This window comes from Chiloscyllium punctatum, chromosome 12 (genome assembly GCF_047496795.1).
Source record: "Chiloscyllium punctatum isolate Juve2018m chromosome 12, sChiPun1.3, whole genome shotgun sequence".
NCBI lineage: Eukaryota > Metazoa > Chordata > Chondrichthyes > Orectolobiformes > Hemiscylliidae > Chiloscyllium > Chiloscyllium punctatum.
In genome coordinates, this window is record NC_092750.1 from 58,096,682 (window position 1) to 58,240,860 (window position 144,179).

The 144,179-nt window shown below is 40.5% G+C and overlaps 1 protein-coding gene across 1 annotated transcript; it reads right to left on the reverse strand.

Annotated features, from left to right (window-relative positions):
• Positions 1–47,379: 47,379 nt before the first annotated feature.
• On the reverse strand, positions 47,380–110,548 carry LOC140483484 (protein NEDD1-like). The gene is made up of 12 exons (XM_072581676.1): positions 110,508–110,548; positions 100,733–100,849; positions 93,874–94,014; positions 89,471–89,700; positions 86,575–86,776; positions 67,608–67,710; positions 66,119–66,229; positions 65,075–65,211; positions 61,614–61,698; positions 55,970–56,117; positions 50,243–50,309; positions 47,380–48,778 (listed from the first exon to the last, which is right to left on the reverse strand). The coding sequence occupies exons 3-12, from the start codon at positions 93,919–93,921 to the stop codon at positions 48,671–48,673; spliced, it is 1,239 nt and encodes a 412-aa protein (XP_072437777.1). The 5' UTR covers positions 93,922–94,014; positions 100,733–100,849; positions 110,508–110,548; the 3' UTR covers positions 47,380–48,670.
• Positions 110,549–144,179: the final 33,631 nt, after the last annotated feature.

Genomic DNA, 144,179 nt, shown 5'->3' on the forward strand with positions numbered 1-144,179 from the left:
CCTTTTCAGAGATTCCAGATTGTGAGTCATAGCGTCTTTTACAATCCTGAAATTGCTTTGTCCCTTATTCCATTGGCCTCCCCAATCAATGAAAACCCTTCATACTTTTGAATATTTCTATTAAATCTCCTCTTAATCTCCTCTAGTCAAATACAAATAACGAAAGTTGCTCAATCCCCTGTTAACATTCAAGCAAACCAGAACAAAGATGTGATGTAAAGAGATTACAGTGTTAATACAAATGTGTAATGTGTACCCACCACCCCACAAGCTCGTGGTCTGCCACTCACATTACTGCCTGCATCATCTTCCCTCACTCACAGTCACACCCTCACTTTCTAAGGAAACCTTCCCACCACACCTACAGTAATAGCTGTGCCAACCACTTTCACCTTCCATTTTACCCGCCTCTTATTCCAAGAGGAAAACATGCCACAGTAGAGCAGAATGAATCAAGACAAGTTGTGTGCTGCTTGACATTCAGTTCCTAAACTCTACGTAGAAAGCCACCTGACTCTGACCGCCCTGAATGGCTGACTGGCCATGTTCTAGCCCCTGGCTGACTCTATCATGACTTCCTGAGCAAAGACCACCTCTCTTCATTGAACTGAGGACTGCTGACAACCAGGCTGAGCTTCTCGGATTTGATTTGATTTGATTTTGATTTATTGTTGTCACATGTACTGAGAGATATTGAAAAATGTGTTGTTTTGCATACTTTACAGGCAGATAGTACCGTAAAAAGTGCATTGGTGTTGCAATGGCAGAGAAGGTGCAGGGAGAGAGATCAACATTAACATTTGAGAAGTCCATTCAAATGTCAGGGAAGAAGCTGTATTTGAATCTATTCATACAAATATTCAAACTTATTTATCTTCTGCCCAATGGAAGAGGGTGTAAGAGGGCATAACCTAGTGGGAGGAGTCTTTGATGATGTTGGTTGTTTTCCCAAGGCAGCAGGATGTGTAGATGGAGTCAATAGATGGCAGGCTGGTTTGTGTGATGGACTGAGCTGTGTTCCCAACTCTCTGTAGTTTTTGCAGTTTTGGGAACAAAAGCCGCCATGGCACCCTGCACTAAATGGCAAGGTAAGATAGAAGTAATGTGACCCTAATAACTTTGCTGAGGGTCACAGCACAAACATGCAAGACAAGGCAAGGCACAAGTGCTATGAACATGGTTAGAACCCTTGCTGATTTTCTCATTACGTTTATTATATTATTTTATCAATTTTGGCTTGGAGCTGCGGACTAAGAACTAAAGATGACTTTTGGACTATGGGTAACTGTTTGTGATAAAAGGAAAACAGACAAAACAAGCTTTTGTTTATTCATGAGGCTAGGTCTAGATGTTCATTGTAGGTTGGCTCCTGATCAAGGTTCTGCAGATGCTTCAATACTGGGGAAGAGCACTCTGTTTAAACAGAGCGGAAGTTGGCTATTAACAAGGTCAATACCTGAGAGTTGGTTCTAGCAAGTCTAGAAAAGATCCTAGGCTCAAGCAGATGTTTAACAGTAACTGGGATCTTGTGGAGAAGACTGTCAGGGTGTGGTCAGAGATTAAATTGCATTTTGGACTGTGTTCTCTGTGGAAAAGGAATCTGACTATTGGGGCTACAGCATGAGATGTGAAAGCTCCCTGCCTAATCTCCCTTTAGCAGCTCATGGAGCTCAGAGAATAGAAAACGAATATATAGTTATTACTGTCTTTGTCTGAGTGAACTATAAAGAAAACCAGGGTTGACATCGTCAGAAAATCAACTAAGAAACCACATCTATGCCTGTGGAAACACACATTGTGAAAACCGCTTAAGTAATCTGGCCAGTTTTCTTGTATTCCTTCATTTATCCCTTGACTGTGTTTGTTTGTCTGTCTCCTCTGTGAATGGGGCTGAAACAAAGTTTTGGGGTTTAGAGCATAGACCATTTAGATTCGTTTGTTGTTTAATTTTACTCTGCAAAATGTATGATATTGTTAAACTAAGGAAGAAGAAACAAACTAAGGGGTGCGGGGGTGTGGTGAAGCAACCATGGCTGACAAGGCAAATCAGGGACATCATAAAAGCAAAAGAAAAAGCATGCAATGTGGTGAAGATAATTGGGAAGCCAGAGGATTTGCAAGCCTTTGCAAAGAATAACTACAGAAGCAATAAGTGGGTATAATATGAAATATGAGGCTAAGCTAGCCAGTAACATAAAAAGAAGATTGCAAGAGCTTTTGCTTTTAGACATGATAGGCAGGAGAGGGGCAAGAGTTGACTTTAAACCACTGAGGTGGGAGAAGTAGTAATGGGGAACAAAGAAATGGCAGAAGAATAGGATTGGTACTTTGCATCAGTGGAAGACACCAGCAGCATAGCAGAACCTCAAGAGAGTCAGGGAACAGTGCTGGGTGTTACGGCCATCACTAAGGAGAAGGTGCTGGGGAAGACGAAGTATCTGAAGATAAATAAATCACCCAGACTAGATGGACTACGCCTCAGATTTCTAAAGGAGATAGCTGAGGAGACTGTAGAGGCATCTTTCAGGGATAACTGGAGTCACGGAGGGACCCAGAGTTCTGGAAAATGACAAATGTTTTCGAAAGGAGGGAGGCAGAAGACGGGATACTAAAGGCTAGTTACTTGACCTCAGTTGTTGGTAAGATTTTAGAGTCCATTATTTAGGATAAGATTGTGGAGCACTTGGAAGTATAAGGTAAAATAAGGTTGAGTCAGTATGGCTTTGTCAAGGGGCGATCACATCTAACAAATCCATTAGAAACCTTTGAGGAAGTAACAAGCAAGTTAGACAAAGGAGAGCCAGTTTGGATTTATTTGGATCTATTTGGATTCCCAGAAGGCCTTTGACAAGGTGCCACACAGGAGACTGCTAAACAAGATAAGAATCCATGGTGTTCGGGGAAAAAGTATTGGTATAAATAAAAGATTAGCTGACTGGCAGAAGGCAGTGAGTGGTCTTTTTCAGGATGATGGCTGGTATCTAGTGGAGTTTTGAAGGGATTGTGTTCATACCACAACCATTTACATTAATAATCTGAATGAAGGAACTGAGGGCATTGTTGCTAAGTTAGTAGATACACAAATAGATGGAGCGACAGGTAGTGTTGAGAAAGCAGGGAGGCTGCAGAGGAATTTGGACTGGCTAGGAGAGTGGACAAAGAAGTTGCAGATGGAATTCAATGTGGGGAAATGTGAGGTTGTGCACTTTGATCGGGAAAATAAAGATGGGGAAAGGCTTTAGAAATCCAAAACACAAAGGGACTTGGGAGTCCTCATTCTGGCTTTTCTTAAGGTTAACATGCAGGTTCAGTTGACAGTTAGGAAGGCAAATGCAATGTTAGCATTCACTTCAAGAGGGCTAAAATACAAGAACAGAGATGTATTGCTGAAGCTGTAAAAGCCTCTGCAATTAGACTATTATGAGCAGTTTTGGGCCCTATATCTAAGAAAGGATGTGCTGGCATTGGAGCGAATCCAGAGGATATTACAAGAGTGATCCTGGGGGTGAAGGACTTGTCATGAGAAGTGATTGAGAACTCTGGGTCTGTACTCAACGGAGTTTAAAGAATTAATGGGGATCTGATTAAAATTTACAGAACACTAAGCAACATGGATAGAGTGGACATGGAGAAAGCATTTCCACTAGTAAGCAAAACTAGAAGCTGAGAGCACAGCCTCAGAGTGAAAGGGTGACCCTTTATAACTGAGATGAGAAGTAATTTCTTCAGCCAGAGGGTGGTTAATCTGTGGAATTTATTGCCACAGAGGGCTGTGAAGGCCAAGTCATTGAGTGTATTTAAGACAGAGATAGATTCTTGATGAGTAAGGGGATAAAGGGACATAGGGAAAAGGCAGGAGAATGGCATTGATAAACATATCAGCCAGAATTGAATGACAGAATAATGGGCTGAATGGCCTAATTCTGCTCCTATATCTTAGGGTCTAAAAGACTCAGCAAGTTATTAGGATGCAAACTGGTGTCTGGAATTGTTTGCAATGTCTCAGATTGGTCACTCAAAAGTCTGGTTAGGAACCAAGAGGGTGAATTTTGAGGATCTTTGAATGTTTTAATTTTACTGCATTCGAATACAGATATAAATACAGATATATATGCTGGTTCAGCTGTCTGTCTCCATGTCGTAACAGCATCCAGCAAGCCTCAGAATGAGTGAATGAGTGAGCCACAGATACACGCTGGTCCGCTCTATGAGCTGGATGAGTGTCCGTGAGCAATCAGGGCCGTTTCATTAGCATTGACATGAGGTTGCCAGTGCAGCCCGAGATGCAGCATTTAAGTCCAGAAGCTTACTATACTTGGAGATGTGCTACAAGGGTTCGTAGCGGCTGGCACATGTCAGATTCCAATGTCAACTTGGATGGGTGAGTGACTCGTGTCCCTGGATCATGCCTTGAGATCGTGGTGTCCAGTGTCTAATGTCTAATGTGGAAGCCCTTTGGGGAAAACAACAAGTTTAAATTACTAGATGTCTACAAGCATTCCTTTTTATTTTCATTCCGGCCATATGTGCTCCGTGGTTTGTGCATGATAGCGATTTCTAGAACTGGAACATGCCAATCATTGTGCGATGAACCAAGGTTCTGTGTCTATATCTGTGTGTGCACAGCTTCATGGGAATGTCAGTGCCCTCTCTGATATCCAGGTCAAGAATTCTTAATATCTACCTTGCTCACCGTGTTTGGGAAGAGTGGAAGCCGAATATTAATGTACTGAGCCGTAATCCCCTCATAATTGGTGACTCAGCATTGCCCAGTTAGAAACTCACCACACCACCCAGCAAGTGCAGCATTTATAATATGAGTTGCTCCAACATTGAGATTTGTCTCGTCAAACTTCTCATGTAATTCTGTCACATTTCTCACCATAGCCCATACTATTCAGGCCTCTGATTCTGTTGTTATTGATTAAATTAGATTAGATTAGATTCCCTACAGTATTTAACCAGAATTGAGTCCAGACCAAGATGATACTAAGTTAATAATTATCCAAATCGTGGCTAGAAATGACAGGATTAGATTTCAGTAGTCACATCTAACCCCCCAAAAATTCAATAATCATTGCATATGATTGATTTCTTTTACATTACAGTGAACATAAGTGTTCAAATCTGTTGTGTCTATTGTTAAATGGGATGTTTAGAGCTATCGACACAACCATTTTCCAATTTTATTGCAACACTTGCAATAAAAGGTAAATATGTTACTCAATCAAATTGATGCATTGTCATGTGGGATAGTGGAATAAAAAGTCATAACTTCTTGCAAGGTCACTTTCCTATCTTAAATAAATACATGGCACTAAGCAATGATATACTTTGCTGGAATAAAGAGAAGGAAAGCAAGCCAATTTGTACCCACCAGACTGGCAATGAGACAGGGCTGACAGCTATTTGCTCATTCCAAGGGTCGATTTTTTAACATTGTGAAACCAACAAGAAAGCATGAGAACATTAGCAGACTATCACAGATGCAAAGCAAAAGTCGTACAACAGTTTCTCTTGGAACTGGACCCTCCAAATCCGATAATCTTCTGAGGAAGGCATGTGTACCTTTGTCTAGGGAGACACATGTAAAAGCACTGGTGGGTGAACTTTTGCTGATCTGTGGCCTGACCTGCATGGCATGGATTCATAAAACGTTCATAGTAATCTTCTGACCGAACTCATTAAGTCTATCCTGAAACTTGATTTTGCCTACCAAAACTAGTGACTCTCAACACTCAGGGATATAGAATCATACAATCTCCACGGAAAGTGCAGAATGAGGCCATTCAGCCCATTGAGATCTGCACAAATCCTCCAGAGACCCAGCTCCCCAACCTATTCCCCTAAAGCCAGCATTTCCCATGGTTAATCCACCTAACCTACAAATCCCTGGACACTACAGAGTTATTTAGCATGGTCAATCTACCTAACCTTCACATCTTTGGACTGTGGGAGGAAACCCACAGAGACAATGGGCAAACCCCAAACAGATAGTTACCCAAGGCTTGAATCCAGGTCCCTGGCAGTGTGAGGCAGCAGTGCTAATCACTGTGCCACAGTGCTGCCCCTAAATTCACATGAATTTAACATTCTATAGAAAGGAACATCTGAAAACCACATCCATTTCAAAACAATGCCACGAGGATTTAATTTCAGTAGAATAAATTAAATTTTTATTTATTTGAAGCAGTAGCATCCTGCAACTAGATACCTGAAAGTAAAAATACATGTGACGTGTCAACCACGGAGCAATTTAACAATTGAGAGCAAGCAGAGTTAGCATCTTTAAGTTCAGCGACCCTTCTTCAGAGTCACTGGTCTCGAAACGTTTATTCCACTTTCTTTCCACAGCTGTTGCTAAATCTGCTGAATTTCTTCAGCAATTTCTGCATTTGTTTCATATCTTCAGCATCTGCGGTATTTTGTCTTATTTTAGCAATTTAGCATGATGAATCAGTATCCCATGTCCCAATCAGTAACATTTGCTTTAAGCCCATATTGCTGAAGTAGAAATTGTCACCTCTCTGTAAGTAAGCGCAAGAAACATTCCCTATCCCTTCAGAAGAATCATCTTGAATTATTACCAAAGTAAGAGAAAGTAGACTTTCTGATTGACAATATCACAAGGCCCTGAAATTAATTTAAGGCCTGAACGTGCATTGCACAATGATTTTCTAATGCGATCTTAATTCTGCTAGCAAATTGCTGCGTGAAAACACGTGCTGGTTAAAGAGTTCAAAATACATAGGAATTTATGTAGAAACACAAACCTAGAAACTTCTAAAGGTGCAAAAGTGAAACCTAGAGAGATATTATCATTAACCTAGAGTAGTTTGGTAAACATAACGCTCCAATAGTTTAATGTTAATTCATTTGTTTCACACTGAAGTGAATCAATAATTCCAATTAGCTGCCAGAATTCTGCAGGTTATACACACATCAAATGGAAATATTCTATCATAGAAAATGTTTTTAAAATGCTTGGATTTTCTACTTTTATGAAAATCTTTGCAAGTATCGGTTATTCCATTAGTTTATCACACAGATATCCACTTAACATCACTGAATAAATGATAAAAATAAACCTTTTGGATATTAATGTAATAACATTTTGAATAAACAATCGATACTACATCTTCATTGTGTTATAAGATTCTGTATCAAACTAAAGGTCTTCATTACTTGTTTTAGCTCAAGTAAGTGTGTATGAAAGGACTATAGTAGAGAAAGACAATTACTAGGAAGTTAATAACAGCATTTTCATTCTACATGTGTGCAATAGCTATATTTCACAAACAAAATGAACAATTTTTCTGGGTTTGAATTCATACAAAAGAACATGTGCGATGGCTCTGATCTTGAAAAGGCTTTCATGATTTTCTTGTTAATCAGGGAGATGCAAACCTTGGTGAATGTACCAGATGTCTAAGGCATCAGTCTATGACAGCAAAGCCATTGTCTTCATTCACTGCCACAAATTCCACTCTCTAACAATGGACTTTATCCTTCTTCCTGGAAATTGTTCATGGTTGAACCAGCCAATTTGCAAAGTTCTTTTTGCAGCAGAGAGCGGCGGGAGCTGGGCAGAAGTGAAATTGAAGCGCAAAGCCGGTCGGGAAGGTAAGTAATTGTTATTTGAGTGGCTGCAAGGATGGTGTAGGAGGGAGGGCTTTAGGTATTTGGACAATTGGACTGCATTCTGGGGAAGGTGGGACCTGTACAAGCAGGACGGGTTGCACCTGAACCAGAAGGGCACCAATATCCTCGGAGGTAGGTTTGCTAGCACTCTTCGGGGGGGGGGTTTAAACTAATTTGGCAGGGGGATGGGATCCGGACTTGTAGTCCAGCAAGTAGGTTAGCTGTTTTTCAGGATGTCCAAGAATGTAGGGAGGCTGTGGAGAAGGTAGTACTGACAGGGAATACTTGCGGACACAGAGATGGGTTCAAGTGTGTATACTTCAACACAAGGAGTATCAGAAATAAGGTGGGTGAACTTAAGGCGTGGATTGGTACTCGGGACTACGATGTTGTGGCCATCACGGAAACGTGGATAGAAGAGGGACAGGAATGGTTGTTGGAGGTTCCTGGTTACAGATGTTTCAGTAAGGTTAGGGAGGGTGGTAAAAAAGGAGGGGGTGTGGCGCTGCTAATTAGAAATGGTATAATGGCTGCAGAAAGGCAGTTCGAGGGGGATCTGCCTTTGGAGGTAGTATGGCTGAAGTCAGAAATAGGAAAGGTGCAGTCACCTTGTTGGGTGTTTACTATAGGCCCCCCAATAGCAGCAGAGATGTGGAGAAACAGATTGGAAAACAGATTTTGGAAAGGTGCAGAAGCCACAGGGTAGTAGTCATGGGCGCTTTCAACTTCCCAAATATTGATTGGAAGCTCTTTAGATCAAGTAGATTGGATGGGGCGGTGTTTGTGTAGTGTGTCCAGGAAGCTTTTCTAACTCAGTATGTAGATTGTCCGACCAGAGGGGAGGCCATATTGGATTTGGTACTCGGTAACGAACCAGGACAAGTGATGGGCTTGTTAGTGGGTAAGCATTTCGGTCATGGTGACCAGAATTCTGTGACTTTCACCTTGGTTATGGAGAGAGATAGGTGCATGCAACAGGGTAGGTTTTACAACTGGGGGAAGGGTAAACACGATGCTGTAAGACAGGATCTGAGGAGCATAAATTGGGAGCATAGGATGTCAGGGAAGGATGTCGTTGAAGTGTGGAACTTTTTCAAGGAACAGATACAACATGTCCTTGATATGTATGTACCTGTCAGGCAGGAAAAAGATGGTCGTGTGAGGGAACCTTGGTTGACGAGGGAGGTTGAATGTCTAGTAAAGAGGAAGAAGGAGGCTTACATAAGGTTGAGGAAACAAGGTTTAGACAGAGCATTGGAGGGATACAAGATAGCCAGGAGGGAGCTGAATAAAGGGATTAGGAGAGCTAAGAGAGGGCATGAAAAATCTTTGGCAGGTAGGATCAAGGATAACCCCAAGGCCTTTTATGTGTATGTGAGAAACATGAGAATGATGAGAACAAGGGTAGGTCCGATCAAGGACAGTAGTGGGAGACTGTGTATTGAGTTGGAAGAGATAGGAGAGGTCTTGAATGAGTATTTTTCTTCAGTATTTACAAATGAGAGGGACCGTATTGTTGAAGAGGAGAGTATGAAACGGACTGGTAAGCTAGAGGAGATACTTGTTAGGAAGGAAGATGTGTTGGGCATTTTGAAAAACTTGAGGATAGACAAGTCCCCCGGGCCTGACGGGATATATCCTAGAATTATGTGTGAAGCAAGAGAGGAAATTGCAGAGCCGTTGGCAATGATCTTTTTGTCTTCACTGTCAACGGGGGTGGTACCAGGGGACTGGAGAGTGGCGAATGTTGTGCCCCTGTTCAAAAAAGGGAATAGGGATAACCCCAGGAATTACAGGCCAGTTAGTCTTACTTCGGTCGTCGGCAAAGTAATGGAAAGGGTACTGAGGGATAGGATTTATGAGTATCTGGAAAGACACTGCTTGATTAGGGACAGTCAGCACAGATTTGTGAGGGGTAGGTCTTGCCTTACAAATCTTATTGAATTCTTTGAGGAGGTGACCAAGCATGTGGATGAGGGTAGAGCAGTGGATGTAGTGTACATGGATTTTAGTAAGGCATTTGATAAGGTTCCCCATGGTAGGCTTATGCGGAAAGTCAGGAGGCATGGGATAGTGGGAAATTTGGCCAGTTGGATAGAGAACTGGCTAACCGGTCAAAGTCAGAGAGTGGTGGTAGATGGTAAATATTCAGCCTGGAGCCCAGTTACAAGTGGAGTTCTGCAGGGATCAGTTCTGGGTCCTCTGCTGTTTGTAATTTTTATTAATGACTTGGAAGAGGGAGTTGAAGGGTGGGTCAGTAAATTTGCAGACGATACGAAGATTGGTGGAGTTGTGGATAGTGAGGAGGGCTGTTGTCGGCTGCAAAGGGACTTAGATATGATGCAGAGCTAGGCTGAGGAGTGGCAGATGGAGTTCAACCCTGTCAAGTGTGAGGTTGTCCATTTTAGGACAAATAAGAATGCGGAATACAGGGTTAATGGTAGGGTTCTTAGTAAGGTGGAGGAGCAGAGGGATCTTGGGGTCTATGTTCATAGCTCTTTGAAAGTTGCCACTCAGGTGGATAGAATTTGTAAGAAGGCCTATGGTGTATTAGCGTTCATTAGCAGAGGGATTGAATTCAAGAGTTGTGAGGTGATGTTGCAGCTATACAGGACCTTGGTAAGGCCACATTTGGAGTACTGTGTGCAGTTCTGGCCGCCTCACTTTAGGAAAGATGTGGAAGCTTTGGAGAGGGTGCAGAGGAGATTTACCAGGATGTTACCTGGAATGGAGAATAGGTCGTACGAGGATAGGTTGAGAGTGCTAGGCCTTTTCTCATTGGAAAGGCGAAGGATGAGGGGTGACTTGATTGAGGTTTATAAGATGATCAGGGGAATAGATAGAGTAGACAGTCAGAGACTTTTTCCCCAGGTACAACAGAGTGTTACAAGGGGACATACATTTAAAGTGAAGGGTGGAAGGTATAGGGGGGATGTCAGGAGTAGGTTCTTTACCCAGAGAGTGGTGGGGGCATGGAATGCGCTGCCTGTGGGAGTGGCAGAGTCAGAATCATTGGTGAGCTTTAAGTGGCAATTGGATAGGTACATGGATAGGTGTTTAAGCTAGGACAAATGTTCGGAACAACCTCGTGGACCGAAGGGCCTGTTATGTGCTGTATTGTTCTATGTTCTATGTTCTATTAGTGTTGTGGTTAATCTAGATGAAATTTCGATCATATATCCAAGCAACCACTGAGGCACACAATGTGGGCTGGATTTTTCAGAGTGGCAATCACACATAAGAGATTTGAATGGCAGTAAGTAAGGTGACTGGTGGGTAGAATGCCAAGTGCATAGGGGAGAGGGTACCAAAGGATAGGGTATCAGTGGGTAGGGTGTCAGGTGGATAGACTGCCAGAGTAAGTATCAGAATGTTTAGGGTAGGCCAGCGTGGGTGGGAAATATTGCGTTTGGAGGAAAATTAGTGGTTGAGTCCAGACCAGGGATAAACAATCGATATTACATCTACATTGTGTTATAAGATTCTGTAACAAACTAAAGGTCTTCATTATTTGTTTTAGCTCAAGTAAGTGTGTGAGAAAGGACTATAGTTGAGAAAGACAATTACTAGGATGTCAGCAGCAAGGGAATGGAGTGTTGGATCCTCAGGGTGGGGAGAAGGTGTCAGGTCCTGGTGAATGGGCAACAGAGGTTGTTGAGTCCCAGGGATGGAGTAGGTTGGATTGCGTGGAGCTGGGTGGGTTGTTGGGTCCCAGAGTTCAATGAGGTGTCTGGTCAGGGTCTGGAGTTGTGACCTTGGGAGATGTAATTGGAGGTGAGTGAGGTAAAATGGGGAGCCAGTGAAATAGTTACTGAGGTGTTAAATTGGTTATTTCATATGATAACTATTTCCAAGTAACCATTTACTTAACTGCAATGGAACCCACTAACTTCTCCAATTTTAATAGATACTTTTGGAAAGTTCCAGTGCACAGCAATTACCCAGCGATTCTTTAATTTCCCAAGCAATGCATTCAGAATCTGCCACAATTAGGATTCCACAGGGTACCCATGCACAATGTTCACTGACACTTCAGAAATCAATATCTGGTCTTTGGAAAATCTGCATCTCTACTTTACCTGTGCATCATTGCTTGACTCACTCTTGCCTCCACTCATTTGCTGTTGGAATGCTGTTTCATGCTTGTGTTACTGGATTTGACTCTTTCACCCAGTTTGCCTCTCAAGTTCTACCTTACACAAACTTGAATTCACTCAAAACTCTGCTCCTTGTTCACTAAATCATTGATTTATATTGATTTACATTCCAGTTCAGCAATGCCTTGACTGTAATATTCGCAGTTTTGTATTCAAACCCATTCATGGACCATCTCTTCTCTGTTGTATTATGGCATAGATTCTAGACCAGCCAAACCTGCATCTTTATGACAGTTACATGGTATTGCAACATGTGATGTTCTTCTATAAAGGTACCTGCCTCACCTTCAGTCACTCTTCTGCATTATGGAGTTAGCACAGTGTCTTCAGTCAGTTATGTATATGAATATATAGTAGCATCAGTAAGCAAGGAACTTAGACAGTGAGTGCATGTCTGAGGTATTGTAACATTGTAAATAATTAGTGTTGTTAATAAACTTCAAGAGATATGACCCACCAAAACCCAGTCTTCAAGGTAGATATTACATCTGCTACTATATATAAAACCACAAAGCACTTCACTCCTTATCCCGGTTAGGTCTTCCAACCCTTTCAAGCCTTTCAAGATAACTGCACCCCTTTAAACCTTGACTATCCCAGATATCAATCATACTGACATTGGTAGTTTTGTCTCCAGTTTCCAAGACTGCAAGATCTTGCATTCCCTTCTTAAATCTTTGTCTCTTTTCCTCTCTTTAAGATACCTCTGGCTGAATATTTGGTCATCTTCCCTTATATCTCTTTATGCGACTTAGAGTCATGTGGATGTACAGCATGGTAACAGAACCTGCCACTCCACTTTCAAGGAGCTATGAATCTGCACTCTAAGGTCTCTTTGCTCACCAACGCTCCCTAGGACCTTACCATTAAGTGTATAAGTCCTGCGAAGATTTGCTTTCCCAAAATGTAGCACCTCGCATTTATCTAAACTCCATCTGCCACTTCTCAGCCCATTGGCCCATCTGATCAAGATCCTGTTGTAATCTGAGGTAACCTTCTTCGCTGTCCAGCACACCTCCAATTTTGGAGTCATCGCCATGGTGTTAAGTTTTGTTTGATAATGCTCGTAGGCCTTGTCAAAGTGAAAGTAGCACGGTTTTTCTATTATTGAGGGGCATTTTATTACAGAAAATAGCAGGAAACAGAAAAGATTGAAAAGAGAAATGAGCCTGTCTTTCAAGGTATACAAAGTAGCCTAGGGCAGAACTGGATCACGAATGTTGCCTCCACAGCTAAACAGTCCTCTGACCAGCAATTCCTACTGTGGCAAATGAAATCTTGTTCAATTTAAAGTGGAAGCAGGACCATTTGAAAGCAAATGTCATTTTCCAAGTACCAGGCAGTTCTTCCAGCAGAGGAGAAAATCTCAGGTAAGGGGAAAGGTGCAAGCAAGATTGCATCAGCATTGATTACTAGAAATGGGACTTCTAACCTCGATGCTTGGTATGTTTGCAAGGTTTTAGAAAATGGAGGAAAATGCAGATTGCTTCCAAAAAAAAGGGTTTCAATGCTATTTCTAACAGCTCAAACCTGAAGCACAAAGAAAACAACATTAGAAATTAATATTCTGAGAGCATACATGAGCAAACTTTGTGTATTCAATAGAAATCCATAGCCATGACAACAGCTATGCAATAAACTGTGAATTATTTAATTTTCACAGCCAGTACATGTTCCACACACTCACAAACGTATCTTTATACAGTTTTAAAATATGCAGTGACACTTTGCCAATTTGCTGATTTAGAGTTTGCTTTCCTTGGCAATGTCACTAGCTTGTGTGGTATGTATTAAAGGGCATCTCCACCCTAATTGTACATGGAGTTGTGCTAAAAGGCTACTTACTATAATTAGCTGCCACAAAGCAGCAATTTAAACATCTTTTGCAATTCCATTCCTCATACCAAAGGTATTTCAATTTTTAAAAATATTATATTGGCTGATCCTTTACAGCTTGTTTACTTGTGTCAAGTTTTAGTACACAAATCATAATGCATCCAATAGGAAGGAGGGAACTGAAAATATAATTTACCATCACAAAGCTAACTATTGCGTCGCTACCTAAGAAATGATCTGGAGATGCCGGTGTTGGACTGGGGTGTACAAAGTTAAAAATCACACAACACCAGGTTATAGTCCAACAGGTTTAACTGGAAGCACACTAGCTTTCGGAGTGACGCTCCTTCATCAGGTGGTAGTGGAACACACAGAATTTATAGCAAAAATTTACAGTGTAATGTAACTGAAATTATACATTGAAAAATTGATTGTCTTTTAAGCCTTTCATCTGTTAGAATACCGTGATAGTTTCACTTCTTTCATGTGTGAATCACAAAACCTTTTTTTAAAAAGTTGCATTTTCGGGTTAGCTGTTAACAATGGTGATAGCTAGACAATATGTTGAAGGTGTTGGCCCCCTGTGTTCTCTGTCTATGCCAGGATGTTTAGATTGATTCTAATCTAAAAAGTGAGATAACAGAGTTTTACATGAATTCATGCAGTTTTTGAGCTCAGAGTTCTACATGAATGCATGCAGTTTTTGAGCAAAGTACAATGTAATCCTGCAAGTACAAATTCACCCCACAAAATATATGTGTGCATGTGGGTCTTTGTCTGTCTGTGTGTGTCTGTCTGGGTTGGGGGTTGTGAGTGTGAGAAAGTGTATGTATGTGTGTGTAGTGAGTGCAGAGTGTCTTAAGTCTGTGAGGGGGTGCATGTGTGAGTGTGGATGTGTGTGTGTCTGTAAGGGTGTGTGTGGGTGTCTGTGTGCGTGTCTGTGTATATGTGTGTCCGTTTGTATGTATGTATAGGAGTGCCTGTGTGTGTGTGAGAGTGTGTTATAGGAATACCTGTGTGTGTATAGTGCAATGGTGATCACCCGTAATGTGACATGAACCCAAGGTCCCAGTTGAGGCCCTCCCTTATGGGTACTGAACTGAGCTATCAGCCTCTGATCGGTCACTTTTCTCTGCTGCCTGTCCTGAAGTCTACCTTGGAGGATGGTCACCCAAAGGTCCAAGGCTGAATGTCCTGGACCATTGAAGTGTTCCTCAACTGGGAGGGAACCCTCCTGTCTGTTGATTGTGTGCGGTGTCCATTCATCCGTTGTCGTAGCCTTTGCTCGGTTTCCCCAATGTACCGTGCCTCCGGGCATCCTTGCCTGCAACGTATAAGATAGACAACATTGCCTGAGTCACATGAGTGCCTACCATATACAAGGTGGGAGGTGTCTCCACATGTAATGGTGGTATCTATGTCCACATTCTGACACGTCTTGCAGCGCCTACCGTGACAGGGTTGTATGGAGTTGTCCTGAGAGCCGGGCAGATTGCTATGAACAATGATCTGTTTGAGGTTTGGAAGTTGTTTAAAGGCAAGTAGTGGAGGAATGGGGAAGGTCTTGGCGAGGTGCTCATCCTCATTGATAATGTGTTGCAGGTCACGAAGAACATGGCGTAAGTTTTCAGCTCCTGGGAAATACTGAACAATGAAGGGCACCCTGTCGGTTGCAGCACGTGTCTGTGTCCTGAGGAGGTCATTACGGTTCCTTGCTATGGCACGTTGGAACTGGCAGTCGATGAGCTGGGCATTGTACCCCGTTTTTGTGAGGGCATTCCTGAGTACTTCCAGATGCCCCTCATGTTCCTCCTTATCTGAGCAGATCCGGTGTATGCGTAGGGCTTATCCATAGGGGATGGCTGTTTTAATATGTTTTGGGTGGACGCTGGAGAAGTGTAGCATTGTGAGGTTGTCTGTGGGTTTGCAGTAGAGTGTGATGCTGAGGTGTCCATCCTTGATGGAGATGCATGTGTCCAAGAATGAGACAGATGGTCGAGAGTAGTCGATGGTGAGTTTGATGGTGGGATGAAACTTGTTGATGTCACTGTGTAGTTTTATCAGTGACCCCTCACCATGGGTCCAGAGGAAGAAAATGTCGTCAATGTACCTGGTGTACAATGTTGGTTGGAGATCCTGCATAGAGAAGAAGTCTTGTTTGAACCTGTGCATAAAAATGTTGGCATATTGGGGTGCAAATTTGGTTCCCATGGCTGTTCCGTTTGTCTGGATGAAGAACTGGTTGTCAAAGGTGAAGACGTTATTATTGAGGATAAAGCGGATGAGTTGTAGGATGGTGTTTGGAGATTGGCAGTTGTCGGTATGAGTACTGAGGCTGTTGCCGCGATGCCATCATTGTGGGGGATGCTGGTGTAGAGTGTGGAAACATCCATTGTGACGAGGAATGTTCCTGGTTCAACTGGTCCGTGGGTGCTGAGTTTGATGTTGTGACAGAAGCTGGAGATCCCCTGTACATAGGTTTCAAGATGCCTTCTACATAGCCGAAGGGATTCTCACATAGGGTCCCATTGTCCGACACGATGGGACGTCCTGGTGTGTTGGTTTTGTGTACCTTTGGAAGGCAGTAGAAGTCATCTACACGAGAGGTACGTGGGTTGAAAGCACGTAGGGAACTCTGAAGGACTGGATCCAAAGTTCTGATCGGTGTGTTTAATTCACCGGTGTGTTCTTTGGTCGGATCAGCTGGTAGTTGCCTGTGGTGTTCCTGGTTGTTCAGTTGTCGGTACACTTCCTTGCAGTAATCTGTTCTATTCTGAATGACAATGGCTCCTCCTACATTGGGGAAACCGAGCAAAGGCTACAACAATAGATGAATGGGCACCGCACAACAATCAACAGACAGGAATGTTCCCTCCCAGTTGGGGAACACTTCAGTGGTCCAGGACATTCAGCCTCGGACCTTCGGGTGACCATTCTCCAAGGAGGACTTCGGGACAGGCAGCAGAGAAAAGTGGCCGAGCAGAGGCTGATAGCTCAGTTCGGTACCAATAGGGAAGGCCTCAACTGGGACCTTGGGTTCATGTCACATTACAAGTAAACATATTAAGTTTGATGTACATTTTGCATCCAGTAAGGTATATTTAACTGATGGGCAATGTTATCTTGGAGAAAGTGAGGACTGCAGATGCTGGGGATCAGAGCTTAAAAATGTGTTGCTGGAAAAGCGCAGCAGGTCAGGCAGCATCAAAGGAGCAGGAGAATCGACGTTTCAGGCATAAGCCCTTCTTCAGGAATGAGGAGGGTGTGCCAAGCAGGCTAAGATACAAGGTAGGGAAGAGGGACTTGGGGGAGGGGCGTTGGGAATGCGATAGGTGGAAGGAGGTTAAGGTGAGGGTGATAGGCCAGAGAGGGGGTGGGGGCGGAGAGCTCGGGAAGAAGATTTCAGGTCAAGAAGGCGGTGCTGAGTCTGAGGGTTGGGACTGAGAAAAGGTGGGGGGAGGGGAAATGACGAAGCTGGAGAAATCTGCATTCATCCCTTGTGGTTGGAGGGTTCCTAGGTGAAAGATGAGTCGCTCTTCCTCCAGGTGTCGTGTTGCCATGGTCTGGCGATGGAGGAGGCCAAGGACCTGCATGTACTTGGCGGAGTGGGGGAGGGAGAATTAAAGTGTTCAGCCACAGGGCAGTTGGGTTAGTCGGTCTGGGTGTCCCAGAGGTGTTCTCTGAAACGTTCCGCAAGTAGGCGGCCTGTCTCCCCAATGTATAGGAGGCCACATCGGGTGCAGCAGATGCAGTAAATGATGTGTGCGGAGGTGCAGGTGAATTTCTGATGGATATTGAAGGATCCCTTGGGGCCTTGGAGGGAAGTGAGGGGGGACGTGTGGGCGCAAGTTTTGCATTTTTTGCAGTTGCAGGGGAAGGTGCCGGGAACGGAGGTTAACGTAACAACCCAGAATTTGGTATTGTATGATCCAACAGATATTTATTGGAGCATACTGATACATTCAAATATTGCACTCACAGGAGCTTCGGTCTGGGCTAATATTAAGCTATTGAGTTACAAAGATAGCATTGCTTCAGCATCAAGTGACTCAAGTTAACATAGAATCTGAGACCTTTATATCCTCAGGTTACACACTAGTGCAATGGTTATGATATCATGGACAAATCTCTTTAAGGTAGACTGACATATTAACTGGGAAACATAATACAAGTCCAATGATTTCAAACAAGAGCTATTCATACATGAGACTGCACTAGAATGAAACCAGGACTTTCTGGTGAAAAATGTCAACCATATGAACACATTACACTGCTATGTCCATCTTTCCTCATCTTGAATTCTCTGCCCAGAGATTGTTCCAAGCCACAACTCCATGATATCCACCATGGGTAGGACAAGGAAGTAAGTCCCAAATCCACCCAAACAGGAATAAAGACTGACTTCAATGAGTTGGCAACAATCTGATCTATACTTGCTGTACATCCAAAGAAGTCAACTGACACGCAAGGAGTCCAAGCTGCAGTAGCCTGGAGCTATAGCTGGGAGAGATTTCAATTTATTTCCATCACACGGATGACCAGGAATCTCTCCTTATCTTATTCGTTGACATTTGCATATATTGGAAGGATTCCAGTCTGATATTCAAACGTTTTGGCTGTGCTATTATTGTGCCTTCCTTAGCCATCAAGTCCAAAGCAGCTTTTGATCACTGAACTATTGTCTCAGAGGCCAGAATGCTACTATTGTGTCATAAAGAGTCCCTAAATTCATAAATATATTAATTTCAGGGTACCACAACATTTCATTGCTCTCATCATTCCTATAAATAAATCTAAACGATCTGTAAGGTTAAGTACACTGCCAAAACCAAACCATTATCAAAACATAATCCTGCCTGGATTTGGTACAGACCAGTTGTAGTTTCTTCCAAATGATGTGGGTAAACATTGCTACTATGCAAAACACTGCCTCAGTAACTCAGTGTTTCATGGGCTTGGATATTTGCAGCTTTGAAGTTGACTTTCATTAGCTTCAGGGTGACTTGAAGGAAATAAATTATGGTACATTACCATATTATGAATATACATAATGCATTTCTGAATTGTAATAAGACTAGTGCCTGCTTACCAGCCACAAAAAAAAGATGTACATTTGTATAATGTCTTTCATCAACTCAGGGTGTTCCAAAGTCTGCCATGGCAAATGGAGTATAATGTCCTGTTATAATGCTTTAAAACAGGCAGCCAATTTCTAAAACACAGTAAAATCTCACGGACAGCAATGTGATGCTAATAGGTAAGACGTTTGGTCATCTGGTTGTGGGGTTTATATCTGCCAGGCCAACGAGGAGTACTCACTTGCAAGTTGTCATACTAATGCGATTGGATCTTCTACATTCACTTTAGAGACGGACAGGGCTTCAGTTAAAAGTCTCCTTAAAAAGATGGAACCTCTGACTATGAAATGCTCCCTAAGTTTTGCACTGAAGTGTCAGGGTAGGTTTTCTGTTCAGAGAGGTGTTATTTAATATAGGGAGAAAGGGAGGAATGTAGATGCGAGAGATCAGAGTTGAAAAGTGTGGTGCTGGAATAGCACAGCTGGTCAGGCAGCATCTGAGGAGCAGGACAATTGACATTTTGGGCTTAAGCCCTTCATCAGAAATGAGGGGATGGCCCAAGGGGCTGAGAGATAAATGGAAGGAGGTGTGGCTGGGGGGAAGGTAGCTGTGAATGCAATAGGTAGATGAAGGTGGGAGTGAAAGTGATAAGTTGGACAGGAGGGTGGAGCAGGTAGGTGGGTAGGAAGATGGACAGGTAGGACAGTTCAAGAGGGCCATGCTAAGTTGGAAGTTTGGGTCTGGGATAAGGTGGAGGGAGGGTAAATGAGTAAGTAGACACAAAGAGGTACTTGTGAACAGAGCCATCTACTTACTGGAACATACATTGTGGAGATCATCTGCATTTTGACTGCATTTGTCCTAAGCCAGTAAGATCTCTTCTGAAGTGAACATCAGTCCACAGCATGACTATACAAAGAGGTCTATAGCTGTATGCGGGGGAGAGGAAGATTCACCACTCTTCTGAGTGGATGAGGAACAGTGAATGTAAAATTCATAATTTATAGATGGCTTAGCACAAGAAGAGGTTATTCAGCGGATCAAATCCACAGCAGTCAACAAAGCTTTGATCATGCTGATCCCATTTTCCAGCTTTTAGCCCAAAGCAGTCAAGGGTGTGGCAACATAAATGAATATCCAAATACAGAACAACCTCAGTTATCTGAACGAGAGGGGCGGTAAGTATTTTGCTCGGATAATTGAGAATCAGGATAATGGATTGTTCAGATAATGGATAGCATTTTTACGGAACCTTGAGATCTTGCTTGGATTATCTGAAATTCAGATAACTGATGTTCAGTTAATCAAGGTTGTTCTGGACTGCTTAAACATTCCAAGAATTTCTGACTGGACCACTCTTTAAGGCAGTGAGTTCCTAACTAGCAACTTCCTCCGAGTGAAAATAAATGTCCTCAACTCCTCTCTCAACCTTTTACTTTAAATCTATGCGCCTTGGTTATTGGCCGCTGTACTAATAAAAAACATTCCTTGCTATCGGATTCTTATACACCTCTATACATCTGCTCTCAAACTTTGCTGCTCCAAGGAAATCCAAGCCAGTCTATGCAATCCTTCCTCATAGCTCAGAGCCTCCAAAACAGGCAGCTTCCTGGTAAATCGCCTGTGCACCATCTCTCGTGCAATCACTTCCTTCCTATAAGATCACAACCAGAACCGTGCACAGTACTCCAGTTGTTTCCCAAGCAGAATTTAATAACATTGCAACATAATCTCCATACTGCTGTACTCTAGCCCATAAGCCTTTTAAGCACATCTTATCTACTTGTACTTCTACTTTCAGGGATCCAGGACACACTTATGGGTTTTCCTTCATTCTACTTGGGTTTGGTTTTTCACTTATTCTACTTGATTCCAACCGCCAATTCTTTCTTGTGCATTCAGGTGGCATGGTGGCTCAATAGTTAGCACTGTTGCCTTATGGTGCCAAAGACCCAAGTTTGATTCCAGCCTTGGGTGACTATCTGTGTGGAGTCTGCACATTCTCCCTGCGTCTGTGTGGGTTTCCTCTGGTTTTCTCCCACAATCCAAAGAATGCACAGGTTAGGTGAACTGGCCCTGCTAAATTACCCATAGTGTTCAGGGATATGTAGGTTAGGTACATTTGCCATGGGAAATTTGAATATTAGGGTAGGGGGAATGTGTCTGGCTGGGTTACTCTTCAGAGGGTAAATGTGGACTTGTTGGGCCTAACGGCCTTTCTCCAAACTGTAGAGCTTCAATGAATCACTGTCTTTGTTTTCCTAATTTCTTCTAAAGATCCCGTCCCTTCACACCCAGGATTCTCCAGCCTTGGTGACCACCCTCAGACTTTACGGGAACATATTTGCTCTGTACTGAGAAGGGTACTGAAGAGAAGCCTGGTGCCCAATCATTGGAGACCTCCATCATCATCCCAGGCCTCACAGCATTATGCTAGCCGGCATGGCCACATGAGCCATGACGATTTGTCAATGACTCTGCGACTCCCATTCTGAGCTTGATCCAAGAAGACATGCTTTGCAGACAGATGCACATCTGAATAACTGCCAACTCCTCTGTGTGGAATATAAGGTCTCTACTACCATGAGTGTTGCAGTTTTCAGACTAAACTTACAAAGGCCACTCTGAGCCTCCTCAGCAACCACTCCCCTTAGTCATTCTCTCAGTTCCCACCTCATTCCAAGCTCATAGAAGTCTGAATAATGAAAACATAAAAAGTAAACAGCTCAGTTGGCCTATCAACCATAGCTTGCCTGTGCTCAATGCTCACTCCTACGAGGTGCCCTGCCCCGTTGTGGTAAGGAAGAGATGGAGATATCCTGCTCCATCCTTCAGGATTCAGTGTGACCTCTATCCCTGTCTTGGATGTGCCTTCAATTCAACAGATACATCAGCACAACCAAATTGATAGATAAGAATGGTCACCAAGTTGCAATGCACATTGGACACACTCCGCTACATCCTTCACCCAAGGGTGTAGTCACCACATAACCGTGCTGTTCGCAACTCCTAGCCTCACCACATTCAATGCCCTGCCATGCTGACAGCCGAATGATGTTCAGCATATTCATGTGCAGTAGGTTCAGCCCACTGCCTCTGTCCACATCATCATTTAGGCATTGCAAACTGTCTATCCTACTGGAGGGAGGAAAAATGCAGAAAAAGACTGCCCTCCTGCAACTCTCTCAGAATGACACTGACATGAAAGCTGCTGTTCTCAATGATGCTTCTGCTTAATCTCACCACACATTTAAGGCTGGCTAACATCTCAGTGATGCATACAGGCTCTGGCTCTGACAATGTTAGAGAGTACTATGGACACGCATTTTGCAGACCTGCAGTGTACAGAGTTAGACATCTGTCAATGGCTGGCAATTGACACACCTTCCCAGATCTTATGAGACCATTGAAACGTTTGATGAAATGACCCACATTCACTCGATCTTGGCATGACTACTCCCTTCCTCTGCCTCCTCCTGCAATGTCTCCTGAGGGGGTGAAGTCTCCAGCCAGTAACTGGTAAGAAAATCTGGCCCCAGTCAACCACAGCCTCAGGGACGCAACTGAATATCTGAGGGTGCCCCTGATAGCATGGATCAAGTCCAATTCTTCTCTACAGCAAGAGCTATGTCTCCTGCTCACCTTTTCCAAGGGCCCTCTGTTGCTGTGTTCCACCTACAGGCCACTTTTAGTACTGACTGGCCTTGATCGCTCAAGAAATGAAAGAGGAATTGAACCTTTTACCTGCCACATTTGTAATAAATAATACAGCAGGGGCTCATTGGACACTTGCTGTGCTCCGGTTCCTCGTTCCAATACTCTTGCTAATGTATACTTTAAATACTCCAAGAGAGAAAGACCAGAGTTATAAAAGCTAGCTTAGTGAAAACAAAGTTAAACAGGTATTAACTTTAACTTCTGTAAATGTTTGAATATCTCCTAACCAAGCTAGCAGTGACAAAATAAGTCAAAATACAACTGGAATCTTTAGTAGGAGAATCAGGATAGTAGAAAGATGAGTTCCAATGATTTAATTCTTAATTTCCTTCTGTTTGTGCTGGCTATGAGCATTTAGTAGTAGCTATCAATATGACAACAACACATTGTGCATAATAATAGCTGAATAATGGATCCCAACATAGAGATTAAGAATGTTATATTTAAATTCATTTATAGCTCATCTGACTCAACTAAGGAACATTATTTTGACTAAACATATAAATATCAGTTCCGAACTTCGAATTCACTCATACTCTTGATTTACCCATTAATTTAAGTCCCTCAAGGTACTGTATATAACTTACATCAGCCCTCTTTGAATCTCTCTAAGCAGCATTGCACTTCAGAAACTAATTCCATTTCAGGTGTTCATTTATGTCCAATTGCTAATGCAATGCAATAATTTATCACTCGATAAGATTTCCAGACAATTGTAGAGAGAGTTACTGTGATTTTCATTGCTCAAGAGCTTTCAATGGATAATGATTTAATACATTTCCACAATGCATTCCAGCAAATGTTTAAAAAGTTGTGAAGAACACACACATAATACAAGGTTCTAAAATGCCTACACAGAGTGCAATATGGGAGCTATCATTGCTATGTACTCCCACTATAGAAGATTTCCCTCTCCATTGTCATCAATCAGCCCTCACAAATACTCTCAGTTAACCTGAATAATAGCACTGAAGAAGATCCATAAACAGCAGATGGCCAGTTCTTGCAAGGAGACTGCCTCTTTTTTTTAATTAGTCACATTAACATGGCTCATAAATAAATCATACATGTGGCATGATACATTCCTTTAATTATATTTATAGAATTTTAGCTTAACTGGTTTATGAATAACTTTTTTGTTGAGAGATAATGATTCCTAAAGTTAAGGCAATGCTGTTCAAGCTAGAGTGAATTCTTGTAAACATGCCTAGGACATAAATTAAAAATTGCAGCTTTAGAAACATTTAGGAGTCAACACTCCCACATCTAAGAGTTATGGACTACTTCCATAAGTCAATCATTCTCAGAATATCACAGTGGTGTGCAGCAATGTACTGCGTACATTAACATCAGGAATTATTTATGCGCATCTGTTCTGAAGAAGACTAGTACAGAGGAACCTCGATTATTCAAGGGACACGGGCAGGGAGTATTTCATTCAGTCAATCAAATTCTGGATAATCGAAACATAGTTTAGCCAAGCATCGGGACCTTGCGAGCTTGCCGGATAATCCGATATTCGGATAATCAAATGCTGGATAATTGAGGTTCCTCTGTATTTGACTCAAAACATTCCATCTGGGTGAAATTTAATGGCCTATCTCAAGGAATGGTTGGAGGAGGGGATGGCTCTTAATTAGGTGAGATGGGGCAGGGTTAAGGCCCACTACTTACCTGCCTCTGCCAGCATCAAGTTAAGGGCAGCAAGTGCCATGCTTGAACTTCTCAATCCACCATGAACTGAGGTCCTAAAGTTTCCAGTAAAGGATCACTCAAGGTCTCATCCAACTGCCACTCGCATTAACCGAGCTAATCAATATTAAGTGTGCATGAGAGATAAACCCACGGTGTTAGTTTGTAGTCTACAGAGTGGGTGAGGAGAGTGTACTGTCCCTCATTCAAAACACTCAGTGCCAAATTGAGGGAGCAAGCACTGGGAAGAGGGAGCCTGGTAACAGCTATTCCCTTTCCCTTGCTGGCAACTACCCTGCATTGTTCTTCCAATGACTCTCATAATGCAAAATCCTTCCCAGAGTGATTTGCTCCTGTATGAGTTACCCTTCACTTCTAGCGGATGTCTCATCATTGGTGTGGTCACTCAACAGAACTGCTGATCTTTGATTCCAACAGTTCTCGAAAAGCAGAACTTCTTCTGATTAGGGTTCTTAATCTTGGGAAAGGTCTGCTGGTGGCCTGTCAATTGTTTGGGAAGGCATTTAATGCCAGTGAACCTTCTCAAAGACAATGGCAATCTCTCACTGGCTCTCCAGTCAGCAGTTGACACTCCTGACCACCACTTCCATAAAATCCAATCCTCAGTTTCCTTCTCCACAGATGCTGCCAGACATGCTGAGGTTTCCCAGCACTTACTGTTTGTACTAAACCGTAGTATATTTCATGGTTAACCAGGCTGAATATCAAACTGCTCATGCTATGCATCTGGAAGGGCTCACATGAGGAACAGCAGTCAAAAGAAAAATAGATTGTTCGCATTTCTAATGTAGCAGGAACTCAGACAGACATTATTGCACTGGGATCTGCATGTCATTGATGGAAGAGAGCTGGAAGCCATGCTGCTGTAGACTAATAAATATTTATTGGCTGTTTACAAGATAGAATATTACAGAACTTCATCAAAACCATTCTCTCTCACCATCAAGCCACATGGAATCTGACATCATTGATGTACGCTTCTTGTACTACAGTTACATATCTAAAAATCTTGAAAGTGAAAGTTACCAGAGCCTATTATAAAGGGAACAGCAAATTTAGAGGCAAATACAGGCAATTTCCTACTCCAATCACAATTATAACATTAATCAAAACAAGTCAAAGTTAAAGTGGAACTTGTAAGAGGCAGCATCAGAGCTGAAATTCAATTAAATGAATATTTGCTGAGGGAATGGCCACTCATTTCAAAACTACATAAAATACCGAATAATTATTAATGAAAATAAATAAAATCAAAATGCTGTAGGCATTGCAAACCTGAAATAAGGAAAAACCCAGAAAATGCTGAAAATGTAATACTGACAAAAGACATCGAGCTAAAATGTTGTACTCTCTTTTGCTCACAACAGATCCTGACTGAGTAATATTTCATGAACCTCCATAGTTTTGAATTATTTCATGGGACTGTAGTCTCCTTGGCAAGGTCAATGTTTGTTGCTCATCTTAATTGTCCTTGCGAAAGTGGTGGTATATCGTCTTCTTGAACCATTGCAATCCATTTAGTGTAGGTTCACCCGCAGTGCCATTAGAGAGGGATTTCCAGGATTTTGACTCAGACAGTGAAGGAGCAGTGATATCGTCTCAAGTCAGGAAGGTGCACCATTTGCAGGCAAAAGTGCAGGTGGTGCAGTTCCCAGGCATTTGTTGTCCTTGTTTTTCTGGATGGCAGAAAGTGGAGCCTTGGTAGGTGCGTTGGAGAGAAGTTGCCTTGCGTCTTGATTATGGTACATACTGCTATCACTGCACTGGTGGTGGAGAGACTGAATGTTTGAGGTGATGGATTTAAAGTCAATCAAATAGGCTGTTTTATTTTGGATGGTGTCAAGCTGAAGTGTTGGAGTTGTATTCATCTAGGTAAATAAAGAGAATTCAATCAGACTCTGACTTGCACTTTGTTGATACAGGGCAGTCAGAAGGTAAGTTTCTCACTACAGAATTTCTAGCCTGTGACCTGTCCTGGTAAGGACTGTAAAGAAGTAGTTATTTCATTGAAGTTTCTGGTCCATGGTAACTCCCACAATGTTGACATGAGGGATTTGAATGATAATAATTCCATTAATTCTCAAGGGGGTTAGATTCTCTTGTGTTGGAGATACTTATTGCTTCGCACTTATGTGGCATGAATATTAATTGCCACTAATCAACCTAAGCCTAAATGTTGTCCAGGTCTTTCTGCAAATGAACACAGCCTGCTTCAGTATCAGTGGAATTGCAAATTGGGCATGTTGTGCAATTCCTAGATTTGACCTTATGATGGAGGGAAAGTAATTGATGAAACAGTCGAAGATATTTGTGTGTAAGGTATTACACTGAGGAACTCGTACAAAAATGTCCTCGAGCTAATGAGTGATCTCCAATAAACACAATCATTTTCCCACATGGTAGATTTGACTTCAGTCAGGGGACAGCTTTCTCTGATTCCCACGGACTTCAATTTTGCTGAGGTTCCAAACTGCCAAATGTTGCCCTGATGCCAACGGAAGCCATTCTTACCTCACCTGAATGACAGCTCACTTTTCCTGTTTGGACAAAGGCTGTAATTAAATCCAGACCCGAGTGACAATGGGAAAACCCAGTTTGAGCATCAGCGAACAGGGTTATTACTGTGTAAGTGATGCTTACATTGCAGCCAATGACATTTTCCATCACTTTGCTTACAATTGAGAATAGATTGATGAAGCAGTAATTAGCTGAAGCCTACATTTGTCAACAGGGTGTATTTTCTGTATTATCAGTTAGATGCTAACATTGCAGCTGTATTGGAAAATGCTTAAGGACACAGATAGTTCTGGAGCACAAGTCTTCAGTAATATTGCTGGAATGTTGTCAGGCTTTTAGCCTTTGCAAAACTCAGTGCCCTAGTGTGACAATATTATGGCCTAAGAGGTGTATTTTGTCCAGCTTTTTTTCATTTGAAGAGAGGTTTTAAGACAGAAGTGCAGAACTATCTATTTGAATCTAAACCAAAAAAAATGCTTGAGAGGTCTTGGATTTTTTTGTTCAAATTTGGAACAATAGAAGCAGTGTGAACGGGTGGGGTCATCCTCTTCCACAGCCAGGATTGTTAGTCTTAGTTTTTCAGTAGCAGTCACTAGAGTCCTGAAGTTGGGCTTGAAAGTGGCAGTACATTTCACCCTCCTATTCTTTCTCTCTCTCACGCACACACAGAATTTTCTCTTAATGTTTTCCCTACAGCACTGGAGAATTACACATAGGACAAACTATTTTATCAAACTTGCCTTTGCCAAGGGTGTGTTTATATGTTACTATATTGGAACAGTTATGGTTTAGTCACCAAATAATATATGATCCTGTTAAGTTTTCCAACAGAGTTAAGTTATTGCAATTTCTTCTTTCTTTTGTTGTATTTTAACTACCTGTATAGTGTAGGAATAAAATGTGGTTTACTTCAAGACTGATAGTTTGACCAATTGAGTTGCATGCAGAATGCAACACCTTGCAGTTACTTTCAAAATATGGAAAAAAAAAGAGTCTAAGCTATTTTCTGAGGGGCTTTGGTCTGGTCCAGTTCAAATTGAGGGCTCGTGTTGGGATCAAAATTTCTAATTCAATGTTGGTGTTACAATTGCTGATCTCAAAAAATGGTGAGTGTTCATGTTTAAATTTCCAGTGTTACGTTCGGTTGGTTTAAACAGAGTGTGCCTTGTGTAATAATGATTCAAGTTTCCTGCTGGTGAAAGTCAACACTTCAGGAGTTTTACAGGAAGTGAGCAAGGCAAAGCTTATGGAATTGACAAAAATAATCTCAAGTTGGGGCTGTCTGTGTCTGTGAGAAAAGTGGAGATAACTACTGCAATCACACAGCATTTACAATTGCCAGGAATGTCATTGGAATCTTTGGAAATGGCTAAAGTTCAATTGCAAATGAAGTAGTGTGAATTTGAGGCAATGGCAAGGGAAAAAGAAATAGCCCTAGCAGAACAGAAAGAAAGTGAAAAAGAAATGAAACAGCTTGAATTACGATTATGAGTAGAAGGGAAAAAAAGAGAGCTTTGAATCTCAGATGTTGGAAGTGAAAACTTAAAATGGCAGAAGTAGAGGTGAAAAAGTAGAAGGAATGATAAGGATAGTAATGGAGAGCAATCTCATCATAGCCAAAGGCCTGGTGACAATCTGTTTAATACATCCAAGTCTTTCCTAAGTTCAACAAGAAGGGTGTAGAAACCTTTTTCATTTCAGTTGAGAAACTGGTCAAACAAATTAAATGGCTAGTGACCATGTGGATATTGTCGATCCAAACAAAGTTGGTAGATAGAGTTAGTGAGGTATTTGCCTCACTATCACAGGAGGTATCTGGGGAGCATGATGCAGTGAATAAAGTAATCTCAAATGCATACGAGCTGGTACCAGACACCTACAGACAAAGCTTCAGGAGTCTAAGGTGGGAGCCTGGTCAAACATACAGTGAATTTGAAAGGATCAAACAAGTAACTTTGATAGGTGATAACGGCAATGAAAATAGATCAAACATAAGATGCGCTTAGAGAAGATTATTTTGGAGGAATTCAAAAGTCCACTTTGTGAAGTAATGAGAAATCATGTGGAAGAGCATAGAGTTAAAACAACAAGATTAGCAATGGAAATGGCCAATGATTATGAATTAGTCCAATAATCAAAGTTTGGCTTCCAACATCACTTTCAAATCGGTGTGAGGAGCAGAAATTGAGGAAAAGATAAATCCTCAGGTGGTCATGGAAAAGGAGATAATCTACCACAGGGTGAAAAGAAAACCATCAAGGGGAAGAGAGAGCTCACTGTAATGAATTAGGTCACATGAAGTCACAGTGTTGGTAGTTTAGAAAAAGTACTGGGAAGGTGAATGTGGGAAAACAACATAAGTCAGTGAGTTTTGTTGAAGTGGTAAAGGAAAGCACAATGGAATTAAAAAACTGCAAAAGAATGCACAACCTGGTCAGAGTTTAATTGAGGAAAAAGTGCCAGATCTTGGTAAAGAATGTACTTGAGAGGGTGAGATTTACTCATCTAGACCAGGAAGAGCAAGGAATTAAGATTTTAAGAGATACAGGAACAAGTCAATCTTTGATGGGAGAGATGATGAGATATGTAATTCAGAAGGAGTATTGTTGGAAGAGGGGGTAATAAGTGGAATTCATAGTGAGCAGTGCTCCATTATATAAAGTGAAGCTGGAGAGTCCAGTAAAAAGTAGTGAAGTTGTACGAGTAATAGAGAAACTTTCCAGAAATGCAATTTATCATTGGTAATGATATAGCTGGATGACCGGGGAGACTGTTGCCTACTCTGTTTGAAAAACCTGTAAAAAGTAAGGCAACTGAGGTGTTACAGGAAGTCATGTCCTGGGATTTCTCTGACTGTGTGGTACCAAGGTCTCAAGGCACAGGTGGAACCAGGAGCAGAAACCAAAGAATAAAGATAAGAAATTTGAAGTTCAATGTCTGATCAAATTGTTAAAAGAAACAAGAACAGGTGGAGGACAAAATGGATATCTTTTGTTGAGAGAAATTAGCTGAATTACAACAGAAAGGTGAAAAACTAAAGTGTACACAGAAGAAGAATCTTTATCTCAGAACATTACTATCTTAAAAATGATGACTTGAGGAGGAAATGGAGACCATCACATATCCAGGTGGATAATAAATGAGCAAAGGTTCTTTGCCTTATATAACTGATGAGTTATAGAAAGGAGATATTGTGGATAGCATATGAATTACCAGCAGGTCATCATTTGGGTGGAAGGAAAACTCAAGCCAAAATACAAAAAAACATTTTTATTGGCCTGGACTGCATAAGGATATCTTTAATTTTTCCAGACATGTCATGCGTATCAGGTAATTGGAAAACCCCAAGCAGTGATAAAACCAGCACATTTAATACCTATTTTTGCATGCGAGCAACTTTGTTTATATAACAGTCCTTAATTGATTGTGTAGGACTCCTGCCTAAAACAAAAAGTGAGAATTGATATTTATTGACCATAATGGATGTGTCCACTAAATTTCTTCAGGTCATTTCATTGTGCGGTATCACAGCTAAAAAGATTGTAAAAGAGTACTTTTTTTTACAAGATACAGACTACCCAAAGAGATACATTCAAATCTTGGGTCAAGTTTTATATCAAAATGGTTACAGTTTAGGAAGTTACAGTTTAGGAATAAAACAATTGAAATCCACTGCATGCCATCCAGAATCACAGGGAGCGATAGAACAGTGGCATCAAACCTTGAAGACCATGTTGAGTGCTTATACTTCAAGACTATACAGAGGTTTGGGATAAAAAAAGTCATAGAGTCATAGAGATGTACAGCAGGGAAACAGACCCTTCAGTCCAACCCATCCATGCCGACCAGATATCCCAACCCAAACTAGTCCCACCTACCAGCACCCGGCCCATATCCCTCCAAACCTTTCCGATTCATATACCCATCCAAATGCCTCTTAAATGTTGCAATTGTACCAGCCTCCACCACTTCCTCTGGCAGCTCATTCCATACATGTACCACCCTCTGTGTGAAAAAGTTGCCCCTTAGGTCTCTTTTATATCTTTCCCCTCTCACCCTAAACCTATGCCCTCTCGTTCTGGACTCCCACACCCCAGGGAAAAGAGCTTGCCTATTTACCCTATCCATGCCCCTCATAATTTTGTAAACATCAATAAGATCACCCCTCAGCCTTCAAAACTCCAGGGAAAACAGCCCCAGCCTGTTCAGCCTCTCCCTATAGCTCAAATCCTCCAACCCTGGCAACATCCTTGTAAATCTTTTCTGAACCCTTTCAAGTTTCACAACATCTTTCCGATAGGTAGGAGACCAGAATTGCACACAACAGTGACCTAACCAATGTCCTGTACAGCCGCAACATGACCTCCCAACTCCTGTACTCAATACTCTGATCAATAAAGGAAAGCATACCAAACACCTTCTTCCCTATCCTATCTACCTGCGACTCCACTTTCAAGGAGCTATGAACCTGCACTCCAAGGTCTCTTTGTTCAGCAACACTCCCTAGGACCTTACCATTAAGTGTATAAGTCCTGCTAAGATTTGCTTTCCCAAAATGCAGCACCTCGCATTTATCTGAATTAAACTCCATCTGCCACTTCTCAGCCCATTGGCCCATCTGGTCAAGATCCTGTTGTAATCTGAGGTAGCCCTCTTTGCTGTCCACTACACCTCCAATTTTGGTGTCATCTGCAAACTTACAAATTGTACCTCTTATGCTCACATCCAAATCATTTATGTAAATGACAAAAAGTAGAGGACCCAGCAGCGATCCTTCTGGCACTTCACTGGTCACAGGCCTACAGTTTGAAAAACAACCCTCCACCACCACTCTCTGTCTTCTACCTTTGAGCCAGTTCTGTATCCAAATGGCTAGTTCTCCCTGTATTCCAAGAGATCTAACCTTGCCAATTAATCAGTTTCCCATGGGGAACCTTGTCACACACCTTACTGAAGTCCATATGGATCACATCTAATGCTCTGCCCTCATCAATCCTCTTTGTTACTTCTTCAAAAAACTCAATCAAGTTTGTGAGACATGATTTCCCACGCACAAAACCATGTTGACTATCCCTAATCAGTCCTTGCCTTTCCAAATACTTCAGGATTCCCTCCAACAACTTGCCCACCACCAATATCAGGCCCTCTGGTCTATAGTTCCCTGGCTTGTCCTTACTGCCCTTCTTAAACAGTGGCACCAAGGTAGCCAACCTCCAGTCTTTCAGCACCTCACCTGTGACTATCGATGATACAAATATCTCAGCAAGAGGCCCAACAATCACTTCTCTAGCTTCCCACAGAGTTCTCGGGTACACCTGATCAGATCCTGGGGATTTATCCACCTTTACCGGTTTCAAGACATCCAGCACTTCCTCCTCTGTAATCTAGACATTTTGCAAGATGTCACCATCTATTTCTTTACAGTCTATATCTTCCATATCCTTTTCCACAGTTAATGCGGACGCAAAATATTCATTTAGTATCTCCCCCATTTTTTTGTCGCTCCACACAAAGGCCGCCTTGCTGATTTTTGAGGGGCCCTATTCTCTCCCTAGTTACCCTTTTGTCTTTAAATTATTTGTAAAAACCCTTTGGATTCTCCTTAATTATATTTGTTAACGCTATCTCATGTCCCCTTTTGCCCTACTGATTTCCCTCTTAAGAATACTCCTACCGCCTTTATACTCTTCTAAGGATTCACTCGATCTATCCTGTCTATACCTTATATATGCTTCCTTCATTTTCTTAACCAAAGCCTCAATTTCTTTAGTCATCCAGCATTCCCTATACCTACCAGCCTTTCCTTTCACCCTAACAGGAATATACTTTCTCTGGATTCTCGTTATCTCATTTCTGAATCATCTCGTTATCTCATTTCTGAATTATCTCATTTTCCAGCCGTCCCTTTACCTGGGAACATCAGCCTTTAATCAGCTTTTGAAAGTTTTTGCCTAATACCGTCAAAGTGTGCCTTTCTCCAATTTAGAACTTCAACTTTTAGATCTGGTCTATCTTTTTCCATCATTATTTTAAATCTAATAGAATTATGGTCGCTGGCCCCAAAGTACTCCCCCACTGACACCTGTCGCCTGCCCTGTCTTATTTCCCAAGAGTAGGTCAAGTTTTGCACCTTCTCTAGTAGGTACATCCACATACTGAATCAGAAAATTGTCTTGAATTCTAATTGTACTTTTTGCAATTGACCTATTGAATCAACTAAATTCATAACATTTGAATTAATTTTGGGGCAGATGGTGAGAGGACCACTGAAATTAATTAAGGAGAAATTTGAGAGTCAGAGTTCAGAGACCGCAGGTTTAGACTGTGTGTCACACTTTAGGGCAATATTAAATAGAGACAGTGAGTTGGCTGGATAGCATTTGAAAATAGCACAGCATGTGATGAAACAGGAAGCAGATAACGTCAAAAATTCACAATTTTGCTAGTAGAGATAAAGTATTAGTGTTACATCTAGTAACAGGTGAACTTTTTGATGGCAAGGTCTAGTGGGCCTTATCGAATCAGAATGTGGTGAGGTGAACGATTTAATAAGAACGCCAGATAGAAAGAAATCTTAGAGAGTGTCATGTGAATATGCTTAAAAGGTATTTTTTATAGGAATATTCAGTGGTAGGAAATAAAGAGGACTGAAATGGACTGAATGTTTACACACTAACAGTCAATGTAATGCATATGTATTATATTATGCTAAAAGCGTAAGATTGAAGATTTATAAAAATGAAGTCATCTTTGCATACTATTTTTGAAAGGGAGAGGTGTGATGATACTATGACTTTAAGGGGTGTATCTTGTCCCTTTCTTTTGAAGAGACATTTTAAGATAGAGGTGCTGAGCCGTCTATTTGATTGTATGTGATTTTTAACTTTATACTTGAATGCAATACAGTAAACAGCTTGAGGGGGCTTGGGTTTGAAAAAAAGTTGTAATAATAAAAACAGCCTGAATTGGTGGGGTCAAGCTCTCCAAAGTCAGGATGTTTAGTTTTAGTTTCCAGTAGCTGATGTCTTAAAGTTGGGTTTAGAAGCTGGACTATATCTCTCCCTGATTTTCTTTCTGTCTCTCACCCGCATGCGCACGCGTGCTCTCTTGATGTTGTTTCCTCCTGGATTGGAGAATTGCATATAGAATGATCTATTTTACTGAATTTGCCTTTGCCAAGGGTGTGTTTAGGGGATGTTACTACATTGGAAAAGCTACCATTCAATAGTTATTTATTATTCTGTTAAGTTTTCAAGTAGAGTTAAGCCACTCCAATTTATTCTTTTCTTTTGTCATATTTTAACTAGTGTATATGCATAAAGTGCATTATAATTTGACCAATAAAATTGCATCCAACACAACACCTGGCACTTGCCTTTAAAATAAACAAAAACGTTAAGGTCTAGGCTACCTGTTTAATGTATTTTGAGGGGTTTTTGTCTGGTCCATAACATCAGCCGTTCCTTGCAGTGAACATGGAGTGAACCAAATTGACTTTAGAATTACAGTTAGGATGCTTTAGTTCTTAGCAGGAGGCAGAGATTGATCATCCACTAATTAATTCTGGTTGAAGATGGTTGTAAATCCTTCAAAAATTTCCTACCTTCACACAAATGCTTGTGCTATTTCACATATATTTGCAGAGACCTGACCTCACCAGGTTTGGCTGCGTCTGCGTGTTTCAAAGATCCAATCTTCCCAAGCTCATAAACTGATTGTGCTAGTTTCTTCTGATAGACAAACACCCATTTCCATTTGCAGTGGTATCATAGCCATCCTCTTTTCTCTGGCCTCCTTCAATCAGCCATATATGCATTGTTGCTAAAATTGACCCATGATATTTTCAATGAACAATATAACTTCATGACAGAAAGCAGGTGCTGGACAGTTGCATCCTGCCCTGCTATTTAACTGGAAACAAACACAGGGAGACTTTGGCTTATTGAGACAGATCTGACTTCACTTTATTAACGCTTGATATTTTGGTGCTTTCAGCACAGATGATGTAAACATGTGGGGTTGACTTTCAGATACTCTATATAATGGCATGAATGAAAAATGCATGATGCTACTGGTGTAAATTAGCTCAAGAAGGAGTAAACAGTGTTGGCAAACAACACAAATAAAAATGAATAATAGGCTCCAATAGTTGGAGGGGGGAGCAATGCATCATGTTGTATTACATAACATAATGCGACAAAAAGGTCATCCAAATCTGAGAACTATGCAGAGCCAACCCTGAGAATTATCCCTTCCTAACAATAATCACATGATAATGTTCATCATTAACAGTGAGAGTAATGTCAGAAATGGTTTGAACAATGGTTTACGAGAAACTTAAGAGGATGAAAAACTGAAGCCTGTAACCATTTGTTTTACATAAATTGAGGCAACAGAACAAGAGGATACAAGTTTAGGGCTATAAAGAGCCATCTGAGGCTCAAAAGACTGCTTCATTCAAATCTCTAAGCAAGATTGGAGTGAAAACTCAAATGCTTGAAATGTAGTCAAGTCTGATAAAGGACTGCAAATGACACAATCTTGTCTAGTCAAATACCAAATAGTATTGCTTTACCATTCCCATTTGTAACTTGAGATTTGCAATTATTTCTCTGAAACTGCATTACAAAAAAATGAAGGAGCAATTTCACATTCAGCCATGGAGCAACAATACTAGCTACTGACCTCAGAAAAAGTTGCCCACAAAGATTGACAGTAGGTAACCATCATCTTGATGTTACTTTAATTCCAACTTCAACCAAATGAGATCTCTGGTAATACCATAATGCAATCTAAGCACACAATCACACATTGATTATTTTTTTACCTACTTGTGATTTTACAGAATGTAAGATGAAGATGGAACGTACACATAGGATCAAGGTATAACCTGAAACATCAAATTTTAAAATATTCTACAGAGTTAGAGTGAAAAAAATGACATTCCACAGATATTTAAAAAGGCTGTTATTTCAGGCAAGAGAGATTATTCAGCAATAATTATAGATATTTTGAATCAGACATGTCATGACACACCTTTGGAACAGGTGGGACCTGAACCAGGCGTTAGAGTCATGAGCACTGTGTCACAAGAGCCCTCAAAATAATCATAAACTTAGTATGGTGTTAAAAGACCAGTCAACCCTCTTTAGCAAGGCATAACTCTTGCAAGGTTTTATACCAAGGGTAACAGCAAACTTCACAGCAATTCTTGTAACTTCAAAAATCATTCATAGAACATAGAACAATATAGTGCAGAACAGGCCCTTCGGCCCTTGATGTTGCGCCGACCTGTGAACTATTCTCAGCTCGTCCCCCTACACTATCCCATCATTCATGTGGTTACCTAAGGATTGTTTAAATCTCCCTAATGTGGCTGAGTTGACAACATTAGCAGATAGGGCATTCCACACCCTTACCACTCTCTGCGTAAAGAACCTGCCTCTGATGTCTGTCTTAAATTTATCACCCCTCAACTTGTAGTTATGCCCCCTTGTACAAGCTGATGTCATCATCCTAGGAACAAGACTTTCACTGTCTACCCTATCTAATCCTCTGATCATCTTGTATGTCTCTTTCAAATTCTCACTTAGCCTTCTTCTTTCCAATGAGAACAGACCCAAGTCTCTCAGCCTTTCCTCATAAGACCTTCCCTCCAGACCAGGCAATATCCTGGTAAATCTCCTCTGTACCTTTTCCAATGCTTCCACATTCTTCCCGAAATATGGTGACCAGAACTGTACACAATATTGCAACTGTGGCTGCACTAGCGATTTGTACAGTTGCAGCATGATATTGCAGCTCCGGAACTCAATCCCTCTATGAAGGAAACCTAACACACCATATTCCTTCTTAACAGCACTATCAACCTGGATGGCAAGTTTCAGGGATCTATGTACATGGACTCCAAGATCCCTCTGCACATCCACACTACCAAGAATCTTCCTGTTGACCCAGTACTCTGCCTTCCTGTTATTCTTCCCAAAGTGCATCACCTCACATTTAGCTGCATTGAACTCCATTTGCCACCTCTCAGCTCAATTCTGCAGTCCACCCAGTCCCCCTGCAAACTGTAACATTCTTGCAAACTGTCCACTACTCCACCGACTTTAGTGTTGTTAGCAAATTTATTAATCCATCCACCTATGCCTGTGTCTAAGTCATTTATAAAAATGACAACAGCAGTGGTCCCAAACTAGTAACCAGACCCCAGGCTGAATATTTGCCATCAACCACCACTCGCTGCCTTCTTTCAGAAAGCCAGTTTCTAATTCAAACTACTAAATCACCCTCAATTCCATGCCTCTGCATTTTCTCCAACAGCCTATCATTTGGAACCTTATCAAAGGCTTTACTGAAGTCCATGTACCCTCGTCTACATGCTTGGTCACCTTCTCAAAAAACTCAATGAGGTTTGAGAGACACAACCTGCCTTTGACAAAACCATGTTGACTATCTGAAATCAAACTGTTGCTTGCTAAATGATTATAAATCTTATCTCTTATAATCCTTTCCTACAACAGAAGTAAGGCTCACTGGTCTATAATTACCTGGATCATCTCTACTGCCCTTCTTGAACAAGGGCACAACATTTGCAATCCTCATGTACCGTATTTAACAGCACACTCCTTGGAGGCATAATTAATTCGATTGTTGTTACATGTATCGAGTGAAAATTGTTGTTTTGGGTGCTATACAGGCAGATCATACCATACAAAGTGCATCAGGGTAGGAGAAGTGTGTTACAGCCACAGAGGAGGTGCAGAGAGAGAGATCACAATTAACATTTCAGAGGTCTATTCAAAAGTCTGATAACAGTAGGGAAGAAGCTGTTCTCGAACTTGTTCATATGTGTTCAAAATTTTATATTTTCTGCCTGACAGGATTGTCTTTGATCATGTTGTTTGCTTTCCCAAAGCAGTGGGAAGTATAGATGGAGTCAATGGATGGAAGGCTGGTTTGTGAGATTAATTGGGCTGTGTTATGACTGTAGTTTTTTGGGAACAGCAGTTGCCATATCATACTGTGATGCTTCCAGATAGGTGCACCATAGAATGTATCCTATCAAAATTGGTAAGAGTCCTTGTGGACATACCAAATTTTCTTAACCTCCTCAGGAAGTAGAGATGTTGTTGTGCATTCTTAACCATCACATCAACATGGATGGACCAGGGCAGGTAGTTGGTGATCATCATTCTCAGGAACTGGACGCTCTCAACTATCTCCACCTCAGCACCATTGTTGCAGGCAGGGTCATTCACCAGCTCCTTTGTTTTGTTGGCATTAATGGTTGGTCTCTGCATTTAACTATGAGCATGCAAATGGTAGAAAGGCCTGCTAGCTTTACACTTATAACAGTAGTAAATAATAATAATAGCTTCATTATAACTACAACTGGAAAATACAGGTTAATGTTTCATTGCGAAGAAAATTAGACAAGGTTTCTTCTACTCAAAAGGGCACAGTAATCCTTTATTTCACAGTGTAAGTCAGCTTAGTGCAAATGTTGACTGTATTTTAGATGTCAAATGCATGTTTACACCTATGCTTTACATGTCAGTTAGCCAGGTTTCGTCAGTTAATAAAAGCATGTTTAGCATTATACTCATTAAGAGTTGGTCTCAAGTTTAAGCTCAGAAATATATACTTATGGTAACATTTGCCTTAAAAGTCAATGCTCAGGATCAACCAAGCAACAAGGCCAGTGACAAAAACAAAACATGAAAAGACCAGATTCAGGATGATAATAGCCTGACTGAACAAAATTAATGTCGCTGGTCATTTTCCACAATAAAACTGTTCTGAAAATCATGCTGCCCACAAGTTTTTGTGCATGTCCATAATAGCTAGATTTTTGAGGACTGAAGGAAGTTGCAGATAAATAATTCATGCATTAAGTATTGAGGTGACCTATGCAAAGAATGCAGTGGATGGACTGTTGTAACACAGTGGTAGTGCTTCTACCTCGGGACCAGAAGGCTTCAGTGGTATTATCACATGTTTGAACAGGGTTATTAAAAACATCAAGGATGTAGCTTGTCAAAGTGGGACATGCTCTGACTACACATACTGGCTGAGATCAAGGGAAAACTGTTAAATTGTAACATCAAAAATGCACCAATGGTTCTATCGTTCATAGTTTAACATTTGGATGTGTATTCGACATGCCATTCAAGGTTCATGTTCACACTCACACTGAAATGAAATTGGTAACTAATTGATGGAGTCAAAAAAAAACTTCACAAAGAGTAAGCATAGGCATTCTGCCCTGAATGACTTATTTTCTTTTTGATACCAAATCATAGTGTGGTATTAATGCACAAACTGTGATCAGATCATTCAAAAATGTAGAATATCCAATTTAAAAGATGTTAATGAAGACAATGTGCCCTGGAAGGATGGTTATGAAACCAAAAACAATTTCTGATCCAGAGCTGAATCCTCACAATACGATAGTCAAAATAATCCAGGAATCGACTCAATGAACTCTTGTTGTTAAATGTCTAAGATAATAACTTGACAATTTTTTAATTATGTTATCATTGTGCTTCAAACTATTATCATGTAATTATTTCAATAATTGAAAAGTGACACGTTGATTTAATTTGAATATCTGGTGTTAATTTTTTATTTCACATTTCAAAATGGTGATCACCTACACTAACAATAATCGATCATCTTTTATTCCCAAAGCTTTAAGTCAGTCCCTCGACCATTGCTTTTGAAAGAAAATTTCAAAGATTGCCTTAGATTTGATGGATTTCCCTTGATTCTACAAACTGCACTGTTATCACTAATGACATAGTGAGACATTCAGAGGCAATTCATTGGAGTATTATTAATCAAAATTTGGTGAACCACACTGGATATTCAGGTGGCTATCCAAAAACAAAATTAATAAGGTAGGCTTTAACAAATATCTTAAAAGAAACTCTTGAAGATGGAGAGTTTTTGGGAGGGAATACCAAAACTTTAAGCATGGAAGGTCAAAGGAAAGACCATTAATACTGCAGCAATTGTAATCAGGGATGCATGGGAGGCAGACTAGGAGAATTGCAGAGATCTTGCAGCGTTGTAGGGTTTAAGGGCATGATAGGGGGATGGAAGAGAGAAGGAATTGGAAAACAAGGATGAGACTATTGTTAGACTCAATGCTCAACCTGGAGCTGATGTAAGTCAGCATTACAAGAATAATGATCAAACATTAGCTAAAGTTAAGATACAAGTAGCAGTGTTTTGAATGAGTTTAAGGAGGATGGAAGATGGAAGGTCACTAACTACTGACAAAATCATGGTATTATACTATTGGGGCAGTCTTGCCCCTCAATGTGCTCCAACACCAACTCTTCAATGGAATTCAATTCTTTGATCTTCTCCTGCATCTTTATGCTAGATCATGGATTTTCTGAAACTCTAATCAAGATTATGTGCATTCTTTAAAGTGAGAACGTGGGAAACAATCTATATTCAAATATATTGAATATACAATATTAAGAAGAACAGAAGCAGCATTTGATTGGGTGTCGTAGTTGTGGGTATGTTCACCGAGCTAGGAAATTGATTTGCAGATATCTCGTCCCCTGTCTAGGTGACATCTTCAGTGCTTTGGAGCCTCCTGTGAAGCGCTGCTGTACTGTAAACCAAATAAATTCCAGAAGAGACAGTACAGCAGCGCTTCACAGGAGGCTCCAAAGCTCTGAAGATGTCATCTAGACAGGGGACAAGACTTCTGCAAATCAACTTCCTGGCTCAGCGAACATACCCACAACTACAACAACCGGCATTTGAGCTACAAATCTCTACAAAAACCTTGAATTTAATTGGGTTTTATGACCACTGGTATTTGACCATCCAGTTGGAGTAGAAAGAGGAAATAACACAGATAAAGGTGTTAAATTCAAATGTCTTACTTTAGCTCAGTGGTAAAGATTTAAAGTGAGGCCATGCCTGATCTCTCGCAAATTGATGCAAATGTTCCCATCTTCTATACTGGAGAAGAGCAGAGGAGTTATCCTTCAAGACCTGGTTAATATTTATCCCTCAACAAACATCTGTAAAAATGTTACAGCTGGGGACAAGTGAATGTATACTGGAGAACAGAGAAATGGCAAAGAAACTAAAGAGCATATAGAAATCTCCCAGAAATAATAGGCAACCAAGGAACTTATGTGACCGAAGAGTGAAATGAAATCAGTGTTAGTTGAAAACAATAGGCAAAAATGAGTAAATCAGCTGGATTGAGTGTTGGTAATTCTCCATGATGAGTTGAGTTTCATTCCAGAGTGTTGAAAGTAGTAACAAAAGAGAAAGTGCATGTAGGTGTGATCATCTTTCAGAATTCAACAGATTCTGCCAAGTTTCCTAACTAGAATGTAACAAATAAAACCTCATTATTTAAAGGAGAACAGAAGCAGAGAACTACAGACCTGTCAATGCAACATTTGTAGTACAGAAAATGGCAAGAGTCTATGATAAGAGATATGACGACTGAACATTTAGTTGTGTGGCCAAAATGGGGAGAGTCGATACAGATTTGTGAATGGAAAATAGTGTTCAACAACGTTTATGGGGTTCCCTAAGCATGTGACTTATTGCACGGACATCAGTGGATGTGGTGTTTTTGAAAGTTCAGAATGCTTTAATAAGGTACCACACAGTAGGTTAGTAAATATAAATTTGAGTGCATGAGATTAGGGTAATATACAAGAATGGTTTGAGCAGTGGCTCAAAGACAGAACGCAGGAAGTAGGGATACACTCATCACTCTCATGATTACAGACTGTTACTAGTGGGGTCAGAGTCGTGTCAGAGTTAGGTCCACAATTGTTCAATGTCTATAGCCGCGACATCAGATTGTACTTTTTCTAAATTTACCAATTATATCAATGGATGGGAATGTTTGTTGTGAGGAGGAAGCGAGGAGGCTGCAAGAGACTTGGACAGGCGAAATGAGTAAGACCATAAGACATAGGAGCAGAAATTAGGCCCTTCAGCCCATTGAGGCTGCTGCACCATTCAATCAAAGCTGATAAATTCCTCAATCCCATTCTCCCACTTTCTTCTCATAACCCTTGATTTTCAAGAACCTATGGGTTGGAACATGGCAGATGGAATGAAATGCAAGTCAGTGTAAAATTATTCATTTCATAAAAAATAAACAGAAATATTTCTTACATGGTGAGAAGTTGGGAGGAGTGGGTATCCTAAAGGATCAGAGCATCCTCGTTCAGGACTCACTAAAAACTAGCAAGCAAGCTATTAGGAAGGCAAACATTGTGCTGGTATTTTTTTCAAAGGAATTTCCATACAAAATTAAAGATGTCTTGCTGCAGTTGTATAAAGTCTTGGTGAGACCTCATTTGGGTTACTGTGCACAGTTTTAGTCTCTTTATCTAAAGGAAGGATATAATTGCCAGTGAAATAGGGGAAGTCTAACTTATGGCCTGTAGGCCCATCAGAGCCAGATTGAGTGTCTATTCAATGGTTACCATAATTAATTACATAACCTTACCAGGAAAAGAAAGTACCTATGAAGAATATTTATTTTCTTTTGTTTTATTTATGTTTTATTGGAGGCTGGAGTTAAATCTGCAAGTGTAACGTTTTGTGAAGACCTGCTCCTCCAATCAGAGACTCTTTGTCTACTATGTATGATGTTATAGGTTCACTGGTGAGCCTATCAGCAGCAAATGCGAGAGAGTGAGAGCCTGTGATTGGTGGAGTAGCAAGTAGCCGAAGGCCTAAAGCTGGGGCTGAGAATTTGGCAGCTGGGCCCGGAAATAGGAACTTTTCAGGGAGACTCTAACTAGCAGAGGAAGGGATGGAAGTGAAAGACTCAAAAGGGAAAAGGCAATGAGACTGAAATGAACTGCGCACTGAGAGGGTAATAATAGTCAGGCTGCTGGGTCATTCCTGTGAATTTTTCTTTCGTTTAGCTTGAAAACAATACATCATGTGCTTTACCAAATTGCTTTCAAATTTCTCCAGAAACAAAACTGTGGCCACTTTCACATTAATACAATTTGTTTACGGGTGGGATAATAGTGCGGTGATAAAGTTTTGGAGTTTTTGGATAATTTTATTGAAATTAAACAGGACAGAGTAAAACAGACAGAGGGAGTAGGAGGATGCTGCAAGGAGTGAAAAGGCGTGAGAAAAAGAGACAGAGGTGTGAGACAAAGGGAAAGGGAAGAATTGTCATGCCCTTTACTGCTGATCCCAAATTGGGGCTGATATTTCTTCTGTCTGCTTCTGAACCAAACAGATGAAAAATAGATGACTTTTTGATTAAGCTTTGCTGCTTGGCTGTTTTTAATTGTCATTTCTATTAACTACTCATACAAAGTACTGTCATTGGCAACCACTCGCTAATGAGTCCAATTGTCCACCTTGGAAATTCCGTAACATTGGTCACGGGTTCGGAGAGTCCTTGTGTGACTGATGAGCCCAATCCCAGAGCCACATCTCCCACTATATATTTGTCGGGTGTTTCTGAAAGATGGAAGTGGTCCTTGCCATTGAGATAGTCAGCATTTCTTTGTCTGATTCCCTTTCAGATATGCTTTTGATTTTTTATTACAAAATTCATGCTTAGTGTTTCGGCCACCCAACTATTTTTGATATTTGGTCACCACCCCTTTGATGAAGGGATAAACAGAAACCCACTCCCCGCCACATGAAATGATTAACTACCACAGAGGGAGTCCAACTGAGGTTCACCTGATTAATCCCTGCGATGGCAGGGTTTAGATTCACCAGAGCTTTGAAGAACGAAGTGTTCTCAGTGACATTTATAAACTTCTTACAGGGCATGGCAGTGCAGATATAGATAAGGATGTTTTCATTGTCTGGTGACTTTAGAAGGGGCAGGCAATTTTAGTCAAAGATAAGGAGGAATTTCTTTACTCAGAGGGTGGTGAAGCTTTAGAATTCCCTAGCCCAGAGGATTGTGAAAGTTCAACCTTGAAGAATGACCTAACCTGAAGTCAATAGGTTTCTAGAAACTAATATCATTTAAGGATTATGGGGATGGATTGGGAAAATGGCAGTAAGGAAATAGTAATCTAGATTTGCGGAGAAAGTATGATGGACTAAAGGGCCTACTTCTGCTCTGTATCATATCAGTGCTCTGGTCACTATCACATTACAATTTTTGGGACCTTGCTGACTAAAGCTAGCTGCCACATTTGTTACATTACAACAGTATTCATACTTCTTAAGTACTTCGAGTTGTAAAATGATTTGAGATTGTGAATGGTGCTATGTAGGTGCAAGTGTTCTTTTATCTAGTAATCTCAGTTGGACTTTAAAACGTAGTTGTGTAATAGTGTTTATGTTAGTCCGACTACTTTGGAAGAATTTACTGCTTTCTTCTCAATTTTTGTATTAAAGGGACATGTCTGTCAAGTGAGCAAACATTGTCTTGCACCACCTAGTTTAAGATTAACACGGGAACAGACTTTGCAAAATTGGCTGTTAGTTCCAACATGGAGAAATTATTTTCAAAATAGAAACAAAATGAAAGAGGTAAAGAGATAATTGGAAGATACCTAAATGCCTGCCTATTGCAAATATAAATTACTGCTTTATAGGAATATTGTGATTCTGTCTACAAAGAGAGGCAGCTCATTAGTACATCCAGGTTGCCTAAACGATGGGGGGAGGGGACTTGTCAGTTTTACCATGCAGGAAATAAGAAGAAAAATTAAGTAGTAAAAATTACACCTTAGAAGCTTTGGAAAACTAAGACAGAATGAGTTTCTGCAGATGATGGAATTATTTTTAAATGCAAAGTAAATTCATAAATTATAGTTGTCACAAAGCATTAGCATGCTCAAATGCAGTCTATTCATTTAAATGACAGCATTAGTATTAAACTTCAACAACCTTTTACTGATTGAATATTCAAATATGAAGTGTTACTTTGGAACTCAGATTTGTCAACTTGGTGTGTGCAATGATTAGAAGTTATTTTCCAATTTTTAAATTATAGCTTTCTTGGACAACCTGAGATTAGCACTAATTGTGAAGCACACTGGAAACTTGTACATCATGCAAGAGATGTTGTGTATAAAACTACCTTTAGATTTTTACATAGTTCATTCAGAAGAAGAAAAAAATTTTAAAAAATTTAACAGAGTGCTCACTCGTGTCATGAATTTAAACTCTTACCCACCAAACGAATAGTTATACCATCAGGTATTGAAGAGACAATTCAGCTCAGCTTTTCAATACAAAATTCTTCACTTTGTGCTGCTATAGCAATATGGAGATTATAGTTATAGTCCAGAAATCCAGGAAGAGAAGGTTGGATTTGTGTATTGAGTTATGGTGGCAGGCTAACTATGCTGAGGATCAAGTGGGCCAGCAGTTCTGAAGCCTCTGCCCTCACACTTCTTTAAGCCAAGTATCTGCTACAGGAGTGAACCCATTCCCCCAGCTCATTGGCTTTATCTGCTGTACTCCATTTATACTTTTTCAAACAGCCAATCTATGCTGTACATTTTCTAACCGCTGCTCCTCTGTGTTGCAGAGTCACTCGCTAGATTTTTGTCCAATCCCTGCTCCAAATTTGCCCTTGGGTTCCCATCTCCCTGCTAATCTGATTTCAAATTCGATCCACCCTAACCTTCAGAATGAGCCAGTTTTCCTGCAGTGATATTTATCCCAGTCTTATACAGGTTCCACCTTACCCAGAACCAATTCTGAAGCCCAGGAGGCTAACGTCTGTCTTACACCAGCTTTCCAGCCACATGCTCAAATCTATCAATTCTCCTATTTCCAGCTTACCTGCCTGGGAGTAATTCTGAGGATATTGCTTTACAGGTACTGCCTTTCAATCTCTGACCAAGCTCTGTGAAATCCGCTTTCATGGCCTAACAAAGCCACTGATGCCAATGCAGACCACAGCCTCTGGCTGATCATCCAGCTGCTGAAGAACATCCTGCCACCAATCCAAAACATTCTTTTCCCTGCCACCAGAAAAGCAACATATATCCTGAAGTCATGTCATTGGCTGCAGGAATAATTATCTGATCCCATAACCATGAATTCCCTATCACTTAAGATTCTCCATTCCTACTCTATTCCTCCCCTGACCTTCCTGCCATTATGTATAGCTGAGCCACCCATAATGCCAATGCTACCATCTTGGCTCTGGGTGCACTTTGCTGAGGAAGCATCACCCTCTCACCACGATGAAAAATGGAACACCAATCAGAAAACAAGATCAACTCAGGGACTCCCTCACTGCACATGCCTTTGTTTAGACTATCGAGTCAACTATTCCCTCATTGCCTGTATGCTTCTAAGAGGTGATGTGATCACCTCCCTAAATCTGCAATACACAGTCCTTTGTTTCACAATGCATAACGCTGATTCCAGCTATTGCTCAAGTTCAGAAACTTGGAGCTCAAGTTTTGTGCATCACTTCCTGCCCATGTGTTCCTCTGGCATAAATGATGCATCCACGACTTCACTCATACCACATGCGGTTCACTTAACCAAGCTGACCTTGCATCCCATAACTTTAAAAACAATTTCTTACAAGTAGAATATTAGAAAAACTTACAAGTACTCAATCAGCTTCTTTGCAGAAACAACTATAGGAGGCTGAGAAAAGGTAAAGAAGCACGTCTTCCTGTCCTTTACTGACCTTGCTCATGCTCTCACTCCCCAAACACCCATTTTACACTCAATACAACCGAAGCAGCATAAAGTTCGGTCATGGCCCCATTAAGGGAGGCATAGTTATACTTTGTGAAAACAACTTACTTAAATGTTAAAAAAAACGGATTAAACTTGCCACAAATTAACAAGCTACAACTTCTGCCAGAGCTTCTGCACGCTGAATTAGGTCTGCAATAAAATTAAGCATCTCTTAAGAGTGTAATGTTTGGTTAATTGCTAAATTAAAGCACAATCTAGACTTTAGATAAAACATTACCACTTAAAATTCATACTCAGCAAGTGCCAATGCAAAACAAGATAGCTGTAAAGGAGGCCTCCAATTATTCACTGATTCTCCATTACCAATGCTACAAGTTAATTTCTAAAGTTGTTTGAGGAAGTGTCAAATCATATTTTCCCTATAATAAGTCTTCCCAAATTTGTCAATTTAATGCTAAATGTGCAATCATCATTCCTTTAATAACAGATTTGAACATTTTCTTGTCAGTGATGTCAAAACCGTATGTAGTTCTCTATTCTCCCTCTTCCTTGTTTCTTAAATAGTTGGGTTACATTTGCTATTTTGCAGACTGCAGGAAGCTTTTGAGAATCTACAAATTCTGAAAGATGATCACCAATGCATGAACCATCTCTCTAGCCACCGGTTTTAAAACTCTAGGATGAAGCTCATCTGTTCCAGGGGAATTTAACAATCTTTAGTCCAGTCAACTCTAGTTCCTCAGTTTCATTAGGTCCCTAGGTCTTTGAAGGATTTTCTAGATTATAACTGGTTAGTTTTTCTGTCATTTTCCTGTTCTCCAGTCCCTCACCTGTAATGAGGTCACATTTGTACTGACTCAATTAACCTAAGGTCACACCAGAAAAATCGGTGGACAAAATTCTTTGGACAACCCAGATTTGGACAGAACTGTCAAGTGCAAAGATTACAAACACATGCAGTTTAATTACTAATCCAAAATCTTTAATCTAAATATTTCTAATTATAGAAACGATTGTGAAAAAGGAAACAATATGATATTAGAACAGGGGCTACTTAAAATTCCACATCAATTGCTTGTTTCATTATTTATCTTCAATTACAGAATATTGAAGGAGACAAGAATCATGTATTAAAGCAAAGGAGGATGTAAATTAATATCCAAGAGAAAACAGAAATCAAGATGAACCTCAAACTATTTAGATTCTTCAGAAAATGTTCTTGGTTAAATAATGGTGAAATTAATACACTCCATTCTGGTCAATTAAGTGTGTAATCCAACTGAGTTGTTCATATGGGGAAAATGAGTTATTACATTGTTGTTAAAACAACAGATTACCTCAATACAACGAATCGAGCAACCAGGTATCTAATAAGATCTACCAAGAGATCCCCAGAAAATGCTGAAGTTCCTCATTCCACTGCATGTAGACATTAAAAAAAGACCAGCTATAACTGCATCACAAACAGTGTTACACAAAAGCAGCCTGAATTGACACTTAACTCAAACTATATATAGTTTGAACAAAAGCTAACACTTGCAAGAGATGTATCCGTTCAAGTAATAATTTGTCAAGTGCTGCCAACTTCTCTCGACATCTTTCTACAACATAAAAGACTTGGAGGCAATATACAAAATAATCAATTTTGCTTCCCATGGCTGTTTACAAGCCATCAATAAAAACGGCATTACATCCACTTTGAAAAACTCAAACAGTTTTTCAATTGGTGGGATACAGTGAAAGATTCATTGTTACATGTTGGCACTTGTTTACAGAAAATTCCACATGTTCAAAACAGAGCTATTCTTCACAGTCCTACACAATACTGTATCCCTGTACTCCATTATATTGGAAAGAGACATTCTGCAGAACAGTTACTTTATCACACACTGATCAATACAGTTCTGATGTATGTAATTTTTTTCAAATATCAAAAAAATGGAACAGTCAAAATGAAAAATAAATCACCAAACTCATTCACTGCACATAGCCATTATGAAGTAACTGTTTGCAATCACTGTGTAGACACAGACATCCAGCATACAAACAGTAACCAGACATTTCAATGGAAATTATGCTAACTTTAGTAGGGTGAGTCATTTTTCCAATTTTAGGGAAGGAGACGCTCTTGCTACCATAACAGAAATATTAAAATTTATCTTTCTAAATCAATATGAGCAGTCATTCCTAATCGTGTATAGAAACCAGTGACTCAGATCACAACTCAACAGAAAAACAGCATCATATTTGATCAAGCTTGAGCCAAACTTGAATATAAACAGGGTTCTTGGTCACTACAATTGAGGGTTACAGTATGCATTGCCTCACATTTGCACATGTACATCACTGGAATGCCTTCAGCCACTCATTTTCTTCCTTTAAGGTCACATATTCCTCCAGCAATTCTTCATTCACTTTTAAGTGTTTAAGTAGGGCTTCACGAATTGCAAGCTGAAAATAAAACAACCTACATTATTAAACAGCTCTCCACATTCCAGACACTCTTCACATAAATGTAGCTTGTTCATATTAACTGGCTGAATAAATAATCACTCAGTAGCTCACTGGACAAAAGTCACCTGCAGACAAGACCAATTTAAGAAGAGGCCGACAAAGATGACGATAGAGTTTTTAAATCAATATCAGCCATTTAATGGCACTATCAAGTTTCACAACAAATACACTTAAATCTCTGGAAAAATCATTTGAAGATAATGAAAAATTGTGTAGCTTTAGTTTCATTTCCAAGGCTGACCCAAGAAGCAGTTTCGTGAATGCGTGAACTCCCGTTAGAAAACAACCCGGATTCAGCATTTACAGCACTTGGAAAAATGAATGAATGATCATAGAATTCATACTGTTAGCAGGGCACAGGAGATGTACAGCTAAATCTACTGGTCTTTGAACAATTTTCAGATGGCCTGAACCTTTGGATTCCTCATCCCACTCATGGATATAGATCAAATTCAGGCATGTTTTATATGAGAAAAAAAGCAAAAGAAATGCAGATGCTGGAAACCAGAAAATCTGAAACTGCTGGAAAATTTCAGCAGGTCTGGCAATATCTGTGGAGAGAAAGCAGAGTCAATCTTTCAGGTCCAGTGACTCTTCTTTAGACTTTAGAATGAAGTGAGCTCCTTTGGAAGATACATGACCCAGAATAGTTGTCAGTCATTTCTACAGTTGACAAAAGCAAGGCAAAATCTTTTTCTACGGAATCTATAATTCCACCTTTTTTAAAAAAAGTTGATTTACCACAAATTTGGAAAATTCACTAATCATATTGAGAGTCACATGGAACTCTTTGTAATTTAAAGCACACGTTTAAATTTTCAGAATTGTTCATTCATAAAACCAAAGTCATTTCATTGAAATTATTTCACTGAACAATGCATCATTTTCTTCATCTTACTTTGAGGTTTCTCTTTTTCTGTGGTGTATACCTTTTACATAATATTCATACAACCTCCTGTGAAGCCACAAAAGTCTTTGAACATAGTCTCTTCGTGCAAACATTTGTACTAGTATAGCTAGTTCCAACAGTTTTTTTTGTAGCACTGATTAATGATCAGAATTATGATAAACCACTCTAAAAACATCACACTAGTTGCATAAATTCTCCAAACTGGTTCTAGCCTTAAGCAGCAAAAATCATCTGACAGTTTGTAACTCATTTAGGACATTCTCCAAAAATTTACAAAAAAAAGAGATTGCACACAGAAACATGTTCTGCCTTTGTTGCACCCTAGGTTCATTGAATTGGATAATTTTACCCCAAAAGATTCAAATATAATGAACAGAATGTGCTTAAGTGTTGGACTCCCAAATGGTCCACTCATTTTATACTGTATAAGTAAAGGAAAGTAGAATCCCCATCACAAAGTGTGCTTCAAATACTAAGAGCTGGAGACATACCTGCTGAATGTGAAATGCATGAATCATGGCCAGCTGCAGTCCAACCACCTCCTTATGGTGCTCCTCACTGATTAAGAATAAATTACATGTAAAACAAGATAGCTGATTCATATGCACTATAAGACTCAGATGGAAACTCTTAACTGGTAAATTCTGGGAAGGTGTAGTTTGTCACTTAGGGCTCTGACAGAAGACACGACAAACACCAAAGCTGGTGCTACGATCAATAGTGATGAAGGTTATCTAAGATTACAAAGGGATCTTGATCAACTGGGCCAATGAACTGAGCAGTGACACATGGAGTTTCATTTGGATAAATGTGAGGTATTGCATTTGGTAAAACAAACAAGGGCAGGACTTACACAATTAATAGTAGGACCCTGGGTAATGCAGTCGAACAGGGAGATTTAGGGGTCCAGTTATACAGTTCTTTGAAAGTTGCATCACAGGTAGACAGGGTGGTTAAGGTGATGTTTAGCATGCCTGCCTTCATTGTTCAGATGACTGAGGAGAGGAGTTGGGACGTCATGCTGAAGTTATACACAGGATGTTGGTGAGGCCACTTTTGGAGTCCTTTGTACACACTGCTGGTATACTGATGAGTTCTGGTCACCCTGCTATATGAAGGATAATATTAAGTTGGAGAGGGTTCACAAAAGATTAACCAGGATGTTGCCAGGACTGGACAGCTCAAGTTATAAGAAGAGGGGCTTTTTTGTTTTAAACACTGGAACATAGAAGGTTGAGAGGTGACCTTATAGGTTTATAAAATAATGAAGGAGACAGATAAGGTAAACAGAAAAGGTCTTTTCTGAGGGTCAGTGAATTTAAAACTAGGGGGCATATTTTTATGCTGAGAGCAAGGTGATTTAAAAGGGATCTGATAAGCAACCTTTCCACACAGAGGGTGGTTCTTTTGGGGAATGCAGTGCTAGAAGTGGCAAATGCAGCTACAGTTACAAAATTTAAAAGGACTTTTAGATAGGCACGTGAATAGGAAAGGTTTACAGCGTTATGGACCAAATGCAGGAAAGTAGGACGAGGTTTCGTTTAGGAAACTTGGGATGGACGAGTTGTAACGAATGGTCTGTTTCCACCCTGTCTGACTCTATTGTAGCCTCACCAGCAAGAATGAAGCAAACTGAGGAGCTATGAATAAAAGTAGTCATAAACAAGCAGTTAAACTTTACAAAACATTTGTATTCTGTTAGAATATCCACAGCTGCATTATATTCAGCTTATACATTTATTTTCAGCAACCTATGGTGCTTCATTGAATTAGTGACTGCGTGGAGGCTCACCAAGTGTTCAATTTCTGGCTAATGCAAGAAGATCGATCTGCAAGGTTTTGTCAAACTTTGAAACTCAACTATCCACATACATCCACGACTCATTTTTCATTCTCGTGGACCCATGTGATCATCCATGTTTGATAATCACAGATTGCAATTACCTTACCTGTTTTGCATGTTCGTCTGCCACACCAAAACAAATTCCCTTTACTGATCATCCTGCACTAACAAGACACACTGGCACCAGCTCAGATTAATTGCATGGAGTTAACAAAACAACAAGATTCTAAATCACAAGGAATACTCTTATGAAAATTATCTCTGGTTGTCATAGAACATGGAAAATCATGCCTTTCAAAATGCTCATTGAAGGAAAATAAATCAAGTATGTGACATACACCAGTCATTCTAGGAGCAATTCAAAATCTTTAACAGCCTCAGCATTATTGCTTTCCACTTCAACATATATGAGTCACAACAATAACTGCTTGCCCACAATGCCACAGAAATAGGATTTTTTTAATGGAAAGCTTATTTTAAGGTTAAAAGAATATTGTTTTGTCCCCCACTACAAAGTTCCTTCATAACTTGGGCCCAGTTCTGGATATGACCTCTCACTCTGAAACCAGATCTGCCTTAATGTGGTCAGCGCAATTCAGTAAATGATGCAAGACTATCATCCTGCTTTGAGTATTGTCTTAGCTGGTGCTCATATGTACAATCTCACATCTCAGTTTGAATTGTGTTTACCTTAATCCAAACCTCAGCATCTCCACCCTGGAATGCAACAGCCCTAGATGCCTTATGTCAAATATAATCCCATCTATCCATTTGCCACACATTCAGATGCTTATTAACTAAACCACCATTTCCTCAGCTCTATTCTTTCAAATGTGGCACTTGTTCTGCCAAATGAAACATCAATATCAGAATCAAGGATAGGATATGCTAAGAACGAACCTTTTGGCAATCTACTTAAATATGGTTTAAGGTAAAGCTAAAGTTGCCATGATCTTACCAGACCATACGGTTGTTCCCTCATTAGGGAGAGATGCTGTTTTTACCTGAAGCATGGTGACCCTGGGGTTAAGGGAAAGATTGAGAAGGAGAGAAGGTAACCTTGGGTCCTAGTCTCTCCCCAGTAGTGGAAACATCTTCTACACATCCACTCTATCCGGGTCACTCAGTATTTTGTAAGTTTCAATGAGATTCCCGCCTTCAATCCTCTAAGTACCATTAGACCCAGAGTCCACAACCACTCCTCATATGACATGCCCTTCATCCCTGGGATCACTCTTGTGAAACATATCTGGACTCCCTCCAATGTCAGCACATCCTTCACTAGATGCAGGGCTCAAAACTGCTCACAATATTCCAAAACAGCCTGACTACAGCCTTACACAGCGGAGGCTATGCATTTCTGTTCACTTATTCTAGCCCTCTTGAAATGAATGCAAACATTGCATTTGCCTTAACTGCGAACTGAACCTGCATGTTAACCACAAGAGAGTTCTGACTAGAACTCCCATTTTCCTTTGTGCTTTTAGTTTCTGAAGCCTTTTCCCATTTAGAAAATAATTTATGCCTCTATTCTTCCCACCAAATTGTATAACCTCACACGTTCCCCACATTGTACTGCATCTGCCACTTCCTTATCCACTCTCCTAGCCTATCCAAATCCTTCTGCAACCTCCTACACCTTCAATATAACCAGTCTCTTCATCTACCTTTGTTTCATCTCTATGACATAAATTGTTGTGGTTCTAACACAGACTGTTGTGAAATTCCACTAGTCACTGGCTTGCATCCTGAAAAAGACACTTTTACCCCTACTCAATGCCTTCTGCCTATCAAGCAATCCTCTATGCTTACCTGCACCTTGCCCTAACACCACATGCTCTGATCTTATTTAGCAGCCTCCCATGTGGCACTTTGTCAAAGGCCTTCTGAAAATCCAAATAAACCATATCTGCTGGTTCTCCTTTGTTTAACTTGCTCATTACCTTCTCAGAAAATTCTAACAGATCTTTTAGGCCTGACTTCCCCTTGACGAAGCCGTGCTGACTCATCCCTAATCTACTGTTCACTTCCAAGTACTCCACAACCTCATCCTTAATAATGAACCTTAAAATCTTACCAACAACCAAGGTCAGGTTAAGCAGCCGATTGTTGCGGTCTTCTGCCTTTCTTCCTTACAAACAGAAGTTTTAACATTAACAATTTTTCCAGTCCCCTGATTAGATTAGATTTCCGACCATATGGAAACAGGTTCTTCGGCCCAACAAGTCCAAACCAATCCTCCGACGAGCAATCCACCCAGACCCATTCCCCTACATTTACCCCTGACTAATGTACCTAATAATTGGCAATTTAGCATGGCCAATTCACCTAACCTGCACATCTTTGGACTGTGGGAGAAAACTGGAGCACCTGGAGGACACCCACGCAGACACAGGGAGAATGTGCAAACTCCACACAGTCACCTGAGGTGGGAATTGAACCCGGGTCCCTGGTGCTGTGAGGCAGCAGTGCTAACCACTGAGCCACCATGTCACCCCCTGACTCCTAGAGTCACTCCTTGACTCTAGTAATTCCCAAAAAGATCAGCACCAATGCTTCTACAATCTCCTCAGCCATTACTCCCTCAGAAACTATAGTGTGGTCCATCCAGGCTGAGTGTTTTATTTACCTTCAGACCTCTCAGCTGCCCCAGCACCTTCTCCCTGGCTACACTAGTTCCAATCTGTTTTCTCCCCACTATTGAATGGTTCCCTGTACCACGCTGCTATGGTCAGTTAGCTCATCCTCCATACAGTCCCTGCTCCGATCCACACAGGGAGCTAGAATCTAAAACCTGTTAGACAAGTTCAAGGTGCTGAGGCTCCTTCAGCAGTACCTCCTCGATCTCTCTACCGACCTCATTGATAGTCTCACCCTCCTGTCCTGGACAACTGTCTAAAATGGAGATAAGCTAAGGGGTGTGACTGCATCCTGAAACACAGCATCCTGGAAATGCTCCTCCTTGACGTGTCACAAGGAAACTCAGACTCCAGCTCATCAACTCTCACCCAGAGTTCCTCAAGCAAACGACACTCGCTACAGATATGGTCACACTGAACCAAAGTGGGATCTCCAAGCTCCTATATCATACAGTTAGAATACAACACCTGGCCCAGCATTTCTATTTTAGTTATTAGTTTTTTATTAACTTTAAAAATATTCATACTTGTCTTTTAGTTGTAGCCTGCAAATATATCGTCTATTTATCTTCAATCTGAAAGTAACCTATAATACAGTCAATTTAGTAGCTATTATGAACCAATGAACACTCTGATGTCACTTGTTTGTGCCGAGCACCTAATCCGGAGTTTCAATCTATCCTGTTAGAAGAGCTTTCCAAAACAAAATTGCAAGCAAAACTTCCCCTCTGCTCAGAATCCCCACACTGCCTCCAAATTATCGGAAAGGTACATTCATTCGTGCTGTCTCTCCCTCTGGACATGATCTCTCCTTCCTGACTGTGCAAAGTTTTCGGTCATCAAAGAATGTCTTGCTTCTACTGTACGCTGGTGCACCACATTGCAAAGCCAATGGACTTTCGAAATTTTACTGCCAGTGTAATTCTTGGCATGTTAAATTTTCAAGCAAATGTTGTCCAACTGCAGAATTACATCTAAATGTTGGACACTGTGTTATGAGTTGGGCTTGTTGGGTATGAATCAATAATACTAAGTGTACGGAGAATTATACTAACAAATTCTTTAGGACTGTCATCAGCCTCACATTTGAGCGTAACAGAAGCCACATGTATTAATAAATAGGTCCTGTTAAACACACAAGAACATGTGCGTACACTGAACCTGTTTCAACTGAACAAAGTAAATGACAGCCATTCGCTAGTTCATTTCTCATGGCAGGGACCTAACCACCAGCATCAAACAATCAGCCTGGGTTGAAATCTGAACAAAGCCTGGTAGTTAATTGTCAATCACCACTAACTGCTGTATTCACCATTGCAACACCTCTACCAGAATCCACTTGCCAAACAAGCAGCACACCCCTATTTCAGTATAAAATGTTTTCTTCCCACCTTTACTGGTTTTCTTACAAATTGTCCTGATGTGTGCAAAATGAGAAGCTTTAACAAAATGTGTACTTTAGAAATGTACTTAGGTGCATACACTATGAAACAGTCAAATATACAGGAAGATACAAAAGCTTAAAAATAGATACTATGAATACGAGTATTGCCGTGGATCAAGGCAGAGCACTTAGACTTAAAAATGGCCCTATACAGACAGTTGAGAAAGTAGACACAGAAATCTAAGTTGGAGTTTAAAATGGAGAGCAGAATTCTTGATTGGATAGTACATGATACAGTATCCATTAAACAAGCTTCTTCAAAATTTTATTCTGAACCTTATGAGTAACACACCTGAATTCTTCCAATGCATCTTTCAGTAAGTTTTGTACTCGTTGGGTCTTTGGCAAGGAAACTGCCCATTCTTCTGTTCCTTCTTCACCTGCCTGGCCAGGAGGAGTGTTCAAAGTATTGGCCAAGGTCATACGATTAGGCTTTTGTTCTGTAAGAAACACAACGATGCAAATAGGTCAACTAATTAAGACTGGTAAATTTATTCTCAGGCTTTTGGTGACAATTCGAGAACATCATTTGCAATGTCTGCTCTCTAGTGTCTATCTGTAGCATTTTACCCCTCAAACTGACCATGTATTCAACCAAATCAGAACTCAATTGGCTTTATTAGCCGATTAACTAAACACGATACAATCAAAGACTAATTCACTTTAGTAGGTACCAAGCAACAAAACCAATGGAATACATTAGCCTTTTTTTAAAGACTGGCAGCAATCAATCATTCACAATCCAGACAATGCAACAGACAGCAATCACATTGTGCAAAAACTTAATTCCAATTTCCCTGGCTCAAATCATATTATTAAAAAAAAGTTTCACAGACTTGGCTCAACTTGCTCAGGTGATTACAACAACCATTTAAGATATTTAGCACTGACATAACCAAATGCACAGACAGCAGAATTGGATGACAGCGATAACAACAAATACCACGGAGAGCTGTGCAGCTGGAAGAGACTGAAATAGCAAGGGGCAATGGAAGCAAAACTAATGATATGAGTTGTGACTTTAAGACATTATAGACAATAGGTGCAGGAGTATGCTATTCAGCTCTGAGCCAGCACCACCATTCATTATGATCATGGCTGATCATCCACAATCAGTATCCTGTTCCTGCCTTATCCCCATAACCCTTGATTCCACCATCTCTGAGAGCTCTATCCATCTCTTTCTTGAAAGTATCCAGAGACTTGGCCTCCACTGTCTTCTGAGGCAGAGCATTCCATATATCCACCACTCTCTGGGTAAAGAAGTTTCTCCTCAACTCTGTTCTAAATGGCGTAGACCTTATTTTTAAACTGTCTCCTCTGGTTCTGGACTCACCCATCAGTGGAAACATGCTTCCTGCCTCCAGAGTGTCCAATCCTTTAATAATCTTACATTCCCTCTCATCCTTCTAAACTCAAGTGTTTACAAGCCCAGCCACTCCAATCTTTCAACATACAATAGCCCTGCCAATCTGGGAATTGACCTCGTGAACCTACGCTGCACTCCCTCAATAGCCAGAATGTCCTTCCTCAAATTTAGCAACCACAACTGCACAGAATACTCTAGGTGCGGTCTCACCAAGGCCCTGTACAACTGCAGAAGGACCTCTTTGCTCCTATACTCAATTCCTCTTGTTATGAAGGCCAGCATGTCATTAGCATTCTTCATTGCCTGCTGTACCTGCATGCTTGCTTTCATTGACTGATGTACAAGAATATCTGGATCTTGTTGTACCCTTTACCTAACTGGACTCCATTTAGATAGTAATCTGTCTTCCTATTCTTGCCACCAGTGTGGATGACCACACATTTATCCACATTAAACTGCATCTGCCACACATCTGTCCACTCACCTAGCCTGTCCAAGTCACCCTGTATTCTCATAACATCCTCCTCACATTTCACCCTGACACCCAGCTTTATGTCATCAGCAATTCTGCTATTGCTAGATCTGAAGCCAAAGTAAGTCTGTAAGTAAAGGGTTAGCTAGTAGATGGGACTTGGTGTTAAATAAAACATGTTTGGCAGACCTTTCAGTGAGAGAATAGTGTGGACAACACTCAAACGTTGGTTGAGAGATAGGAGTAGTAATGTCACCGGGATAGTAGTACAAGCTGATGTTCTATGGGCATGAGTTCAAATCCCATTATGGTAGACGATAACATTTGTATTCAATATAAAACCTGCAATAAAAAGCTTGCCCTGATGTTGAACATTGATGATTGTCATATATTTCTATCAGGTTCAGTAATGTCTCGTAGGGAAGGAAATTTGTCCTCACCTAGTCTGGCCTTCATGCAATTCCAGACCACAGTAATTTTCTGATTCAGTATGTGGATGTACCTACTAGAGAAAGTGCAAAACTTGAACTACTCTTGGCAAATAAGGCAGGGCAGGTGACTCAAACACAGGGAGCACTTTGGGGCCAGCGACCATAATTCTATTCATTTTAAAATAGTGATGGAAAAGGATAGACTAGATCTAAAAGTTGAAGTTCTAAATTGGAGAAAGGCCAATTTTGATGGTATTAGGCAAGAACTTTCGAAAGTTGATTGGAGGCAGATGTTCGCAGCTAAAGGGGCGGCTGGAAAATGGGAAGCCTTCAGAAATGAGATAACGAGAATCCAGAGAAAGTATATTCCTGTCAGGGTGAAAGGGAAGGCTGATAGCTATAGGGAATGTTGGATGACTAAAGAAATTGGGGGTTTGGTTAAGAAAAAGAAGGAAGCATATGTTAGGTATAGACAGGATAGATAGAGTGAATCCTTAGAAGAGTGTAAAGAATGTAGGAGTATACTTAAGAGGAAAATCAGGAGGGCAAAAAGTGGACATGAGATAGCGTTGACAAATACAATTAAGGAGAATCCAAATGGTTTTTACAAATATATTAAGGACAAAAGGGTAACTAGGGAGAGAATAGGGCCCCTCAAAGATCAGCAAGGCAGCCTTTGTGTGGAGCCACAGAAAATGGGGGAGATACTAAATGAATATTTTGCATCAGTATTTACTGTGAAAAAGGATATGGAAGATATAGACTGTAGGGAAATAGATGGTGACATCTTGCAAAATGTCCAGATTACAGATGAGGAAGTGCTAGATGCCTTGAAACAATTAAAGGTGGATAACTCCCCAGGACCTGATCAGGTGTACCCAAGAACTCTGTGGGAAGCTAGAGAAGTGATTGTTGGGCCTCTTGCTGAGGTATTTGTATCATCGATAGTCACAGGCGAGGTGCTGAAAGACTGGAGGTTGGCAAACGTGGTGCCACTGTTTAAAAAGGGCGGTAAAGACAAGCCAGGGAATGATAGACCGGTGAGCCTGACCTCGGAGGTGGGCAAGTTGTTGGAGGGAATCCTGAGGGACAGGATGTACTTGTATTTGGAAAGGCAAAGACTGATTCGGGATAGTCAACATGGCTTTGTGTGTGGGAAATCACGTCTTACAAACTTGATTGAGTTTTTTGAAGAAGGAACAAAGAAGATTGATGAGGGCAGAGCAGAAGATGTGATCTATATGGACTTCAATAAGGCATTCGACAAGGTTCCCCATGGGAGACTGATAAGCAAGGTTAGATCTCATGGAATACAGGGAGAAGTAGCCATTTGGATACAGAATTGGCTTAAAGGTAGAAGACAGAGGGTGGTGGTGGAGGGTTTTATTTCAGACTGTAGGCCTGTGACCAGTGGAGTGCCACAAGGATCCTCTACTTTTTGTCATTTACATAAATGATTTGGATGCGAGCATAAGAGGTACAGTTAGTAAGTTTGCAGATGACATCAAAATTGGATGTGTAATGGACAGCGAAGAGGGTTACCTCAGATTACAGCAGGATCTGGACCAGTTGAGCCAATGGGCTGAAGTGGCAGATGGTGTTTAATTCAGATAAATGCGAGGTGCTGCATTTTGGGAAAGCAAATCTTAGCAGGACTTATACACTTAATGGTAAGGTCCTAGGGAGTGTTGCTGAACAAAGAGACCTTGGAGTGCAGGTTCATAGCTCCTTGAAAGTGGAGTCGCAGGTAGATAGGATAGTGAAGGCACCATTTGGTATGCTTTCCTTTATTGGTCAAAGTATTGAGTACAGGAGTTGGGAGGTCATGTTGTGGCTGTACAGGACATTGGTTAGGCCACTATTGGAATATCGAGTGCAATTCTAGTCTCCTTCCTATCGGATAGATGTTGTGAAACTTGAAAGGGTTCAGAAAAGATTCACAAGGATGTTGCCAGGGTTGGAGGATTTGAGCTATAGGGAGGGGCTGAAAAGCCTGGGGCTATTTTCCCTGGAGCGTCGGAGGCTGAGGGGTGACCTTATAGATGTTTACAAAATTATGAGGGGCATAGATAGGATAAATAGACAAAATCTTTTCCCTGGGGTCAGGGAGTTCATAACTAGAGGGCATAGGTTTAGGGTGAGAGGGGAAAGATATAAAAGAGACCTAAGGGGCAACATTTTCATGCAGAGGGTGGTACGTGTATGGAATGAGCTGCCAGAGGATGTGGTGGAGGCTGGTACAATTGCAATATTTAAGAGGCATTTGGATGGGTATATGAATAAGAAGGGTTTGGAGGGATATGGGCCAGGTGCAGGCAGGTGGGACTAGATTGGGTTGGACCGAAGGGTCTGTTTCCATGCTGTACATCTCTATGACTCTATGACTATAATGTGGTTGACTCTCAACTATACTCTGAACAATCAGAGATGGCAGTAAATGCTAGCCTTGCCAGTGGCACCCACATTCCATGAATAAATCAATAAAAATTCAAGCCTAGCAATAAAATGGACATACAAATGTTTCAGCAGATAAACTAAGGTAGGGCAACATTGACAGCTGTCACAGAAGTGGGATTATATAGCTTTTGTAATGTTGCAAGTAACTTCAAGCAATTTCCATGTTAGCTTTCTGAGAGCTGTTTCTATTGCCTTTCCAAAGGACAGAATAGACAAACGTACTGAGTTGGACATAGGTACACAAGTAGGATATGGAGTTAACCTTTAATTTTCCAGATGATTAAATATTTGGCTGCCCAGTTCCAGATTTTCATGTCCATTAATATAAATTGCACTACACGTGAGATCTCAGGTGGCTGAAAAATAAGCCATCCTATTTAAAGGTTAAATGCACATGCAGGGCATTGAAATTAGTATTACCACATAAAACAGAGATAGGATATTACAGTCAATCGATATGGTTTGCAAGTTATCTCCTACCAGGGTCTGTAAATCTGATCGACAGTTCAATAGACAAAGTGAGCAGCTGTCACTAGGTCACAGCAGTTCTGTTGCTCATGTACAATTCAGAGAGTACAGTATTGTCTGAAATCACCACAAAAAGAAGATTCCACTCATTTGGTGTTCAGTAATTAGTAGATTTAAGGGTTCAGTGATTTAAAATATTTTTGATTTATCCTTGCTTCTCCTCTTTTATTAAAGAAAAATCAATACCATTACAGACTATTTAGTCAGATTGTTTGCCTTTCTGTATGGCATTTATGCCACCTCAGAGCTCTAGAACACAAAGTAATAGACCATAAGACTTTTGATACATACATTGACAGATGCAATGCCATTTAATTCTTGGAAATTTAATTCTTGGAAATGTTTCAGTTCAGATGTCTTCCCAGTAGAACTTTCATATTTTCATAAGTTTCAGGAAGAATTTTGATCATTTGGAATGCTGAATGTCATGTCTTTTTTTTAAAACTAAAGCAAGGAAACTGAAGAACAGATTTTACTGCTCTCCAGAAATGTATATAGTGATGTTACGCATTCTGCATTCACATGACCCAAATGACTGATGAGTCGATTTTCACCCCAATTACATTGTTAGAACATAATTGCAAGAGTCCATCTTTGCGCATTCCATATACATTGATTATTATGCACCTGTATCAGTATAATCAGTGTTAGATGAATTGGAAACACAAGTACAACCTACCAATCATTTCAAATTTTGAATCACAATTGTGTAGGCTCTGCACATGGTCAAATCTTTCTGCTGTTGAACCGGCATCTTCACTGAACTAAAATGAGGGAGATTTTTAACTTGGTTAGAAAGGAAATAAAATGCCCCTTTATTTCCCGAAAACACATCAAGCAAGTGTGATGAACATTTGAAAGAAGATGAGGTCATTTGAATCCTTGACCCTGGTTTACCATTCAATATAAATGTAGTCTCAAGTCCACATTCCTGTATTCACCTAACACAAATTGTTAACGTGAAACTGTAATAGTGGGGAGTCTCAGTTGGCTGGTGAATTATTAACATAGAACAAAAAACATAAATGTAAAAGTTAGATGCAAGATTTATTAGAACTTGGAATACATGGTTACAAGCAGGTAAGACAATTAAAGCCTTTGTGACAGAAAGAAAGATGAAGAGGAGAAAAAAAAAGGCCAGAGCAGTGATAACATGATTAGCTGTGAAACTCTGCAATAAATGTAATGTGTTGAATGGTCTCCTGTGCTAACTTTTCGATGATTCTTAAAAGTCAATAACTATCGATACATGTCCTTTCAATTTTAGGATGGGGGTGACATAAGTAATTTAAATATATTCAAGCTTAGAGTGGGGCTGGAAAAAGCTCAGGTCAGGCAGCATCCGCGGAGCAGGAACAATCAATGTTTCGGGCAAAAGCCCTCATTATTGATTCCAGCATTACACTAATCTTGACTCTAATCTCCAACGTCTGCAGTACCCACCTTCGCTTAATTTAAATATATTGTCCATCCATCAATTGTCCATATAAATTGCTCTTCAAAGATGGCAATAAGCTTTTTCATTTGTAACATGCTTCCTTTGTAGTGAGACTACTTCCACAATGATGGTGAATATTAACACACCAAAGAACAGCAACACCTGCTCGAGTCAGGACAGAGAGAGACCTGGAGAGCAACTCGCGGTATGCGTTGTTATTGACATATTTTTGTTGTCAGTGACTGGTGGAGAAAGTTATTGATGATTCATAACTTCTTCAGGATTATGCTTGTGCCATCAATCCAAAGCCAATAGACTGAAACACCTCAATTCCAATTATCAAGGGATTTTCTCCATTTAAATGAGAACACAATTCAGTAGTATTGACTTCTCTTCTTAAGTAAACATTCTAAAACCAAAATCCTTGGGTGCCTTGTCTGAATGTCAAAATATGACAACCACAAATAGACATGATATGTTAAGTGGGATTTCAGCTCAATGCCTTCACATTCTGCTAGACAGTTCCTTTATAAGCAGGCAGTCAGTGTCTCTGCGTTTACATTAGCAAATCTTTCATCCTCGGGATTTATGACAAGCATAGAGATGGCTTAATACATCAGAACATTGTACCTTCCTTATTAAAGTGTTGATTGCTAGCAGGCTGATCAGATTCAGAAACACTTATCCTCTCGACAATTAAATAGAATTCTCAAAAGGTAGCAAAGGATTAAATCAATGGCAAAAACTGACAGTGTTAATGAACATTTCAGTGCATTGTGTCTTGGAACTGGGTGGATGGGTGGGGTTAGGAGAGAAGGGACTACTCATGGTAACAACAGAACAGTACTTTTCCTTCTCAAAATCAGCCACGAGAACATTTATATGGCAGATTAACAGAACATATATTGAATATAATAGATTTTTTTTGGAGAAATACATCTGGGAAACATCAAGGTAGTCAGCACAAACAATATGTGGACACTCAGCCCCTCCAAAAAGTAAAAGGGCCTTACTAAATTCCACTTATGGACACACCTCTCTTGGCAATTCACTGCAGCTGCCAAGCCCACATGGAGGCAAACATGGAAGTTCGACTTGGCATGCACTGGGACCGGTTTCGCCGAACCACAACACCTAATGTGCACAGAGGGAGGCCAGAAGCTGCACAAGTTGCCCGAACACCAAAATTACAGCTTGAGCAGTCAGGTTTGCGAATAGGCATGCTGACCTGATCTTAAGCTATCAGTCAGGACAGAATCCACATAAGATACAGAAGTCACTTACAACTTGGCCCTAGTTAAATGACTAGGTTTCCATTATCCTGTGGTAGAGTTAACAAATCAAAGTTTCCTTATGAACTTTGAAATAAACAAAAGGAAGAGAGACAGATAAGGAGATAGTATGACAGGTGACCTAATGATTTAACTGAGAAAGACTGGGACGTGCAGACTGTGGCCAGTGGGCTTGGGGGAAAGAGTTTCAATCAATCAGAATATTACACCGCAGAAGGGAGCCATTCAGCCAGAAATAACATCATTACTTTTTAAATGGATCACACTGTTCATTCAGTCCCCCAAGCCCCCTTCCTTCTCCAAATCATTGCATCTACATTTCCTTCAAATATTTATCTAATTCCATTTAACAAGTTGTTACTAAATCTGTTAGTATTCTGTCAGGCAGTGCCTTCCAAATCCAAAACAATCACTGCATAGAAAAATTTTAAATGTCACCATTAACAATTTTGCCAATCATCTTTCTGGTTCCTGTCACTTTAGCAATTTCACCTTATTTACTTGATCCACATACTTCACGATTTTTTGATTTAGCATCCCCACAGGCTTTAGTGTTTGCTTTTTTTTAAAAAACGACCCCCACCTTCAAAGATTTGAGCACCTCAAGTCTTTGTTGCTTTTACATCTCGACAATTTACCATTTAGCTACTAAAAGGCATCAGCTCACACTGTTCTACACTGAATTGGAATTGCAGAACTTGAGATTTAGGGAACTATAGAGACATCGATGTAGTGGGAATGTCACTGGATTACTAGTCAAAAGGCCCAGGCTAATTCTGTGACATGGGTTCAAATCCCATCTCAGCAGCTGGTGGAGCCTAAATTCAATTAATAAACCTAAATATTTCAAGCTATTATTAAGAGTGACCAAGAAAACCCTCCATTGTCGGCAAATCAGCTTGATTTTAGCAGTGCCCTTTAGGGACAGAAATCTGCCAGCCTTACCCGGTCTGAACTAGATATGACTCCAACAATGTGGTTAGCAGTTACTGCCCCTTTGCAATGCTCCTATCCAGTTCTAGAACACAGATGTTGGCCTTAACTGCGATGCCCACAACCCATGAAAGAATAAAGACACTGAAGACACAATCACCAACAGCAGAGCAAATAAAACTGGGGATGTGGAAGAGGCTGCAAGAACAGATCTCTTATCACACAGTAAAACACAGTACATCTACTCACCACATTAAAAGATTTATAAATATTTATAGTCAATTCAATTATCTAACATTGCAACTGGCCAAACATTAGACATTATACCCACCTTGACAAACGTCTGTCCCTCACACAAGTTCGCAAAAGAAGGGGGAAAAAAAACCCACATACGACAGTTGCTTGACGTTTTATCAATTCTAATCCTCCATTACAAATCACAAACATCCATCTTATCAACTCTAGTACCTTGCTTACCTGTTTCACAGCTAACTTTGCAAGGTTAGCTAGCTTCTCAACATGGAATCCATTTTTACTCTGAGGACAGCAATTTGAGGCACAGCTGAGAGAAGGTGAGCTGAATTCAGTGGTTGAAATGTCCGTATGGTCCATGTCTTAACAGAAATACACGAAAATGGTGAGACAAGGGGAAAAATTCCAATGAGCCCCTGTAACTGGCTTCAAGTGGTCACTGACCTACTCTACTTAGTTACCTGCGGCCAATCTCACCACCAGGAAAAAATGGGAAACGGGGTGGGATGTTAGCAGCAAACTGGCACACCAGCGGCAGTGTGAAATTTGGTGCCTGTCCTCCTGGTCCAAAATTCTGTCTGTTGTTTCTCTCTGTCCAAAAAATTTGCCAGACCTAGCATTTGCTGTTATCATTTTCAGGTTTTTAATTTCGCTGTTGTGTAACAAAAAGAACTGAAATAAGGCTTCAGGGCACATTCTAATTCCCTCTGCACTTTATTCACATCACTTATCTACCTGCCCACAATTGAGTGCAATAAACTTGAAAATTTATCGCACTCATTAAAATTCTGGCCTGCTCTTCTACCCCTCCTATTAAATTTGGGGCACTGCCTAGCAGTTATTATTAATGACATTGGCAAATTAATAGACTTAACCTATTCATGAAATTGTCTTCTGCTGCTGTCACAGAAATTGCAACACTCATTATTCCAAAATGATTTAACAGTTGAACTGAAGTAGCAAACAGAGGAATAGCAGATGAAGTTGCGAAACATTTTTCTTGAAGACACCTAGCCTCATGAAGCAACCATTTTAAAATATTGGTATATGATGGAAGACAAGGGTAAAATGTCATGAGATGTTATCTCTCTTTCATACGCAGATGTGCCTTCTGTTAAAAGTAAATGTGGCTTTAGAGCTTAGAACTAGACTAAAACCAGATAGGTCTTAATGGACCTCTTTGACCAACTCAGCTGACACTGCTAAGATAAGAAACTAGCAATACAGGTCACAAAGGAAGGCTTGTAACACATGACAATTATTGCTTACCTGACCTTATAGGTGAGAAGACGTCTCCAAAGCTGTTTCTTGCAAGAAATATTACCTTTCTAAATTGTGGAGAGGGTTTGGTTAAAGTGATCGTGTTGACTTGCGAAGAAGCTGAAAAACAAGTGCCAACAAGGGACTCAACTTCTCCCCATCAATGTAGTACAAAACAAAAAGGTTAACAGAGAACACAAGGGTCCCAAAAGTAAAATGAAAATTAAATAATGGATTCCAGGTCAGTACATGAATAGAAATGGTGGTAATGGCAGATTTTGGGGGAAAGAAATAGACACTGATGGGAAAGAATACCACCTCATTGATTGCTGAAAACAAAGTGGTCAGATGTAGTAGTCTTTAAGAACTGGTGGTCATTGCTTTCCTCACTCTGAGCAGATCAATTGACAACACAGAATATCACCACATTTGGAATGCTAGTTGATGCATTAAACATTAGCCTCAGATTTTGAGTTCTTTTCAACACTGCTGCAAAAATGGATCAGCCTGGATTGTCTCCAAATGAGGAAACAAATGCAAACCGATGAGCACGGAGTACACGTCTTCAAACGATCAACCTTGTTTTCTATTCTTTCAAGGCCAGGCCAGTATGTGTGTTTCATTTCCCTTCATGCCCTCGAAAAAAAAATGGCGGTGAAAACCATACTTAAATCACTGGATTCCATCCATGGAGTTATATCTAGACTGCTATTAGGAAAGCCAGATTATTGACTCTGCAACAGTTAAGAAATAGGAATTTAGTTCCAAATCAGTGTGGTTTGTAACTTGGAGGGGAACTTGCAGGTGGTGCTGCTCCCAGGGTCAAAATTAACAGGTAAGCATTACACTGGAAGGTATATTTCGTTAAAAGCAAGAACATCATGATAATAGTAAGTCAACCCTTCAGTATAAAAAGAGAAGCAGATCCAATCATCAGTTGGAGTGAACTTTATTTTCAGGCCAAATGGTACAATAAAAAAGCACCAAAAACGTGGTGCAATGATAGTGTTCACATCTTTGGGCCAGGAGGTCCAGAATTAGGTCTCATCTGGCCCAGAGGTGTGATGTAACAGGTTAATTATGATAACTAAAAGCATCAGTTTACAACATTGAAAGTCATTGGAAGGAAGGAGACTAACTTAGGTCATTACTTTCCTTTAGCAATGAATACGATAGCACAGAAGGCCATTAACTGAATAACTTTGAGATGAAAATGTAGTATGTTACACTAATACTTAAACACCAACATTAGTCTTTAGAAGGGCGTGTCAAATTAAAACTCAAATTTCGTTACCTTCTTGACCTCCCCTAACTCAATTCTAGGAAAGAGCCAATCTTTGCTCCTGTCACACTGTCTATTGTTTGCACAGCCATAGACAAGGTTTTTGCCTCCTCTGTTACTTGCAGAAAGTCATCAATTTATGTCAAAGTTTAGATAGACTTGAAATGAATTGTGTTGTGTAACAAAAAATTCTGACTCAAACTTTATTATACTTACAGGGATCGGTGGGCAAGGCACTGACAATGTTGTTAGTGGCATCATTTGCTGTTGCACTGGAGTCTCCCACCTTTACTTCATTTAAAACAGTAGGCCAAGCAGCCTGTGGGGAGGGGGGAACAAAAAAACAAAGTTTTTATGATGAACTTGTATGTCTTATACAAAGCTGAATGTACTGCATTAGCCAGTAAAAGATCATACACCTAAAGATTACTACAGTTTGACAGTTTTCTGTTATGAATGGGTACATGTGCACTGTGCATTTTAAGCTAATTTATAACATTCAACACTGAATTAATATCGCATTTCTGCCAAAGAGCAAACATTTTGCAAAAGCATGGAATAAAAACAAAGTGAAATTTTGTGATAGGGCAGAAGACAAAGCATGGGAAGGTCAGAGCCAAAGGGAAGAATAAGAAGAAAAAAAACCCAATGAGTCCAGAAGAGATGTGAATGGCACAACCATCATCAACATCTACCAGCTGGAAACAAAAACTAGAAACTTGGATTTCCTCAATCAACTTTACCTTCCGATCCATGGGACACAGACCGATCAAATCCAATGTATTTCCCATACTTATGGATTCACCCCCTTCCCAGAACCACAGTAGGTTTTGCCTTGCTCTCATTTTTCACCTGACTCAATGGATAATGCTCCACCATTGCTGCTGCAGTGCAAGATTCGTGTAAATAATTATGTAATTGAGTATATGATTCTGACATTCCGCTGAAAATAGATGTGAAACACTATGCTTGAGACCTATATTTAATAACTATGTACAGAATAAAGGAATGTCATAGTATATAAAGAGTTGAAGAAACTGTGTGCTCTTCAAAAAAAACCCAATGAGGATGATTGAAGGGGAAGGGCATTATCCCTAATGCTGGTCCAGGAGGACTGGATTCAAGACCCACCTACTCTCAAGATATACAATAACATTGCTGAACAGGTTACTTAAAAAGGTGTCGATGTGCAGATGCCTAGCAACAGTCCAGACCAATATTTCAACACGGAGGGATTAGTATTGACTTAAAGCAGGAGATAAAGCATCTGCCACTTCCATCACGATTCCATCACTAAACACAGCTCCTCCCATCCTCTCTCAGTACTTTGAAGGGACCGTTCCATCCATGGCATTCTGGACCATTCCTCAATCACATCTAAAACCGATCTCCTTCCCATAGCACTTATCTGTGCAAACACAGGAAACGTTATCCTTTAATCTGTCCTCATGATTCCAGACTCCATAAACGTCACTCTGAGTGAAGCAACCATTTGTGTGTTTGATGTAATGCTGCTCACAATACAGTCTCTTTCAAACTGGGGAGACCGAACACAGGCTGAAGAAGTAACTATTTTGCAAGCCTAGGTTCTAGTGGCTTGACATTTTAATTCTCCACCTTGTTGTAGGCTGAAAACAGAGTAGCATCCCAATGAAGCTGAATACAATTTCATGGATCAGCACCTCATCCTTCAGTGAGGCACTTTACCACCTTCTCGATTCAACATCAAATTCAACAATCACAGACCATGATCTCCAGTCCCTCATTTTGTTTCTTTTCCTGTCCATCAGTTGGTCTTAATGCTGTTTCTCTCATTTTTTGGTTTGGATGGGAGCTGACTATTCTACCATTCAGACTCCTCCAGACCTGTATTTTATTCCTTTCACTCCATTTCCACTCCTTTCAACTCTGTTCCATGAGTATTTCCATCTTTAAATGCCTCCCATCTTCTGCTCTATCACAGATCTTCCCTTTTGTGGTTTTTCCAGCCTTTCCTTCTTGCCTCCACAACAAGCTGCTGCATTTCGAACTTCACAATCCTCCTGAAAAGGTCACAGCCAGATCCATTCATTCAGTTCCTCTCTCCACAGATAATTACCAGGTTGAACAAAAGGGCTGTTCTGTCAGAAACACGACAGGTTCAGGTAAAACCTGGACATTTGTAGGAATATGTTTATCGAAGGAGGTGCAGGTCTTTAATCTCTATGTGCAGACAGCATTTTTTTAAAAAAACGTGATCCATCCCAAGTGCCAGTTCTGCAAGTGCCTTTAGCTGTCCTTGGTCCTGTAGAGGAGTTGCACCTGAAACATCGACTTCTCCGCCTCCTGATGCTGCCTGGCTTGCTGTGTTTTTCCAGCCCCCTGCCTGTCTACTTTGCCTGTCCTTGAGCTTCTGCACAAGACTACCCAAGAGATCTTGGGGTCAGGGGGTTGGGGGGTGGGGGGTGGCAGGGAGAAGAGGAGGAGGGATGGTAGATGATCATCCATGATGACTTCAAGTAGCCATTGCTCTGGCTTCAGACAGCACCACCTCAGAAGCCATGTTTAGCCCAGCTGAGAAAGAACAGCAAGGACAGTGTGGCAGATTGGCAATCTAGAGGCACAAGTGCTACCTTCTAAAGAAAGGACAGCAGGTTTATACACCAGGGTCACACGTACTTGCCCAGGTCATTGCCTCAATACAGAATCTGGAGTGTTGAGAAAGTCTGCAGGCTCCTTTGTTCCCTGGGATCTGCTGATATAAATAGCAGGCCACTAAGCGTAGCTTTCAAAACCTCACTGTGTAGCTCCTGCCTGGTGCTACAGTGTAAGCCATGTCAAATTATTGAGTGCTGAATTCTAAGTAGGTAGATAAGTCCTGTCACTTGGCTGGCCATCACTCCAGTGCTGGGATATACTCCCAGTTTGCCTCAGTCTGAAGCTGGGTTCTCTTCTATGTTCCTTATCAGTTTGAGGCTGTCGAGTCTGTGGTGCTGGAGAAGCACAGCAAGTCAGACAGCGTCAAAGGAACAGGAGAGTCGACAAAACATTGATTCCCCAGCTCCTCAGATGCTGCCTGACTGGCTGTGCTTTTCCAGCACCATACCCTCAATTCTGATCTCTAGCAACTGCAGTCCTCACTTTGTCCTACCAGTATCAGGCTACCAATGCATCCACAATCTCTTATTGCATATTCAACAGCATTCTTCTGTGAAACATGACCTTAGGACAAGTCTTACTCACAGTCCTCTGACATGGCCACATGTTATCTGGTACACTAACTACCTTCCACTAACATGGAAACAGCTTACACATGCCCTTGATTCATCACATGCTGATCCCAATTCTAATGTTTATGTAGTGCACAGTAAGTGAGCTGGTGACCACAAGTGTTAGATTAGGTGGTGATGTTTCTTCAGAGGTCACCTGTCCTTTTATTATGGTGCTGCATCGACTGGCCAGGCAGCACCCCCTCGCCACCTATCTGCACAATACACATTAAGGGCCAGAGGTTGGGTAGAAAGCACGAGATAGTTGGTCACACCATGATGTTCATGGTGGTTAGGAGGATGTTGAAGTAGGATTGAAGCAGGGACAGAAGACTGAAAAAATCCTGAATCTTCAGTGATGTTGGATGAACGAGCCTCAGTAAGAATAAGTTGTATGATGTGGAGCATCATCTCCCTCAGAAGACTCAGCTAAATGGTGGAATGTCTGTTCTTCAGGGTTTGGTGAAATTCTCTGTAGTTATGGACCACACCCTCCTGCAAGAGAGTATCAGCACGTTTGTTGCAATGCGTTGGGGTAGTTTATTTGCAGGAGCAGAAGTAGATGGAAGCTGAGAGGTGACAGCATTGATAAAACAGCATGAGGCAAATGTCAGGATGAGTCCTGATTGCAAATGAATGGCTGAGTCAACGTGCATCGAGTGAAGTAGTGAGTGAGGGGGGAAGTGAGTGAGGCAGTCTGCAGAGCAGTTATTATGCAAGCAAGCATTCCACTGACCTTTGTCAGATTATTGAACTTTTGCTGGCACTGGATGCAGTTTGAGGAACGAGGCTCTAAGAGAATCAATCCTTAAAGTGAACTGCAGCATTTTATTTCTCAAGGTGGAATCAAGGAAAACAGAAAATTTTCAGAAAACCTGGAAGCCCTCTCTCATGTCTGTTAATCAATTGTCATGTGGTTTCTTCCAGCAGTAGACATTTTCAGCTCCTGTTCCTAAAGTGTAACTGCACTTTAAGACGGGGAAGGTATCTATAAGAGGCCCAGATAAGAAGGGGTGTCCCACTATTCATTGAGTCCTCATGTTCAGCAGGTCGCCCAATCAGGAGAACATTCCACATTGAGCTGCACGCTGAAATCAATTAGATGAGCACTAACGCTTTGGGCTGCGCATCTCGATTGGATTGAAGAGACTAATTAAACATTATGATTACAGCCCAGATGTGGGCTGTATCTCAATAGTCTTTATCCACATGGTTGGGGAGGAGAGCGCACACCCAGTGTGAAACTCAGCCCAAGTGAGTATATGGTTTGGGGAATTTCGAAGCAGAATCAGAATTTGACGGAGAGCAAACAGATGCTTTTTGCTTGCTTTTTTTGGCTCAATTTATAAAAAAGAATAAATTGAAGCATAGGATCAGAGACAGAACACAAAAATGTGACATCACAAACAAACTACAAGCTCATTGGTTGATGATAGCTACTAATTTGACTATCATAGATTACTTTTAGATTGAACATAAATAGGGGAAATACTTACAATACAAAAGATCAATAGGAAATTTGTAAAAATCAAAGAACAAAACAAATAGGCCAGGTCATGTGTTGTAACTGCATGACGTGCAAGCTGTGGATTCCACTGTGGTTCATCATGGCCACATCTGTAGCAAGTATTGGCTGCTTGAGGAACTCCGGCTCAGAGTAAATACGCTGGAGTCTGCGCCTCCAACACTGCAACACATGCGGGGGGTGGGGAAACTTACCTGGACACGGTGTTCCAAGAGACAGTCACACCCCTTAGATCAACTCCCTCAATTTTGATCACAGGTTCACAGGTTAGGGATATGAAGGTGAAACTACCATCGAGGCAGGTAGAGGGTTGCAGAAGGTAGTGCTGAAGGAACCTCAGCCCTTGAGTTAGCCCAACAAGTTTGAGATTATTGCTCCTTGTGTGGATGACAGTAGGGTCTATAGGGAGGATGAGCAAACTGACCAGAGCACCGTGGTACAGGGAGCCATTCAAGTGGGGAAAGAAAAGAAAAATGTCTTTGTAATAGGACAGGATAGATTCAAAGCAGCAACAGTAGATACAAGGACAACTATGAGAAGGGGGGACCTTCAACATGGGTCGGAGGGTACAGTACTTTATTGCATGTAGTGAACTAGACAAGCTGAATGAGTTTGTAGCACAGACTGAAATTGTTGGGTATCACAACGACGTGGCTACAAGAGGATCAGGGCAAGGAACTAATTATCCAAATATGCACGTCTTATGGAAAAGACAGGCAAAGGGAATTGGTTTCCTTGTTGAGCAGAAATGATATTAAATTGAATTGATGGAAAGAAGTGAGATCGAGTCAAAAAGCATAGAAAATGTGTGGGTAGAGTTAAGGGACTGCAAAGGAAAAATAACCCTGACAGGAGTTGTGCACAGACCTCCTAAGTGTTATTCAGGATGTGGGGAAGAAAATCAATAGATAGAAAAGACATACAAGTAGAGCACTATTATAGTAATCGTGGGGGACTTTGGTATGTAGGTAGACTGGAAAAACTGCGTCGATATTTCGGATCTTAAGAAAAGGAATTTGTGGAAAGTCTACAAGATGGTTAAGTGCAGCAGCTTGTGGCAGAGCTCACTAGGGAACGGTCATTCTGGATTTAGTTATGCGTAATGAGGCAGGTTTGATTACGGAATGTAAAAGATGAAAGAACCCCTGGGAGGTAGTCACATTAATAGAGAGTCATAGAGATGTACACATGAAAACAGACCCTTCGGTCCAACCTGTCCATGCTGACCAGATAACCCAACCCAATCTAGTCCCACCTGCCAGCACCCAGCCCATATCCCTCCAAACTCTTCCTATTCATTTACCATCCAAATGCCTCTTAAATGTTGCAATTGTACCAGCCTCCAGCACTTCCTCTGGCAGCTCATTCCACACACATCCCACCCTCTGTGTGAAAAAAGTTGCTCCTTAGGTCTCTTTTATATCTTTCCCCTCTCACCCTGAACATATGCCCTGTAATTCTGGTCTCCCTGACCCCATGGAAAAGACTTGGCCTATTTACCCTATCCATACCCCTTATAAATTTTGTGAACCTCTATCAGGTCACCCCTCAGCCTCCGACGTTCTGGGAAAACAGTCCCAGCCTGTTCAGCGTCTCCCTATAGCTCAAATCCTCCAACCCAGGCAACATCCTTGGAAATCTTTTCTGATAGGAAGGAGACCAGAATTGCATGCAATATTCCAACAGTGGCCTAACCAATGTCCTGTACAGCCGCAACATGACCTCCCAGCTCCTGTACTAAATAAGCTGACCAATAAAGGAAAGCATACCAAATGCCTTCTTCATTATCCTATCTACCTGCGACTCCATTTTCAAGGAGCTATGAACATGCACTCCAAGGTCTCTTTGTTCAGCAACACTCCCTAGGACCTTAACATTAAGTGTATAAGTCCTGCTAAGATTTGCTTTCCCAAAATGCAGCACCTCACATTTATCTGAATTAAACTCCATCTGCCATTTCAGCCCATTGGCCCATCTGGTCCAGATCCTGTTGCAATCTGAGGTAACCCTCTTCGCTGTCCACTACACCTCCAATTTTGATGTCATCTGCAAACTTACTAACTGTACCTCGCATCGAAATGACAAAGTAGAGGACCCAGCACCGGATCTTTGTGGCATTCTACTGGTCACAGGCCTCCAGTCTGAAAAACAACCCCCTCCACCACCACCCTTTGTCTTCTACCTTTGAGCCAGTTCTGTATCCAAATGGCTAGTTTCCCCTGTATTCCGTGAGATCTAATCTTGCTAATCAGTCTCCCATGGGGAACCTTGTCGAACGCCTTACTGAAGTCCATATAGATCACATGCACTGCTCTGCCCTCATCAATCCTCTTTGTTACTTCTTCAAAAAACTCAGTCAAGATGGAGAGAAATGATTTCCCACGCACAAAGCCATGTTGACTATCCCGAATCAGTCCTTGCCTTTCCAAATAAATGTACATCCTGTCCCTCAGGATTCCCTCCAACAACTTGCCCACCATCAACGTCAGGCTCACCGGTCTATAGTTCCCTGGCTTGTCCTTACCACCCTTCTTAAACAGTGGCACCTCACCTGTGACTATCGATGATACAAATATCTCAGCAAGAGGCCCAGCAATCACTTCTCTAGCTTCCCACTGAGTTCTAGGGTACACCTGATCAGGTCCTGGGGATTTATCCACCTTTACCTATTTCGAGACATCCAGCACTTCCTCCTCTGTTTCCGTACAGTCTATATCTTCCATATCCATTTCCACAATAAATACTGATGCAAAATATTCATTTAGTATCTCCCCCATTTTCTGTGGCTCCACACAAAGGCTGCCTTGCTGGTCTTTGAGGGGGCCTATTCTCTCCCTAGTTATCCTTTTGTCCTTAATGGATTTGTAAAAACCCTTTGGATTATCCTTACTTCTATCTGCCAAAGCTATCTCATGACCCCTTTTTGTCCTCCTGATTTCCCTCTTAAGTATACTCCTACTGCCTTTATACTCTTCTGAGGATTCACTCTATCTATCCTGTCTGTACCTTACATATGCTTCCTTCTTTTACCATGCGATTTGAGAGGGAGAGGCTGGAATCAGATGTAACAGTACAACAATTAAGTAAAGGTAACTACAAACACATGAGGAGAGGAGCTAGCCTGAGATGATTGGAAGAAGAGCCCAGAAAGAAATATGGTGGAGCAGCAATGGCAGGGGCTTCTGGGACCAAGTCTAGAGACAGAGCAGAAATTCATCCAAAGGAAGAAGAAAATACTTAAGGCAGGATGAGGCAATCACAGCTGACAAGGAAAGTCAGGGGCAGCATAAAAGCAAAAGAAAAAGCATACAATATAGTGAAGATTAGTGGGAAGCCAGAGGAGGGGGAAGCCTTTAAAAATAAGCATAGGATAAATTTAAAAAAGCAATAAATGGGGAGAAGATGAAATGAGATGAGCTAGCAAGAAATATAAAAGAAGATTGTGAACGTTTTTTTAAAAGCCACCTAAAAAGTAAGAGAGGCAAGAGCCAACATTGGACCACTGGAAAATGAAGCTGGAGAAATGGTAATGGGGAAGAAATGGTGGAGGAACTGAACAGATACTTTGTATCTGTTTTCACAGTGGAAGACACCAGTAGTATACCAGAACTTCAAGAGAGTCAGGGGACAGAGGGGAGTGTAGTGGCCATCACGAAGGAGAAAGTTCTAGGGAAGCTGAATGGTATGAAGGTGGCTAAGTTACCTGGACTGGATGGACTACACCCCAGGGATCTGAAGATGGCGGCTGAGGAGTCTGTACAGGCAACGGGGGTGATCTTTCACAAATCACTGGAATCAGGGAGGCTCCCAGAAGACTAGAAAGTAGTTAAGGTGCCACTCCTGCTTAGGAAAGGAGGGAGGCAAAAGACTGGAAACTATAAGCCAGTTAGCCTGACCTTGATCATGAACAGGATGTTAACAGCCCACTATTAAGGATAGGATTGCAGAGTACTTGGAAGTGTGTGGTAAAATAGAGTCAGCACAGCTTCGTCAAGTGGAAGTCACACCTGACAAATCTGTTAGAATTCTTTAAGAGGAAAACGAGCAGGTTAGACAAAGGGACGGCAGCTGATGTGATCTATTTAGATTTCCAGAGGCCTTTCACACGGTGCCAACAGGAAGCTGCTAAATAACAGACCATGGTGTTAGGGGCAAGGTAAAGGATTGAGTAACTGGCAGAAGCTGGAGTGTTGGAACAAAGTGGTCTTTTTCAGATGGAAGCTAATCACTAATGGAGTTCAATGTTGAGACCATAACTATTCATGTTATACATTAACAATCTGGGCAAAGTAACTGAGGGAATTGTTGCTATGTTTGTAGAGATGGCAAAAATGAGTGGAGAGACAGGTAGCATTGACAAAGTGGGAAGACTGAAGAAGGACTTGGACAAACTAAGGGAGTGGACAAAGCAGCAGCAGATGGAATACTATGTGGAAAAATGTTAGGTTATACAATTTTGTTGAAAGAATAGAGGAAGAGCCATTTGTCTAATTGGGGAAAAACTTTGGAAATCTGAAGCAGTTAAAGGACTTGGGAATCCTAGATCAGGATCCTATTAAGGTTAACATGCAGGTTCAGTTGGCAGATAGGAAGGCAAATATGATGTTCACATTTACTTCAAGAGGGCTAGAATACAATAGCAAAGATGTATTGCTGAGGCTGTATAAAGTTCTGTCAGACCATTTTTAGAACATTGAGAGTGGTTTGGGGCTTAGTATCTTAAGTAAGGATGGTGGCGGCTTTGGAGGAGTCTAAGGGAAGTTTACAAGAATGATCCAGGAATGAAGGCCTTGTCAGATGGAGGAGAAGTTGATGGAGTTTGAAGGATGAACAGGAATCTCACTGAAATTTACAGAAACTGACAGACCTGGATAGAATGGACAATGAGAAAATATTTCCACTATTTGTAGAGTGAAGGGATGACCCTTTGGAAATGAGATGAGGTGGAATTTCTTCAACCAGAGAGTGGCGAATCTGTGGAACTCATTGCTGGAGAAGGGTGTGGAGGCCAAGTCATTGAGTGCATTTAAGACGGAGATGGATAGGCCCTTGATTAGTAAGTTGAGAGAAGACAGGAGAATGGGGTTGAAAAACACATCAGCCATGATTGAATGGCAGAACAGCCATTCTGCCGCTATATCTTATGGCCTAAAAGGCAACTGATGTCAGATGTATATGGAGAAAAAAGGTGGGTTTATGGAGTTGGATTGCAGATTATAAAATAGCTGGAAAGGTTCAAAGGGCTAAGCAACAATCTTGATTGAAGCTGGAGAACAACCTATGATTCACATGAAAGGTACATTCTAAATGCATTACAGGTGTGGCATACTGATCATTATTAGTTGCTAAAATTGCTTACTGTTCTAATCTGCCCAATCATGTTCTACTAAATCTGTGAAAAATCAATTTTTCAATCTAGAGAAAAATCCATACGGCCAGAAACAGAAGTTGAAATCTCAAAGGCATTAAACCATTCCACAAGAAATGTTTCCTAGAGGAAAAAAAAACGCCTTTTGAGAATTACCCTAAAATAAGCCAGACTGAAACAAATATTGGAAGATTTGTAAAGAACTAGGTGCTTTAAGACATCACAACATATGCTCGCAACATTACTCAATGACAATATTTGCATATTCAGCCTACAGGAATTCATCAAAAAAGTAATTTGCATTTATATAGCAGTCAAAATCTAATCTTAGACTCAATTAAGTACATTTGAAGCATAGTCAATGTTACAGTGCAGGGAAATTCAGCAGCCAATTTACACACAGCAAAAGTTTAACCAGCCAGTTATTTGAAATGATATTTGAGGGTTTTTGTTGAGTGGTTTTTAAGTTGTCGGATCTTAAAGGCCAAATCGCTATCTCTCTTCTTTCCCACTGGTCCCTGCACCCCCAAACTTTCCCCTGCACTGTTTCATGAAAACAATTATTTTCTGGTCAAACATTCCAGCAAAAGAAACACAAAGAGATAATGACCTTTGAATGCACATTGTTTGATCCCCCTCACTGAGTTTCACATTTTACATTATGCCTTGATTTTGTCCACACCTCTCAGATATAGTGCTCAATGCCTTGTAATGATAGCTGAATCAGCAGTTTCATTATTTTGTATAGAAACAATTTTCTATCTAAACACAAGGCAAGAAGAATGTATCGACCAAACCAATTCCCCACTTAGCAGAAACAAGGAGCAGAGTTTAAGCCTCATTCTATTTTCTAAACTGCAAAGGATTAAAGATCTGCCAAGTGTTCTATTACACAGCAGGCACTTGCACCATTCAAAATGATTCTCCAGGCAATGAGCTCAAGGGATTTCTGTTGTATTATCTTCTGATATAATGCAGTACCTTTTGGTGCATGTGGAAGAAGAATGCCAAGGCCAATTCTGAAGGTCAAATAATCAATCAATCCATCAATCAATCAAAGTACGACTTGTCAATTTTAACTAAAGATAATGTGCTCATCTTTGTTTTATGATATTCACTAAAAGATAGTGACAAGTTCAGGAAAACATTCCGTTCTTTCAACATATTTAAGCAAGAGTCAAGTAGATTTCAAAATGGAATCCTCTTTGTGCAGAATACAAGCTTCACAACTTTAGAAATAAAAGCAAAGTTATTTAAATCTGAGCGCAGTGAAATACACCAACCTCCATAGATAATGAATTATACCAAAACAAATTTATGGTATAATGAAATCAGATAATGCTAGAGAAACTCAGCAAGGCTGGCAGCATCTGTGGAGAGAGAAACACAGTGAACTTTGAGTTCAAAACGACTTCTTCAGATTGACTACTTTGCCCTTTTGGTGATGATGTTCTAAGAATGGAGATGATTCTGAAGATGATTCAAAACATTAACTCAGTTTCTCTCTCCACAAATGCTGTCAGACTGTTGAGTGTCTCCAGCACTTTGTTCTTATTTCCAATTTCCACAATAATTTTGCTTTTATTTCTATTTAAATATCCTTTGGTGTACCCAAGAGAGGTTAAGTAATTAATATTTATCTACTTTCCTCTCAAAAGGTTTCCTTAACATTCAAGGAAACAGAAGACATTAAACTGAAAGAAGTATAGCCACACACTCATCATGTCCCATGAAAATACATCTCTCAACTTGATTGCTTTCATCCCCTCTTGTGGTGATGGATGTTCAGAGAATGGCATGTTCACACCCTTATCAAGTCTGTATCGAATTGTAACTATTAGAAGCTACACCCCAGGAGGCTCAGCTGCACTTTTCTGAATTCCATTACTCCATTTGACAACTTGAAACAGCAGCTTTTGCTCAAGATTTGTTTGCAGCAATTAGTTTTTCTGGGGAGCTGCTTGATTGGAGTAGTGAACAGTCCTGAAGAAGGGTTATCCTGAAACATTGACTCACTTGCTCCTCGGATGCTGCCTGACCTGCTGTGCTTTCTCCAGTGCCACACTTTATCAATTCTCCAGCATCTGCAGTCCTCGCTTTCTCGTAGTGAACACAACACACCGTGGAAGTTAGATCTCTTCTCCCCTGGCTGCTAGGCTGTGCGTTTCAAAGAGCAGTTCACATCAAGTTATCCATGTAGCATTGCAGTTCTGGTTACAGGCATCCTGATCAGGAATATCAAGTTCTCTTTGTGGTAGCAAAGAGGAAACCGGATCTCTTTTTTTTTTGACCAAGGAAAACTTGAATTAATGCAGTTTAAGAAATTAAGTTTTCCTTAATAGTCTAGACTGAGTTACTAGCTACCATCTGCATCTGCAGCAGTGACAACTTGAGAAAAAAGCAAAATTTCTTATTCCAATAGCCCCGCTGAAATGTATGAGATAATTTCTTATTACTAAGATTTGTGTCACACATAATCATTATCAGACCCAAAAAGAATTTTCACTTTGGCAAGGTGCAAGATGACAATCAATAAATAAAAGAGAGATTACTTTTAGGATGCATGGATAGAAATCTAGCAGAGCATCCCTACATAGCACATAGAGCTAATCATCAACACTCCTGGAAAAAGGCATACCCCTAAACTCAAATTATGGCTACAGCACTTGATCTATGCATCAGGACAAGTAAAGAAACACTTCTTATAACTTACGCTCAAATGTTTCAGATCATGCCAATTTTACTTGAGCACTAGAACCCCAAACATTCTTCTGTTCATTTGCAGAGGACAACCTGTCATTCAACCATTAACCTCAAGACAACATCCACAGCCCAAGTGAATAAGACAAGACTCTGCTTAGCATAAGGAAATGCTCTGCTTGTCACTCTCTTCTATATAATGTGTGCACGTGAAACAGATAATTCACTGGTATATGCAAGTCATTAAAGAAGATGGACAATTATAACTTCAGTCTTATTCTGGGTTGATAATCACTACAGATAATGGATTACATTCAGAATCTAAATGAGAGAAGACTCAAATTCTTCATATTTCTCGTAGGGTTGGGAAGTAGCAATGTTATTTTGAGGCAAAGTATAAGATTTTATGTATGGAAGTGTTTGCAGGAGAAACTAAAGCAAGCTGTCCATCATTCGAATTCCAGATCCCAGAGTGCATATTCATGCTGCAATGTCACAGCTTGTTATTATTCATGAGTTGATCAAGCCTCAAATCAAACTCATCAGCAGAATGAAGGCAATGTCTTTATGGAAAGATGAGCCTAAGGAAGATTAATGTTTTCATGTTACTTAGTCAGGTCTTCTGTTCTGTAAAGTTCAGTTTAATTAAGGTGCTAAGACTGTTGATCAACAGGCAAACAGTAGCAAAACAAACTTCAAATGTTAACCATTACTCCACCAAACAGATGTAATATTTTGTTCGGATAGTCTGTAAAACACAATAAGCCAGCAATACACCAGCTGACCCACTGCAGTGTCAGCTTATAGAAAAGACAGCATTAGCTTTGGAGCCAATGATTTGATAAATAACCTATCATTCAAATAATGGATTAAGAACTGCAAAGGAGCCACAATACAGCCATCACTACAACTACTTCCCTGCAGGATCAATATAAATGAACTCAAAAGGAAATACAGGCATAAACGTCTCACATTCCAAGTCCTCATCATAACTTTCCCTTTGAGAGTCATCAGACCATGCAAAAGTAAAGAGCTCATAATCACGAAACACGAGTTCCAGATTATAAATTTAGTGTGGGCACTGCAATATTAATTCTGCACTTCCTGAAATTAAAATACTCTTTTGCTTATCATCATAATTCAATCTATAGTAGTCATTCAAGATCTGTCTCGATTCTATAATCCTATCTTCAGCATACGCCAGAATATAAACACCAACTATAGCTATAAAGCAATTAAGATGATGAATTTCAAACACTGAAATAAAGCCTAAGCCAACCAAAACATGGAGTAAATCGGATCTAAAATAAAGACAGAAAATGCTGAAAATAATTCGAAGGACTGGCAGCATCTGAGAGAAGAGAAGCAGAGTTAGGGACTTGGATTGTGCACCTTTGCAAATAGTAGGCAGGACCCAAATAAGCAAGTCCACTCCCATTTTCAACAGGTTACATTTTCACGATTAAGCAAGTGGCACAGGGCATGATTCCCACATGAAAGAAAAGCAAACTCAGACAGAGCCATTGTGTTAGACATTGGAGGCAGTTAAAAATCTAAACCTTGCTAGTATTTATTGTGTGGCATGAAATTCCACTTCACGGATACTACAGCAGTAATTAACATCCCAAAACGTTTCGCTGGGGAAAACAAAAAGGGAAGAATTACCAGAAACATTAGATGTCATGATGCACATCAAATGGGTTTCAACAGCTTATCCGATGGCAGTTTATCCCTATAACAGTGTACTGTTTTTGAAAATAAGGATGTTTTGTTCTGAGAAGGAATGAAAGTTAACCTTCAAACAGAAGTGGGAAAGGAAACAATTGCCATCCAACTTTACGAGTAGCTGTCCCACGGCCATTGGTCAAGAGGGTTCAGTCAATAAACTGGCCCAGAAAATAAGCTGCCCTGCAAATCCCTTGCTCAGGGGGCAGAGGGGAGCTCTTTTTGGAGGACTCTTCATTAAGCAGACTTTGCACACAACACTTTTCATCAGTGGTCCCCACAGGGTAGTCTTTATCGAGCAGACAGAAGATTGACCAGGAGGAGGAGGGGATTGAGGGAAGTATTTCTTAATGCCTTGGCTAGAGAGCAGGATGCTGCTGCAATCACTACAAGACCAAAGCATTCTATATTGGATTCTTAATCCCACATTTCTATGAAAATAGCCTGTTTGCCCTCTAGTATCAATGAAACATCTCCAATTGTCACAGCTGTATACCTTCCTTATCTAAGTAAATAATATCACATCTAGACTGTTGCTTAACAAGTTCAACAAACGATCAGAAAATTACTGAAAACTTGTGGACTGCCTATGTTAGGTAACTGTGATGAAGTCCCTAAAATCCACAAGTGGAACACTCAGTTTGGGCTTCAATTATCCTGCTTTCAGTGGCAAGAGCCTCAGTTTTATGAAATTGAAGGGGTGTACTGTACCTTTAAGAGACAGTGATTGCTGTCCTGAAGTGTGAGCATACAAGCCCTAATGTATATGACTAGTTGGCAGTCTCAGAGTGTACTGGAAAATTAAAAAATATGTAACATTTGACTGTGAAATGGATACCTGTGTTTTGGTTGCCATTTTGACAACCATTCAAAATTTAACTAATCAGTTTAAATTATGCCCTAGGATACTAAAACTCAATCGAGTTTGAATTTATTGTTTTGTTAACATTGAACCAATGAGACAAGCCAATGTTTGGGAACCTAAAAATGCAGGCATTTTAAAAATTGGAGAGACAGCAACTGCCATTGACAGAGAACCCAAGAATTTAGAAAACACTCTCTATCAAAAGGTACCTTTTCATTTGAAACATAGTCACAATAAAAAGGAGGACGATGACCCAGGGTGATCTTCAGCCGGAAGAAGAAAAAGACTGAAGATGACAGATGTGTGGTTTTGAAATTAAGTTGATGCAATTTTCATAAGTGTCTTATTGGAAAAGCATATTACTTTAGAATTGATGGCAGATAACAAGCAGTTAAGAGAAAGAGGGGGGGCTTAGAGTTGTGAATTGCTGTTGGTTAATGTTCACTTTTAGAGTTAAAAATAAATTGATGTTATTTTCTTGAAATAGTGGAACTTGGGAGTTCTCTGTCACTCAGTTTAACAGATTACAAGGCGAGGTGAGCTTTTCTGGGTGTGTGGTTTAATTAACAAGACGGGCTCACCACCAGGTTGTAACAGGACAGATTGAAATTGATAATTTTTTTAAAAATGCAGTCATAAATGCCTTTGAAGGATAGGTACTGTCTGTAGAAACGTCATAAGTTATTTATATTACTATTGCTGAAAAACTAAGAAAATAGCTTAACCTATAATCTGCAAGGGTTGAGAAACATCTATTCCAGCACTAAAAACAACTATTTGTTGACATCACACAAGGACTTTCATTCCATTGTTTTTCATTCTTGACATACCTGTTATCTAAAATAGAGACCCTAAGTTCGCAGTTAAATGGACAGCTTAAAGATGTGATTAAAGGATTCACTGGGTTTGAGGTTTTGAATTCTTCTTTCATAAGAGATTAAGCACCAGAGTAGATTTAAATGTTTTGAACAGGCTTTCAAAATTAGTAGGACATTTTATTAAAGATTTTAACAGATATTTGTAGACATTTATTTAATTTCATCTTTGTATGGCTCCTGAGGTCCACCACGCTGGATATTGGGAGAGGTGACAAGGAAGATGAAATAGCAGACCATTCGGTGAGGAGATGGCCTAGTTTAATTATCACTGGATGGTTAATTCAGAGACCCAGGTAATGTTCTGGCGCCTTGGTTCAAATCTCACCACGGCAGATGGTGGAACTGGAATTCAATGAAAACATGGGATGAAGAGTCCAATAACAACCATGAATCAGCTATCGATTGTTGGGGGGTAAAACCTATCTTGTCCACTAAATGTCCTTGAGGGTAAGAAACTGCTATCCTTACCAAGTGACTCCAGACCCACAGCAATGTGGTTGACTCTTATTTGCCCTTTGGACAGTTAGGGATAGGCAATAAATGACATCTATGAATTAATTTTAAAAAATGGTAACCATTAAGATAGCTTAAGGGCTATATAGAGCTGGTTGGGTGGATGAGACATAGAATTGCATGAGTTCGCATTTAATTAGTATGGAGGCTATAGGAAGCGGAAGAATGAGTTGGTAAAAAAAATTGAGCTCTAATAGGATGTGAGAGAGTGAGAGAGAGAGTGAGAGAGAGAGAGTGAGAGAGAGAGAGTGAGAGAGAGAGAGAGTGAGAGAGAGAGAGAGAGAGAGAGAGAGAGAGAGAGAGAGAGTGAGAGAGAGAGAGTGAGAGAGATGTAAGCAAGACATTTATCAACCACCTCACTACCCACAGCCATCTCTTTTTGAAGACTGGTGGTGACTACCGTAACCCTATCTTGTATCTCCCCAGTAAGGATCCTGTTTGTTGGAAGATCAATTCTCAGTAATGATCTGTCATTCCAAGACATTGCTCTGTATATTCTCTTCCAATGTTCCAGCACACTGATACCTAAGGAAGGAAAAGCGGGCCAAGTTTCATATTAACAGACACTTTATGAGAACTGGTCCAAGAATAAGAATTCTCAAAATCAAGATGCTTAAATGGAATGAATCTAGGTCAGAGAGCACAGGAGTGATATCAGTAAGGACCAATGATAGCAGAGTTTTGCATGGGCTGAAGTTTAGGAACAGGGGAATATGAGGAGCCAGCCAGAAGTGCAATGGAACGCTGAAGACTGAAAGGTAGCAAAAAGCACAGACAAGGATTTATGCAGATGAACAATGTGGGGATAGCTTGAACAATGTGACCAAGTTGAAATAGGTTATTCTAGTGAGTGCACAGGCTTACAGTTTCCAGATCACCTGAACACGAAAAATGACACCAAGTTTGCAAAGATAACAAGACAATAGTTTGGGTCTTCCCAATATCTAACTGTAAGAAATTACTATTTGCCCTGTACTAATTGCCAACCACGCAATAGATAATTAAATGGAGGGATCAAGGGAAGAGGTGGTAATAGTGAGGTACAGGTGGATGTAATCAGTATCTACGTGGAAAACGTTTTTGTTTCAGATGATGCTGTTGAAGGGAAACATGTGGAAGCTAAGGAAAGGATTCAGAGATTTATTCGGATGTTGCCTGGTATTGAGGGAAGGTATTATGAGGAAAGGCTGAGGGACTTGAGGCAGTTTTCATTGGAGAGAAGAAGGTTGAGAGGTGACTTCGTACAGACGTATAAGATAATCAGAGTGTTAGATAGGGTGGACAGTGAGAGCATTTTTCCTTGGATGGTGATGGATAGCACGAGGGGACATAGCTTTAAATGGAGGGGTGATAGATATCGGTCAGATGTCAGAGGTAGTTTCTTTACTCATAGTATAATTGGGGCATGGAACGCACTGCCTGCATTTAAATGGTCATTGGATATCCATATGAACGAGAATGGAATAGTGTAAGTTAGATGAGCTTCAGATTGGTCCCACAGGTCGGCGCAACATGGAGGGCTAAAGGGCCTGTACTGCGCTGTAATGTTTTATGTTCTGTGTGGATAAAAGAAACACAGAAGCAAAGAGCACTCCTTGGGGAAATATTAGATGTAATGACGTAGGAATGGGAAGTAATAATTCTCCGGCAATGATGAGAGAGATACGAATGGAAGCAGTTAAATCCAAAACCAGCTATTATCACGTCAGCTGTTGGAAGTGCATGATGTGGTCAACTGCAACAAACTATTGTAATTGTGGCTGAAATTAGTGCAGACCACAGATTGTGACTGTGACCATAAAACTACTAAGTAATGAAGCCTGCTGAGTTTCTGCTGCCTTTTGTCATTATGGATTTTTCTTGCCCTTTTGAAGTTAACTTGATTCAGCAACATTATTTGATTGCAGATGGGAAAATAAGACAAAAGTATTGAGACGGAAGGAATGGGGCAAGATTTCAAAAAGGAAATTCAATAGCTCTGGCCCAAATCAGAAAGGAAAGATGAAGATTACCTGTCGAGCCTCTTGTTGTTATGCCACCTGAGCAAAGCTTAGATTGATTACAAACTGTATGCAAATCAATAATGAAAATATTGCAATTGCATTACAGGCAGGAGCTGAAGAAATTGAAACTTCTCCCCTAAAGTGCACCAAGCAAAGTTTGATCTTTGAAGCAAATATCTTTAGCATGTGAAAACTGGAGTCTGTCTACAGGGCAGATTCTATGGCATTACAACGTGGCAGTATTCAGCACTACCTACCTATCAACAGGAGTGGTGAACATTTCTACCTCTCTGTTGCCATGAAAATGAAACAGCTTACACTTTATGAAAAACACAGCTGAGAGAAAAATGATACTGACCTGAAACTTGCCTCTCACAGCCTGAAGTTTAATACATCGTACAGCACCCTTGTGAGCCTTGGAAGATTTCACTGGAAATTCCATGTTTCTGAGGTCATATAGGCTGACCTTTCCCCGGGAGGTTCCAATCAACAGAGCAGTCCCATCTGGTAAGAGCTCAAGTGCAGTTAGTGGACAATCTGCTCGAATACAGTACAATACACTGGAAATATAATAAATTAAGATGTTGGCGGGAGGGGTGAAGAGGTAGTCACAAGCAAGATAAAACCAGTGCAGGGTAATAATCCTTATGTCCAAAATAAAGGCAAAAATAATGAAAACTCAAGATTGCTCAAGACAGATTGATTTATCATTATTTTGGTGTTTGCTTCTAATTTACTTGTGTCAGCATCAAAGACTAATATCTGTATTTTGCTGACATTTATATGAGTCACAGTAGTTAATCAATCATAAACATCATTATTGCCACTATCAATAAAGCAGCAGCCATACCTGGAAATTTGATAGGTATCTTATAGGCATAGATGAGTCGAAAGAGTGACAAGATTTGTGAAATAGGTCATTTACAATGTAAAATCAAACTATTTTGTGGGGACAGCAGGAAAAATAAATACATCTTAAATATTAAACCTTTCAAAAAAAAAGGGGGACAACAGCACATAATCCTTAGTTTCAAATACAAAAAGATCGATTAGATTAGATTAGATTACTTACAGTGTGGAAACAGGCCCTTCGGCCCAACAAGTCCACACTGACTGCCGAAGCGCAACCCACCCAGACCATTCCCCTACATTTACCCCTCACTTAACACTACGGGCAATTTAGCATTGCCAATTCACCTAACCTGCATGTTTTTGGTCTGTGGGAGGAAACCCACGCAGACACAGGGAGAATGTGCAAACTCCACACAGTAAGTCGCATGTGAGCATCAATAATGAAAATTACAAAAAAAAGTTTTAAATTCACCAACTTAGAATCAAAGAGTAAGGACAAATTTACACAAAGACAGAAAACACTCTTCAAAAAGTTGGCGTGGACTCAGTGGGCTGAATGATCAGCTTCTATACGGTAGGGATTCTATGATTCTATAATAAAAATGGAAACAGCTTAGTTTAGATTTATTAAAATATCAGAATTGAAAGGCTTCAGGTACATTGGTTTAATGGTTCAAATTTCTCAGTACACTGAATGGTGATCTGGAGATCTTCAAGATTATTAAAAGTAAATGAGAAGGCTAGCAAAACACTACAGAGCACAAATATAACTTGACACAAAAACGAATTTAAGGGGAAGACAAAAATAATTAGAATACAGCGGTCTCTACATAAAATATTAAAGAAAATTCCAAAACTTGATTAAAAGGGAATAAGACAGCAGCTTGTTAAAAACATGAGCAGCAAAGAGCATAATGGAATTAGACAAGATGGAGAAAAAGAAGTGTACGAACACAAAAGCAAAATACTGGGGATGCTAGACCATGAAATAAGTAAAAATGTTGAAGATACGCAGGCTGCACCTTTGAAGATAAAGAGACTTAACCCTTCAGATCAATGGCCCTTCATCAAGATGGAAGTAGTTAGAAAAGCAATAGGTATTAAGTGCAGAGCTGGGTGAAAGGATAAGGTTAGATGAGAACTAAAATGAATATCTGTCATGGATGCGAAGACAGGAGAAGTTAAAAAGACAAAAAGAATGACAATGCAAGACAAATGACATTCGTAATGGCAGAAAGGAACTCTCTAGCACACCTAATTCTATTTGAACATTTAGGGGAGCGTTTTCAGAAATGTACAGGGGTAATAGCAAGACCGGCTGTGCTCTGCTGTCTAAACAATAAATTACACTGCTCTACATCTCTACAGGCTCAACTTGGAAGTTCAGATGTCAACTGGAGGATAATTCTGTTCTAGAGATTGTTACAATTAGATTGAAACTATCCAAGGTGTAAGAAGCTCAACAATAACATGACAAGCCACCCATTTTATCTTTTGTGTAGCTTTCTTCATGCACTAAGAATGAATGAGACACTGTGGAAGGAACTTGGGAAAAACTGAGTTTTGCAGACATTAGGCAAAATCAATGTTTAGAAGCTCTCTAGAGTGTGTGTGTGCAAAAAACAAAAAGAGGAGTATCTAATAAAACAATAACAGGAGCTCTGGGTTACATGTTACAGCTGCTATTAGTGGTCAAGCACACATTGCTAAGAGCACAATTACAAAACAAATCTTACTCGTGGGAGATGCAAGCTTGCACTGTAACAATGCACCAAGCTGAGATTTTGTGGCCACTTAATTTATTTAGCATCCAGAATAGAACATCCTAACATTATTCATTTGAACAATCTAAACTTCTTTAAACCCTTGAAAGTCTAGCATAGTAAGTCACATTGTTACAGATGAGTCAAGTTTTTTTAAAAAAAGTTTGTGGTCACATAGTAAAGAAATTCCTTTTCTCAATTCTAGTCAATTAGATTAAACTACAGCACATATTTTCAAGTCATACCAGTGAGCATTTTAAGCATTACGTACAGGTCTTTTGCAAAGGTGTAACATATATTTCTGAGCTCTACCAGCATGAGTAATTTGAATTAACTTCAGTAGTTATGTAGCCATCAATAGAGAGAGCTGTTAATGAGCAATAGAGCACTGAGCAAGAGCTATTGAGCCTAAAACAGAATAAGAACTATCAGAAGTCATTAGCCCAGGGATTATATTTCAACTTCAACTCAATGCCAACTTAACTGAATTTGCTTAGGTTGTTGGATTCATCAGCTGTTGCTCAGATCCTGGTCTTACTGTTGAAGCAAAACAGCTTTAACGAGAGAGTTTGTCTCATGGATGACTTGATTATGTTAAGCAGCATCTATGGAAATTATTGCTGGAATTTGAATACATACGATTTGCTCCGAACATCAACTGCAGAGATTTGTTTATCCAGGCCAACTGTGATGACCAATGGCTCAATCACTGGTGAGAAGCAAAGGGCTGTTGCAGGGGCTTTGTGGACATGGTCAAAGCTATGCTGCAACTGTAGGCTGTTGATGTCCCATGTTCTAAAACTGCCATCATCACCAACACTCCCCAACATTGACTGCTGGAAGCAAGAGAACTTCAGGTCACGAAGGGGCTGAAATAAAATCACACAGCAGTTCACAAGTGGATCCATCACCCAAAAAGTAAATGATTTCACAATGTTCAGTGGAGTCCCAAGAAATGTGTTCCTATGACATCTATTCAGATTATGTACATGGCCTGATCAACAGCATTTTGTTTTACAACTACAACACAGAACAGTTTACAAATTTTACAAAGAAAAAAAAAAGTCTTTTCCCTTTCACCTGGAATTTTGACTGACTTTTTCTGAACTGCAAACAATTGACCGAAATTCCAAAGAATCAGCTCTTACACCACTTTTTAAAAAGAGTTATTCTCAGTCCTCTGCTAAATGTATGGGAAGATCTGAAGAACCCCTTCTGCACTTGCATTTCATTTCACAACCTCAGTATTTGTACCAAACATATACCTCTCCCTTTCCAAAAACCTGTGCCTTTAAGTTTGCTCACAAAATATCTTGTGTCTGTATAGCATCTTTCATGACTTGATATATTCCAAAGCGCTTTACAGTGAGTGAAGTACTTTTAGAAGTGAAGACACTATTTCGATATGGGAAATATGGCGGGTTCAAACAACATAATAAAGATCAGCTAATCTATTTTCATGATGCTGGTTGAGAGATAAACATTGGTTTAGAAACATCTACATTCCTCTTCAACATATTGACAATTCTTCTACGTCCATCTACAGTACAAACAGGGCTGGGTTTAGCATCGTATCTGAGAATGGAGTACTGCTTCAGCATTGCACTCAGTCTGTCTGAACTTCTGTACCAATTCTCTGGATGAGGACTTCAATCTACAATGCTCTAAACTCAATTGTGCTACTCACTGAACCACAGCTGAAACGAACATAACATAATATATCAGAAAACCCTGAGTGCACTGATAAGAAAGCACAATCGAAATGAAGTCCAACTACCAATAACGTTTTGCCAGATGAACTTTGAGAGTGATTTTAATCATAATCATTACTCCTACACTTCAGCACATTTTTAAAATATCTAGCTGCCTTGATGTTTTGTTCCAGCACTCTCCTCAAGGCAAGAACACCTGTCGGCTATGATTTAACAATTCAGCATCTCTTGAACAAACTCATGTTTTAAAGTGGTAATAACTAAAGACACAGAGCTTTTCTTCATGAAGGTGGAGTGATTTGTTCAGTCTCTCAGCTCTCATCCAAAATTCCCAGTGTCCTAGCTGTCCCTTACTTGCATGCAGTTATTTCAACCAATTTATTTGGATAGACGACGACACATTTGAGACTGATTGACCTAGATAATTAATAATCACTACCTATTTTCCTTAACCTTAACAATAATGCTAGCAAAGTCTAACAATGTGATTAACAATACACAAACATTATTGAATTGGCTACTCTTCATCTGACAGTTTGGACAGCAAATATGAACAGGATAGACAGTAGCAAAGCAAGGAGTGTTCAGACTACCAATGTAATTCAGTTGTGTGCACAAGAGCTAACTACTAAACCTACACAAATCAAACACTTTGGCAACTTTCAGTGAGGATCACTGGAAAGTTTGATCCTAACCTTAGACCAGCAGGCTAGCAATCCTGCAAAAACTGATTTGTAAAATTGGAGGCAGTTGATTGTCACTGAAATGGGAAATGCAATTTCACAAGCGCAAGCATAGAGCATGCACAGTTACAGCTAAATAACCCACAAACACTTCAACAGCAGTTTGAATGTGCTACGAGGGAAACTAGCTAAATTGGAATAAGTAATTTGCAATTGTCTTTACCACCTTCAAAACTGTTCATTGGAAGTTGTATTTCCCTTTCACAAAGTGAACTTCAACTGCTTTTTACCAATGTGACTGAAGAACGTGTAGACAAAACAAAGCTAGCACACAGATTATTAAACTCGAGAGGGTTCAGAATGTTGTCAGGAATGGGAGCTTTAAGACATAGAAATAGACTGGGACCTTTTTCACTGGCGCATAGGAGATTGAGAGATGACCTTAGAGACTTATAAGGGGCACAGATAACAGAATGGCAAGGGTCTTTTCCCTAGGGTGGGTAAGTTAATATTTTCAAGGCGAAAGAAAAAGATTTAAAAAGGACATCAGGGGCAATGTTTTTTTTAAAATGCAGAGAGTGGTTTGTGTGGAATGAACTACCAGACGAAGTGATGGTCATAATCCTAACTGTTAGAAGACATTTGGGTAAGTTCATGAATAGGAAGGATACGGGCCAAGTGCAAGCAGGTGGGACTAGTTCAGCTTGGGAACAAGGTTGGCATGGACTGGTGGGACCTAAGGGTCTGTTTCCATGCCACAGGTATTCAGGAAAACACGTGGAACGTTGGCACTTATTTCATGGGGGTTGCAGATAGGAGTAGGGAAATCTTACTGCAACTGTACAAAGTGCTAGAGAGACCACATTCATAGCCCAGGGATAAATTTGGTCCCCTTATCGAAGGGAAATTTTTTTTATTGAAGGCAGTTGAGAGAAGGTTCACCAGGATGGAGGGAGTCATCTTATAAGCAAAGATTAAATAGATTGGGATGCTACTTAGAATTTAGAAGAATGATAGGCAATCCAACTGGAACATGTAGGATATTTAACAGACTTGATAGACTATGTTTCATGTCATGGGAGAGTCTAGGACCAGAGGGCATAGTCTCAGTATAAACGGATGCCAATTTAAGACTGAGATGATGAGGAATTTCTTCCCCTCAGAGGATTTTAAGTCTTGCCATAGTGAGGCATGGAGGAAGAGTCCTATTTTTAAGACTGCAATAGATTCGCGTTCAGTTGGGGAAATCAAGGTTACAGGCATGGGGCAGGAAAGTGCATTGAGGGATGTTGGACCAGCCATGATTTTATTTAATGGGGGAGCACCCTCAAGGGGCAAAACAGTTTACTTCTGGTCTTATTACTTATGGTCTTACGGATGCATTTGGATGAGAATGCAGGAGAGAAGTAGACAATAAGTGGCAGAACCTTTAGTAGCGTCAATATTCAGAGGGATCTAGATATACAGGCCCACAATTCCCTGAAAGGGGCAACAGAAGTGTATAAGGTGGTCAAGGCAGAAGTCATGCTTGTCTTCAGTTGACAGAGTATAAAAATTGGCACGTCATGTTGCAGCTGTTTCAAACTTTAGTTAGGCCACATTTGGAAAATAGTGTACAGTTCTGGTCAACTCACAAGGAGGATATGGAGAGGGTACAGAAATGGGTTGCCAGGTTATGGCCTGGTTTGGAGGGTATTAGCTATGGAGGAGAGATTGGACAAACTTGGTTTGTTTTCACTTGAACAAAGGATGAGGGGTGACCTGATAGCAGTTTACAAAATTATATGGGCATTGATAGAATGGATAGTTGGTAGTCTTTTTCCCCAGGGTAGAAACGTCAATTACTAAGGGACATAGGTTTAAGGTAAAAGGGGTAAGTTTAAAGGAAAGGTGAGAGGCAAGTTTTTTTTTATGTACAAAGGGTAATAAGTGCATGGAATGGACTGCTAGAGACAGTGATGGAGCTAGAGATAATAGCAATACTTAAGAGGCAGATAAATAATAGTCAGGGAATAGAGGGATATAGACCATACAGAGTCATAAGATTTTCAGTTTAGAAAGGCACCAAGTGTCAGCACAGCCTCAGTGGGCCTCCCGTAATATACAGTTCTGGTTCACTAAATATTGTTAATAACTCCACTGGACATAATTACAAACACTCTTTTGATCTTGAAGTAGAGTGCACCAGTCAGAAATTTTAAGTTCTTGAATAGAACCAATGAATGAATTAGGTAAACAAGACAACATAATGCCTGTTCATGAGAAATTATCAGCAAATGAAAATAATCTACTCTACAGAAAATTTATTTACTGATATCACTTTGAATTACAACCAAAACAATGCACTCTAAAAGCTCTGGGGTAATGTGGACTATTGGATTTCTAAAGAACAAAGTTTTTCAAGTTATATTTCAGTTCAATGTTAAAGTTTGAAACAGGGTGAGGTGTTGTTACTTCTCAGGACTATGATATCAGAGCAGTTGTCGACCATAGAAGGGTTTTAGTTTTCTTCATGAGACAGGTTGTCAACACAGCAGTGCAGGAATTACTTTGTAAATCAGAAAAGCTAGTAAATGCCCCAAAATAGAGAAACCTTAAACATTTCAAGTATCAGAGCTCCTTCATGTGGCCATTGAAGGCACTGTACCTGTTGACCATGAGAGCAAAACCTGGGGGGAGCTTCATCAGACAGCATGCTGTGCAGAATAATGTCACCACTCAATGACCCTGAGAGAATGCACTGGTCATCCCAATCAGTGGTGAGACAAGTCACTGCAGCCTTGTGACCCTGATCAGAGAGAAAAGGAGATTAAAAATAAAACATCCAACTACACCTTGATCATGCGCACCAATACCAACTATGAGATTATACATGTAGCCCTCAGCACAGAAATCAATACATATTGCACCTGTTTATTCTCTCTAATTTAGAACCACGGTCTTTGTTTAAAGCCAACAACTTGTACTGAAATGTAATTCTTCAAGTATAAATAAACATTTGTGAAAAATATGGATGATAATTCAATTTTTAAAAAACTAAAAACATTGTTATTAGCAGCATGGAGAATTCTGAGCAAATGCACACAGACAATGTTCGATCATTAAAATATGAAAAACAAACAAGCACTGGACATTACTTCATTCGTCCTAAGGCAGATTCAAAGACTGTTCAAGCTGTTCAAAAACACTGAGGTAATTTTAAAGTCTGAACCAGAAAAGGTATAGAGGACAAGTTTTGTATTCAACCACTGAAGCTTATTTAGACTTCCATTAGTTTCAGGAAAAAAAGTGAGGGTGGCAAATATTGGGGATCAGAGTCGAGAATGTGGTGCTGGAAATGACAGCAGGTCAGGCAGCATCTGAGGGGGCAGGAAAATCCACATTTCTGGCACAAGCTCTTCCTCGGGAATGATGAAGGGCCTATGTCCGAAATGTCGATTTTCCTGCTCCTCAGATGCTGCCTGACCTGCTGTGCATTTCCAGCACCACACTCTCAACTCCCGCCGCTTACAGGATAAGTATTGTTCCTTCCAACAAAAAAGTCAGAGGGCAACATAGAAGTTAATAACTGCAGCATTCAACACCATTTACAATTTTGCAGATATCATTTGGGCAAATAGGTGACAAGTAACAGTCACAGCAGACATGTGGAAGTCAATAGACATTTCCAACAAAAGAGAATCTAACCATCATTACATCACATTCAATTGCAGTACCATCACCGAATCCCCCACTTCCAGGTTCCTGAAGGTTTCCCAGAGGTGCACTGACACAGATGGACCACATGTCATCTAGGCATCTGAAAAGAAAATGACAGAAAGAGCCCTGTCGACCCTGCAAGCTCCACCTAACTGAACAGAACCACACTTTACAGACAATATCCCCAGACACCTTCATCACCACCCCTGGCTATGTCCTGTCCCACCAGCATGCAGTTGGGACATAACTAAGACTGCGTCTGCGGTAGGTGATGAGGGAACCAACAAGAACTTGACATCATCCTTATCAATCTGCCAGATGCATCAGTGAGAGTGATCACTACACAGTCTTTGTGGAGACAAAGTCTCACCGTGACATTGAGAATGTCGTCCATTATGTTGTTTAGTACTGCTATAGTGCCCTTAGGACAAACTTCAAGCAGATCGAGCAACTCAAGACTGGGTCCACGAGGTGAGCTGTCAACAGCAGCAATATTATACTTCAACACAATCTGTAACCTCAAGGCCCAGCCTGACCTCCACTCAACCATCACCATCAAACCTGGGGATCAACCTTAGTTCAATGGAGAGTGCAGGAGGATGTACCAAGAGCAGTATCAAGAATCATGCCTAAAAATGAGGTGTCAGGCAACTAAACTAGACTATTTCATAAGATACACGAGCAGAATTAAGCCATTTGGCCCATCGAGTCTGCTCCACCGTTCAATCATGGCTGATATGCTCCTAACCCCCATTTTCCTGCCTTCTCTCCATATCCCTTCAACCCATTACCAATTAAAAACCTGTCCAATGCCTCCTTAAATTTACTCACTGTCTCAGCATTCCTCATACTTTGGTGTAGTGAATTCCACAGATTCATACCCCTTTGGGAGAAGTAGTTCCTCCTCAACGTTGTTTTAAATTTGCTACACCTTATCCCAAGATTATGATCTCCTCTTGGATGCCCCACAAGAGGAAGCATCCGCAACCACATCTATTGTATCCATACGTTTTATCATCTTGAATACCTCAATTTGATCTCCCCTTATTCTTCAGGTATAGGCCTGCATTGTTCAATTTCTCTTCAATTTGACAAACCCCTCATCTTCTAATAAACCTCCACTGAACTGCTTCATTTCTCAATTAAGGGAACTAAAACAGTGTGCAATACTCCAGGTACAGTCTCACCAATGCCTTGAATAGTTGCAACAATACTTCCTTATATTTATATTCTATTCCATTAGCTATAAAAGCCAACATTCCATACACTTACTTTATTATCAGTGTAGCTGCACGCTAGTTTTCTGTGACTCATGAATGAAGACACTCAGATCCCTCTGCACCAAAGCACCCTGAAGTCTCTCCTCATTAGGATAATAGGTCGCCTTCCCATTTTTTCACCCCAAATGCATGATCTCACACTTATCCACGTTTAACTCCATCTGCCACATTTTCACCCACTCTCAAATCTATATCCATTTGCAAAGTTCTTTTTGCTGCATTGCAATGTACCTTCCTGCCTATTTTTGTGTCACCCACAAATTTGGCTTATTGAACCTTCTATCCCTGTATCCAAGTCATTAATGTAAATTGTAAACAGCTGACACCCAAGGACCAAACCCTGTCACACCCCACTAGTTACATCTTGTCATTGAAAAAAAAGAAACCATTCATCCCGACTCTCTAGTTATTGGACAGAAGTCAGAGTCATCTATCCAGGCCAATAAATCACCCCAAGTCCCTTATGGTCCAACCTTGTGAATTAACCTTTTGTGTGGAACTTTACCAAATACCTTCCTGAAGTCCAGATACATTACATCTACAGGATGCTCATTATCCACTTTGCTTTTTACATCTTTGAAGAACTCTAGCAAATTGGTCAAACATCATTTGCCCTTCATAAAACCATGCGGACTCTGATAGACAGCATTTTGACTTTCCAAATGTCCTAATATTGCTTCCTTGATAATTAATTTTAACAGTTTTCCAATAACAGATATTAAACTAACTGGTCTGTAATTTCCCCTTTTTGAATAAGGTTGTTATATTAGCCATTTTTCAATCAACTGGAACTTTTCCGATGTCCAGGGAATTTTGAAATATTGAAACCAATGGACCTATCATCTCTGCTGCACTTCCTTTAATACCCTAGGATGTAGGCCATCATGCATATCAAACAGTACAAGCAGAAAGTGGCAGACAGAGCTAAGCGACGCCATAGCCAGATCAGATCTAGGCTCTGCAATCTTGCTACATCCAATTGTTGAATTGTCACCACCATTCACCATAAATATGGAGTCCATCCTCAATGATGGAAGAGATCAGGACATCAGTGGAAAAAAAACAAATAAGGCTGGAGCATTTGCAGTGACCTTCTGCCAGAAGTGCTGACCGAATGATCCATCTCTGCCTCCTCTAGTCATCCTCAACATTGCAGATACCAGTCGTCAGCCAACTCAATTCACTCCATGTGACACGAAGAAATTGTTGGAGGCACTGGATACTGTGAAGGCTACAGGCCCTGACAACATTCGTGCAATAGTACTGAAGATTTGTGCTCCAGAACATGCTACTCCCTGAGCAAAACTCTTCCAGGACAGTTAAAATACTAGGATCTACTTGACAATGTAGAAAATTGCCCAGTTATGTTCTGAACAAAAAGCAGGATAAATCCAACTCGGCCAATTATCGCCCCATTAGTCTATTATCGACCATCAGTAAAGTAATGGAAGGTTATCATCAACAGTGCTGTCAAGCAGTACCTGCTCAGCAATACCCTCCTCAATGACGCCCAGTTTGAGTTCCACCAGGGCCACTCAGGCTCCTGACCTCATTATAGCCTTGGTTCAAACATGGACAAAAAGAGATGAATGCCAGAAGGCAGGTTAGAGTGATATTAAAGCTGCATTCAACTAAATGTGGCATCAAAAAGCCCTAGCAAGACTGGAATCAATGGGTATTGGGGGAAAATTCCATGCCGGCTGGAGTCATACCTGGAACATCGGAATATGACGGTGGTTGTTAGAGGTCAGTCATCGCTGCTCCAGGACATCTCTGCAGTAGTTTCTCAGGTTGTGTCCCAGGCTCAACCATCTTTAGCTGCTTCATCAAATAACCTTCCCTCCAAAGAGTCACAAGTTGAGATGTTCATGAATGGTTGCACAATGTTCAGCACCAGTTGCGGCTCCTCAAACACTGAAGCAGTTCATTGTTAAATGCAACAAGATTCATGCTTGGGCTGACAAGTGGCAAGTAACATTTACACCACTTAAATGCCAAGCTATGATCATTTTTGATGAGATAATCTAACCACCACCATTTAATTCAATGGTATTATCACTGACCAGAAACTCAACTGGACTCACCACATAAATACAATGGCTAGAAATATAGTGCCACATTACTCAACTTCTAACTTCCCAAAGTCTGTCCACCATTGACAAGGCACAAATCAGACGTGTGATGGAATATTCCCCACTTGTCTGCATGAATGCAGCCCCAACAACATAAGAGACTTGACACCATCCAGGACAAAGCAGGCCGCTTCAGTAGTACTACGTCCTCCACTCCTTTCACTATCGATGCTCAGTAGTAGCAGTGTGTACCATCTGCAGGTTGCACCACAGAAATTCATTGGAAATCCTTACACACCACCTCCCAAACATCCAACCATCCAGAAGGACAAGGGTGGAAGATAAATGGGAACCCCACAGGTCACCCTTTAAGACACTCACCACCCCGACTTGGAAACATATCACTGTTCCTTCACCGTCACTGGGTCAAAGTCCTAGCATTCCCTCCCTCAGGGCATTGTGGGTCAATCGACAGCACATGGACTGCAGCAGTTCAAGAAGGCAGCTCACCACCACTTTCTTAAGGGCAACTAGGGATGGGTAGTAAATGTGGGCCATCCAGCAAAGCCCATGTCCAATAAATTGAATTAAAAAAGAAAGATTGACGAGAATTTGAATTTGGAACAATATAAAAAATTCTGCAGCTACAAGAAAAATTTACAAATGTGAGTTATGTAGTGAATAACTAATCACTTTATTCCCCAAAGCCCATGCACCACCCAAAATGCACAAATCACGTAATGGAATACACTCCATTTCCCTCAATGATTTCAGTTCGAACAAAACTTAAGGAGCTCTACACCAGTTACGATAGAGATCAGCATCGGACCTTAAACTGTCAGCCCTTTTATCATCTGCACATTGGCAGCAGTGTGTACTATTCAACAGCTACACTTGCCAAAATTCCTTCAACACTTTCCAAACTTCTAACCACTAGAGGAAACATCGCTACCGCTTGCAAGTCCCCTCTGAAGGCAAACATCATCCTGGCTTTGCAATTATAATAGTTACTTCTCCATTTCCAGCGTGCAAATTCCTGAAAATCTTTTCTAACAGCAATGTGGACTACAGATAATGCAGCAGTTCATGTAAACTGTTCACCACCACCATCAAAATCAAGCATTAAATACTTTCATGTCCAATGATGATCACACCCAACAAATATTTTTTTTTAAATTCCCTTATGTATTGGTTTTAACATGTTCAATTTCAGTTCCAATCTTTCTGAACACTCTGTTCTGGAAATTCAGCTTATTGTACCCCATTTGAGGACAAAGATGTGTTCGAGATACATAACTTAAAGCAACAACTTTGTGAATCATTTTTCTAATATGCTCATGATTAACATTATGTGTGGACAATTCTTAATTGCTATCAGGAAACTTTTGTCAGACTAAGCAGGTTACAATAGCCACAAGGTTGTAAGGATCAGACAGGGATGATATACAAGTACTGACTGGATAATGAGGCCAGACAATGGTAGCAGCCAATTGAGTCACATGTACGAAATTACAGAAATACCTGAAACTATCTAGCTTTGGCCTGCAAGTTGAGACAGAAACACTGCTCACCCATAAAGTTCCTGGAATATCACTGACCTGAGCAGGCAAGAAAAGCTTCAGTTTGTTATAGTGCCCAGAGGACTATCCCCAAATACACAAGCAGTTCAATCTCAGTCTGCTGAGTGAAAAAGAGGAAAGTTGGCCATCAAACCACGCTTAAGCTTTTTGTCTGACAACTGCTGAGACAGAAATTAAAAGCAGCATATTACCAATATATCTACTCCCATCTTCTAACAGGGGTATTTGAGATCCAATCAGGGGATCAATGCTGCCACTGCGTGGCCACAGTGTATCACCCAGTCTGTACTTGTACATCATCACAACATTAGCCTTACAACCTTGTACCTATTGTAACCTGCTTAGTCCAGCAAGTTTTTCTGAAAGCAATGAAGAGCTGTCCACATATAATGTTAATCATGAGCACATTAGAATAAACTGAATCACAAAGTTGTAGGTTTAAATTATGCATATGATGGGTAGTTGGGTCTGGGGCATTGGATTCCCTTGGGTTGTCTGGACTGTGTATGTATGTGTCTGTCTGTCTACTATTGCATCAGTGAGGTTTTTTTTCAAGAGGCTGTCAGATGCCAGGTAATTATCTATTGGAAACATTAACATGCTTGGCCACTCAGATACAGTTAGTTGCAAAGGAATTTTCACATGGTCCTGATATGGTCCACATACTCCAGTTTATGCTTCAGCAACAGTTATCTTCCAATGCAAGATCTAGGCCCCTGAATTGACTGAGGGAGTTGGCAAAATTTTTTTCATCTGGAGCGTATTTCCATGGTTAGTGAACCGTTACTGCTTCTATTCTCAGGATTCTAATAACGTAAAAATATCTCAGGAATTAGCAGCCCCAAAAATCCCAGCAAGTTTCCAGGACTACATACCTTGTAGGATTTGTGCAATTTTTTGGTTTTCAAGTCCCATATGTTGACAGTAGAATCTGTTCCTCCACTCAGAATGAAATTCACTGCGGAATTCAGTGAGACACAAGTCTGCCCTCTCTTCACAGAATGAAACACACATGTAAAACAGAGGTAATAGTCATTTTAAAAATAATTTTTTAAAAAAATCAATAGTTAGCATTCATTTTGTGTTTCTGACAGAGTAAGCAATTTAAAAAGTAAATTAAAACAAAAATAAAAATGAGGGCAAAGTTGGTAGTAAGTGATGAAAGGGAAAACTGAACCAGACAGTCTCAAAATTTATTGAAAGTTCAAAGATGAGAAAATAGACAAGATTAAACTTAAATGCTTTAGGAAGGAAACCACAGAATGTTACAGTATAAAAAAGGTCCCATCTGGTCCACCATGCTTGTGTTAGCCTTTTGGAAACTACATCCAATTAATGTCCTTCCAGTATGCCTTTGTATAATTTTTCACTCGTTAAGAGCAGAAGGAATTTTAAAATTATGTAAATGCAAAGCATGTTTAGGCTTAAGGAAGTGTTAACAGAGGTTGCAATTGAGACAAAGCTATGCCCACATTTGTATGAGCACAAAAAACTAAAGGCAATTGCTCACATGAACTGACTGAGCAGAATTGCTCATCACGCTACTGTAATTTCTATATAACTCCAGGTTGGCTCGACATACTGCACAGGTGCCCATTCAATAATACACTATGCTGCATTTATAAACCAAGCTAAACGAGATCTGGAATAGAACAATTAGATATTACATGCATCTTTGAATAAACTATCTAGACCTTATCAAAATATAATCAGTTACTTTTGAGAAAGTGGTGTATCTTTAAAGAATATTTGATAAATGAATTGGAGGAGAGTATCCAGAAAAGGTGGCAGCCATCTCAAAAGAAGGAATTCAAGGAACTGTCTCAGCATACATTCTTAGTGATTTACTGGAACCAGAGAAAGTTGAATGCCACACACAAACTCATGTTAAAAATGTATTATAAACATATAACAATAACAAACTAAAACACACCCATAACACATAAAACATCAGAGGGCATAGGTGGGAAGAATGAAACATGTGGAGGCAAAAAATTTAGAGGAAATTAGCTTGGCTCTATGAGAAGGGCGACATGTCAAACGGCTTCTGAATTTCTTGGAAAAGATAATCAATTTGTCAATTTTGTCAAATAGGAATCGACTTTTTCACAGTCAACTGGTTCCTGAGTTCAGAATGCTTACAAGTGGGATGGGGATGGGATAGATTTTGAAGATAGTTAAAAATTGATGGAAAATCATTGCAGTACAAGGGGCTGTACAGACATAATAGTAATTGCAATAGCTCCTCAATAATTACTGTTTGAATCATTTTTGCCAGCATTAGATAAAATAGTTTCAATTGGGGAAAAAGAAATTGTCTGATGCTTATGCACACAGCAGCTTACCATATCCACAGGACTTCTTGAAATACTTTACAAATCAATAATTTAAACTGCAATTTTAATTTTAATCTGCGAACATCATTCTCAAGTTGAATGCACCAGGCAATATACAGCATCATCCCAAATAACAGCAAGTTTAACAATTTGTATTACTGATTGAGGTATGAATATATTCAGCAAAATACCAAAAGATATCTCCTTATTCAACTTAAGCCACCATCACAAGATTTTTAAGGCCTATTTAGGCAGGCCATTAGAATCATAGCACAGAGTGACAAGGGAACTCACCACTATGTTGACACAACAAGATGCATGTTAAACAGAGTTTTAAACCTTTTGTGTGTTGCGTTTTTCAGTAATAGAACAGAAACTAGATATTCAGCTGTGTTTTGAAATCAGCAGAAAAAGATCATTGTTCACACAAACATCCCAAAACCTGCTGACTCCCTCATGTACCAAGATGCACAGAGGTAAAGATGGATGTTAGAGAATAGCATGCAATGAAGGTGAACAGAACACAAGCAGCAAATGATATGCAGATTCAGTCCTTCAAGGCATGCAAATCTTGGGAGTGTTCCCTCTTTCAGTTCCTTGGAGAAGAATGAAGTTTAGAGGCTTTGTGATTCTCAGATGAGATTATGGCCAATAGGCCAAACAGTTCAGGTGAAAATGCATCAGCCCCTACCTTACACTGCCTGACTTGATAGGTGTCTGTCGTTTTGGTGGGAGGAATTCTCCTCTTCGGTTGGTCTCCACACTGTTTGTTTGTTGGAGTAATAAGGTTTTGTTATCTCAATTTAGCAGTAGCGACCCTGAATTATTTTGAAGTCGGAAGTCATTGCCACACAATAAGGAAATGCACTGGTTACTCACAACTAATTCGATGAACTAGATTCTGCACAACTCTCTTCCATTAAGTGTTGCACATGAAGACTTGAAGTCTGCACTGGAGTTTTGGGTCAGCCCGCAAACAATGGAAAGTGGGATTCTGCCAATCCTTTGGTCAGTAAACAGTCAGTTATATTTAGAACTTTCCAGAAGCACTTTGAGATATGAGTGAAACTTTTGTGCAGAAATCACACAAGGCCATTTTGGGTTAAGGTCAGTTCCAAAGCGGAGTCAAGCTGGACTTCAAACATTAATTATTTTCACACCCCACAGATGCTGCCATCTGCTTCATATACCAAGACTTTTTTCACTATGCTCAGTTTTAATTTCAGACCTTCAGCACTTACAGTATTCTGCATTTATTGGTTCAAGGTAAATTGTCTATACCATACTATTCTTTCATTTTTAAAACATCCATTCCTATCATATTGCCATGGACTTATAACAACTGCATAACACCCAAATTAAAAGATGGCATGGTAGTTCAATGTACACATTGCAGTAGTATCCTAAATTACACTCAAAAGACTAAATGGGGTTTTAACTCATTACACTGAGTCAGAATGGAGAGTTTACCAATAACACTAAAATGAAGTAAGTTGAAGACGATCATACAGGAGCAGGATGTAACGTAACAGTAAAAAAAAAATTAAATGATAAACATTGTGTTTAATAGCAGCAAATAGGCAAATGATGTCTTGGACAAAGTATACAAGAAATAGGAGTGAGAGAAGAACATACAGCCTGCTGAATGAGTTCCATCATACAGTTATCATTATGGCTGATATTGGATTTCAACTCAACTTTCCTGCACAGACAAAAGGATACCACAAAAGTTAGGATAAACAAAAAGAGTAAGATCATGCATTTATAAAACTGTCGAACACATTCTAGAGCGTTGCAAAATTTTTCACACATAATCAAACATTTTGAACGGCAGTCACTGTCACAAGAGCTGAGTTGCCAACAGATTCAAGTTTTTGAAGGGTGAAAATAAAGGACATCTTCAAGCAGTAAAAGCACAGAGGTGTAAAAAGGTACAAAAATTGGATTTGGAATGACAGTTGAGATAAATGGTGGAGGAAGACTGTAATGGAAACCTGTGCAATCAGATAGATGGTGGACAATCAATTTTTTTGTTCGAACAGGCACCAAAGCTTTGCCACATGGCCGTGCAGGGGACAGAGACAATGGAGAAGAAACAAAGCTTATATTGGGACTTAAGTTTTCTAAACTGATAAATTGAAACAAGCTTTCATTCCTGCTCAACATTCAGTTTTGTAAAACTGGTTAAGATTGCAAATTTGAGACAGAAATTCGTAATGCAGGAAACGGAGTACAAATTTGAACAATGATTGTTAGAACTGAGATTTAAAAGACCACAATATTTTGGAACTGTATCTTTAAATTTAGGGTAAATCGACCATAAGGCATAGGACTGGAAGTAAGGCCATTAAAAGCCCATCGAGTCCACTCTGCCATTCAATGATGGTTGATCATTGAATGATCAACTCAACTCACCCGCACTCTCCCCATATCCCTTAAATTCTTGATCTTGCAAGGAATTATCAATCTCTGCATTGAAGACATTTAATGTCCTGGCCTCCACTGCGCTCCATGGTGATGAATTCCACAGGCCCACCACACTCTGGCTGAATAAATGTATCCTCATTTCCATTCTAAATTGACCCCCTCTAATTCTAAGCTGTGCCCACGGGTCCTAGTCTCCCCGCCTGACGGAAACAAATTCCCAACGTCCACCCTTTCTAAGCCATGCAGCATCTTGTAAGTTTCTATTAGATCTTCCCTTAACCTTCTAAACTCTAATGAATACAATCCCATGATCCTCAGCCATTTATCATATGTCAGGTCTACCATTTCAGGGATCATCCATGTGAACCTCCACTGGACACGCTCCAGTGCCAGTGTGTCCTTCCTGAGGTGTGGTACCCAAAATTGGACACAGTATGGGGCCTAACTATGTCTTTATAAAGTCTCAGAAGCACATTGCTGTTTTTATATTCCAACCCTCGAGATAAATGACAACATTGCATTTGCTTTCTTAATCACGGACTCAACCTGCAAGTCAATCTTTAGAGAATCCTGGTCTGGCATTCCCAGATTACTTTGGCTTTATGAACTTTTTCACAGTTTCAAAAACAGTCCATGCCTGTATTCTTTTTTCCAAAGTGCAAGACCTCACATTTGCTCACGTTGGATTTCATCAGCCATTTCCTGGACCACTCTCCTAAACTGTCTAAATCTTTCTGCAGCCTCTCCACCTCCTCAGCACCACCTGCCTGTCCACCTAACTTTGTATCATTGGCAATATTCGCCAGAATGCCCCCAGATCACTAATATATAAACAGTTGCAGCCCCAACACTGAACCCTGTAGGACCCCACTTGTCACCAGCTGCCATTCCAAAAAAGAACCTTTTATCCCAACTCTCTGCCTTCTGTCAGACAGCCAATCCTCAATCCATGCCAGCAGCTCACCTTGAACACCATGGGTTCTCAGCTTACTCAGCAGCCTCCTGTGAGGCACCTTATCAAAGGCCTTTTGGAAGTCTAGATAGATAACATCTTACTGGGTTTCCTTGGTCTAACCTGCTTGTTACCTCTTCAAAAGAATTCTAACAGGTTTGTCAGGTATGACCTCCCCTTACTAAATCCATGCTGACTTGTTCTAATCTGACCCTGCACGTCCTAGAATTTAGAAATCCCATCCTTAACGATGGATTCTAGAATTTTACCCACAACCAGAGGTTAGGCCACTCAGCCTATAATTTTCCATCTTTTGTCTTGGTCCTTTGAACAAGGGGGTTACAACAGCAATTTTCCAATCAGCTGGGACTTTCCCTGACTCATGATTTTTCAAAGATCACAACCAACACCTCTGCTATTTCCTCAGCCACCTCCCTCAGAACTCTAGGATGTAGCCCATCGGTGCCAGGAGATTTATTGATTTTTAGACCTTTTAGCTCTTCTAGCACTTTCTCTTTTGTAATGGCCACTATACTCAACTCTCCTTAATTGCTGGGATATTACCCACATCTTCTACATGAAGACTGACACAAAGTACTTAGGTTCTTCAGTTAGTCAAATGTCCAATTCTGCTGTCAACTGGACAGTAAGCCAGGATGGCTTGATTGCTAGCGATAAACAGTGGAAAAGGTCAACTTGCTTGAAAGGAAGACAATGTTTTACTGAAAAAGTGTAGGATATTTACACTTGGAAACAATGACAAGGGTGTCAGAATGTATCATGAAGACACAAATTTCCTTAAGTCCTAGAAAAACACAATTATCAGTTGAGCTATTAGCTTTTCACTCCTAAGACAATCAGAAATTAGGATCAAAAGATAGTTAATTAACAATTCTACCTTGAGACAAGGTATCAACAGTATCTGTTTCACATTGCCATATGGAAGATGGCAGAGGAAGTTTGATATCAGGTTATAAGCTGTGCTGTACCTCAGTAAAAATTTGCAGATGGGCAGTTTCGAGTGTGCTCAGCAGCCTGTAAATTGATCTTGATGGGATGATGGAATTTTGCACTGTATTACTACTACTTGAAAACTTTGATTCAAAAAGTAAAGGTTGTTTCAGTTTTCAGCGTTGCGAATGTCTTTTGCTTTTAAAAAGAATCAGAAAGTAATTGAGTTAGAGATCACCTTTCCAAGAAAGCTGTGTCATGTCAAGAAAGTAGACAGGAGTGGAGGCAAGGCGAGGAAAAAAAATGCCTCACGAGGATCCAAAACACTGGATGTAAAGAAAGATACAGAAGCTTGTGTTGGAAATTTATTTGATCTGGTAGTGTTGAAACTACACAGAATAGGGTAGTATAAGAACTAGACAGATAGCTGACTACATTTGCCTTGATCTCTCTGCAATGTTCAAAGACCAAACAATAACGCTCTGTAGTCACATTCACATAGATCATGTGCCCTATCATTCGCCAGTTTCCTGCCAAATTCAGGGGAGAACGTGGGTGAGGTGAGTTGAACAAACATTTAATTACTTCATGCCTTGAAAGGTGGCAGATAGTAGACATTTCTTGAACTGAATAATTCATTCAAACATCACTGGCAAGATGATCCTTTATAGTCCTATGTGCATTTACAGTGGAAGTGATGAGCAAGCTTTTTGACCAGTACAATCCATCTGTTTTGGCAGAGACAAAGAATGGTGAGATATGCAGTGATTATAACAATGTCAGCCAGGTGGACGTCAGAGAATGATTTTTCTGTTTGGACCAGATCAAGCCCTAGCTGACAGACGCAAACAAGAGTGTCAGACAGCTGTTGGCAGAGTTGGCTGGAGGGAGCTGGATCAGTGTCAAAGACTCTCCACATGTAAATAAAATGTGAGTTGTTAACAGGATACCAGCCTCGACAGAGTTATTTCAATATAGTTCCAAGCACTGATGGCTGAATGGCTTGGAGGGGATCTTGAAGATAATGGTGATCTTACGCATTTACTACCCTTGTCCTTCTATTCAGTAGCAGACATTTACTATAAACCAACTGACTCCCACAGCTACATAGATTACACCTCCTCCCAACCTGCCCCTGTAAAAATGTCATCCCATATTCCCAATTCCTTCGCCTCCGCTGCATCTGCTCCCAGGAGGACCAATTCCAATGCCGAACAACCCAGATGGCCTCCTTCTTCAAAGACTGCAATTTCCCCTCAGACGTGGTTGACGATGCTCTCCACTGCATCTTCTCCACTTCCCGCTCCTCCGCCCTTGAACCCCACCCCTCCAATCGCCCACTAGGACAGAACCCCACTGGTCCTCACCTACCACCCCACCAACCTCCAGATACATCGTATCATCCTTTGTCATTTCCTCCACCTCCAAACAGTCCCCACCACCAAGGATATATTTCCCTTCCCACCCCTATCAGCTTTCCGGAAAGACCACTCCCTCCATGACTCCCCCCTCCCCCCCCCCAACCCAACCTCCACTCCCGGCACCTTCCCCTGCAACCTCAAGAAATGCAAAACTTGCGCCCACACCTCCCCCCTCACTTCCCTCCAAGGCCCCTAGGGATCCTTCCATATCCATCAGAAATTCACCTTCACCTCCACACACATCATTTACTGCATCCGCTGCTCCCGATGTGGCCTCCTCTACATTGGGGAGAGACAGGCCGCCTACTTGCGGAACTTTTCAGAGAACACCTCTGGGACACCCGCACCAACCAACCCAACCGTCCCGTGGCTGAACACTTTAACTCCCCTCCCACTCCGCCAAGGATATGCAGGTCCTTGGCCTCCTCCATCACCAGAACATAGCAACACGACGCCTGGAGGAAGAGCGCGTCATCTTCCGCCTAGGAACCCTCCAACCACAAGGAATGAATGCAGATTTCTCCAGCTTCCTTATTTCCCCTCCCACCACCTTTTCTCAGTCCCAACCCTCAGACTCAGCACCACCTTCTTGACCTGCAATCTTCTTCCTGATCTCTCCGCCCCCACCCCCTCTCCGGCCTATCACCCTCAGCTTAACCTCCTTCCACCTATCGCATTCCCCCCAAGTTCCTCCTCCCTACCTTATATCTTAGCCCGCTTGGCACACCCTCCTCATTCCTGAAGAAGGGCTTATGCCCGAAACGTCAATTCTCCTGCTCCTTTGATGCTGCCTGACCTGCTGCGCTTTTCCAGCAACACATTTTTAAGTTTTGTTGTTAAGAGTTTTAGCAAGTTGTTACAATACATCTTGCAATTGAAGCACACTGCTACATGTGTGCAGTGTTACAGCAAGTGAATATTTAAAGGTGGAGAATGAGATGCAAATCAAGTGAACTATTTTATCCTGGATGCTGTTGGGCTTCTTCAATATTGCTGAAGTTGCACTCAACCAGCCAACTGGGGAGTATTCCATAAAACCTCTCCACTAACTACAATATTTCAATGATTGGTCAATGGTATTCCTCAGCATGTTAATGCTGTGAACTTCAGTGATTGAATGCTGTTATATGTGAGGGGAGATGATTAGAGAGGATTTTTGCCTAGCTCTTGTTTGGTACAAATGTCACTCGCCAGTTGGTCTATACCTGAATATACCCAGAGTTTTGTTTCATGTAGGGTCTCCTCTGTTATCTCTGACGAATTGCAAATAATATCGAACCTTGTGACAAGATCAGCAGACATCCCATCTTCAGCCCTTATTTTGCAATTAAGCGTCATTGACGAAGCAACTGTAGCTGCTTAGGACTAGGACACTACCTTAAGGAACATAGGGTTCTTGTGGTGAAGTGATAGCGTCCCTATCCTGTTACTGGAGTCCAGTTTCAAGTTCCACCTCTCTAATGGTGTATAACAATCTCTTGATAAGTAAAATACCTGCACTTAGAAACTTCTTCATTATATTCGGGGACTGAAATAATTAGCTCCAACAATCATTCTAGTTTTGACTCCAACTTGTGGAGAACACTATCTGGTTCCCACTGATTTCAATTTTACTTGGCTTAATTCCATACAAAGCCAAGGGCTGGCTTGATGTCAAGAGTAGTCACACACATCTGACAACCAAACTTCAACTCTTTTCTCTATATTTGAGCCAAGGCTGTAATGAGATATGGAGCTGATGGCACCTACCAGGATCCAAACTCCCAAGCTCGACCATTTGGTTTTGTTTCCAGACACTAATTTACTAAAATTACAGATTACACAAACATCATAAACAGATAATACAAGCCTTATAATTTTTTAAAAAGTTAAACTTTACAACTGTATATCCTATGTATGCACAGTGGGTCAGTGGTTAGCACTGCTGCCTCACAGCATTAAGAAGCCGGGTTCAATTCCAGCCTTGGATGATCATCTGTGAAGTTTGTATGTTCTCCCAGTGGCTGCATGGGTTTACTCCAGGTGCTCCTGTTTCTTCCCACAGTCCAAAGATATGCAGCTTGAGATGGATTGGCTAAGTTGCCTCATAGTGTGCAGGTTAGATGGGTTAGCCATGGTAAACATGGGATTATGGAGATAGGGTAGAATTGCCTTTGGAGGGTCGATGGCTGAATGGTCCCTTTCAACAATGTAGCAAGTCTACAATTCTATTCACTTGGCTCTGTTTATCCATTAGTATAAACTTACTAAATAATGTACCTTACTTATCTAATCTCATCAATGCCTCCTTTCCAAGTTGTTACTTCATTTGAAGATTTTGTTTATTGCTTCAACATTACATTTTGAAGATGAAAGAAAGTTTGCAGATCAATTTCTTATTTAAAAAAAAAATCAGTCAAGGACTTGCTTATAACTCACCAACTAGTACCAGAGAGCAGTTACAACCTACCAGAGGCAGTGAAATTGCAGGAATGGGATACCCCTCCTTTTGTTTTTCTGGAACTGAGAAACATTAGCTGATAAGCAAATAATTTAAAAAAACACAAGATGCTGGTTACTGTACCTGTTCTGCAATACTCCAAAGGTATACCGGCTTGGTTTTACATATGGACACCGAAATCCTATTACCTCCACTGGCAGCACTCACTAGAAACTGATGTTTTAATAGTTAAAGAATTAAAAAGATCATAAATGCTCAATTACAGCAATGGGCAACATTCAGTACAGGTATAAATGGACAAGTACTAAAAAGGCATGATTGAAACAGAGGGTTTGTTTGGGAATGGGAAAAGACCAAGTTTCATCATATTTTTATAACAGATAATCATTTGCAGTTTCTCCTTACTTTTTTTCTTGTTATGCATCTACAGTGAAACAGAATTTCCCACACTTAACAGTTGCAGAGTTTTGTGAAATACTGCACAGAATTCTTACCAGGTTCTCATCTCAGCCAAAATTGAGTTAACATCTCTGTTACCAGATTTATTTACAAACAAGCGGTTTCACTCAAATTAACGGTACAATATTTGCACAATATTCACAATTGCTTCAAATGCAAAGATTGCAGAACTGATGACTACTGGAAATAAAAGAACTGAAAAAGGCATCTCAGACCATACAGTATATTGGTTAACATTTTAAATGTACACTTAATTTAAAATGATGCATTTAGGCAAGTCTAATTCTAGAGCGAATTATACAATAGATGGAAGAGCCTTGGGAAAAGTTGATGGACCTGGGAGTGCAGGTCCATTGTACCGTGAAGGTTGCTGCACAGGTGGATAGAGTGGTCAAGAAGGCATATTGTATGCTTGCCTTCACTGGACGGGATATTGAGTATAAGAGCTGGCAAGTCATGTTAAAATTGTACAAGACATTGGTTCAGCTGCATTTAGAATACTGTGTACAGTTCTGGTCGCCACATTACCAAAAGGATGTGGACGCTTTGGAGAGGGTGCAGAGAAGGTTTATGAGAATGTTGCCTGGTATGGAAGGTGCTAGCTATGAAGAGAGGTTGAGTAGGTTAGGTTTATTTTCACTAGAAAAAAGGAGATTGAGGGGAGGAACCTGATTGAGGTTTACAAAATCATGAAGGGTACAAACAGGGTGGATAGAGACAAGCTTTTTTTGAAGGGTGAAGGATTCAATAATGAGAGGTCATGCTTTCAAGGTGAGAGGTGGAAAGTTTAAGGGGGATACACGCAGCAAGTACTTCACACAGAGGGTAGTGGGTGTTTGGAACGCGTTGCCAGCAGAGGTGGTAGAGATAGGCACGGTAGATTCATTTAAGATGCATCTGGACAGATGATGAGTAGGTGGGGAGCAGAGGGATACAAACGCTTAGGAATTGAGCAACAGGTTTAGACAGTACATTTGGATTGGGTCAGGCTTGTAAGGCCGAAGGGCCTGTTCCAGGCTGTAAATTTTCTTTGTTCTTTGTTCATTTTCAGTTTAGTTTTGAGATATGTTGCTAACCATACCTTATGCCATTCTCACATCTGAACTGCTGCATTGAAAGGATGCATTATCTGAACTCCACTTGCAAAGCTGTTCCTTCAATGATTCACGTACTTAAAACAGAACTCAGTCTGCATGCTTTAATATTTTCAAGAGGAGTCACTGAAACAGCCAGGTCCACACAAAGATCCTCAGTGGAACAACATGATGAGCACTCAAAAAAACTTTCACAATCAATCACTGGTCACAAAATCTGCCTCTGACCAACAACCGGGATCACACCAAAGCTCAATTTTCAAACATTGATTAAGGGAATGCAATTTGCTACGCTGAATCCAATTGCTTCAGTAGTGTGAAAAATACAATTTTCTCTTCATCCGATTCCTGGACTAAAACTGTCAGTAGACTGATTAAACATCAGTTGACTCACTTGATTCAGTTCAGCAATTTTAAATAGTTGGATATTTCACATTACAACAAAGTGATCTTTTAATTTGAAACTGCAGTCCAATAAGAATGTGAATTCTGAAATCTGGCTATTTAAAAATAAAACAGCTCCTGAGGTTTTGTTCACTGGACGTTTGAGCGTATGATGTATTGGGATGGATAAACACAATGAAACACATTATTTATTATGAGTGGTTAAATCATAATTTACACATTGTGTCCCCCATAGGGTTACTGTAATGGCTTAGGAGACAGCTCTTAAGCAAATTCCCAATTCAACTGAACATCAGACTTCGTTCTCTCTTAAAAATGTGATCTCCAGAAAACCATGTAGCATTACAAAAGGAACACAGGAATAGAAGTAAGCCATTCAGCCCGTGGAATTTGCTCTGCCATTATGAGATCATGGCTGATCTGATGATCTTCAATTCCACTTTGCTACTTTTTCTCCCGTAACCTTGATTCATTTACTGATTAAACATCAGTCGCTCTCAGCCTTGAATGTAATTATTAACCCAGCCTCGACAGCAACCCTGTGGGCAATGAATTCTATTAATTCACTAATTTGAGAGAAAAAAGTCCTCACCTCTGCCTTAAAGATGCGCCCTTTCTAAAATTCTGTCATTTTGTCCAGACTCTCCCACCAGGAAAAACAATCTTTTCAGAATATTCCCTGACAAGGTTACCTCTTATTCATTAAAACTCCAAGTATCAGCCTAAACTACTCCAACTCTCCTCTGAAGACAATCCCTCCATATCTGAAATCAACCTAGTAAACCTACTCTGAACTGTCTCCAATGCCTGTGCATCTTTCCTTGGATCAGTGATTCTCAACCATGTTTTGTCCATGGATCCCTAATGAGCTCTTCTCACGTTCCAGGGCCCCTTTTTCCATCACGGATCCAACACTAACAGATAGACACACTGATCTTCCGATAATGAAGTATGGCGACAATGGATTTGAGAACCCTGGATTGAATATGTTGACCCGGTGCAGTCTGATTCATGACTGACACTGAAGTGAGGCTGTTTGGGAGGAGCTTAAGCAATTAATTTACTAGGTGCACTGAATTCAAACTGTTTTGGAAAGATATTATAAATCGGAGGGAAATTATCGATTCCATTGAAGGTTGATGCTTGGGTAAGTCATCAGTTCAGTTACCAGGGCTTCCATAAACCAGTGGGGCTCACCTTCTCACTGTTTTCAATCTGTGGCCCTCTTTAAATGTTCCAGGGCCCCTAAGGGGAGCCACATGGTCCCCGTTGAAAATGGCTGCCTTAGATAAAAGACTAAAACTGTTCACAGAATTTCAGGCATGATCTAAGCAGTTTTTTAAAATATTTTTAGCAAGCTTTCACTATTTTTAAATGCCATTCCCTTTGAAATAAAGGCCATTATTACATTTGCCCTTCCTATTATCTGTTAAATGGGAATGCTGGCTTTTTTTTTGTGATTTATGTATGAGCACCCTCAAATCCCTCTGCACTGCAAATCTCTGCAGTTTTTCTCCATTTAAATAATATTCAGCTCCTCTATTCTTCCTGGCAATTCATATGACCTCACATTTCCATCTGCCAAGTTTTTGCCCAGTCACTTAAACTGAATATGTCCCTCTTTTGTCATCCTCACCTACCCACTATTTTTGTGTCATGAACAAATCTGGCTACAGTACCTTCACTTCCCTCATAAAAGTAATTAATATGCAATGTAAATCTAGCACTGCACCCTCTGGTCCCTCACTAGTTACAGGTTAAGAAAGTTCCCAAGAATGCTCCGCTCATCCAAACTTGGCCTTCTAATGAGGCAGAACTGTATTAATGTTAATACACAACACCATGGGCCATCTTATTAAACAACTGAACATGTCATACTTTATCAAACATTTTCTGGAAACCCAAATATTACTTTCCTTTTTATCTACTGGACCCTTTACCTCTTAAAAAGAGGTCTAATAAATGTGCCAGGCATGATTTCATCTTCATGGAGCCAGGCTGACTTGGCTTGATTTTATTATGCATTTCTAAATGTTTTCTTATTAATCCTTTCTAATAAACTCTAACATTTTCCCAATGACACATGTTAAGCTAAATGGCCTGTAGTTACCCACTTCTGGTTTGCTTCCATTTTAAAATATTGTCAGTTTTTCAATTCTCTGGGAATTTTCCAAAATCTTTGCATTCTTGAAGGTTACCTACCAGTGTATGCAATATCGCTGTAGCTCCTTCCACTAATATCCAAGGATGCATCCCATCAGGTCAATTTTCTCTAAATGACAGTTATTCTATTTATTTGCTTTCCCCCTCTTTTTGCTCATTAATTATGTAATCGTTTTGGAATGGTATCACTGTGAAGACTGACACAAATTACAGTTTATTCAACTCCTTTGCCATTTCCTGGTTCTCCATTCATAACAGCTCAATTCTTTCACCCCTGCATCGTCAAAGAAACTCTATTGTCTGTTTTATATTATTTCTTAGTTTACTCTCAGCTTGTTTTTGGTCACCTTTTGATGGATTGCATACTTTCCCAATTCTCTGGTTTACCATTAACTTTTGCTACATTGTTCTTACTTATGTGATACCATCCATAACTTCCTTGATTAACCATGTTGGTTTATCTCCTTTCTAGAATCGTTCTCCCTCAGTGGGATAGATCTTTGAAGAGAGTCATGAATTATTTTTCTAAACACCTGTCATTGTTTCTCAGTTGGTCTTTGCTACTAAACTCATTTCCAAGTCCCTTCCAGCCAACTCTGCTCTCCTTTCCTCGCCATTACCCTTAATTTCGTCACACTTGGTTGCAACCCACATTTCTTCCCACTCAATCTAAATGCTAAATTCTACTACATTATGATTACTATTTCCCTTGGAGATAATTCATTTTCAGACCATTTATTAAGCCTGATTCATTATCAGATCCAAAATAGCATGATCGATGGTTGGATCCATGCCATATTGTTCGAAGGGCCAGCCCTGAATACACTATGATTTATTCCTCATGGCTACCTCTATCAATCTTCCCCAGTCTACATAAAGATTCAAGTCACTCAGAATTAATGTACTGCTGGTTTCACAACCCACATTTGCTTCCTGATTTATTCTGTCCTACCGTATAGCTATGATTAAGGGGCCTATGGTCTACATCCAGTGGCAACTTCTTCCCCTTGTTATTTTTTGACCTTTACCCAAATAGATTCTACACCTTCCGATTGAAGGCAATTTTTTGGCTATCATACATATTTCATCTTGTATTGACAAAGCTACCACACCACCCTTTCCTTCTGACCCTTCGAAAAGTCACATTTTCCTGAATATTTAGTTCTCAGCTTTGATCTCCTTGCAACCATATAGCTACAAGATCAGACCCATTATTTGTGCCATTAATTCAATTTTTAATGTACGCAGTATGTGGAACAAAATGGTAGCTTCTTTCAGAAGAAAAGATCATCCCTCCTTTGATCCTATTCCTGTTTGTATTTATTTTTAATTATGGACTCAATTAATATGGAACTGGTCATGCGTCAGGTTTAATAAATGGTCTAAGAGTAAACAATCTCTTAGAAAATAGTGACCTGATGTTAACTCTGTTGATATAAACAGGTTAAAAATGAGTCTCAATCAATGTGAACAAGTGCTATATTGTGAACAGGAGGTAGATGAAATCAATGAGTGAAGATAATATGAGCCAACAACTATTGATGAGATACAATATCTACACAGTTGGTAGACCATTCAATTAAGAAATAAGATAAGATTATAACAAGGGAGTAAAGTCAAAGGAAAAATTCAATTCTAATAAACACTGGACAAACCAAAAATATTTTGGAGGAAGCGATTATCGAACGCATCAGAGACTGTATTAGAATAACATGTTGTGACACCATCTGGGGAGGAGGTATTTGTTTTATGTAATTATACAGATTAATTTGGAATTTCACAGTAAAGAGTCCTCTTGGAAAGTGATCGTAATAAGATGAATCTCATATTGAGCATAGGAACGACATATACAAATCTGAAGCTAAAGTAATAAGTCTTAATCAAAGCTAATTACATCAGTTTGAATGCAAGGTGTCTAAAGTGGATTGGGAAATTAGATTTAATGTTATTACACACAATGAGCAATGGAAAACATTTAAAGGAAAATCCAAACCTCAGTAAATATGTATTTCAACAAGAAATAAAACCACTAGATGTGTGATCCATCCATAGTTAATTAAACAGATTAAGGATAATGTCAGATTCAGGAAGTTAAAACATTGATGAGGAATAGAAAACCCAAGAAATTGAAGCATTTCAGAAATGAGCAAAAGAGAACAAAACAATGGTAGAGGCCAGAGATAAACAATGACAGGAAACTAGCAAAGAATATAACAGATTCTAAAGGCTTCTATAAGTATGCAAAACAAAGTAGCAAAAGTAAATTTGGAGCCATTAGTAGCAGAGACAGAAGAAATTATAATGGGGAAGGAAGAGAAGGCACAAATGTTAACAAATAATTGGACCTAGCACAGTAGAAGACAAAGTTTATTGGAAGAGCTTGAAGTGATTAATGGCACAAGGAACAAGCATGGAGAAATTAATGAGACTAAGAAATGTCAGCATGGCTTTTGTCAAGGGTCGATCATGTCCAACGGGTTTCATCCAACTTTGAGGAAATGACTAGACATGTAGATGAGGGTAGTGCAGTTGATCTATACAGAGTTCAGTAATGCTTTTGATAAAAAGTGTTACATGAGAGAACTGGTCAAGGAGGTGAGAATCCATGGGATCTAGAGCAACTTAGTAAATTGGATACAAAATTGGCATAGTGGCAGGAAGCAGAGGGTATTGGTTGAAAAGTGTCTTTGTGAAAAGGAAACAGATTACAGCATGGAAACAGAGCCTTCAGTCCAACCAGTCAAGGCTGACCATAATCCCAAACTAAACCAATCCCACCTGCCCGCACTTAACCTATATCTCTCCAAACAGTTCTTATTCATGGCTTTATCTAAATGTCTTTGAAATGTTGCAACTGTACCTTCATTCACCACTTCCTCTGGAAGTTCATTCCACACACGCTCACTGCATTAAATATAGTCCTTTGTGTCTTATTTTACATCTTTCTCCTCTCACCTAAAAAATATGCCCTAGAACCTAGAACCACACAGTGCAGATACAGGCCATTTGTCCCACTGAATCCACAACCACCTTCTGAAGAACATCCACCAGATACATCTCTCTCTCTCTCTCACACACGTGGCATTTGCTGATATTCAATAGTGTCGATCACCGCTGTGTTGTGATTGGTGATGATCATTTCAAAATATATAACTGATGCCTAGATATCAAGTCTATCCCTTTCATGACCATCCTTTCTCAACTCTCATTTCATTCATTCCTCTTCAGTTTTGTTCTCCTGTTAATTTTTCTACTTCAGAAATGCATTGGTGCATTGTTGTGCTAAAAAGTGTAACTCCATGCCGGTGTTTGATCAGTATTCTGCACAAGTTGAGCATTTTCAGGTTCCAGCACAGTTGAATCGAAAACAAATAACATGGTACAATACATTTAATGTAGAAGGCAGCACCAGTACCATCCCATGGTAAGTATGAGGTACTGCAGCAGTGAAAACATCCACTGGCAAGCTAATTGTACATCATTTCTGTAACTCAAGCCTAACAAATTACTGCAGCATAAATGATGAAAATCTCCCAATACAACACAACAAAGACTCAAATTCTTTTAGGGTTCAATTTAATCAAACAACCAAGTTTAAATAAGATGCAAGTAACTAGATCAATGTTTAAATCAACTTTGCATCCAACTCTTTCAGAAGCTCAGACCAAGGTAATTGAGAAAATATTATTCTGGAGAACTGGAAAGCGGGGATATTTGGACAATTAACAAAGGAGAGGAACTAAAACTTTAAACATTTTAAAAGTAGAATTTTAAAATATATTCTTAAGAGTGTTGAAGAGATCTGATAAAAGGGAATAATTTTCTATTCATCCTATAATTGGAAACATTGTGGTATACAGTACAGAGTTGTCCTGGGAGTTCTCAGCATTGACTCCTGACCCCATGATGTCTCATGGCATCAGGTAAATATGGGCAAAGAATCTTCCTGCTAATGACCAGGCACTGCACCATATCCACCACAGAAAAAAAAAATGCAATATAGTTTCACTTCCATGCAGAAGATCTATTGGAAGAAGCACTGAGGGCGCCAAGGGAAAATTCTAGGTGGGAGAATTCAAAACTAGTCAATCCTAAAGGTGCTAGACTCAGTTTGCAATACCAGGTGGTGAGGAAACAAGCAAGAAGGAAACATGAAATGGATTTAGCTTCACCAATTTGTGACAAATAGATCTCTCCATTAGTGTTGATAGGAGTGACCAATGCAGACTCTTTCTGAAGGTGAAATCCCATTTTTGTACTAAAGTTCAAAACTCAGCAGATTTGTATTCAAACAGTCTGTAATCTCATGGCCAGGCTTATCCCACTCTACTATAACAATCAAACCAGGTGATCAACCCAGTTTCAATGAAAAGTGCAGAAAGACATGCCAGAACAGTTTCAGACATACTTAATCAGATTGACAGGTGTCAATCTGATTAAGATATCAACTAGAAAGACAAGGACAGTTAGTACATGGAAATACCACCACCTGTAAAATCCCCGCTAAGTCAAACACCATACAGACTTGAAGTTACAGCAAACTTTGTTTTTACTGGCACCTAATGAACTGGCACTCCCTATAAATTGGCAAAATGTGCCTGAAATACTAAACGTTTACTGTATTATCACGATTTTTGCAATGTCCGAGTAGTCATTGGAGGGTGTGAATGAGAACGTTCTTGGCTGGTAGGTATTATTTAAGTTATTTAATAAGTGACTTATGCTGTAAATAACATAGAATTGTGATGTGTATACCTCCTGCATTATGTTTCTATCCCTTAGTGTGTGTTTTTACATCGATTACGTGGATCTCTTGAACAACTGGTAAGCTCTTGGTCCCAACAGGTGCCAGTTAATAAAACATTGCTGTGTATTTCCTTACTGCCACTGAGTCAAAATTCAGGAACTCCCTCTCCAACAATGCTGTGGGTCTACCAACAACCCAAGCCAGCTCACTATCACCTTAAGAATCATGAAGGATGGGCAATAAATGCTCCCTAGCCAGCGATGACCACATCCCCATGAAATAATAAAGGCTAATGGATTTAAAATGACAAGTGAAACAAAGAATCCTGAGATACACGCTGTGTGGTAGATTTGAAGAATAAAACATTTTATCATGGGAGTAGTTGGGATGTATAGCATCTTTTAAAATAGAAGGTCATATATTCAGTGAATACTGGGCATTAATTTCAGGGAAGATGGGTTGAATGACCTTAACTGTGCTGCAATCTTCTCTGGTTCTAACTTTATTTCCCAGACTGATAGCTGGTGCAATGTGATACTGGTTGCATGAATAAATGTTTTTATATTGCTCTGATACAGAGCAGCAGTCAAAACAAAAGAAAATTGTATGAAAATTAGATGTCACACAGTGACAATGTGACTACCTTCATGATTGGTGGGGTGAACAAACTTGGATCAGCAGAATTCAAGATTCCTTCCTATATATAAGGTACACACAAAAGTCAAACATATTGTCCATGCATACTGCTAAGAATAAAGTATTAAAATAAATATTTTGAAACAATACTAAGTTGAGAAAAGTAGCGTTATCTTTAGTTTTATAAATTGGCACAGTGACTCAGTTGTTAGCACTGCTGTCTCACAGCACTAGGGACTCTGGTTCAATTCCAGCCTCAGGCGACTGTCTGCATGGAGTTTGCACTTTCTCCAGTGTATGTGTGGGTTTCCTCTGGGTACTGTGGTTTTCTCCCATAATCCAGGGTAGGTGAATTGGCTATGCTAAATTGCCCAACGGGTTCAGGGGTGTGAGGGTTAGCTGCAATAGTCAAGGTTAAATATAGGGGAATGGGTCTAGGTGGGTTACTCTTTGGAGGGTATCATTAGGCCAAAGTGCCTGTTTCCACACTGTAGGGATTCTATGATTCTATGAAATCTGTTAAAAATGTAATACCGCCTTCAACCAACAGCTATTCTGGGGACCTTTCTAACCTGCAGAGTTAAACCAAAGAATTACCTGTACATACGTAACAATTCAGGGTAACATTCTACCATTTATTATGAGCGATTAGAAAATTAATGACAAAGCTTTCAAAATGTTTTGGCATTGCCATATCAACACAAAGCTTTCAAAAACTACGCTGATTCTCATGGATGCTCTCAGAAAGATGTGACATTACCTTGTTTCAAATTAATTATTCATCTAAGACAAGATGCTAAAGGTTTTACTGTACGTGGAAAATGATCAAGAGAATCACCAGCCCTACAAGTTGAACCAACACCTTCACAGAAAGGTCACCAATACATAATTTGACTACCAACAAAGCTCTAACAGGTTAAACTAAACCACAAAGAGGTTTTAGGCAATGACTTTGTATTTTCCTACTCTTTAGATCGACTATCTGTCCCTAGACTACAGGAAATTTCAGATTTGTCCCAGGAAAGGTAGATACACCAATATATAATGTTTGAATTCCTTCATCTATACCACCCGCAAAACATCCATTTAACCTCACCTCTTTTCCTTTATGTTGAAAGCACTAACCTGGTCTGAGATTTTTTTTACGGAGTCAGCAGCCTTACCAATGCTCATTCACAGACGAGCTTAAATTGTGTCTTACACAATTTGTAAGATGCTTAATAAAGTTGAAAATGAGGAAAAACAAACTTAACACATGCTTTTTATAATTTTGGCTCAAACTGTACTCCCCATTTGCTTCAACAGTACCCACATTCCCCATATCGTTACTGGCAAGAATATTGTTAGCATTTAGACTTAAGGATATTATTGGAGCTCCAACAAAGAGAAGACACTTCCTGCTCAGGGTCATGAGGGTTAAAGTGTGCCTCTGGGGAGAATGAAAGTAAGTCCCAGATCTGGATACAATCTCCTGCTGATACCAGCTTCAGGGTTTCCTCCATGGCTCTACAAAATACCAAATCAAAAAATCACATAATGCATTGAATCAGTCTTTATGCCTAGTTTTATTTTGACTCTGACCAAGCTATGTTGACAGCCAATGTAATATATATAAAAAAACGTCAAAGGACACGTTGAGGTAGAAGCCCTTCCTTTCCAGCTGCAGCAAGATGTAGACTCTGATTTATCTTGAGGATTTCCAGCATAGGATCTAAATTTCAACTGTGCAGATTTTAAGGTTACTATTTCAAATAGACTGTTAGTTACATAAAGCTCCAGTTGGAACCCTGCTTGGAGAACTGTGTTCACATATCGTTTTCATATCTTAACAGGGATATACCTAGCCTTGATTGGGATACAGCATGGATTCACCAGTACTATTCCAGATATGAAAAGGTCAAATTAAAATCATGTAGCACTGATTTCAATGTAGACATTAAGGCAATTTAATTGCAGTCCTTAAGATAATTAAAAGGAATCGACAGCGGAGATGAGGGAGAAATTATTCCCTTTGATGGGAGAGGGGACACACAAAGCAGTAAAACCCAAACTTACATCTAAGCCATTTGGAGGTTACGTCTGTATATCCTTCTTTCCATAAGGATACTCGCAATTTGGAACTTTTCCCTCAACAAATGGTTGAGATGAGGTCAATTGAAAATGTTAAAACAAAAGTCAACAGACTATTTGTAGTAAGGGTTACAGAACCATTGTAAACCCCACAATCTAAACAATTGGGCGGCACGGTGGCACAGTGGTTAGCACTGCTGCCTCACAGCACCAGAGACCCGGGTTCAATTCCCGCCTCAGGCGACTGACTGTGTGGAGTTTGCACGTTCTCCCCGTGTCTGCGTGGGTTTCCTCCGGGTGCTCCGGTTTCCTCCCACAGTCCAAAGATGTGCAGGTCAGGTGAATTGGCCATGCTAAATTGCCCGTAGTGTGAGGTAAGCGGTAGATGTAGATGTAGGGGTATGGGTGGGTTACGCTTCGGTGGGGCGGTGTGGACTTGTTGGGCCGAAGGGCCTGTTTCCACACTGTAAGTAATCTAATCTAAATGGTAGAACTAGCTGATTGGCCAATATTACAAATCTCATTAACATTTTAAGCTCCTTTGCAAGGTATCTCAAAGACATAGCTCTCCACGTGGATTGCCTGAACAACTATTCACACCCAGCTAGAGCAATCCCTTCCCCAACACCACACTCTACTGCAGTCCTGAGGCCAGTCCGAAGCATCTACTTAGGGTACCATCCTCGTTCTTTAGTAGTTGTATGTTTTATTGAACTGTGACCCCTAGGTTTTCTCAGAGTCTCATTATTCTCAACTTTACCAATCAAAAGCTGCCTATGGCCTTTCTTCATCCTCATGTATCCCACAATCTTTTGGAGCCCTACCTACCCAAAGCTTGCTACAGGGTCCATGAGTCTTCCCCTGCTGCTGACCATAACTCATGAGCTCCTTACATGTACTTAACAGCCCCAAAGGCAAACTCTTGTCTATAGCAGCTTGAAACCAAAACCAGAACTGGAACATTAATTAGGCTGCATAGCCATCCCATTACCCATCCCACTAGCCCCAGCCCCAGCCTCAGCTCCACCCCAGAATTCACAGGCACACCAGGGAGTACAGACCTCAGCCTCCAAACCCAAACCCTTCCAATCCAGAGACATGTAACTTGAGTGCTCATTACTGACCACACAATTTCATCAAGTTGATGATGTGAAGGAGAGTAGGTCCCTTTCTTTTGCTGTCAGTGAGATCCCACATTGACCCGACACAATCGTGGTTTTGGGGAAGAACTTTGCCAGTCTTCCAGGTTAAAAAACAAACTATCCCCCACCCCGAAAAACAAAATAATCATTTTGCCTGCAATCAATGCCAAGATTGCGGCTTTTCTGAAATACATTTTATTTACTTTGTTACTCAAATGTTTTCAGGGACAATGGCGTGAAATGGACCATCAAACCTTTTCCTACCATGGAGTTATAGTGTCACACAGCATGGAAACAGACTCTTCCATTCAACTCGTCTATGCCAATCATGTTTCCCAAACTAATCCCGTCCCACTTGCCTCACTTTGATCCATGTCCCTCTGAATCTTTCCTACTCAGCTAAGGAAGTGATTGCTGGGCCTCTTGCTGAGATATTTGTATCATCGATAGTCACAGGTGAGGTGCCAGAAGACTGGAGGTTGGCTAACGTGGTGCACTGTTTAAACAAGGTGGTAAGGACAAGCCAGGGAACTACAGACCGGTGAGCCTGACCTCGGTGGTGTGCAAGTTGTTGGAGGGAATCCTGAGGGGCAGGATGTACATGGATTTGGAAAGGCAAGGACTGATTAGGAATAGTCAACATGGCTTTGTGCGTGGGAAATCATGTCTCACAAACTTGATTGAGTTTTTTGAAGAGTAACAAAGAGGATTGATGAGGGCAGAGCAGTGGATGTGATCTATTTGGCCTTCAGTAAGGCGTTCAACAAGGTTCCCCAGGGAGATAGGTTCGCAAGGTTAGATCTCACAGAATACAGGGAGAACTAGTCATTTGGATACAGAACTGGCTCAAAAGGTAGAAGACAGAGGGAGGTGGTGGTGAGTTGTTTTTCAGACTGGAGGCCTGTGACCAGTGGAGCGCCACAAGGGTAGGTGCTGGGTGCACTACTTTTGATCATTTATATACATGATTTGGATGTGAGCATAAGAGTATAATTAGTAAGTTTGCAGATGACACCAAAATTGGAGGTGCAGTGGACAGCGAAGAAGATTACAACGGGATCTTGATCAGATGGGCCAATGGGCTGAGAAGTGGCAGATTGAGTTTATTTCAGATAAATGTGAGGTGCTGCATTTTGGGAAAGCAGATCTTAGCAGGACCTACACACTTAAATGGTAAGGTCCTAGGGAGTGTTGCTGAACAGAGACACCCTGGAGTGCAGGTTCACAGCTCCTTGAAAGCGGAGTCACAGGTAGAGAGGACAGTGAAGAAGGCATTTGGTATGCTTTCCTTTATTGGTCAGAGTACTGAGTACAGGAGTTGGGAGGTCATGTTGTGGCTGTACAGGACATTGGTTAGGCAATGCATGCAATTCTAGTCTCCTTCCTAATGGAAAGATGTTGTGAAACTTGAAAGGATTCAGAAAAGATTTACGAGGATTTGAGCTATAGGGAGAGGCTGAACAGGTTGGGGTTGTTTTCCCTGGAGCGTCAGAGGCTGAGGGGTGACCTTATAGAGGTTTACAAAACCATGAGGGACATGTATAGGATAAATAGACAAAATCTTTTCCCTCGGGTGTGGGAGTCCAGAACTTGAGGGCATAGGTTTAGGGTGAGAGGGGAAAGATATAAGAGAGACCTAAGGGGCAACTTTTTCATGCAGAGGGTGGTACCTGCATGGAATGAGCTGCCAGAGGAAGTGGTGGGGGCTGGTATAATTGCAACATTTAAAAGGCATCTGGATGGGTATATGAATAGGCAGGGTTTGGAGGGATATGGGCTGGTTGCTGGCAGGTGGGACTAAATAGGGTTGGAACGAGGTGTCTGTTTCTGTTCTGTACATCTCTATGTCTCTATCCAAATGTATTTTGTGTGTTAAGTAACTGTACCTGCATCTACCATTTAACCCCCTTGACATAATAATGAACAGACTAGGCTTACTGTTCAAAGGACTGCTAAAAGCAGAGCTGAATTAATTTCTGTCCTCCTGTCACCAACAATAAAAAATTCGTGGAGACTGAAGAGTTCAAGAACTAATAAGAACCAAAATCTACCAGGATATTACATTTCAGACTCCAAAAAATTCCCATCTGGGGTTTGAGAGGTCCCATTAAATCAGCAAGTTCTACAACCATTGAGAAAAATCCACATTATATTCAGAAAATAACCTCCCAAATCAAGAATGTTTAACATTCAGTTGAATATCTTACAAAGATAGAAAAAATTCATTTTCTGTTCCATGCTACACAAGAACAGAGACATTATAACTGGTTTTACATGGACTCTACCTCATCTTTTCAATATTCCAAGAAAAGGTTTGGGATAATAACCAAAGTATGGGATCAGACTAACAGTTTGTTAGTCAGGGATTAGCCTACATATTTAACTGTCTAGCTTTCCCTGAGGAATTCTGGAATTGTCAACCCTCAGCCCCCTACTCTCCAGCCTATTCAGCCTCTCCCTCCAGCCCTGGCGACATCCTTGTAAATCTCTTCTGAACCCTTTCAAGTTTCACAACATCCTTCTGATAGGAGGGAGACTGGAATTGCACAATATTCCGACAGTGGCCTATTCAATGTCCTGTTCAGCCACAGCATGACCTCCCAGCTCCTATACTCAATGCTCTGACCAATAAAGGAAAGTATATGAAGAGGGATATGGGCCAAATGCTGGCAAATGGGACAAGATTAATTTAGGACATCTGGTTAGCATGGACCAATCAGACTGAAGGCTCTGTTTCTGTCTTATGTAATTCTATGGTTCCATGACTATCTTACTTATTCAGAACCCTCCTGAGTCTTCAAATGAAATTCAATTTCCAAGCATTGGATTGTGCTGCAATGGTGATTCCACGGGGTACCAATGTACAACCCCAGTCTATGCTAGAATAGTGACTGCTCGGCCATCAGGAAAAAAACTGTCCTTTTTACATATCTCAAATGAGATCATCTCTCACTCTTCAAACTGCAGGGACTATTACACCCCTCCTTCAGAATGGCTACACCTCAGACTCTACAGTGTGGTAACACAAGGCTTCCACCTAATCGGTCAGGGGGATATAGTATTTGAATTTAAGACTGGTTCATTTCATTCTGATTTGTAACTCTGTGCTTCATACTCCAAGGAACAACGTGCCATCTTTCAATTTTAATGGTGGAAGGAAAGTAAGGCGTCACCTTTGCAAAACATTCACAAACAGCGTCAAGAAAGCATCACGAACTGTTAAAGCTTCCACCAGCTGATAGTCCCGGTTAAATCGGATCCCCCCCCTTCTATTTAATGAATGGGTGAATTCTCCCCATTGATTATAACATGCCTCGCCTAGCTCTGGTTGTCCATCATCACATGAAATAATAAATTCATTCCAAAGTTTCTGGGGCCGGAACGCCGCCAGAGACATCAACACTCCACTACACTGAGAATTCACTAACCCCCCCAAGAAGAAAAAAATTCGAAGGGCAAAAGATTTAAAATTAAACTTCAAATATAAAATGACCCAGAGGTGACTTTTCCCCTAGGGCCATCCTTCAATCAGCATGCAAACGGTTGCGAAACTTCACAAGCAACAACATTTAAATAAAAATGCACAAACTTTGCTTTAGAATTTATCGACGCTGTGCAAGGAGTAATCCCCCGCCCCCCACAGAGGTCTTGTTGATGGTGTCTGGCCCTGGATTTACGCACTTTCTCTGGTCTACAGCTCCAGCGGTTCCGAAACGACCCTGGGAAATTTCCTCCTGGTTTGGACAGGGAAACGGATTGAAAAACAAAACCGGTTTTAGTCAGAGCTACCCTGAGCCTTCAGTGACTGCACACCAACTCCCACCTTCACAGCGACAGAGGCAGTCAGTGCTGACCACACCCAGATTCCCAGCTACCTCTATCACAGGGACTAATCAATGACCAAACGCCACGAACTGTTTTTACAAAATAAAATGAATGTTGGAGCAAACTCCCTTCCGAGCAGCACCGTGGGTCTACCTACACCAGATGAACTACAGCAATTCATGGAAGTTGCTCAAGGGCACTAAATGTTGGCACCTGCAGCTGAGCCCAATGAATAAATAAATAAAAGGTCCCATCAGGCTTTTTTCTTTAAATTGTCAATAATACTCCAGGTTGACCCAGATCAGTCATAAGTAATGGGAATGTTCACAGTATATTACTGGTCTTTTGAACATCGACAATGGGGAAGGGACAACTGAAGTGCAACCTATACTTGGAAGACAATGTGAACTCACCCAGCAATTCTATCCATTCCATGATCCAGAACATTCTTCAAAGACAGAGGAAAATAAAGGAACTTGATTGAGATGTACCACAACTATACACTGTCCAGACTCAAGATCCTTAAGATACTGGTAAAGGTTTCTTAATTATAGAGCTGGTCCAAATCATCCAAAGTCATTCCTGGTCATGGTGCTACATTTGCAAAGGAACAGAAACGAACTCAAACCAAGCATGGCACATCAATGATCCCCAAAGAGTGGGAGGAATGATGGTTCTGCAGTGTTATTGAGTGACAGTTATTAGCAGCAAGTTGCCTAACATGTGCAATAGAGAACAATGTGTACTTCTCCAGATGGATATATATGACCATCAGATCAGAATGAGTCATTACACTGAAGTTTGAAATGTTACTCTGATAAATTCCGAACTGTCAGTTTGTATAATTATTGAATTGACAACACATGCTTAAGAATAACCATGTTTATCAGTTTGGGATAAGATTTTGCCTTTGAAAAAACCGGGAGTATTATGTTCCATCACAGGGTCAGTAAGACAATATTTCTTCAACAGACGTATTCATGATATCGTAACTATATCAGAACATATGACCTGAGGATATCAAGGTTTCATGTTCCATCTTAATTCGATTACTTGAAGCAAGATATGACTGCTCCATATAACTTGGGAATTTAACTCTAGCCTAGAGACTGATGTGCCTATGAATGTAATATCTGTATATGATAACCAGCTGTAATACGTATCTGTTGGATTCTTCAATACCGCATTATTCATGTCTTACATTAAGGAAACAAGTATAAGTATCAGGTAAAACACCAGTCCAGAGAGACTAGCATTTGTCTAAGTTATTGATCCAAATGGGAAAGATGCCCATACAAAGACTTCAGCAGAAGAGAGGCTAGGTCTTAATAAGTAGATTAAGTTTATTACACAGGATTTAATAGCTAGTTTAGCTAGTCTGAGATATTGGTAGATTCTTGCAAGGCATTGGGAATTACTTGAGAGTCAGTATACACTTCAGTTACCAAATTGGACTTTGCACTAGAACAACTGGGGCCAAACATGGTAGAGAACATGCAGGTTAGCTCCTCCCTGAACTGTTCTTTATATCCTGATGGATGGAGCTGTTGTTCTGAAAGAATTGTGCGAATTGCCTTAGATAATGCCAACTATCAGTGACTAGTAGTATTCTCTGCTCTTATATTGTTGTTGTCTCTACATCTGTATGTTCGATGTCTATATTCAAATTCTCGGATTTTATTAGTTTTTCAGATCTATCTTCCCTACCTACCTGCCAGGCCAGTGCAGGCAATCTTTAGAATTCTTTAATTAGCAATTTGCAAGTTTTGTTTTCCTTGCTCAGTTCTGCCTGTTTTGTTTCAGCCTTTTCATCTTCCAGTTCCCCTCTCTCTGGAGCTACTTCATTGCACCTTAGAAAATAATCAAAAAATCCATTTCAGCCTTTGTAACCCTGCCCTTCCAAAACATTTATGCCCTCTCAGACTGATGAATTATGAAATATCTCTGCTCATTGATGTAGAGGTCCTAACTGAATCTGACTGCAACTCATTTCAATCTGGTCCCAGATGGGGCAGTAAAACCTTGTTCTCATTAACATCAAATTGACAAACTTATTCAGGAACACCACAATGACTTTGGAAAGGAAAGAATGTTGAATCCATGTGTCCTTTACCCTGAATCTTATACATCCTGCTTGACCCAAAAGTGCTTCACCACTGGGTGGCACTAGTGCACCATTTATGCCATCAAGACGACACAAATCATGGATAAACCTGAAACGAAAGAGTTACAGTCCTCCTCCAGTCCTGTAAGAGTGGAGAAACAGGAATTGTGCCCCATCGGTTAATTGCAAATTTGAGTTCATTCAAACACCAATGCATTCTTTTGCTCACATTCAGACTGCAAGGAGGCAAGCATAGGCCAACTCCTCCCTCCAGTGTACTTTCCCTCATATCTTTCTTTGGGGTGAAGACCCATGTAATAAATCCTGCCTTATTCCTACCTGCCCATTCCTGGTCTTCTAACACCAGCAGTCCATGCCAACCCTGCAATAAATTTGTGGCCTAGCTATGTTAAAGCACACTTGTTTACATTGGTAGAGTGTTCTATGGTATTTCACAAACAGGGATTCACTGTGGACAAAAGCAGCAGACATATTATGCACAGCCAGATCCCCACAAACTGCAATGGCAATTCGGCTAAGGATAGGATCAGGGTGACAACCTGCATAGAGATTGGATAACTTGCACAAAATTGACTATTGCATAACACATCAAAACTCAGCAATGTAGCAAATATGTTAAAAATAAAACTAACTTCACTTAGTAACACAAATAAATATATATTTAGTGTCAAATATTTAAACAGGTTTTAAGCTACTTTTAATTAGGTCTGTAAATTATTAATATTGAGCTATCACAAAGGTCATTTTAGGTCTAATAGTTTCAAATGCCACCTCAGTTGATATAAGGAATGAAAATCTAATATGATACACAGTGTATAATCTCTGTAGGGATAGGATTTACATCAATTTGACACTAATCTAATAAAGGAAGTTTAATACTGTCACCAGAATGTGCCAAGACTATTCTACATCTACCATTCTGAAAGGAAGCAGAATTAATCAGTCAGACATTTGAAATCATAGAATCTATACCATGTGGAAGCAGGCTATTTAGTACAATGATTCCACACAAACCCTCTGAGGAGTATCCCCGCCACCCCGCCCCCACCTCCCCCACTCCAATAACCCTGCATTTCCTAAGGCTAATCCTCCTAGTCTACATGTCCCTGGACACTATGGACAGTTTTGAGTGGCCAATCCACTTGACCTGCACATCTTTAGACTGTGGGAGGAAACCGGAGCACCCGGAGGAAACCACAGACACGGGGAGCATGTGCAAACTCCACATGGACTGTCATCCAAGGCTGGAATCGAACTCAGGACTTTGGTGCTGGGAGGCAGCAGTGATAACCACTGTGCCATCCCCTTTGTGAGGTGTATCTCTCTGCATTTCAAATAGCTGCTGTGTGAGATTCCCCAATTCATTCCAGTTTCAGACAGGGCACCCAAAACTGTTAACCTCCCTAGAGGGGAGGGATGAACTGTCTCCCCCTCTTTATTCACAGCACTCCTCAGTTGGTTGCACGGAGGTTAATTAACAAAGCAACCCATTGCTTGTGAATGCTTTTTTCCTGCACCTAAATGAACATAAGTTTCAAAAGATGACAATTTAATCAGGCATTCTTGAATTAACATGGCAAGTTTATTAGTTAATAATCACGATAAGAAATAATAACACAACACAGATTAGAAATAAGAATACAAATGGTGAATCCAAAAAGATAAATGTTAATTAAAAAGTACAGATCAGTCTCTGATTGTTCGCAAAGAGCAGATAGTTGAACATTGTGGCTATTGCAGTGGAGATTACCGGGAGCACCACATTGGTAGGTAACATGTCAGCTTCACTGTTTTGAAGATTGGGTGAGGATTCTTTAGTTCTAATACCCTTCAAGCATAATTGAATACCAGTATTCAGGGAGAGAGAAATCAGTGGTGTACCATCTCCAAGATGCATTTCAGAAATCACTAACTCTGTATCGCTAGCACCCTCCAAACCAAGAGCCACTACCATCTAAAAGGTCATGGGTAGATAGCACACCTTCTTTCTGATGTGTAAATATAATGCTGTTCCTACATTGACACCGGGTCAACATTCTGAAGCTCCCCCTCTGAGGACAAAAGCAGCTGACCATTGCCTTCTCAAGGGAAATTGGAATGGGTTCTAAATGTTGACCCTGCCTGTGAAATCCACACCTACTGAATAAATAAAAGATTCATGTTCCTTGACAATGATAATGGGTTCACTCACAGACCTGCACTTGACCTTTTATTTTGTGCATAAACGTTTTTTTTAATTCTGTCCTACTAATTCCTGATCTGAGTCCTGTATTGCAGAATATGTGCAACCTTGCCCTCCAGCAAACTGGCATCAAAATGTCCCTTACCCTTTTCTTGTGTGTTGGGGTAATTGCGTGGTCCTCCAGCATATTCATAAGTTGCTTATGAAGTAAGTAATCACTTGCAAAATGCATCCTTTCAAATATTGCTGCAATGTAATGTAAGGACTACCTATGCACAGATCTGTGCTTTCTTTTACCTTTATTTTACCTTTATTGTCGTCCCAGAGCCTGTTATGCCTTACAAGTGTGGGTGGCTTTAAGAAAAAAGGTTAATGGTCCAGAGGTAGAATTATGAAAACTATAATCCGGCGATGCAGATTATATTCCAGGGATCCAGGTTCACATCTCACCATGATATAAGTTGAATATTAAAATTAAATTCAGGCATTAAGAGAATAATGATGACCATGCAATATTGTCAAAGAAATCCAAGTGATTCATGAATGTCCACTAGGGAAGGAAATACAATGTCTCTAGTCAAGCATACATATGACTCTAGACCCACAGCAATGTGGTTAGTGCTTAACTGCTATCTGGGCAATTAGGGATGGACAATAAATGCTGGCCTAGCCAGTGATGCCCACACCCTGTGAATGAATATTAAAACTGTGTTATAGATCCTGTGTCAGGGCTTCCAACTTGTTACAGTTCTGAATGGGATACCCCAAACTTTTAAACATCAGATGTTTGTGCTTCTGAGACTTCATAAAGCTCTAGTGAGGCCCCATTTAGAATACTGTGTCCAATTTTGGACCACACATCTCAAGAAGGACATACTGGCACTGGAGCGTGTCCAGCGGAGATTCACACGGATGATCCCTGGAATGGTAGGCTTAACATATGATGACTGGCTGAGGATCCTGAGATTGCATTCATTAGCATTTAGGAGGTTGAGGGGACACCTAATAGAAACTTACAAGATTATGCATGGCTTAGAAAGGGTGGACACTGGGAATTTGTTTCCGTCATGCGGGGATACTAGGACCCGTGGCCACACCCTTAGAATTAGATAGAGTCAATTTAGAATGGAAATGAGGAGACATATCTTCAGCCAGAGAGGTGGACCTGCAGAACGCATTGCCATGGAGCTCAGTGGAGGCTGAAACATCAAATGTCTCCAAGGCAGAGATTGATAAATTCTTGATCTTGCAAGGAATTAAGGGCTACAGAGAGAGTGCAGGTAAGTGGAGTTGAAATACCCATCAGCCATGATTAAATGGCCGAGTGGACTCGATGGGCCAAATGGCCTTATTTCCATTCATATGTCATGGTCTTATAGATGAGGAGGTACGAATTAATTCCCTTCTCTTTTTACCCACCCCCTCAGTTCATTGCAATAAGCTAGGCACAAAAAGAATTCTCTTCCCTTGTGGATACTTTCCTCCTAGACCCTAACTAACTTATGGTCAAAATGAGTCAATGGAACCACATTTTCGAGAGTTAATAGACTTTAATAGTTCCGAAACATGACACACAAGCAGACAGATCAGAAATAAGAGGTGAGCCCAAAAGGATAAAAGTTTTTTTTAAAAAGCACGGATATATAGATCAGTCTCTGAAGTATTCGCAAAGAGCAGATAGTTGAAAATTGCAGTGGGTGTCACCAGTATTGACTTTGGGAAGTAACCAGTTCGCTTCCCATTTGATTTAATTCTCTAATTTTCCAATAGTAGTTCGGTTCAAGTGCAATCGAGTTCGATTATTCACAGTGAAGGGGGGAGTCATTTTCTGGTCTTGGTTCAGACTGTGTCTGAATCTCAACTCCATCTACTTTAATGCAGAAAAAGTTAATGGTTCCTTAACCAGATAACAACATGAATTTGGCAGCTCATCCGGGTCTCTAAAATTTTGAATGTCTATCAGGAAGGAGGCAGAGGTTTAGTATGTAGGAAGCTGAGCTAGGTCAAGTAAGAGAAAGATATTTCCATTCATATGTCATGGTCTTATAGATGAGGAGGTACGAATTAATTCCCTTCTCTTTTTACCCACCCCCTCAGTTCATTGCAATAAGCTAGGCACAAAAAGTTTATATCTTAGAAGAAATTGTGGATTGAGGGAAACTGAGATGTGAAAAGCTTGATTAAGTAGCAACGTGTTGCCACCTTCTATGGTCTCAGCCCTTCTGCACCATATAGCACCACTGTCTCTTGTCTGTGATTCATCAGTAAATTGCTGATACTTCCACTTCTGTAATTTCTCATGTCCAAAGAGTGAGGGAAGTTTGTCAGTGAGCACAATGCCCTGTTTTTGGGTAATGTGGATCTCATGGTTTCACAGGTGGTAGGCAGCGTGAGCAAGCTGTGAAATGTGGAGCTGAGGTTTTCACCAGTGATAAATATATGAGAATAAGGTGAGACAATGAATATGTGTGTCATGCTTTCTTGTCATTGTTGGCAAGAATTAGGGTTGTGGTGAACTCAGTATGTTTGAGGCTCGCGCTTCAGTTATACAGGAATGACACTTGAAGATGCAGTTGCTGAAACTGACTGCTCATGTGAAATCATCAAACTTTTTCTGGAAGAAAATCCAGGCTCTTGGAGCAACATTGTTCACATTGACCTCCATCTGATGATCTTCTGTCAAAACAGGACTTTGCTCCCCCGACCCTTTAAATACCAACATATCGTGAAATCTTTCAACTGTCTACCATCTTCACTCTTGCCTACAGAAAAACTTCCAGTGCTTGCTACAAGTATAATGCAGCTCCCATTTGAGAGGTGCTGCTGAGTTATGGAATCACACAAACATGCATTTAATGCTGAACTGCATGCCAGCATTAATGCAAGCATTATGAAAATTGCAAATTTGTGTGCTATCTCCATTACTTTAATGGGTGCATGTTGAGCATACACTGTTATTTCAATGTCCATTGTTGTCATGCTTTGGATACTTCCACTAGTTTATATATTAAAAACAGTTTGCCCAAGTGCCCCTGTTGGAGAGGTGGACAAAAGGCACAGAGAATTCAGTTTGCAGTTCAACTCGATTTCATTAACAAAATATTTCTTATTAAAACACGATGTGACCATTTCCCAGGTTCTCACGATACTCACTCCCTCTCTCGCTGTATCTATCTGAGAAAGGATACTGCTGGCATCAATCCACCTGTTTGAGCTGGGCTGTTGCAATATCCTTCCGCTCTGACATAGGGCTGACTCTCTTCCACGATGACGGGTCTCACAGTTCAGAGGAGTCATGAGCATCGTTCAAATCATCCAGTGGGGTCATGCCAACACCCTTCACTGTTGCCTTGCCAAGGAACGTAAAGTGCACACATTCAGGCAGTCAAGATACCAAAAAATTTGATCAATATGCTTCCAATGCATATGCCTCACAATGTTTTCTAACAAAATGCCCTTGAACAAATCGAGCTTTGATCTTGATTTGCACTTTTTCCTGTAGCCAATAGCTGCTGGCTGCTGCTTAATTTACTTTGGCCACCTTTCTGTCAGGCCTGATTTCTCCAGCTGTGGATCAATTTAGAATGTCCAATTTTGGGTGTGTGGGCATTTGACCACACCATTTGAGGGCAACTATGACATTTTTAGCCCTGTGTGTTTTCTCTGACAGACGTATTGTGTATTTCTTCAGTATTGTGTATTTTTAGTTTTAGTTCAGGCTTAGTAGTTCGCTCTGCTTAAAGATTCTGCATGTTCTGCTCTTCATAACGTTCAAATCATTTATTTCATTTTGCTTTCCTTCTCTATTGTGGATTCTGCTCAGTTTATTCCTTGCAGAAGTCATTTTGTTGCCACGTGTCGTAAATTAAGCACAAAGTGAGTTTGGAAAATTCAGAAAGAAAACATGAGGATTCCTTTTATCTATTCCTGACACAGTAATTGAGGCTAATGATTCTTGATAACCATGTGCTAATTCCTCTAATCAACAAGACCCCCTCAACAACATACTTAGAGCAAATGCCAAGGATTGGCAGTAGCAATGGGGGTTCATCTCATCTCATCTCAGCCGCACTGCTCTGACACATTTCCTGAAGAATGCTCAAGAAATTCAGAACTGAAACCACAACCAGCTTTCACTCCACAACAAAAGCAATTGAATGTAGTTTCTTTTTAATTAAAAAAAAAATTGTGCCCTTGGACCTTAATGCTAATGACATACATGACATTATCTCGGGCACATTAGCATCAGTCAAATGTCTCACCAGCATTCAAGGGAGTAGAGTGATTTATTAAATAAAAGTTAGTGATCAGGTAAAAAAATGCAATAAATAAATGTTTATATGTGTTGAGTATATGTGTGTTTATATGGCATATATTTATGTATATATTTATGAAGTATGTGTGCTTATATATTATGTAATGTGTGTATGTGGAGATGTACTTGTACATTGTGTTTGTATAAAACAAGCTCTGATTATTTTCTAGAGTTTGTGTTGTGGTTATGTCATGGCTGAATGAGTTGAATGTGTGTGTGTTTGTGTTTGCTTAAATAATCTGCTTGCTGTATTTATTTAGGAAATGTGTGGGTTGTTTATCAGTCTGTGCACACATCTGCTGTTCAGAAATGAATGTGAAATGTTTATTAGTCCAGGTTATCAGAGAAAGTAAGGAGTGAATGGGCATGTACATATTCAGAGAACAATACATGGGAGTGTGCATTGCCAGCAGGAAGAAGATACCCAGTGTGATTGGTTACAAAGTTAACGAGTGATGATGTGTGTGTAACTGTCATTACGAAGTTATTTTCTAATCAACCTGGTCAGAGGTATTATGATACCCTAGACTTGAACCTGGACCTCCTGTCTCATAGGTAGGGACACTACCACAGCACCACAAGACCCCTTGATGTAATGAAAATGACATCATCACAGCTTGTGTACATGTGCTGACTGATAAGGAAATAATTTTGTCTTTTTTATTATTGAGAATAGGGTTAAGGATGAGCACACTATACTCTTCACTGTTAACTAACCAATCGGACATTCATGCTAATATGTTACACAGTGAGTTCTTATTTTGTGTAGCAATTTGGTGTGGCACCTTATCCAATGCCTTTTGGAATCCAAATACCATCCAAATACTACAGTTTTCTCTTTATCAACTTCCCTTGTTTCCTGAAAAAAACTCTAATTAATTAGTTAAATGCAATTTCCTTTTCACACAAACATACTGGCTTTTAAGCTTGCTTTATTTCTTCATTCTGGTTGGCTCAAGGTGTTATGTTCACCATTTTCCAACCTATGAGAATCCTTCCAGTGTCTGATGAATTTTGGGAGATTATAACCAATGCTTCTACTAACCTTATAGCCACTTCTCTTCAGAGCCTATGATACAGGTGATCGGGAACTGTCGGCCTTGAGATCTAATAGTTCTCAAAATACATTTTACCTGGTGATGTTTATTGTTTTAGGTCCTACAATCCCTTTTATTTCCCAATGTTCAAGCACCTTTGGGATATTTTCTAAGTTTTCTACAGTGCAGTCAGATGCAAAATATTGATTCAATGCTTCTGAAATTTCCCAGGATTCTATTAAAGGTTCCCCAGACTCAACCTTTCAAGGATCACCATTCACATTTGTTAGTCCTTTTCTCTTTAAAGTACTTGTATAAATTTTGTTTAGAATTTTCTGGCTAGCTTTCTCTCATACTGTAATTTTCTTCTTTAATAATTTCTTTAAATCATGAAAATGACATTGTTCACTAAGTGCCATGAAATTATTTTAATGCATGTTTATATTTTTTTGTGTGGGATGTGGGCGTCACCGAGTGATTAGTTTACCTACAGTGTGGAAACAGGTCCTTTGGCCCAATCAGTCCACACTGACCCTCCGAAGAGTAACCCACCAAGACCCATTTCCCTCTGACTAATGCACCTAACGCTATGGACAATTTACCATGGCCAATTCACCTACCTGCGCATCTTTGGACTGTGGGAGGAAACCAGAGCACCTGGACAAAACCCACGCAGAAACGGAGAGAATGTACAAACTCCGCACAGACAGTGACCCAAGACTGGAATTGAACCTGAGTTCCTAGTGCTGTGAGGCAGCAGTGCTAACCACTGAGCCATCGTGCCATGACCAGCATTTTTTGGCCATCCCTAGTTGCCCTTGAGAAAGTGGTGGTAAGCTGCCTTCTTGAATTGCTATAGTCCATCTGCTATGTTTTGACCCACAATGCCATTAAGGAGGGAATTCCAGGATCTAAACTCAGCGACAGGGTAGAAATGGTAATATATTTCTAAGTTAGGATGGTGAATGGCTTGGAGGGAACTTCACTTGGTGGTGTTCCCATGTCTCTGATGCCCTTGTCCTTCTACATGGAAGCTGTCATGAGTTTGGAAGGTGCTGTCTGAGGATCTTTGGTGAATTTCTGCAGTGCATCTTGTAGATAGTACACACTGCTGGCTACTGAGCATCGTTGGTGGAGAGATTGGATGTTTGTGGGTGCAGTGCCAATCAAGCATCTTGAGTATTGTTGGAGCTGCATTCAGCCAGGCAAGTATTCTATCACACTCCTGCATTGTGCCTTGTAGATGGTGGACAAGCTCTGGGGAGTCAGGAGGTGAGTTACTCCCTGCATTATTCCTAGCCTCTGACCTGCTCTTGTAACTACTGCATTTATTTGGTGAGTCCAGCTGAGTTTCTGATCAATGATAACTGCCAGAATGTTGACAATGGGTCTCAGTGATGGTAGCACCATTGAATGTTACGGAGCGTTGGTTAGATTGTCTCTTGTTGGTGATGGTCATAGCCTGGCATTTGTGTGGCGTGAATGTTACTTGCCAATGGTCAGCCCAAGTCTGGATATTGTCCAGACCTGGTTGCATTTGGATATGGGCTGTTTCAATGTCTGAGGAGTCGCGAATGGTGCTGAGCAATCATTGGCGAACATCCCCACTTTTGACCTTATGACGGAGGGAAAGTATTTGATGAAGCAGCTGAAGGCAGTTGGGCAGAGGATACCACCCTGATGGACTCCCGCAGAGATGTCCTGGAACTGAGATGACTGACCTCCAACAACTACAACCATCTTCTTATGTGTCAGGTATGACTCTAACCACTGGAGTGTTTGCCCCTTAATATCCAGTTTTTGCTAGGGCTCCATTATGCCACACTCTGTCAAATGCAGCCTTAGTGTCAAGGGCTGTCTCTCTCACCTCACCTCTAGAATTCACCTCTTGTGTCCATGTTTGAACCAAGGCTGTAATGAGGTCAGGAGCTGAGTGGCCCTGGTGGAATCCAAACTGGGCATCACTGAGTAAGTTATTGCTGAGCAGGTGCTGCTTGATAGCACTGTTGATGACACCTTCCATCACTTGACTGATGATTGAGTGTAGACTGATGAGGCAGTAATTGGCCAGGTTGGATGTCTCCTGCTTTTTATGTACAATACATACTTGGGCAATTTTCCACATTGTCAGGTAGCTGCCAGTGTTGTAGCTGTACTGGAACAGCTTGGCTATGGGAGTGGCAAGTTCTGGAGCACAAGTCTTCAGTACTATTGTCAGGGCCCGTAGCCGTTGCAGTATCCAGTACCTTCAACCATTTCTTGATATCACGTGGAATGAATCGAATTGGCTGAAGATTGGTATCTGTAATGCTGGAATCACTGGAGGAGGCCTAGATAGACTATCCACTTTTGGCTGAAGATAGCTGCAAAAGCTTCAGACTTAACTTTTGCACGGATGTGCCAGCTCTTGTATCATTGAGGATGGGGATATTTGTACACCCTCCTCCTCCTCCTCCTCCAGCATGTTGTTTGATCATCCACCACCATGCCCAACTGGATGTGGCAGGGCTGCAGAGCTTAGATCTGATCCATTGGTTGTGGGATCACTTAGTTCCACCTATCACCTGCTGCTTATGTTGTTTACCATGCAAGTAGTCCTGTTTGGTGGCTTCACCAGGTTGACACCTCATCTTCAGGTTTGCCTGATGCTGCTCCTGGCATGGCCTTCTGCATTCTCCATAGAACCAAGTAAATGAAAATCAACTGTGACATCACTTGGGAAGAATTTTACATCTGTTTGCACCCCATATTTTAAGAAGTAAAATATGTTTGTCATTTTAAAGGTTGTTTATCCTCCCTAATTTACCAGTGGCCATTGTTTCAGATACCTTTTTTATGTTTTATAATGTAAAATATTTGGGATTGCAATGTCTGTATTTTGAAGCTTTCCACTGCTCATGCACAATTAAAGAATAAAGTTACACTGCACCTTAAACACTATTGAAATAATAGGGTTATGTTATTATTGCTCTATACAATAGTGTATAGGACAGGATATGTTACAGAGAGACCGCAACACAACAACCGATTTGATTGTCTATTAGAGAATAATGACTATCCAGAAGTTAGTTGCATGCTCTAATCTAATTGAAGGGTACAATTAGATTATTTATAGATTAATGCAAAAGGATGGAAGCTATTCAAGAAATTTATGTGGTTTGCCTACATAGCACTTTATACTTAGAAACAAATCATGGCCAGAATGAAATTATATGTTGTGTGGTTTCGGTTCTAAATAGTAGTGACCCTGGAGTAACTCACAAGCTGAGCATATTTTCATTGTTCAACTTGTCCCTCATGAATTCTGCTCTGTTTATGTTGAGAAACTCATCTTCTTATAATGTGGAAAATAAACAGGATATTTTGATACAGTTATTAAAGTTATCACTTTTGTTCAGACTGTGCACAGGTTCTCGGGGATCTTTCTGTTGAGCATCAGTCCACTCCTCAAAAGTCTCAATAAGGTATATCTGTGGCCTACTGTGTTGAGGACCTTAGGCCTTATTAATCTGTCAGAATGTTTTCTCAATAGCAATGAAGGGGGCTACTGTTTTAGTTTTGTGGCTCAAGTTGCTTTAACATAAGCTGAAAGAATTTCGGTAAAATGAGGTTGAGATCAGTAAATGTTTGAAAACATCAGATCAGTGATACACTCTACAGCAAACTTTGAGAATGCAATACAGAAATAAAGGGGAAAATAGTTTTATGGTGTAATGGGCTTACCTGAGCTTCAATTGATGGCACCAATATCACATTGAATTTAACCATAGATGCCTCCCCACTCTAATCTATTTGAACAAGAAGGAATTACATTATATACTTTTGAAGATAATTTGACACTTAGCACTTTGATTTTTCTCTGGGTAATGTATACATCCTGCCATTGTGGCTAATGGCGCTAATGCACCAACCCTGAATAGAAGTTGATGCATGGTCCAAAAAGATACACATAGCAACCAGACTATTAATTGAGTGGACCAATGGAAGACTGACTTTCATTATCAAGGCAGGTTAGGTGGGTTTCTGCAGGATCTGGTAGATAGGGTCTGCAGATTTTCCATCGCCTGTTCTTCCCTTCATAAACTTGCATTGAAGAAGGGAAGAATGGTCTCTGTCTCTGGAAGATCCAGACCTTCCGGGAGAGAATATAAAGTGATGTCCACTCAGATTCCTTGCAGACAGGTGCAGTAGCTGGAGACTCTTAAAAATTTACCTGGATGCTACAGTTTGATCTTCTTCATTACCATTTGCAATTGGCTATTCCATTAAACTAATATCTGTTCCACCATTTAATAACCTATCAGCCCTCTTTGACAACGTTTTGCCAAGTCATTGACTGAGGGAATGAGTCAATACCAAATGATTGAGTTGTATCCAAAACGATTGTGCCCTTTTTAAATAAAATGAACATCCTAAGAGTGTGTTCTTGTGCAATACAATCACGTAAAATGTTAATTATGTTTCTCCCTGTACAAGTACTGCCTAGCATGCTGCAATTTTTCAAGCATCTTCTGATTGTATTTCAGATTCTCAGATTTAGAATATTCTCTCTGTTATCTTACTCAATACAATAATGTGGGGGTCCAAAGAAACACGTTCCTGTTTATAGTTCTTTTAGTATCCTTAGCAAAGCACATTTGAAATTTGGCATTCTTGCATTTGTTTCGATGCATATAAGATGAAAACTTTGACAACATTTATTGCTTTACAGCAGCATTTAAGCTTAGAATTACAATAACTGTTTATAGAGTCATATAGCGCAGAAACAGACCTTTTTGGTCTAACCAGTCCTTGCCAAACATAATCCCAAAATGAACTGCTCCCTTCTGCCTGCTCCTGCCCTCCAAATTTTTCCTATTCAAGTACTTATCCAAATGGCTTTTACACAATCTAGTTATACCCATATCAATCAATGCCTCAAGAAGTTCACTCCACACACGATACACACTCTGTGTAAAAAATTTCTCCATGTCTTTTTTTAAATCTCTCTCCTCTCATCTTAAAAATGTACCCCCTAATTTTGAAATCCTCCATCCTGGGGAAAAGACAGCTATTCCTCATTATTTTCTAAACTTCTTTCAGGTCACTTCTCAACCTCCTACAATCCAGTGAGAAAAGTCCCAGCCTATCCAGCCTATTTCTTTATAACTCGAACCTTCTATACCTGGCAACATCCTGGTAAATCTCTTCTAACAATCCTATATACTTCTGGTTCCTCACTTGCAGACTGCAAAGGCCAAGTTTCCCCAGCTCTTTATCATAATGCATATTCATAATGCTGAGGATTAGCCTCTAAATCCAACTAGAGGATTACACAGGTTTATCACTTTCTCTGTCAATCTGTATTCTGTGTTGCATAAGGTGCTCCAAAGGAGTTCATGTTTAAGTTACATTGGCTCCACCCATTCTATTGACATCATATACAATCTATTGGGGGCAGGGGGGGTGGTATGGACACAAGAATTTTGTTGCTTGAACAGATATATTGGGCAAAATGGCCTCTTCCGCACTGCAACAATTCTATGACCCCTAATTCCATTCCAGCCTTCCTGAGCAGCAGATACATCTCTACAAAGGTAATTGCAGAAAAGCAGTAAAACAGAACAGTATTCCTGAAGTCTAAGTAGGTGACAGAGATGTAGAACAGGTATTACCAATTTGCATAAGGAAGTTGAGCTCTGCACCCAATCTGGTCTACACTACAGACCAAACATGAGCACTTTGTAGAACACCTCCAGTCTGTGTGCAAGCATGACCCTGACCTTCCGTTGTTGGTCATTTTAACACAACGACCAGCTTGTATGCCCACATATCTGTCCTTGGCATGCTGTAATACTCCAGTGAATCACTGCGCAAACTGGAGGAACATCTCATCTTCAGAGTAGGCACTTTGCAACCTTCTGGACTTAATATTAAATTGAACACTTTCGAACTGCAAACCAACTCCCATTTCTTCCCTTTATTTTAGTTTTACTTGTTACATTCTCTATCACCGTGTCCTCTCTCCCTTTCCCCCACCCAGTGGGACCATCTGCACTTTCCAGTCCGGTAGTTAGACACACCATTGTTCTGCCATTCTCACATTCCAATCACTTAATCTGAACTATCAACGTCTTCTCTCCCCCAGCACTCTACACTCCAACCCCACCACCACCACCCTCCCAACCACAGCATGAATGCTGTCCCCTCCACACTTCAGCTCTAATGAACTCATCTAGACTCAAAACATTAGCTTGCTCTCTCTCTATGGATGCTGCCTGACCCGCTGTGAAACCCAGCATTTGCTATTTGCATGCCAATGAGTGTCGACTCTGAGCTGAGGGATGAGGCCACATGCCAATGAGGAAGAGGAAGGATCCAAGGATACTTCTGAAACCTCTGGAACAAGTAAGCACCAATCAGAACAGGGATAATGGAATCTTCTTCCCAGTTCACCAATGATGGGAAATGACAGACAAGCTATTCTGCAAAGGATTCAGATAAGAACCAGGGAGGAGCAAGAGAACGCTCTTGGAGATATACAAGGAGATGCTGGGTGTATTGATTAGATTAGATTACTTACAGTGTGGAAACAGGCCCTTCGGCCCAACAAGTCCACACCGCCCCGTCGAAGCGCAACCCACCCATACCCCTACCTTTACCCCTTACCTAACACTACAGGCAATTTAGCATGGCCAATTCACCTGACCTGCACATCTTTGGACTGTGGGAGGAAACCGGAGCACCCGGAGGAAACCCACGCAGACACGGGGAGAACGTGCAAACTCCACACAGTTAGTCGCCTGAGGCGGGAATTGAACCCGGATCTCTGGCGCTGTGAGGCAACAGTGCTAACCACTGTGCCACCGTGCCGCCCATCTTCCTGTCCAGTCTTCAGCTACCAGCAAGGAGGACTGAGAAGCCTGGTTGCAATTTAGCACTAAGTATTGCACAGATTCTGCCATCTCCACAACGCTGGTCTTTTTTCCTTCCCATGCTACATTTGTAGAGGCAATGTGACAGCTACAGTGGCAGCTGCCTGTCTATGTTTTGCAGATTTTGTGTGGTCAGTCACTATCATCCTTGTGAGAACGAAACAATAATCTCTACAGAATCCAGTAACCCCTTTACTATAAAAGAAGACACTTTTCTCATTTGACGCATGTCACAAAGCTGGTCCTTTTATGAGGTTACTGCACCCTTGAGGCTTTTTCAGGGAAGGGGTAATTGGCCAGGCCCTAACTGGGTGAGTTTGAATGGTTGATTGGGGCCCTTTTTGTTAACCCCTAGCAAGTAATGCCTCCAGCCGAAGGCTTTCTTATCTTGAAAAACGACCCATCAAAATCAAAGCTAGTATATGTTTAAATTAGAGTTTGTTCAGCAGCAGTGTGTGTGAAGAAAGGCTGCTGGTTCTCTCCCTCCTCTGCCCTTCTGACTTCATAACCTAGAAGCTTTTTGTGTCATTTTGACTCTTTGTGCTAAGGGTCTGTTTATTGGGATGGCTGCAAGTCTTTTGGAACAGCATCATTAAGTCGGGATAGCCCATCTGATTCAGATAGGATAAGTTATTTGGGTATTCAATTTTTAGTTTGTTGTGTTTCATCCTGTAAGTTTGT

Excerpts from the sequence above, each read along its gene's own strand:
- LOC140483484 (XM_072581676.1), bottom strand. The coding sequence starts at position 93,921 with ATGCTGTCTGATGAAGCTCCCCCCAGGTTTTGCTCTCATGGTCAACAG. Across the intron at positions 65,212-66,118 it reads CTTCTCACCTATAAGGTCAG|ACATGGACCATACGGACATT; the intron begins GTAAGCAATAAT and ends ATTTCTGTTAAG. Across the intron at positions 61,699-65,074 it reads CAAAGTTAGCTGTGAAACAG|TTCAGTGAAGATGCCGGTTC; the intron begins GTAAGCAAGGTA and ends CCCTCATTTTAG.